This window comes from Serinus canaria, chromosome 6, assembly GCF_022539315.1.
Source record: "Serinus canaria isolate serCan28SL12 chromosome 6, serCan2020, whole genome shotgun sequence".
Taxonomy (NCBI): domain Eukaryota; kingdom Metazoa; phylum Chordata; class Aves; order Passeriformes; family Fringillidae; genus Serinus; species Serinus canaria.
Genome location: NC_066320.1, coordinates 18,577,312 through 18,707,035, shown reverse-complemented (window position 1 = coordinate 18,707,035; position 129,724 = coordinate 18,577,312). Strand labels below are relative to the sequence as shown.

The 129,724-nt window shown below is 40.1% G+C and overlaps 3 protein-coding genes across 3 annotated transcripts; 2 read left to right on the top strand and 1 right to left on the bottom strand.

The window, feature by feature from the left end:
• The first annotated feature begins 11,336 nt into the window (after positions 1 to 11,336).
• ANKRD1 (ankyrin repeat domain 1) lies at positions 11,337 to 21,431 on the top strand. Its single transcript, XM_018910788.3, has 9 exons — positions 11,337 to 11,997; positions 13,177 to 13,356; positions 15,113 to 15,250; positions 15,340 to 15,447; positions 16,069 to 16,167; positions 17,239 to 17,337; positions 17,480 to 17,578; positions 17,679 to 17,777; positions 18,991 to 21,431. The coding sequence occupies exons 1-9, from the start codon at positions 11,968 to 11,970 to the stop codon at positions 19,099 to 19,101; spliced, it is 963 nt and encodes a 320-aa protein (XP_018766333.2). The 5' UTR covers positions 11,337 to 11,967; the 3' UTR covers positions 19,102 to 21,431.
• Positions 21,432 to 21,581: 150 nt separating this feature from the next.
• RPP30 (ribonuclease P/MRP subunit p30) lies at positions 21,582 to 38,169 on the bottom strand. The gene is made up of 11 exons (XM_030241283.2): positions 38,040 to 38,169; positions 37,053 to 37,108; positions 36,686 to 36,742; positions 35,904 to 35,978; positions 35,314 to 35,385; positions 30,689 to 30,778; positions 28,482 to 28,598; positions 25,057 to 25,086; positions 24,609 to 24,646; positions 23,390 to 23,469; positions 21,582 to 22,036 (listed from the first exon to the last, which is right to left on the bottom strand). Exons 1-11 carry the CDS (start codon positions 38,119 to 38,121, stop codon positions 21,927 to 21,929), a joined length of 807 nt encoding a protein of 268 aa, XP_030097143.1. The 5' UTR covers positions 38,122 to 38,169; the 3' UTR covers positions 21,582 to 21,926.
• A 5,800-nt stretch (positions 38,170 to 43,969) lies between these two features.
• On the top strand, positions 43,970 to 73,121 carry HTR7 (5-hydroxytryptamine receptor 7). The gene is given in 8 exon segments (XM_030241397.2): positions 43,970 to 44,048; positions 44,101 to 44,256; positions 44,259 to 44,306; positions 44,309 to 44,363; positions 44,365 to 44,419; positions 44,421 to 45,079; positions 65,747 to 66,493; positions 72,568 to 73,121. Coding segments are annotated over 8 exon segments (1,836 nt in total). The 3' UTR covers positions 72,605 to 73,121.
• Positions 73,122 to 129,724: the final 56,603 nt, after the last annotated feature.

The following is a 129,724-nucleotide window of genomic DNA, read 5'->3' as shown; positions in this document are numbered from 1 at the left end:
GAGCTGTAATGGGCATTTTTCTGGTAAAAAACAGCTTACTTGATCAAAGCCTCCTAATATTCTGATAAACTCTTACACCATTTATTGAAAATACAATGATAAGCAAATAGAAGTGTTTCCAATTGCTTTAAGAAGATATGGTATAAATGTGAATAAATTCTGTCAAATCATACTATCATAAAGAAGCATCTTATGATTTATAAGTTCCTGCCTTATGTAAATTAATGCCCCACAATTCTGCAGCCTGTGGATAGCTTTCTTTTGTGTTGTGAACACACATACTATGCCTCAAAAGCTTCCAATTATGTGGGTGGGATTTGGAGACTACAAATGACATAAAAAACTTGAGGGGTTTATTTCAGGAACAGCTCAATATGATAGAATATAGTATCAAGATTAGAGGTTATGAATTAGAGATTCACTTTCACTTTCTTGTTAGAAAGGGTATAAAAGAAACACTCAAGAAATAGCAGAGATATAGAAAACAGCAAATATACATATGCATTTAATATAGTTCATAATTCTTCCTTTTTTTAATATAATGGCATCTATGGTGAATCATATTGTGATTGTAATTTTATGTGATTTTAATGTAATTTAATGTGATTTTTTTAAATGTGATTTTTAATGATTTTTGGTATGATCTGCTTATGACATTCCTAGCTGCAGACACAATGCCACCATTAGAGGGACTGGGGAGGATTCTACTCATGTACATGAAAGCCAAAACCTGTGTATTTAGATTCTGAACAAGTTCCTGAATTTGCTAATCATTAGGGTTATTTCTCCCTTCTCAGCTGCATCCTTTCATGTAAACTGTTTATTTCTTGGCAGCTCAGAGCGTGAATTTGAGCTAAAATTCTCCTTAAAATATTTGGTGCTGTTCTGTAACAGATGTAAGTGAATTTAGAAATCTAGATCAATGAAGTGATAGATTGAATCCAACAGTTTTTTAAGATTTTTTTCTTCAACAAAACCCAAGTCAAACTCAGAGACAAGATTCTTGCAAATGTTAAAAAGCATAATGTTTTCAGGGATTGCTTCATGATGAAGTGAAAGATTAGGTTAGTGCCTGTCAAGAGGGAGGATGCACAACAGAGAAAGGGGAACAGGTGCTACTGACTCAAAGTTCTGCTAACTTTTGGTTTTCCGTGGGACAGACACTATTTTTCTGCTTTGCATAAGAAAAAGCTCTCTTAGCTGTGGCAAAACTCCTCAGAAAAGGACTTTTACCCCTCATCTCTCTAATTTATGTGTGCGGTAACAAAAGAAGACACAAAATATACATAAGTGCCAAATCCTAAAATTAATCTGGAGGGGAGAAGGAGGGTTTGTCAGCAGGATCCTGTACATCACACTCTGGATGAGGCAGATCCCAAGACATCCCAAGCTCCCAGCTCTGATTAGCTCCTGCAGGAGTGACTCAGCACCAGGCAGGGGATCCCAGTGCACTTCAGGGTGAGGCCATTTACCTACAGGATAGCAAACATTGCAGTGCTTCTTTAAACTGATTCTATACACATAATTATGGTCTAATAAATCTCATCCTCAGCACCTCATCAGGCCAAATTTGGTGCTCTCTTGGCTGGACATTATGCGACTTGGCTCCACTTGACCAGCAACACACCCTGAGGGTCAGATATAGGGGGGATATTTTCATCTGACTAGACTGTTAGTGAAACCAAATACTATCCATCTTTCCCTGCCACTCCCCTTTGTTGCTGGATTTATTTTGTGAGAACAGTTGTCCTGTAAACAAGAAAGAACTCATCTGGTTGTTTTTGTCATTTCAAAAATAATCCCAGAACCTGTTAAAGGATGATAGCATCTAAAATGCAATGTGTCCTGTCCTTCCACAGGAAAGGCACTGGGCTCTGACATTTTTTTCTCTTACAAAGCAAAGAAAGAGAGTGATATTTCCTTCTCTTCTGTCTGAGCCTTTGGCACTGAGTTCAAATCTCTGTCTGTCAAATCTAGATTTAGAGCTGGAAAAAGACAGATAATCACATATGATTATCAGATGCACCAATTCTACTGATTCAGAATGGCAATATGCAACTTACCACTTCAAGAGGAAACCTCTGGTTATTTGGCTGTTGAACACAGACAAACTGTTGTTGTGCACACAACAGAATTGTTCCAGGTATTTTCCCTAAGCCCAGCGTATCCAGGATGTGTCTGAACAGGACATATAATCAGCTGTGTCAGAGCAGAGTGCCCTGAAGGCACTGGAGCCCACATGGAGCTGGTGCATTGTACTTTAGGTCACTGGCTGGCACTGCACCCCTACACATTGCAGGAGTTTCTCTGTGCTTTCCATCCCCTCAGGCTCTTTGTGGCACCTCCTTGTATCTTAACAGAAAGAAGATTTTCGTAAGATTGCGAGATCCTGGGGGTTGGAAAATTGATTGATTTATGAAAACAGCATTTCTGGTTAGTTCTACAGTGTAAACCAGTAGAAAGGCATGTTTTTCCCAGAAGACTGACTCCAGATTACTCGAAGCCCAGCTGGTTGGAGCATGGTGCAATAATGCCAAAGTCATGGTTCAGTCCCTGTGTGGGCCATTCACGTAAGAGTTGGACTCAGTGATCCTCGTGGGTCCCTTCCCACTCAGAGTATTCAGGGATTCTGTGATGCTGAAGAAAGTTGTTTCAGAGCAATCCAGCAGAAACTTCATGTTGGTCAGCAGCAGTTCACCCACCTTTGTTCATCAACAGAATAAATCCTCCTTGTGTTTCCTCCTGGTGATCCCCAATATCAGCACAAAAGGCACTTGGCCTTTGGAAGCACAAAGCTGTGTCTGGAGCGGGATGCGCATGTCCCTTGTCCTGCTGTAACCTGGAATGGAACCTGATTCACATGTAATTCATAGACAGGGCTACTACAGTTACACTTTCCCTCTTGCAGTGAGACACAGTGGCAGCAACTCAGTTCTGCTATATCTACAATGTTAGAAAACAGTAACTTGATACAAAGAAAGCATCAGCAGGGGTCTGAACTTACTGCTCAGTGACAGCAGTTCCTGGTCTGGGAGTGCAGCTCCAGATGATGTTGGGATGACACATCCCAGCCGCAGTGGAGAATACACAATTGTCCCCATATGACATGAAAGGTGACACCGTCCACAGCACACGGTTTTAGCCATTAGACATTTGTTATGAATATCTAGCAGCTGCAGCTGGGAATCATTTCTAGTGTGAAGGTCTTGCATTCCCTGTGCAGACACAGTAGAAGGGGCAGTCAACAGCTGCTGAGGTTTAGTCTTCAACCAAAACCCTGCAAACTTTTGACCCTAAATGTTTTCTCTGGACTTGAAGGCTCCATGAACTTGCAGCTCTAGAGGCTGTGGAGGTGGCGTTGCACTTGCTCTGATGAAGAAGTGTGTTTGTAACTCCATGTTCAGCTCCTTGCTGAACATGGAGTTCAGCAAGGAGCTGAACATGGAGTTACAAACACACTACTTCATGGAGTTTGTCCACTACTGACTGGCGCTTCTGACAGTTACTTGGCTCCTCTTTCTCACAAGTATTATGACTAATAAATACATCCTGTTATTTCTTAAAATATACTATTAATTTAACCCCTTGTGCTGAAACCATCTTAATGAGGAAGCATGCAAAGATTGAAGAGAACTCTGCACTAGTTCAGCCCAGCAGAAATCTCACAGACAACTGTCCTTGCAAGACAGGAAGAGATGGCCATGGAAACTCATCTATGCTTAGAACAAGAAGTGCTTTGTGAAACTTCTGAGGAGTTTCATTTTCTCTCCTGTGAGCAGGACTGGTATTACTAACTTGTTCTTGTCAGCTGGGATGTCTTGTGGTCAAGTTTTTGTGTTTAGTTGGCTTAGGAGAACATGGTCCTGAAAGAGAAGTGAAAAGTCTTGGCACAAATTGTGCACTTCAGCATGGTGGTTTGTGGTAATTTTATTGCATCTATGGATGATCTCCATAAGGATGATCTGCTTCATGTGACAGTTCTTGAAGAACTGTCTCACTGGCTGACAGCACACAGCTGGTACAGCAAACATGAGATAAATTTGCTGTGTGCTGGTCAAAGAGAGGGTGAAATTGTTGGGTTTCATCTTAAGAGAACTGAGTCAACCAGGGTCAAGTCCAGTACAGTTATGGCACAACCTTCTGCAAAGATGCTGAAGGTAGCACCTATATATTGGATACCAAGTTTTCAAAAGGCAGACTGACCTATGACTGTCAGCACTGATGGTGCTCCTACATCATAATAGAATAGGTCAAGAGCTTCTTCTGTAAGGTTTATCTTTGTTTTGGACACATTAGCTTCAGCCAACTGTGTTTCAGCTGCTTGAAGGAAAGAGTTGATTATTGGGGAAGCTTCAAACTCGTTTATGACGTATGAGGAGACTATGGATTTTAGGCAATAGACTTCAACTCATACAAGTTATGAACTGAGACCTATACTACCTGGAAAGAGAAGTAGGTATAACATTCTAAAATGCACAAGGAAAATTTACCATTTGAATTATTTGCTTGAATGAAATGTTGGAAGTATAAAAATTTAAAGTATTCATCTGTTCAGTTTTGTATTTTTAGGCTTACACTTTAAAAAAAGTCCATAGGCACCACATGAACTGACTCCACCCATCTGCAACTTCATAATAAGCACGGAGATACACTCAGACCAAGAGCCTGCAAGTTTCATGATTCCGTTTCTGAGTTGGTATCTAATCCCCTCATGATTTCTGATGGCTAAGTAATTGCCACAGCCTACTCTGCTTGGTTTTATTTTCAGTAAGAAGTGGGTACTGTGGTCTCAGAGTGTATTAGATACCATTTTCAGAGGTGTACACTTCACTGCAGGACTTCTGTTCCAAGTCAGTGGTTTTGGGATAGTCCATCAATGCAGAATGCCTTGTGTGTGTGAGGAAGACCAGGACTTCACTGAGTGTACAAAACAGCTATGGGATGATTTCAAACTACTAAGGCTACTTATCTGAGCATTTACAGGTGACAGAGGCAGCATTTTACAGGTTCAAAACTTTCCATTTTACTTTTTCTTTACATAAAAATGTTGTAAGGTGCCAGTGAAACTCTGCTCCTTGGTGATAGAGTGCTGCTTTATCTAGGAAAGCTGCTACATGTCCCTGCCATTATTCCTAGGCAGTAACAAACAAGAAAATGTTTGGATTTTTTTTCCCCCACATTCTAAAGGCTCCCTTAATATAGATAACTGAGATCTCCCTGAGTGGCAAATAATCATATTAATTAATGATCATGTGAAACAAAATACAAAGAAAACACACACTTCAAAGGACTATTCATTTGTATGTCAGTGCCTCTAACCTCAATGGAGAGAAATGGAAGATGCACATATAAACAAAAGGGAGAATAGGTTCACTGTGATGGACAGAAAAAGGCCAGCCTGGAAGAAAGGGAAATGCATAGAGGGATTTTAAGAAGGATTACAGATGCTGGTGGCAACCACACTCAATAAATTCTTGTTAGATCAAAGAAAAATAGAATGCTTTGATAAGAGATTAAAAAGTGCCCTTCTCAAATGTACATCTGTAATTAAAAGCAAATAAAATTACATTTTAACCCCATACTCAAGGTACTACTTTTTTTTCCCTAGTTTCATTTATAAATTACTTTTGGCACCCAGGGAAAAAGACAGTTTTTTCAATGTCTTCATTCTGTTACAACCAGCCACCAGATAAACATGCAATCATTGTTTTCATGCATGGATCAAAAGTTCTGATGGGGGCCATGGGCTTTGGGTGCAGGTGGTATAATTTTAGAAAAACTAAGTGACATACTGCAGCAAAAAATATGAAGAGACAACCCAGGGAACAAGGCTGCTGCTTTTCTTGGGTTGATAGCTAAGTATTTACCAACTTGTAATAAAGAGAAAAGCAAAATTGGATTTGCTTTCATCTATTGTCTAGAATAATTTCTTGCCCAAGAACATAATGAGCATGTGCACTATTGCTTATGCAGCTTAGTAAAAAAAGTAGTTCTTTGAAAAGTTAATAGAAAATTAAGTAGTAAAGTCATAAGTTATTACAAATGTGAATATGCTTTCATCACGTTATACTCAGTGTAAAAGTTACCTTTTTTTTCTTTTTTTGCTAGCTTTCAGCTAGCTTGGGAAGATGCATTATGACTGTTTCCCTTCAGCAGCAGAGAAGCAGGCACCCCAAAATGCATTCTTCAGTGACTGGGACCACAGAACTATTTGCAGCTGCTTGATTCAAGGCAATTCAAATCTGAGCATTTTAATGCTGCAGCTGTCTAGAAATTCTCTCTTTGGAAAAATCACCTTCTTATGACTATTCCTCATTTCTAAAAAATTCTTCATACAGTAGAAGTCAAATCTGGCACCATGGCCTTATGTTTTTCATCTGGGAACTGCTTCATCTACACATTTTTCATCTGAAGTTTAAATTTACCATTTTCCCACACTAGTTTCTAGTTGAACGAATCACAAGTTGAAAGTTCCCTGCACTTGCAAAGTGCTTTTAATAGTAGACTTGACTTTCTCAATCATCTGGTGCTGAGGGATCTGATGTTTTACTTGGGATTAATTCGTTTGGTTCAACAGGCTGGAGGTCTGCTTCACAGCACTGTGTTACTGGGAATGATGCTGGAATGCCTTGAGAGCTCATTGCACCGAGCACTTATCGCTGATGAGAAGATGCTTTTGTCCTCTCATATCAATAATTTATAGCTGATATGGGATGTGGTGCTCCTCTTGCCTTAAAAAGCCTTAGTGAAAGGAGCACAACTCCCAGACTTGTCAGCACTAAGCCATACAAGTTTCCATGAAATCTGAGTCATGGAGCTGAGGGAGGCATGGATGCATACTGCTGGGACTCATTTCTTCACGTTTTCCTAGAAGTCCCTGTGTTTGTGCTTAGGAGATAGAGGCTGCACATGGCAGCAGAGCTCATAGCAAATTTCTCACAGGGTATGTGAATTAGATATAGGCAGAGCTTCAGGAAGAACTGGCTGGTTCTGGTCACAGCCTAGTCATCTCTCTAGATTTTTTGGGCAAAAAGCCTACCCCATGGTCTCCTTATCCAGCTGGCTTGCTGGATAAGGAGACCATGCAGATGCCTTTGCTGAGACAAAATAGCTATGGGGGAGGTTTTTAGTATTTTCCTTTGTGAAATAACAACTTCCTAAAAATAGTGTCTGCAGATGAATACATTGCAGTTTGCAGACCCAGAGAAACCAACTTAGATCATTCACTCCTCTTTCCTCCCTTTGCATGCACTCCCTACACTTTCTGAACCTGAAATGAAACAGAAACCCCATGCCAGTTTCATAACAGACTTCTGTAAAACTTCTGTGTTGCAAAAGGACACAAGGTTTTTCTCTAAATTCACCACAGACATAAATTTGTCTCTGATTATGAAACTTTGGAGGAAAAGGTGCATTTGAGGTTTTTTGCTTGCCTTTTTTTTTCTGTTGGTGTTTTACTTACTCTCTTCTCTAAAAGTAAACTCAAACTTCTTTTATATTATATGCTATACACCTATAATAAACTGACAAAAAAGAGAACAAGTATTTTCTTGTCCTATTTGCAGTCATGGAAGTATCCATCCTCTAGCCCCAAGAGGATGACCAATATATGATGTAATGTAATTCCAAATTTGCATCAATGATTTTCCACCCTCACTGGTATTACTGGAATCAAAGGAGATATTTGTTAAACATAGGTTGGATAAAAATCCAGTGATATCTTACTGCCAATGAAACTTTGTGAAAGAGGAGAAACAGCTTTTCAGCAAATTTAGTGTGAAGCAGATTTACATATTTACATTTCAATAGCAAAATATTAAAAGCAAAAACAAAACCCAAACCAATAAACCCTCTCTCCCCAAAATTAAAACATAAAAGGGTTATTTTTTCCAGGTAATAGGTGTTTGAACATTTTCCTCAAGCTGTTTCTAACATTATATGATTCCAATAAATGAGAAAGAGAGAGGCTGCCTGAGTGCATGTCTTATAACAGAGTTCTGACACACTACTGTTTTGCTAAGAGATTACAAAATCGATGCTTTATGAAAACATTCTTGTATTTTAAAGCAAAATCCATCCAATTCTTTATCACTTTGATTCCCTGAGCTCCTTTTTATTCACAAGAAGCAGGAATCTCCCTCAGGTAGAGCATCCACTTGGGCTGCATCCAAAGATATCCCAGGCCAACTTCAGTGCCAGTAAAGCAGAGAAGCTCCTTTTCTTTTTTTCTTAACTCTCAAGATGTTCTGACTGGCTGAAAATGATGAAAGAGTTAACAACAGGCTGGCTGACATGACTTAGTGCTGGGAAGACAGGGGGAAGAATTAACCAATGCTTTATCAAGACAGAATCAGACAAGTTACATGAAATGGATGCCAATCTGTAGGGCTAGGTGCAAAGCAAACTTGTTTTCAAAGTGTCTTTTTCAGAATTAAAGGTCTGGTTGAGAGCAGTATTCATGTTAATGCAGTTTACTTGGGTCTTGCCAAAGGCATTTCATTTCATGGCATATGTTGGTATGATTAAAAAGCATGCATTGTATGGAATTAAAAGGATGCACTTTGGAAGAACTGAAAGTTGGCTCACTGACAGATTGCAAAGTGGTGAGAGTAACGAGTGGAACTATTTCCAGCAGATTCCCACAAGGATCAGTTCCTGGTACAACATTGTTTAGTATTTTCATCACGTGTCCAAACGATGGTGTAAAATCATAGTTAACTCATTCCCAAATGACTGAACTTCTTGACAAAATTATTGAAGAGAATACGTTAGACAAATAAAAATGTTTCCTGCCTTTTATAGAAAACCAACAGCTAAAAAGAAAGATGAGGAAATAAATGCATTTCTTGCAATATGCAGTTATATACTGCTCTGTTGCATGTGGATATATAAGGTGTGCTGGGTGCACACACACAGAGCAAAATAAACAAGCCATTGCACACTAAGACCTCACTAATCCAGGAGGAGTAACCTGTGGTTGCTACTTCTTCTGTCTACCCTGATTACAAATTTATCTTTGACTGCAGATGTGGGGCACAGTTTGCTGGCTCAGTAACCTCTTAGGTGCATCACCACTCCTCAGCAACTGATTTTTTCACTCCTTACTTACTTAGCAGCAGGAAAAGGACAACAGGCAGCCAGGCACAGTGGCATCCAAGGGCAGCATCTATGGCTGCATGGACACAGCCAAGGGCAGAGTGCTGGAAAATGTAAGACAGATGAGTTGAGCAGTGACACCACTGAAAACACGACTGCCGCACACTTGACGGGAGGTGGCAATATCATCTTTATCACACATGATACTTTCACTCTACCATTAATCACTTAGAAAAATTAATTACAAACATTCTTTACTCTAGTCAGACAGTTCAATTTTGGTAGCAGGGAACAGGGTGTGCCACAGTTTTCTGTCTGTCATGCTGAGCCTACTGTCCTTTGGTGTTTTCTCTGCGGAGGATTTTTGTGACAATATCCAGTTGCCTCACACCTTGCAGAGGATTGCTCTGCCCTTATCCTTCAGTGGAGTGGCAAGAGTTTTTCAGATTCCTGTTACACATCGCCCACTGACCATCTGCTATTACCACCTTAACGAGAAATCACTTGATGAAAGGTGATTGAGTGGTTACTGTCCAGTACAAGGTTACAAGCTCATTATACTACTTCCCCCTCCAATATTAAGCAATAGTGATAAGCCAAGAGTCTTAGCTGATACAACCTGGTGCATTTCTGCTATTTCAATCGTGATGCCTTTGTTTACACGACATTTAGCTTAAAAGCATTTACTTTTAGGTTAATTGAGATCCCAGCCTTTGGTTAAAGTGGATTTCTGAGTGCTACTATTTCAAAATAGAAACTTGGGATAATCAAGGAGTATTCTATTTTTTATTATTCTTTTAGCCATCATCATGGGATGCTTTAAAGATGAATAAACTGTGGTGTTTCGGTAGTACTCATGAGAATTGGTTTGTTTCCCCTCAGAGCACTGAGGTTTCCTGTAAAGCTACTCTAGCTCTGGATTTATGTATCATTTGAAGAGGAAGATCTATCTCCTTAAAGTTTCCACGTTAGGTTTTGCTGAGTCAGTTTTATGTATCAAGCTGTTCAAAAAAAAAAAAGAGGGAAAGCAAAAAAAGACAAAAGTAAGCTTCAAGAAAACGAGTCCAGAGGAAGTTCACAGTTCCTTAAACAGTTTTTGTTCTACATTTCTCTTTCTGCATCAGGTCTCTGCTGTGATCTGTTTCCACTAAACTAGAAGCATTCTACGCAGCCATCCTGTTCAGGTTGTGGATTTCAAGACAATCTCCCAAACAAAAATCAGAGAACACAGATTGAGGTATGCTGTTAGAACACAAGAAAACGCCAGAGCTGCCTCTTGTCACAGAGACATTTAGCAGGAGTACAAAATTGCAGTGAAAAAAAGCCTGGCAGTGTGATTCAGAACATACCACTAGGGGGGAATGATAGCGTTGCTGTACTTAAGTTTAGAAAAAAAATGTTCTGAAAGGTTGTGTTGCTAGCACATACTCTATTTTAGTTCTGGGACTCATTCTCTAATGTCATATATATTCTGAGTGGTAAAGGAACCACCTGATGTCCAGCTTCATTTCAGGGAAAGGGAGGGCATAGGTATGATGGGCACTAGAAGACAAGTTTGGATGTACTCGGATTACTGGGGGATAGTTCAGAGGAGAGACACCTTGAAAGGTCAGTGTCAGGAATGCAGCATGCTAATGATGCTGATGGTATAAACAACACCCGAGATAGGTCTCATTTGGTGAAGCACTTGTGTACATGTCGTACTTGAAGCACCTGAGCTGCTGTATTCATTTCAGCCAGGTGACCTGCGTGCCTCATCAGACAGGACCTCCAGGCACTGCACTGTCACAGAACTGATGCGTTTGGCATTTACCCACACTCTCTGAATGCAGAGATTAGTGTGTCTTCCTCTTATAAAACTGCCTTCTGCTGGTGATCATTCTCCTGATTCCAGACAACTCTGATTCATAGCATAAGAAAAGCTTTCCCAAAGGATTCAATAGCTCTTTTCCCCCAAAACACAGACATCATCTGCTTATATTTGTGTGTATCTCATCCTAAAAAATAAACAAATCACTTCTGGGCCCCTATTCTCTCATGTATTGCCTGAGAAAACAGTATTCAGTTTTCCCCTTTTTTTTCTTTTGCAGAAACATAATTTATTATTTAGCTTATAATCATTGACAAGTGTCAAAAAAATGCAAATCTTACTGTTTTGATATCTTACACTGATTGTAACTCATCATGTCATAGGCCCTTTTAGCACCAGAGACATCATTCTGGTACAGTAATCCCTTCAGATAATTCCTTCCAACAAATATAGAAGACTGTCATCATGATGAGAAAAAGCCTTTCCCCTAAAAGTGTTTATCATCCAAGAATAAATAGCAATGAAAATAATGGCTTTTTGAGACTTCAGAGGTAATAATCCATTTAACAGGAAGATATTGCTACGAGCATTGTACATAAGCCATTTACCCTTTCCATGTCTGACAGTCATCTGAATGTCAATTTAAAAAAAAAGAAAGAAGAAGATGAAGTTATAACGCTGCATCAACAGACAGCTGTCCTAGTGGGCACTGGGAGCACAGCATGGCTGGCATTGCTGAGCAGTGCAGTCACTGCGGCAGGAATGATGAGCTCACATTCCATTCTGATTCCCATGCTGTGTGGGGCTGTGGGGCTGCCACCCCTCGTGGCCCCTGGCTGCCCGACACCAGATCTGGCTCGTTACCGCGCCTGGAATGAGCGGGAGCCACCTCTCAGCTGGCAAGCACAAGGGCATACTTGGATTCCCAGGTTGGAAGATTATCTCATTCAGGCACAGTTCTCCCAAAGATATATAAGTGCAGGGAGCCTAGTGGTCCCTGCAGAGCCCCAGCCCTGGGAGGTTTCAGCCACACAGGAGCACAGCCTTGGATCACAGCAAAGATGACGATGATGATGAAAGTAGAAGAGCTGGTAGGTGCAACCTTCTTTCATTTACTCACAATGAATTATTTTCTAGTCTGTCATTGGACCAGGCAGAGAAAGACAACCTTTGTGAATCACTGATTTAGCAGGTAACCAGCACTGCTGTGCTCCAGGAGCAAACCCCTATATACTGTTTGTTATATTATTATATTTTCATTTTAAGTTTTCCTTGAGAAAGGGTCTCACCACAGATACAACTATACAGCTGTTTGGATTTGGCATCACAGCACAGTTCACCAGGAAAGGATCAACCAAATTTAGCTACTTGTTTGACTCTGTCCATGATTTTAATTCATATATATTCTTAGAAGCTAGTAATCTTATGATCACACAAAGTAATTCCTATATAATAATATGGGACAACATATTAATGCTTGGAAATGACAGTATTTTATAACATTAAATTAGCAGCTTAATAATAGTATTGTTTTCTAATAATAAACTAACAGTTCCTACAGCTACTGCTGTTCATGATGTAAAAGTCTTTGAAAAATTAGGTCTAGACCACAAGTAATGGGACATTCCACTGCAGGATTCAGACTAAGAATGTCTGATCTGATGGAGAAACTGGGAAAACAGGAATGATTCAGTAAAACACGGCACTTGTTTTCCCAAATGATTTTCTTAAGATACAACTGCCTAAGTAGTTAATGCTGTCTTAAATTCTTTGGCAAGGTTCTCACAGTTTCTTCAGCATTAGACTTTATAACAAATAAAATTTTTCAAGGTAATCAAACAGAAAGGCAGTCTAGGTCACATGAACCACTCTCAAAATACACATCTGCCTATACTAAGTTTAACAAGTTATCTCTTCATACACACTTAATTGGGCATCAGAAATATTCCTGAAAACTATTGAAAGCTGTGCTGCTGCACAGCACCACAAAGCTTCTGCCATTCTGCTATGAGTGGGACCTTGGTACTGACAGCAATGGATAAAACCAGCCTTGAAATCCCTCAGCAGCCCAATTTAAGTGCATGGGAAATGTGCCCCAGCCAAGTGCATCCCAGCCAGGCAGGCACAGGCAGAATGGCCTCTCCTGGCTGTCACACACTGAGACAGGGCAGGAACAAGGTGCAATCAGCCCTAGGCAATCCATGTTTCCAGGTGGTGGCTGCTGCAGTCAAGAATCCACTGTTTATATTTTATCATGTTTGCATTTACAGGTGACTGGGAAGAAGGTGGATGATAAAGAGACTGGCAGCTTCCTCCCTGAGGACTTCAAAAATGGAGAGTATGAAGCTGCTGTAAGATTAGAGAAGCAGGAGGACCTAAAGACAATCCCTGAGCACTCACTGACCCGAGGTGATCTGGATCATGAGAAGGAGAAAAAACTAGAAGCAGAGGTAGGCTCTTGGTTTTTCTTCTTGGATTTTTATCATCATGTGTGCATTTCCTGCTGCAGTCCTTGAAATCCTGCCTCTCTCTATGTCAGAAATACATGGTGAGCTAGAAAACCCCTTGGGAGACCACCACAAAAGGAGGTTGGTCTAAAGTCCACTGAACACCATGGAGATCTGCTCACCTGTGTAGCCTGTGGGTGAGGGCAGTAACACTTTGAGGCACAACCTCAGCCACCCCTGTACTGCCTGCCTGAAACCCTGAGAGCTCCTGTGCCCAGGGGTCAGCTGCTGCTGGCTGTCAGTGAGGGGGAGCAATCAGAGGCAGGGAGACACCTTCAGCCTGCACACCTAATGACTGCTACCAAAAATAACTAACCCACCAATAACATGAAAATGTTCTTTTTATGAAAACAAGCACATTTGGAACGAACTGTTACAAATGAAACTCATACTGGTCTACAGAAAAGTACTAATTTCAATTCCTGGAGCATGACAATTCTCCCTAGATCCTTAAGAACTGATGTTTTCCCCCCCAAAACCACAGTAGCTTTAATAGCTTTAATTTTTTTTTTCTTTTTGAATAAGCAATCAACTGGCCGAAACATTTAAAGTGATTTGGAAATTATAAAGTTTAAGTAGCAGGGGAAATAATACTTTGTTCTAAAACATGAAGAGTAAGAAAGTCAGTCTCAGAAACATTAGAATAAAAACTACTTATTAAACTTCAAGAGACATTATTGGCTACAGAGGCTTTTTTCGGTTCCTTCAAAGCAGGTTCCTAAGAATTTAGTGGGTTTCCAGTTATCCACAGTCAGCATAATTATTTTCCATTAGGCCAATGACCTGCAAACCAAACCCCAAATGAAGAGAACAATTAAGGAAGAGGTGGGAATAACTTGAATAAGAACTCAGTTGACAGAAGTGTACACCATATGACCATATACCAGTGTATTCACCCTTAATCACACCATGGGACAAAATCTGTCATCTGTGTTCACCCTCAGTCAGTCCTTGTTTGTGAATCTCCTGAAGCCAAGGACACCCCCTGGGATCTCAGTTCAGGCAACACACCTGCCCTTGGTGTCAGCAGTGCCCCACACTCACTTCATGCCCAGATGCTTTTTACAAGCAGGTCTGGAGAAGTCTTAAACATTTAATGAACTGCCCCATCAAGGACATTGAGGACATTCTTTGCGGCCTCCCAAAATGTACAAACACTTGTGGACTGAAATGCTAAGATCATTCTAAGCCTTGTTCTTCTCTCGAGGGTATGTTTTTAAGCAAAGAGAATTAAGTCCCAATAATTTAGTAATTAATTTAGTAATTTAGTAATTAATGCATCATTTAAAAAAAAGTGATTAAAGAAAATCACTTGGTGGAAGTCAGTTGAAACTTCAGGAGCTTTCTAGCTTTCAAAAGCTGCACATGAGATTTTTTAAATTGTTGTTCCAGAAGAGACTGTAGTGCTGCTCTGACTCCTGGCTTAAATTCATGTCACAACATACAACTTAAGAAGAAGTTAGGAAGAGGTTGAATGGTATATTAAAAACTGTAGATGAGGTAGAATTTCTCACATAGTTAGCAACTTATTGTAATGGTTAATTAGCCCTATCTGAAAAAAAAAATTAAAACAATTTATTTCAAAGTTCATCCAGTTTTAGTTGAATTCAGATGAATAGTAACCCATTGCTGTCCTGCTACTCTGAAAGGGAGAGGTGGTCACACTGCTCAACTTGCTCCTTTCCCTGATCTGTTCCAGCTGAAGAAGAAGAAATTACAGGCCAGGTCAAAACTTGAAAATTTGGAGGATCTTGAAAAAATTATTGAGCTAAAGAAGAAGAAAAGATGCAAGAAAGTGAAAGTGCCTGTTTTAAAGAAACCTGAACCAGAAGTTATTGTAAGTTACTTCAAAGTAGCTTATTCCGGGAAAATATTAAGGGAGGATTGTGTCACACACATTTATGTTCTTTATATTCTTTCCTTCAGTCAGGACCTGTGGATATTCCCACATTCTTCAAAGCTGCAGTGGAGAATAAGTTGCCAGTAATTGAAAAATACCTGTCAGACAAAGGGGATCCAAATGTCTGTGATAAGGTACAGTCTTCTTCCTAAAGCAAAGCCTGCTACAGAAGAGAACAAAAATAACTTTTACCATGAGGTTTTGTAGATTCCACTCTCATGAGAGGCAAAAAGGGGAGGGGTAAAGTAAATAAATGCTGGAAGTTCTGTACATCAGGTTTCGTAGTGGCCACTGAGACCCTTCAAAATCACATTACCTCAAGAGTCTCCATATTTAAACAAAGGCTGTTGGTACCCAGGAGAACCTGATTTTCTGTAAAAGGTGATCTTCCAATGCTATGGAAAAAGAGATACGAATTTTTTCTGCAGAACAACAGAAGTGAGTGGCTGCCCTCATACTCCATGATGCATGAGCTGCACTTTCAAAGCACATGTTGGATGGGGAACTCAACAGGCATAATTTTAAATCTGAATGCCATACTGCAGATTCTTCTCCCATCCTTTAAAATGCTGGCTAGGCAGCTCTCAGCTAACAGGTTGCTATTAAAATTTAGCAGATTTCAGGTCTCAAAAGCTCTTTAAAAGGAATCAGCATGGAGTATGTATTTGCCATCATCCTAGCGAGGGCGGGTGAAGAGATTTCAAGATCTTTTGTGCAATATGTAATATCTGACTTTGCACTGCTTCAATTGCCAGTACAAACGCACTGCGCTGCACAGGGCATGCTCTGAAGGACATCTAGAGGTGGTGAAGAAGTTGGTGGAAGCTGGAGCCCAGCTTGAACAGAAAGACATGGTATGCACATCCACTCACACCTCTTTCCAAAAGCTGCTCATTGTTTTATATGTGTCAGGAGAACCATTTATAGAAGTGCCTCTTACAGAGGAGGAGTGCTGAAAGGCCTTGCAATGTCTTTGAAGTTTATCCTTAAAATAACATTGTTGAGAAGAGGTTTCAGGAGGGAGTGTCTGCCTCCCTGTGCCAGAAGGGCTGTTGGAAAACACAGAAGTGCTGGCCAGCAGAGTGCCACAAGCAAGAAAGCCTGGGGTAGGGTAGGAGAGCTGAGGTCAGGCTCCCAACCTAGCGCTGTCCCACGCAGGTCCCCAGGGTGAGCAGGAGCACCAGGATTTCAAAGCTGTGCCCGGGAGAGCCCCCTGCTCCTCTGCAATGCCAGCCACGAGGGGTCCTGAGCACCCACAGCTCCTGCAGCTGTTCCTTTGCTCCTCTGCCCTTGGCTGCACTGCCAGCCTTGCTCCTCCTCACTAACCCAGCGGGGCTCACAGGGGGTGAGGAAGAGGAGGAATGACAGGCAGAGTGTGAGCATCAAGGGACTCCTTCCAGCTCAGGGCAGCTCAGGGCAGAGATGCTGAATCTTGTAGAGGAGAGGGGTTTTAATTCACTTTGTGGACTTGCATAACTTGGGGATTTGTTTGTTTTTTAAAGAGAACTATTATTTCCCTTGAGTTTAATTTTCTATGCATTTTAGAACCTAAAAGGCATTAAATAAAAAATATTTACTTGCACATACCAGCCACATACCTGGCTAAAGGTAACTTCTAAGGTCAAGGAATAAACAAAACACATCCTCTTTCACAGCAGCATTGCCAAGATCTCTGTCTTTAGGAGTAATATGCAATGAATGTGAAGAGTGAGAAATTCACAGTACTGCAGAAATTAGGGCAAAATAAGAAAAGCTGTTACTAGAAACAATTGATTTTTTTTACTAGAAATTGTGATCACTGTGTGATCACAGTAAAGTGCTCTAGGTTAAATCACATAAAATTAATTTGGATTATTTGGTTTAACTAGTGGGTTTTTAATATAATGATGCATTAAAATACTTTTAATTTCCTTTTCCTATTAAAGCTTCATTCTACAGCTCTGCACTGGGCATGCCGGGGTGGAAATCTGGACGTTCTGAAATTCTTACTGGACAAAGGGATAAACATCAACGCAAGAGACAAGGTAGGTGCTTCTGGAACTCTGCAGCTTTTTTAACTGGAGATGAAAGCTGGCCCTTACTCCCAGCAGATAACTTCTGGCAGCTGTTTTTGAAGCAGCTCTCGCCTGTTCCATGGCACTGACCATCTCCTGCCCTGACCCGCAGCTGCTCAGCACGCCCCTGCACGTGGCCGTGCGGACAGGTCGCTACGACTGCGGGGAGCACCTCATCGCCTGCGAGGCCGATCTCAACGCCAGGGACAGGGTAAGCCCCGGCAGCTCTGCCCTGCCCGCACGGCTGCCCGGCCGGGAGCGGCCCCAGCGGCCGGGACTGACGCTGCCCTGACCCGCTCTCTGCTCTCCAGGAAGGGGACACGCCGATGCACGATGCCGTGAGGCTGAACCGCTACAAAATTATCCGGCTTTTGATCCTGCACGGAGCAGATCTGAGTCTAAAGAACTGCGTAAGTAACAGCACAAAATCCAAGTGATTTTAAAACGCTTTAAAATGAGTTTCCCACCGCAGCAAGGTTTCGAGAGCGGGAGAGACTATTTTGAACAAGCTTAATTGGATCACTTCAGAGCTAATTAAAGCAGAGCTGAGACAGGGAAAGGGTACCATGGGGGAAGTCAGGGAAAAGAGGAAAACCCAGTACCTCTTAAAACCAGAACCCACTATCTGCTACTTAGACAACATCACACCTTTCTATGATTTACTTTAATTAATTATATCATGCAAAGATGTAATAGACAGGACACTTACTCTGCACAACTCCTGAGCTTCAACCACCGCTGAGACAACAAGGATCTTAGCCTGTAAGAGAAATCTTTTAGTAAAGCCCACAGCTGAGGGCCAGCCCCAGCAGCACAGGACTGGCTGTTAGCCTTACAGCTGGCCAACACACCCCTGTGGCTGAGGAGAGACAAGTCCCACACCTGGCTGTGCTCAGAGCCACTGCAGCAGCAGCGTTGCTCAAGCTCTGTGACCACTAGTTACAATACAACGTTGGACAGACCTTTTCTCCCAAATCCAAACCTAGCAGCAGTAGCGTGGGTTTTACCACTGTCAGTCAATGTTTTCACTGACAATCAGTCAAAACCCCAGGGGACAAGGAGGAAAACAGTCACTGGAGCACTCAGTACTCCCTACTCTCTGCCCACCTCCCTGAAGTGTGGCTGCTCTGGCATTATCCCTCATCAGAGTATGACAATTATGGAAGGGACAGCCCCAAAGGCCAGAGAATTGCCCTCTCAGACATTGTCTGCACATAGAAGTTGGTCCTACTTAATTCCTGTGGCTCATACAAAGTAATTAAGAGTAACTAAACTCTTATCTGAATTCTGCATCAAATGGAAGAGTGTCTTACTGAGATTGCACCTAAATATATTTCTAATCACTTGAAACTAAAACTAAAGGAAGACCTGCATGTTCTGCTGGCCACAGCATTTGCCTAAACCCACTGAAACCCAGGCAGTTTTCATCATGGGTCTGACCAGGACTGGGACTAGATCAGTAGAGCAGAAGTACTCTGATCCCAGGGGTACAAGAATAAGTCTAAGCCTGTGTGTGCAGAAGGGATTCACATCACACAGATGCACTGAACAAGTATTTGGTGAAGAACAAGGACTTGGCCATCACTGGATGAAATTAAATATTCCTCTGTTTCTTTTAACCAGGAAGGGAAAACCCCTATGGATCTTGTTCTTCAATGGCAGAATGGCACCAAAGAGATATTCAACAGCCTGAAAGACAATTCCAAAAAGAGTGCCCATCTAGGTAAATTCTGAAGAGAGAAACCAGACCACACTTTTTTTTGCTGCTTTGAAATGCTTCCCACAAACCTGGATGAAAATGTCCTTGAACATCTAATGAAAATATTTATGGCACTGGATTATTTGAGGTGCTCTCACTGAAACTGCAAGAAACCTGCAAAGAAATTATTTTAAAAGACAGGTTGAGTGTTAAAATTCCACTAGCTCTAAAATAGCTTTATTTATTTCTATTTATTATTTATTTATTTAAAAGTAATTTTTAATTATGTTATTTAAGCTTTTTTTATTGGTGCAATTGGTCTAAATGCAACTTTTGCCAGCACCATAAATCCTTTGGTCTTAAATGGCAGAATTTTCAAGTATAGTAGAAAGTTTTCTCAAGCCTTCCAATAACTCTAAATAGCAAATACTTGCAACTGTTGCCTTGTCTCACTACTAAAATAACCTGTGAATTGAGTGGTGGTATGTGGAAGAGCATTGGAAGGAGGTTACTGAGGTGCCAAGAGGATTTAATGAAGCAGTTGAGTAATGGTGTTTACACAGGGTTTGGCAATCGTGGTTGAGAAGGAGCTCGAGGACAGAGCTCCAACCACCATGTACCCCTTTGGACTGAAGGATTCACATAGAATGTTGGGAAGGTGAGAGGAGACTGTACCAGGGAAGTGAATTTTTTAAAAACTAGACTACTACAAAGTATGATGATAGAAGAATGCAAAATCAGATTATGTATATTTGTAAATTTGTACTGCTTTTTCTGTACATTTTGAACTGATCCATTTCAGATTAAATTTACTGAGTGGTTCTTTTTACTTGCTGGAGTGGATGATGGAGTGGTGAGCATGCATGGGGTAATTTTGTCTCTTTAAAGGAAGTTCACATCATGTCTGCTGCAAAATTCTTAAAAACTTAAAAGTCTCAGCCGCCAAGAACAGCCATCCCTTACACTACCTCCCTTCCACTGTTAGATAAACCCCATCTCACTTAGTTTGTTAAATGGAGGCACATATGAAAGCAGAAAGACAGTATTTCAACTAGCTAGTAAAACAAAGTTATAGTTCCATTACTGAGTTTGATTTAAAAATATAATCTCTTAGTTAGTCACTACTATGTGGAGCATGAGACAGCTCCAGTTATCCAAGCCAAGAGCGATGCCAAGTCTTGTTAGGACAGGCAGACACTTCTGCCTTTGCTTCAGCAGAAGCAGGACAGCCTTCAGAGCTGCCAGCCAGGGCATGATGTCCCATGTCATAGAATCACAGAACAGCTGGGGCTGGAAGAGACCTTTAAAGCTCATCTATTCCACCCCCTCTGCAATGAGGAGGGACCTTTTCAACACCATCAGAGCCCTGTCCCACCTGACAGGGATAGGATGTTTATCACCTCTCTGGGCAACCTGTGCTGGTGTTTCACCACCCTCATTGTAACAGACTTCTTTCTTGTATCCTAACTAAATCCATCCTTTTTTAGTTTAAACCCATTATCTTTTGACCTATCACAACAGGCTGTGATGAATATTCTGGAGTAATCTTTCTTATAAGTCCCCTTTAAACACTGAAAGGCCCCAGTAGGGTGGTGCTGGAGCCTTCTATTCTCCAGGCTGAACAACCCCAGCTCTCTCAGCACTTCCACACAGAAGTGCTCCACCCTTCTTCCCAGCTTTGTGGCCCTCTCTGGACACACTCCCACAGCTCCATGTTCTTCCTGTGCTGAGGACACAGCACTCCAGGTGGGAGAGAGCAGAGCAGAGGGGTATTTAGATGCTGCATTTAGTTAAATTCCTGATTATCCACTGGGTGGCCTGACAGACAAATATGCCAGAGGCTCTCACACTCCTTCACCAACCCATGTCAGCTGGCTTTACAGTCTGGCCAAAGCAATGTCCTGGGCACTATCCTGAGGTGGAGTCAGAAGCAGGCAGCAATGAATAGTTTTTCCTGGAATGCCAATTTTGGAATGAATTTGCACAAAACCCAGAGCAGCAAGCAGAAGAACCACCTATTCTGTCTGCAGGCAGCTCTCCTAGACTGAGGCCAACAGCTTCAGGCAGATGAGACTTTTCTCACACAAGCACTGTAACTCACAAGTGCCACCCTGCCAGCCAGAGACCTGATGTGTGCTCACATCCTTCTCCACAGAAATCACAGCTCTTCTCCACCTGCTGCCCTTTGCTGAAAGCCACAATTTCCCTGCTTGTTTCTGCCCAATTACCTGCACACTGGCAGCAAGCTGGCAGGGAACAGAAATGACATCAGTGCTGGCTAACTCAGTCTGTTCATCTAACTGAGCAGCAGTTCAATCATTCAGGCACCCAAGTGGCCACAGCAATGTGCTTCAGAAAACTGAGGGAGAAGAAACTTTATGAGGTACAGTGCTTCAGGAGCTGATTGAAAAGTTTCTTCACAGGCCACTTCAAGGTAGACTTCATCTACAGGCTTGCAGCTGTACAGAGATGTGTTTAAAACTTCAGAAACCAGAAGAGCTAGACTATGAAGGCATGTGTTCTTAGACATGTTTTTAATAAAAAAGGAATGCATGTGTACAAGTGAAAATTTCCACGTTAGAAATGTTCTGCTGAGTTTGCATTAACTCCAGGACACCTATGGGAGGGTGAAGAGTCAGTCTCCTGCCCTTGGCCAGAAGCCCAGCATGACCTTCCAGTTGTGGTGAATACCATTCAGCAGTCTCAGTCACAGTTTCCCTCACTTGAACACTGGAAGAATAATTCTTCTGGCAGGCTGAGCAATATAGTAAGGGAAAAATTAGGTTGGCTGGAGGTTGGAGGAAGACTCAACACTGGGTAAAGAAGAGATGGAGGCTTCTGTTGACAACTTGTTCAGTCCTCAAGCTTGAGTCTTAGCTTTTTTGCACGCTGGCACTGCTGTTTCTTCCTCCTCAACCTTGCGAGGCTTCTTCACCGTGTACACCACGCCACAGGCACTCTTCCGAGTTTCTGGAATACACAAGCAGAAGCTGCAGTACCAGTACCTCCAATGCTGAAATAAAATGCATTTAAGGCATACTCAGTTCAGGTGTCCATGCCCCAAACCACAGCTGGACATGATGAGCAACCAGCCAGTCAGCACACACAGCAGGGAAGCATCCTGCAAGGGCAGGAGCTCGGGATTCACTGCATTGCAGAGTGGGGAAAGTACTGGGGAAATACAATGGTGGGTGTAGAATTATAGCAAACCAAGGAAAACCAAGGTCTGCAGGGGGTGAGGAGCTGCAGAGACACAAAACCATAGGAAACCAGGCTTAGTCAGTTCAATAATCACAGAAGGACATTTTTGAAGCACTGTTAAAATCACTTCTTAGCCAAACACACTGTTCTTAAAAAAACCACTAAAAAATGCATTCACATACCCCAGGATTCTTAGGCTATGTGGGCACAATTGTATTGGCAGAAGATCCCCTACATATCAAGGAAGTATTTTATGGTATTCAAGAATTTTATTTACCAAACTCTCAACATTATCATGAAATACTGGTCAAATAACCTACTGAGCCCAATCCAATTTTGTAATTACTGGTGGGAAGCTTCTCTGCTAAATTTGAAAGAGATTCCCTATTCCCTACAAATACTCTATTAGCAGAGAGGCTCAGCAAGAACCTTGACAAAATATATTGACTTATTCTGGGCTAGTATCCTCTCTGGGACAAGGGAAATGACACTTGCTATTTAATTTCACAGATAAGATCGATGACAGGCTTGAGAAATCCCACATAAATTTGATAAACTCTGTATTTCTATGCAGATGAGCAGCAGGCTGGAGGAGAACCTGTTGATTTTGCCATGAGTTTGAAATGATCCACAATGAAGAGTGAGTCAGAAATAATCCATGTATTAAAGCATCAGGAAGGGACATGACTAAGGTTGCTTTTGCACACATGCTGCAAAAAGGCAAATGCAAAACACATGCATATCCCTTTTTTTTGACGTCAATCACTGAGTTTTTGCCAGTGTCACCAAGATCAGCATTCAAACCTTTCTGAAATGGGATAGTTTCACTATGAAGCACAGCAGCAGGTTCCTATTTTGGTTCAACCCTTTATGACTCAGTGATGTGATTGCACAAGTCCTCCAGCACAGACAGCACCATCAGTTCAGACACTGATTTGCCAACATGGCAATGAGGGAAAATAAAACAGCCTTGCCACACAAGCTCCTCTTCATGCATTGGCCAAAGAAGTAAAGCCCTGATCTGACTTGCTCTCAGACCTTTTGGAGAATATGCATCAAGAAGAACTCAGTTTAACAAATGCACATGTTACTTAGAGCTTAGAGGAGCTTACAAGTGCTCACCTCCGTGCAGCATGGTGGCTCTGCAGTTGGTGGACACAGCTGCCTTTGCTTCACCTTCTGACAGGCCAAACAGCAAACCTCTGTCACTGCTGCTCAGGATCAAACACACAGGAAGCAACACACACAACAGGGAAGGCTCTCGGCACGGCAGGCTTGCTTACTCTACAAATAACTGGGAATTAGCGAAGCTGTAACTCAAAGTGACATTTTGCATAAGGTTACCCAGAAGCAGAAATGAAGCACCCAATTCTCCTGGTTGCAGTTCCCCAGCAGCCCCCCTGGAAAGCTCCTGGCAACGTTGCTTCTTTCCAGACAAGAAGCTGTACTTTTGAAAATAAAAGTCTGTCAACACAGAAACATTTTAGATATGCATAATCAAGAAAAAAAAAACTACCCCTCAGAAAATTTCAGTTTTAGGACAGGGCACTGTCTGATACAAAAGCATAATGCTGAAGTTTCCAGCCACTTTTAGCAGGGATGACACCACCTTAGCTATGTTAATTTGGCTTGAGCCTGATTGCTCATTTTAAGAGGGAAGAAAAAGCGTTGTGCATAAAATCTTTCCAGGCCACACAGTCTCCACACATGGCTCTTATGACTCAGAGCATGCTCCTTCCCTTCCAGGGACAGGCCAAATATGTGCTTCAGGGCTGGGGAGAGTAATAAAAATGCATCTGAACTCCTAAAAGATGGGAAGAAAAGACACTCTCCATGTTTCTAGAACACAACAATATTATTTAACATTACATGTATAACTAAGGACTGAAAAATCCAGAACAGAAGTAGTTACTGGTCAGATAGGTACTGCTAATTTTACATAAAAACAATTTTACATAAAAACAATAGCTTCTGCTACCAAAAATGTGACACTTTGGAGATACTAAGTAATAATTTCTCATTTGGTTCATAGTGTCCTTAGATTTTTATGGGTTTTAGTAATTTCTCCATTTACACCCACACAACATTAATGCACATCACAACAAAACATTCCTGTAGCTGAACACAAACATTATTAGTTACAGTGACTTCTCATGCCACCCCATGACCAAGATCTGTTGCTCCTTCCACACACACTCAGAGCACTGATTCACTGAATGGGTCACCAAGAAGTACCAGTGTATAAAGTTCAAGGACTGTAAAGGATGAAAAGAATTTCAAAACCACTTTGAACTTTCCAATGCTACTACTAACTGCTGCCTTTGACTTTGGGAAAGGATACAGATTAGCCACATCATAAGGACCTCGGAGCTCTAGAGGCTAAAACAAAACAAGGAAGTTTGGATAAGTGAATGCCTTTGCTGTTAGGCTGACAGTGGGAGCAGGCAGGGCAAGGCTATCAGATAGGCAAGATTAAATGCTATATAATAGCAAGCTACTGAAGATGACAGTACATCAAGCAAACACCACTGTTTTGGCAAACAGTGTCCATCTGGGCAAAACTGTCAAGAAAAATACCACAGCAGCAGCAAAGAAAACCCACCCAAAAACCAACAAAACAAAACAACTAACCAAAAATAAGTCCCCAAACCCACAATACAATTCTTTGGTAATGGCAACCATATTTAAACATACATTTTTATATGTTTAATGTGTAATTAAAGCTGTATTTTCAACCACAGATAAATCTTCAAATTGTTCTGACTTAAAAAAAAAAATCTGGGACTTACCCTTTCAGCTGCACTAGATATAACTATGTTCTGGAAAACAAAAGAGTACAAACATTCATCTGTCAGACAGCACCAAGAAATGAAAAAAAAAAATCAGAAAGATGCAAAAAATTTTTGAGCATTAGCTAAGTTCAGGCTCAGAGCCCAATTAAACATCAGAGTATCTGATGCCCTCAGATGAACTCTCTCAGGGTGGGAATCTTAATTTGGGGACATGATAAACTTAGTTATTGCCTGTCCCCTACACAGGCAGGGGCACAGGCACAAGTCCTCCCTTGCAATTACAAACCTCTCACAGCCAGATAGGAGATTAGTAAGTACATCTCATTTTAGAGGGATAAGCTAAGCAGTGTAAGTGTCCAGAGTGATGGCATTAAGCAATCACCTTTCAGCCTGTATCTCTCATGTTGGACTTCAAAGTGCCCTTAAGGGTAAAAAAAAAATGCAGAGCTGCAGGCATCATGTTAAGAAGTGTCCCCTTTATTTACACCAGCTGAAAAGTCCCCACATAAACAACAGCTCACCCTGAGCTGTGACAGAAATGGATTTAGGAGTCCAGGATCCCCCAGAAGCAACTTACAGATAGTGCCTTGAGACAGTGTGGTGCTCCCAGGTTTTCAGCCTATGCTGTGGCAGTACCACCCAATGCTAAGCATTCATGTTAGCCTAGACCATACCCACACTGGTTCAGGAAATGTATCTACAACTTGGGCAGTGGCAGCCACTTTGTGCCACACACTCAGCTCCCTTAACACCATCACCCCTATGAAAATCCTTCTCCCTTCTCTCCCAAAAGGTTTCTGCAGAACAGGTATGTGACTACACTGGGGCTGGCAGATCCCACAGCTCAGCTGCTAGAGCCCTTCTGATGCTAAGCTCAAAGGATGCTCACCTAGGAGGGGTCTGTTTAGCTCAGGTGATAACTCTGCAGCAGCAAAATCTCCTTTTATTATACTAAATAAAGGGCTTTGGGAATTCCTGCTTGAGTGGGTGAGAATTAGAATTGTGCTGAGCCAGAGACAGACTTTCCATCTCTGACGTCAGTACCACCAACACATCATCCATCTCTGGTTTCAGGGTGGGGTTTCCCCACACTGCTTTGCTTCCCCTGCCACCTCCCCAACACAAAGAGCTGGGCAGGCACTGGAAGAAAATGCCCTGTGTGCAGCTAGAACTCAACAGCTGAAAGAGCTGTGTAAAACTGACTGCATGTTCAGTGTGCCCAAGGTTTCCTCATGTGCTGAGGAGAAGAGGATGGGACAGATGACTCTGCCTCACCACAAGGAAAGCCAGAAGCAGAAGCAATATGTACCAAAGTGCCTTAACAGCACACATCCTGATGGAGCCTAGGACACTTTTTTTTCTGAATACTTCACCTTTAAAATAACTACACTATGGATCCCAAAGGTGCTTTTGGGCATAAGTGGTGCTGACTGCAAAAGTTTGCTAGGAAAATTCAAGTTTCCTGCTGCAAACTGTAGCAACTCATGCCTGTCACCCAGGCTCAGAGAAGCTCCCAGAGCAGCTGTATGAGCCATCTGAAGCCAGCACTGTGAATCACTGCTGTGCACTGAGATACACTCTGCTGGGTTCAAAGGCTTTCACTAGGGAATGGGTAAGATGGAGCAGGGAAAAACAAGAGCAGATAAGAAAAGCACTGCTGGCAAGTGAAGGAGCAGCAGGCAAAGGCAAATCCAAGGCAAGAGCTAAAGGGAAAACTAAAAGGCAAAACACTATCTCCCCAGGTAAAGCAGACAGCAGCTGTTCAGTACATTGCTCCAGGCAGCCTCCAACTCAGTTACCAAAACATAGCAGGTGAGGGACTGTGGCTATACACACCTTCTGTCTGGCAAGGCAGGGAAGTTTCTCCTTCATTCTCTGCATGTTTTAACGTTTTAAAGACACTGCTCAAGGCCAGCTCTGAAAACACAAGTATTTTGCTCAAGGTTTCTCTGCCCTGCTACAACAGAGGAGGAATAAAAGGATCCAAAAGCTACTAGGGGTTGAGCAACATTACAGAACATGAGAGTTGCATGCCAGGTGCTAACAGAAGCAGCCTATGGACCAGCCATCCCATGTTGCATTGAAACAAGGGCCTCTACCTCACTGACAGAGGCAAACTCTCAGTAAGGCCTAATAACCATCCCTGCTGGTCCACAGCCTACCAAGTCTGGAGGCAAAGAACAAACACAAGCTAGCAGTCCTCTTAGAGTGCCTGACAACTTGTCCTGTGCAGCTCCAGCTGATTTACCTTCCAGTCACAGATGAAATCCTGACTGACAAACACAGAATGAAAGGGCGCCGTGCACAGACTGAGAGCCTGAACATCTTGCTTGCCCTATCCATGACATCAACTCAGCTGGTGCTCTCCAGATCATCAACAACCACGTGAGAAGCACATCCTAAACTGCACAGAGGAAGTGGTCTGGTGTGTATAGAAGTCCTGTGCAAGTCAGTACTTCATGTCATTAACTGCAAGAGCTGGGCTTCTCAGGACAGGCTGTGTAAATACTTATGCTGTTCTGTAGCACCAAGGAAATGAATCTGTTTGACCCACCCTGCTGTTCTAGAAAAGCTGCCATGCTTGAGGAGAACTGAGGTAATGATGGATCTACTTTTAATTTACCTTCCAAGCTCTTCATCCCACTTCAGATTTTCCAAATCCAGCTTCTCTGGACTAGCTACATATAGCAGAGGCTATTTACAATACAGAAGGGGGAGCTACAATTTCCGTTAAATTTGATATGACCCCCTATTAAAAAACATGGTATGAGAGGACACAGCGTAACAGACAGCTTAACCTGGTAGCCTGGGAGGAGGTAAGTTATGAAAGCAATGGGTTACAGGCATCTCAAAGTTACTTCTTCCTTGGGTTTCAGTAGCATGGAAGAATGCAGCTCATCTGACTGCAGCTAAGCCTTGGATGACAGCCAGCTAGCTGTTTGGTCTATTTTGGACACAGAGAATTTACTTGTTAACAAAACAAGATTTCTACTTTTGTTTGTTTGTTTTTGTTTTTTAGCCCCCATATATTTAAAGTAGGCAGTCAAAAGAGCTTTTGGTTAGTGAGAAATATGAAGTGAAGAAATACATGAATTTCAGTTCTAGTGCAAACCTTAGATGTCTGGCACTTTAATCTCCCTCCATCCCCTCCCACCTTTGTTTTGGGAATTGCATACCATAACAACACATGGGTTGTTCTGGAAAAAGAAACTAACAGCTCGACAGCTTAAGAAGAAAGCATGCAGTGGTGCAAGACTGGAAGTATCTGGAGCTACAATGATTGTGTCCTTGTGTTAGCAGGCCAAGATTTAGTCACAGACTCAGGTGTCCCAGCATCAAACTCATTTAAAATGGCTCAGTCTGTACAACTCCAGAAAAATTTGAACTGATTTAATTACCTTGTTTTCACTTTGAGAGCTTACCTTTCCTTTGCAGATCTGCATCAGGCTGATGGCATTTGAAATTGTGTATCTTCTCATAGTAGAGTCTTTGATGGCAGGCGTGTAAAGAAGTTCAAAGTAAATGCCTCGATCTATTGCCTTCACATGAAAGAGAGCGATCCAAAATCAAAAGGAGGGAAGCCTAACAATCTAACAACTGCTGTCTGTTATTGATGCAGCTTACTCTCAGTTTAACTGTGTCACACACACAAAAAAATTAAGGCAGAACTGTTCCAGTAAGAGCACAGCATAGCATGAAAGCAGAGTGGGGGAAGGCTTCACTGTACACCAGATACGTGTGCATAAATCTTGGACAGATAGATGAGGTTTAACAAACACATACCAACCACTTTACTGTAATTGGCTATCACTAATATATACACACAATCAGAGTCAAGGAGACAGATAACCATTGCTGATAATCTGCTGTCCTGAAACTTTGAGGACCCAACTCCTCTAGTCCCACACCCTGCTGTAAGAAAGATCACCACTTCCCTCAGCAGCCATGTACTGCAGATGAAGAATTCCTCCTTGCACAAAAGCAGCAATGAGGACCCTTCTTCTCCTGTCTCACAGCATACTCTGGTGTTTGTGACAATGTTAAAAAACAGTGAGTCACAGAAGAGGTTTCAAATAGTAATACTGGTTATATTTTCAGCTGCTTTGACATCCTTTGCTATCTGTCACAGTGCCTCACCAAAAGCCCAGTATTCTTGTTTTTGCAAACACAGAAAAGTTAAGCAACTTGCACACAGTGTGCTAGCAATAAAGACACAGTGTAAGGCCAGGAGTTCTTCATTCCATGGCAATCCTACATTTGCCTGAAATGATACTCTTACACAAATATTATTAAAATATGCTGCAATGGTAATACTGTAAGAGAGCCCAGTAACTGACTACAGCTGGAATTAATTCAGCTCCCACCCATGCATGACCTCTGCATGCAAGCACAACAGAAGCTATACATGCATCAAATGTTTTACACAGATCTGGCCTGATAGCTGCAAACAAGAGAAGCCTGAATTTATCAAAACCAAACAGGTGATGGCAATACACCAATTTCCAGTCAAGGTGATTTTTAACCTCATCCCTACCGCTTCAGCTGCCTCCCCATCTGTCTGGCATGGTAACAACCAAAACCGACCGCCCCAGGATGCACAGACCAGTTCAAAAAACAGACTGCCTTGAAGCTGGGAGTGTGGAAGGTGAGAAGTAGTTTGCAAGGAAAACATCTCCCAACACAGGGCTCTAAGAGCCACACAGCTCCTTACCTGGGCCAGCTGCTGTAGTTTTAGGCAGATAAGGTACTTTCATACAGTGTTTCCTAGAAAATTGTTATTCCAAGTGGAATGCTGAAATCCTCAGTTTACCATGAACACCAATGTATTATTGTTATTCTGTCTCAAAATTAATTCTAGTTCATTTTGAATTTTTTTTCTAGGTCAAAATTTATGAGAAAAGGAAGTAGGATTACTAGACAATTCCAAATTTAAATTTTTGAGAACTAAGTTCTACATCAGCCAAGAATGCCCATGTGGAACCTTTACATATATTCAGAGGAGAAAACAAGTTCCCCTAAGAGCACATTCAGATTAAGTTCTCTGGCAAACTACCAAGAGCAGGCAGAACTATATTTGATCCACACTGACAGCCATCTTGGGTCCCACAGCACATATTTAGCAATGCTACATTGGGTTCATTTACCAAGACATTCTTTTGTCCAAGTATGGATTCAATACAGTTGTCTTTCAAGTAACCAGCACAACATCCTTCTAAATTAACACTGCCATTCACATTTCCTGTCTTTTAAATCAAAGGGCTGTTTATCTGTTTTGACACAGCTGTACCATTTCTGGTTTGGGAAGCAGCTTTGTCAGCAACCACACCATATCTCCCTGCTTAGCAGCACAGTGGCCTTAAGGCTCTGTTTCCACTCCTTGGGAACACCACTTTTGCCTTCTTAAGTGGGGGACAGAAGGAGAAAAAGAAAGAACATACATCACTGTGTATTAAGTGCTGCAGTGGAGGCCCTGAAGTGAAGGACATTTGAAACAAAACTATACATTATGTAAGAAAATAAAAGAACCACTTGGATGTGAATGGTGGGTGGAAAGCAGTAGGGAATTTGACTCAAATTTTGTATTTAATGTCAGTCTAACAGCAAGAATGCAATTTAGATGTAAATTTACCATATTCACAGGGGGCCTTCTGAAGTAGAATGGCAGCTTTTCTGTTACATTTATGCAGACCAAATCCACATCTAGTGTTGTGCAAGCAATCTACAGCAAAGAAATAGGAACAGATTATTAGATATGCCAAAAAATGCATAACCAGCTTAAGGTGCACTGATATTCTCCTTCATTTCTTAATGCAACAAATGTCCCTCCAGGGGAGTTCAGTTTTAAAATTAAGAGGTACTATGCATTGCAGGTATGCCAATACAACAGTATCATTTGAGACTTAGACCCCAAGCCTTCCCTTTCTTACAGAACTAATTTTACAATAAAATAATGGTCAACCCCAAAGCAGTACTTTGTTTTTATCTGACAGAGGACATGCAGGAGCAATGTTGGCTTTTGACAAAAGAACTAACAGATAATAAAGACCAACCCCAGTTTAGAAAGGGAAGAGCCCAGGAACTGCCCCATGTCCCATCATGCTCTGCTTCCAGAGCAGCACCTGTTTGTTTTCAGCAATAATTACTTTTACCAGAAGCAACAGAGAAAAGAATGAAAAAAAGGCAGAACGTGACTCCTGGTGCTGCATGCCACATACTGGAGACCAATCCTCAAAGCCTCCCTTTCCTGGCTGGGTGCAGCTCCTCCTGACAGCCACACCTCTGGCACAGTCTGGAGACAGCACTGAAGGCTACAGTTTAAGAATTTAGCTCTGAATTCACACCACAATTTACAGGTTGTATTAAGAGACAGAGGAAATGAACAAGGGGCAGAGACTCCTTACACTGAGATACAGGGAAAATTAAGGGGACCTATAAGGGAGTCCTTGATTTACACTAATCTCATGTACCCAAGGTAGGAAATATATATACCTATTCTGTAAGGATGATTACACAGGGCCAGACTAACATCTCTAAGCAGTGTTGTAACAAAGAAGGTAAGACAGGATGGAGAAGTTGAAAAGGTATTTTCTGTGTGTAGGGGAACTCTCTGCACTCAGAAACCTGGCAGCAACTGCTCCAAATACACCTGGGCCAGGTGCCAACTATTCAACCCTCCTCCCACTGGCACAAAAGCAGTGGGGGCTGTGAGGAGCCCCAAGGGTAAGGGCTGCTCTAACACAAGGCACACTACTGCTTGGCAAACTGGTCTTCTACCAGTTTGTTCACATGGAATTTGGATGGAGATGAGAGCAGAGGTCCAGCTTTAGAAATGTTTCTTAGCTGTTGACAGCATCCTCTCCTAGACAGCCACAGTACACAGGCAGGCAAACTACAAGGTTTTTGAAGTTGAAATGTCTTTGCCAGGACATTCAGACTAAACTTTTTCTCCATGCCCTACCTTTATCCTCTATTAGGCAGGACATGGGCTGCCTGTGGAATCTATGGCATAGTATTAGATTTGCAAGAGGAAGTTCAGCCCTACTACAGTCAGCTTCCCTCTCTTTCTTACATGAGGTACAAACTACTACACAGAGGTGATTTATGGGAACATGCACAGCACAAACAGCTCTGAATCATGCCCTAGAAAATATGTCAGTGAGGTCATAAAAAAATCAGGAAGAGATTATGGCAAAAATTAAGGGAAGCAAGAATAGACATCAGACACATGCAAGTTGTCCAATTTGATGAGAAATCAAGCCTTCCTAAACAGCTCCAGAAACACTGGAAAACTCTTTACCATTTTGCAAATTAAGCACAGCGGGACAGGGAGTGACTCAAAAGCCAGGGTATCTACAGGATTCCAGTGACATGAACATTTCAGAAAATACCACTAAGGAAAAACAAACTGCAAGTCATATTCCCCACACATGAGGAGTTTCTGCATGAAAAACTGGAGAGCAGATTTCTCCAAGAACTCTAATGTTCAGCCTCTGGCTCCCAGAGAAATCAAATATGCAGTCAAGCTAAGGCTACTCTGCCTGCAACAACTTCATCCAGAAAATGAGATGCAGCAAGTTGCACAGCCCAGCAGCTGCCTGGCAGCACTGTGGGCAAGAGCCCCATCTGCTGGGAAAACTCCAAGCAGCCATTAGTAAATATATCTGCCACTGTCTGGATGCTCTGAAGCAAGCTTTGGCAAATGTTTTAGGAAGAAACATTGAAATTTGACTTTGCAGTACATCTTCAGACATATATATCTAGTTTTTTTAGATACCAGTGATGTGTTAAGTGCTTACAAACAGAGCTAACTAATATTGTTAAAACAATCAGAAATCTTCGAAAGCAAAATTTTTGAAAAGCAACAAATATCCTATTACCTGCATGGGTGGGCATTCCTGTTGCAGGCCAAAACAATCTTTTGGGGAGCCTGGAACAAGGAGCCCATTCTACAACTGGCAAACATGGCTTCCTCATCCTCTAAAGGATATAAACGATTTGAAGAATTTGAGCAGATCTTTCAGTACACATCACTGCCACACTCAGCCACAAAAGAGCTTCCCTGGCTTGTGACAAAAGGGCACAGACTAGTTTCTGGCTGTGCTAAAATTGGGAGTACATCTCCAATGGTCATGTAATTTTTTCACTAACGTGAAAAATCTTGTTCTATGGAGAAAATACAAGTGCCAAATTGTTGGTGAGAAAGACGATGCTCTTGAGCTTATCCTGAGTTACCAAAAGCCAATAGGAAGTTAATTTGTCAACAAGACTCACTCTTGAAGGCTTTATTCTTAATAATGAAATATCCATGGGTTGTAAGAGGCAAACTGTATGTGCTGAAACCCCCTGTGTAAAGTCCCTTTCACCTGTGTGATACCTGTGAAACTGAATCAGCTCTCCACAGCGAGACATTCGAAAATCTCCAAACAAAAGGCAGCCACACAAACCTGCCCTGAATGTGAAGGATAAATGAAGTCTTTCACCTCATGCACTTCGCAGGAAACACGCCTGGGTTCCATCCCCAGCTCCAAGTGCTGCCAGCATGGAAGCAATGGAGATAATCTCACTGACAATCCTGCTTGTTTCCTCACACCCTGTCCACCACCTGCCAGAGTGTCAGCTTAGCCAGGCACTGTCTGCAGTGGCCTGCCAGAGCACACCACCCGCTCTGCGCTGGCACAACTCCGCGTGGCTGGCTGCTGAATCCCTCTGGGAAAGGGGATCTGCCTGGAAAGAACTTGGCAAAACCTCTGGTTACTGCTCAGCCAAAAGCAGGCTCCTCAAAGCAAACTGCCACGCAGCTGAGCAAGCAAGCAGCCTCAGCAGCAAAGCAGACAGGAGCAAAGCAGACAAGAGACTTGCAGAAAAGAGTGGCTGTTTAAACACAGCCACAGCTGGACGTGCAACTGCAGCAGGAGGCGTGATATGGCTGAAAATAAACACTAACCCTTTTCCCAAAAAAAACCAACACAGCACACCCCAGCTGATCACCTAGTTTCAGGTGCTTGTTTAAGCACACTTGATTGAGCTCACTTGAGAAGTGAGATCTTACACTATTTCCAGAGATCAAAAGAAAGAGGTGGAGAGTGGCCAGCAAAAAATATTTCAAAGCATTTGCCTCTGTCACACCCTGAGGAGTCCTAAAATCTTTCAAAGGAAATAAAATTAAGAAATTTGTTTTATTTTGCTGTAACTCTTATAATTAATGTTTGAATTCTGCTGAAAAATTCTCTAAAGTTCATATTCTTTGACAGCCTCCTGCTTTGTAGTTTACTTGGACAAGATTTGAAATAGGAGGAGAAATATTGTAGAAAAACAAAACAGAATAATACAATTTTAATATGGCAAAAGAAGTACTCAGCAGTACTAGAAAGTGGCATTAACTTATTTTAAAAAAACAAGCACCCTTGCATTTACTTTCAAAGGGAGCTTCTTTAAACTGAGAGGCTCCCTTTGAAAGCAAATTCTTCAAAGAAACTCACAATTTTTTTTTGCTGTCCCTGTCCCTCCTTCACACTGCATTAAACTGCATGTCTGCCTATCAAGGCTAACAGAGATGGAACACTTCCACCTACTCACCCAACTCAGACTTAATATTTACAAGCTTACAACAGATCAGACATCACAATTCTGGGTTTTGTAAGAAAAATTCTGACAAAAACATAACTTGTTTCAAGGTGCTCCACCCAGTAAGAACATTGACAGCTGTTATCAAGTATTTAAGAAAAATTTAAATAAAATAGGAAGGAAATGGAGGTGAACAGCCATTAGGTAACTCACAGAACCACATTAGCTCCACTTTAAAATCCTCCCTAGCATTTTTGAGGAAGAATTAGTTCTAACAGAAGATGACAAGTGCATTTTAGGGAAGTTGTCAAGAGTTTGAGAAGTTAAAGCTGAAGACAGAAGTTTTCTACATTATGATAGTACACATATATTGGGGGGAAGAAAAGGATGTTTTCTCTCCTCACTAGAGTATAAGGCACATAAAGGCAACTACAGTGCAGGGCATACAAGCCCCTTCATCAGGTAGACAAGGTAGAGGTTTCAGACTTTAACCTGTCACCTCAGGGTCCTGCAGCCTCCTGCAAATCCTCCCAAACCCCTCAGCCCATCAACTGCCCAAGCAGCCTATAATGTTTGATTAACTCCATGAGATTTTTATAAAATGGGAAATAAAACAAAGCATGTACTTAAATTAGCACAAGGCACTAAAGGCTACTGAATAAGCATTACTGATGAGATGCTTGTACTTACATGGAACAGCTTCTCAGTTTTTGGAAATACTGCTATGATGTCATATAACCTGATGTTTGCAGATGTGGATCTCTATAAAAGGAGCAAACAATTACTACTTTGAATTCTGACAGATGACAAAGCCATGCACAATGATTACAACCAAAACAATGAGAAGAAAAATCTTTTTTCCCTGTCAAGTACTAAAATAAAGCAAATAATCATCAAATTACACAGCAGGTTTCTACAGTGAAGTCATTCATTCTCCATTTGAGGCTTGTCCCACCAATTTACTAAGACACACTTTTTGCTTTGATCTTGTAGCACAAAAACATAACCAGATGCAAGGGTTACTCATGGTCTTCTAGTTCATGCACAGAAGTCCAGAAACCTAGGAAAAGAACTGTTGTTCCATATTGACAAATGATCAACAGAAGCCATATCCATTCTTGTAAGTCTGCATCTCCTCAAGATCACATTACTTGTTAGAGATGCAATCTCTGAGTGCCCTATAAAGTCCAGGATGTTGTCCTCATAGAATTTCCAAAGTTTCATTCATTCACTGAGAAAAGGAAATAAAAGTTTCAAAATTGCTTGCTGAGTACACTTACCAAGAGATTACAGTGGGAAGGATCAGAAACAACAAGTGTTAGCCGGGTCAAGACTTTAATTCTTTTAGTTGTCCCCTATAGAAAAAAGAAAAACATAAAAAATATTTAATAACCCAGTGCAAAAGTTTGTGGTAATTTCCACCCAGTCTGCTATAAAAAGAAAATGGTGTCATGCTTATAGTCTTGCTATACTAATTTTCTAAAGTCTGTAGTTATACTTCCCTATATAATAATTTACATTATCTCTTTGATATTATACCAGTTCTTACAAAGAATGACTTACTGTGTTTCTCCAGGGAAGGATGAATAGAAAGAAAAAAAAAAAAAAGAAAAACAACCATGCAGAAAAATTGAGTATGTTTTACTACTGCTATGATTCCCCAGGCAGGCCACAACTGCAAGGAAAAGCACTTCTTGAATTAATCAATGTCGGTGACCCAAAACACATTATTGTATTTCTTTATATCAAATTTTGCTCCATCAAAACCATAGAATTATTTTCAAAACTTAAATTTCAAGAATTGTACTGTAATTATTCTACTACAAGCAGATCCAAAATTCACACAAAGCAATTTCTATAATAATTTCAAAAATAATGAATAGAGCCTATCCTTATGTGAGTTTACTATTCTTCCAGTGCTTGGAGTTTTAACCATGAAATAATGGACAAATTTTTCTTTTTTGATTACCATCTTATGCACAAAATCACGTGTACAAACACACAAAGGTAAAAAAGGGTAACTCAGAATAACAGTATATATATAGAATGTAACTGGACATACTTGTACAATAGGTAAAGATGGAAACAACTCTGAAGGGGATACTGGCTTGATGATTTCCTTGAAAGAGAACAGAACAAAGTTATTAAAAATGTCATGGGTTACATGTAAACAAAAACTGTGTTCAAATCTTAAGAAGAAATTTACCACACTAAGAAAACTATTTTTGTGGGACAGTACATGACCCATATTAAAAATTAATACGAAGGCAGTTCTATTGAAATATAAAATGGGAGTTTTGTTACAAAATAGAGAGATCTGTGCTTGTGTCTAGATGTGCATTCTCCAGCTAAAGCTATCTGGAAACATGCAATAAGGTAGCAGGTTTACTAAAGAAACACAGTAAAAACAAATTAACAAGAAAAATCACCTGTTTCTTTTCTTTAAAGTCGATGACATGATTAAGTGCAACTGCAGAATAGCCCACTGAAAAACACACAGTAAGAATATTTTGTCCAGTAAACAAAAAGGAAACAAATCCAATGAGAAAACTGTAAAATACTCATTACTTAAATATCTTACAGTCAATAATCACGTGCATGTTTAGATTTCATAATATTTTTTAAGACGACTGGTTCACCTGAAAAGTGCTTAAAAATAGGAAAAAAAAAATATCTGTTTGGCTTTTAACACAGCCAAGGCCTGACAACTCTTACTCAATGGCAGAGCTTTATGAACACAAATACATGGGTTTGGTGTCCCCAAAGGTCTCGCCTAGCTTGGCCCTGCTTATGACTTTCTTTATGGAAAACTGCTAAGTGTACTCAGCACAGTTGTTAAAACAGCAGACAACGCAGAGCTGTCGGAGAAGGCAAAGCGAGCAATTCCAAAGGACACCGGCTGAAGGGAGGAGAAGGTATGGCTGGTTCACAGGCTCTGGGAAGGATGACAGACTTGCCGGGGGCATTCAAACCTCCCGCCCCAAACACCGCACGGGCAGCACGTGGCTGAACAACAGCGCTGCAGGAAATACGAAACTGAACGCGGAAAAACTTCTGCACGTAAAGAAAAAACTACTGTTCTACTGGGACAAGCAGGCAGAGACAGAGCTGCAAGGCGCAGCAGGAGCTTTCCCGGGGACCCCGTGCCGGGCAGAGCCAGCCCGGGGCACTCGGCTGGCAGAGAGCCGCGGGCTGAGCGGGCAGAGCGGAGCGGGGCCGGGAGAAATGGAGGGAAGGCTCATCCCGGGGAGTCCGGCTGTGCCACTCCGGCTCACAAGCTCCGGCAGTGCCTGCCGTGCCAGGGGAGCCGCCGCTGGCGTCCCGCTGCCCTCCTGGCCGGGCCGGCCCGCGCTCCCCCGCTCGGCCCCACCGAGCTCCGGGCCGGCCCCGCCGCCCGCCCCGCTCGCAGGACTCACGGTGCGCCGCGGCCTCCAGCAGGCTCTGCAGGGACTTCTTGTCCTGCCCCTGCGGTAGGTTCAGGTCGGCGAAGCCGGCCATGCTCTCGGCGCGGCGGGCGGGCCCAGCCCGGGCACGGCGGCGGCGCACGGCGGCAGCACCGCCCTCCGGCGCGCGGCAGCCTGGGCCCTGTAGTCCCGCCCGTGCTCCGCGGGGCCCTGGCCGCCTCGCCGCGGGGTTGCGGTGGCCGCGGAAGGGCTGTGCGGTGATGGCTCAGGTCTCAGGCGGGGGCCCTGAAGGAGATTCACCGTGGTTCGTTCCCAGACAACGCACCCCGGGCTGGCTCTGAGGGGCATCCCCGAGTCAGGGCATCCCCGCTCTGCCGCTCTCCGCGGCCGCCGCGGCGCCGGCCGAGGCTCGCCGTGCCCCTCGGAGCCGCCGGGTGCCCACCAGGTGGAGCGGTAGCCCTGCTCCAGTGCGTGTTATCTGCTGTGAAACTGGTTCAGCTCTGTCTGAACGCTGCCAATAAAAATCAAATCCAGTCTCTTCTATGTATAGTTTTATAGTTATTCTCTGTCCTACAAAGCCCGAGCTGCCTTGTCAAAGTTATCCCCTGACACCGCAGAGGACACAGGCATTCTCACAGATGAATCCGATAACAAGTTCACTGTCAAGCACTGCCACAAAAAGTACTAATATTGTTCTACTGCTGATAAATAACACACAATATGTAAAATACAAATGGAAATTCTCAATAGGTGGTTTTTGGTGACTTAGAGCAGCTGCTGAAGACAGCAGGTCTGCAATTCCTGTCCAACTTCAGGTGGCCAGACCAGGGGCTCCTTCGCCTTTTCTATCTTCAAATTGAAGATAGAAAGGCTAAATGCTCACCAGGGGAAGTCTGTGTAATATCTGGAGCCCTGAATTCTTAATAAGGAAAACTTCTTCTAACCAAGGCCAAGGCTGCTACCAAGCCCTGAACATCCCTCCTTACAGGGTCAGACCTTGATGCAGCTTGTGCCAGCTGTGCGCACAGGGCTTGTGGAGAGCTGGGACTCTTTCTACCAAAGAGATGACGGTTAACAATGTATGGCTAAGAAACAACAGCGCCTTCTTGGCATGTTTCTGGACATCCTGCCTGATGAGTTACAAATGCCTGGGATGGTGGTAGAGAAGCTACTTGTGGGCTGCAGACACTGGACTAGGAGTTGAAGCAGCTTTGAGGAGCAGTAGAAAACAGCTCCCATGTCTGTATGGCAGGAAAGTTCCACATCACTCTGAAAGGGGTAAAAAACCCCAGCTGGTTGTTGTTCATGCCACATCTATGGCAGCTTTTTTTTTTTTTTTTTTGACAATATTAGATCAAGATATTTCAATAAAGAAACTCTGTTTGAGTCCATCTGCATCTGTAAGGTGCTTGCCTGTTAAATCACATCAGCCAATACTGCTTCTCTGCCAGCCATTTGAAGAAAGAGCACAGCCTGAATGGTATTGCCAAGGTTTTTCTTCGATGTGTATGCCAATGGAACAGCTCAAGGTATTATTCCAGGTTTTCTTTGGCTCAGTGTTTGATGGAACTTGATTTGTCTTAATGAACGTAAAAAGCGATCCAGAAGCATGTATCAGTTATTTCTGAATGGCAGCAGTGTTCAGAGATACCAAAGAAGATTAAGCAGCCTTTGTGTTTGGCAATATACAAGCAAAAGAAACCTTTCCTTGAGGTGCTTAAAATGGAGGACATTTAAACAGATCTTCAAGCAGATCTGCAGAATCCTATTTGCTGTGATGGTGTAGGAATCCGAGTATGCAGCACTTTTAGCAGCAGGTATCATGAATCATGTACTCAGAACCGTGCACAGCCCTATTCCCTATGTTATTATTTAGTTATTACTGCTTTTATTTACACCAGTCTCAGTGGTCTGGGGAGAGCTTCCTTATGGTCCTCACTGTTAAGCTGCAAGCTTCTAACATGCTTTTTTTCATTGCTGTCCTGAAGTTCTCCTTGGTGAAAACAGATCTCTTCACTCCAAGTGTTTCTTCCTCAACATACTTAGACTTCAAGACAGTTCTTTCAGTAAATTTTAATGCAGAAACTGCCACAATTCTTATAATATGTTTTCAATGGCAGCCCGTGGTAGCAACTGTTAAGTTTTTTTTTTTTTTTTTTGCTTTAGCTCTGCATTGGCACTTTTTGGGTGCTAAGATTTTATGTAATACTATCTACCTCAGCAACTCAGTATCATGAATGCCACAGTCACTTTTATCATAACCTCATAACCTCCAATGTAAAGGTACAGATGGAGTTTTCAGGGTTGGGAGCTCTCATTTTGAGTGATACAGAATTTTAAGCATAAATGCCATCTTAATTGTTCATTTTCTTTTCAGATGCCAGCTTGCTGTTGTTAGTATTTGCTGGTTCTAAAAAAGGGAAGATATTTTTTCATATTTAAGTTACACAGATGAAAGTATTTATTTTGACAATGGTAAGAAATGGCCAAATATGGGAATAGTTACCTCTCTGTTTCACTGCCACGGAGTGATGATGATTTATCTTCACAAAGACAAGAAAAGGCAGAAAAGAAAAGTGCAGCTGCAACATATTTGCTAGAAATTAGACAAGTGTTAGTTGCTAAACAGTACATGCTGGGAATAAAAATCAAGGTTTTAGTAAGAAAAGGAAAAGGAAAAGGAAAAGGAAAAGGAGAAACAAAGAAGAAAAGAAAGAGAAAGAAAAGAAGAAAAGAAAAGAGATATGACAGACAAATGAAAACAGGAGTTTAAGGAGATAAGCTCTCTCAGGCAAGGAAGGACAAAAGAGGGGATGATAAGAAAGAACAAAAGAACAATAAAAATTTCTGATTTGATTGTTTGTTGCATTGCATACTCATGTTACCTTCCTGCCATGTGTCCAATATTGAATGGTTGAAGAAGGGAAATGTAGCAGTGCCTCCAACTTTTTAGGCTAAGATGAGCAGGGCTATTGTTTTCTAGAGGCAGCTGTGTGAGGGAAGGTGTTACCATGCTGGGCTGTCAGCGTTTTCTCCTCTGCTGCTGAAGCTCTTGCACTGCATTCCTTGACCCATTTCAGTCAGGATCCCCCAAGTAAGCACAGACCTGTCTGCAGGCATCAAGTCCTCCAGGGAGGATGAAGAATCCAGGATTTAATGCAGGGTTTTTCAACTTAAACACTTTGGTAGAAACAGTCTGGCCCCACTAAATCAAAATCTGCTTGGGAAACTGTATAGCCTTAATGACGTGTCTTACTTTATCTCACTAACATGGCAGCAAAGAGTTCATAGCAATAGCCACTGCTATAGTATACACTTACCACCAATAACACATGCTGAAGATGTTATGTGATTAGCACTGTTTCTGGAGGAGGGGAAAAAAATTAAACAGACAAGTTAACTACTTTGGGAGAGGGAAAAACTCAAAGTAAAAAGTTCTCTTGCATTTTTTTCTTTTTATAATCTGAAATTTTTCTATATTGCAATAATAAAATACCAAAGATGAGATTTGTAAATAAAGTACATTATCAAATATTAACAGAATAATTTAACTCCACTAAGTGCAGAAAGAATGGGGAACAAAGGATTTAGCACAGAATTAGAGATATATATAAATGTTAAGAGGCTTTTATGCATAGAGAGGCTAAATTACTCAAAGGACAGGATTTTACTAAGCCCAGCCAGAAAAAAATATTTTATTATATTTTCTGAAGCCTAATGGAAGGTGAAAAAATAATTTCTTGGGTAGAGAACAAATGTCAGCCTGTTATTTTTGACACCTAATTGGACATTTGTTTCACTTCTGTATTCTGTCTGGAACAGCATGTTAGAATTTTTAAACAGGATCACTGAAGACAAAAGTGGGATGTACCCTTGGAAAGATGGAGTCCTACTTTCCTTTGTTGTTATTTTAAGTACCTAGAATAGATGGCATCTCATGGAATGATTGGATTCTCTTTGCTTTTCCAGACACTGGCCATGTGAAACCCTCAAAACCCTCACAAAAAGCACCTCACCAGATTCAGCCCAGCCTGAGAAACTGGAAGTTATTTTAGGTGTGTCCTAGTAAAAAGCTTTCAAGAAGCATATTTTAGAGAGGTGTCAGCTGCTTTGTCTTGCTATGGTTTTTCACATCTTCTCTGCAACAGTACATAAATTGCTTTGTTTCTTCAAAGACAAGATTACAACAGCAAATTCAAAGAGTGGTACCATGGCCTTTGAGAAGGAAAGAAATCAGGTGATTAGCTCGGAATGAACAGTAAGGGAATTTAAGATACAGAACAAAAGACAAGGTTCAGTCCTACTTTTGGGTTGGAATGGGTAGGAGTGATCCCTACCGTACAAATCATCCTGTGTATCATCCACTGAGAGCATTTAGAGAGTCACATCCCAGAAGTGTATTGAAAAGCTGTCAAGAATGACTGATTTAATGAACTGTGTTAACACATTTGCAGGAAGCACCAGATTATAATTTGCTTTGCCTTAGTGACATTTTAAGCAACTGAAAAATTGCTTTTAATGGGAGTATTAAACTGTACCATTTTATCAGCTTTTGTGATAAGAATCTATTTTGAACAAAATTTACTAAGTTCCTGATTCCTTAGCTGTGCTTCAGACACTATTTTTGAAAAAATATATCCAACATTCTCTCTCCAAGTTTTGCCTTAATGTTTTAACTTAGATATATCCTTGCAATTTCTAAAGACCTTTTTCTTCCTAATATGTGCTTAACTGAAGAGGACAAAATACTTCATTTATCACCTGGTGGGGTAACTCACCTGAAGCTCAAGGTTCATGAACACATTTTGAGTGGTTAAACAGGGATTTTTATTTTGTGATTTTGTTGCTTTTGTTGTGATTGGACACAATAAAGCAACTAACAAAGCGTGGGGAAACACTTGACTGAACAGGAAAATGATTTCAAGTTGGTAATGGTCAAGGAGCTGCCCAACAAGATTTCATACTTATCATTGCTTATTTTATTATCTTAGTCAAATCAAGATGTGGGGGTGGTAGGGAAGGGCAGCAATTGAGCAACCAAACTCTGCATTTCTGACCATAGGAGGCCCTGCCTGTGCTCAATCTGTGTTCTTGTGAGTCAAGTATGAAGCCTCAGTTGCTATGGATTTGTGTTTCACTAGTCTGTAGGACTGTCAGCTGAGAGTTTTGGGGTTTTTTTTGTTTTTTGAGGTTTTTTCTTTGTTTTGTTGTTGTCGTTGTCTTTTGTTTTGTTTTTTTTTTCCCCAATAACTGGATACTTATTAGGTTTGTCTTCAAAGCAGATTTTAAAGTCAGTATCAGGTGCAACCATCCTGCAGCCTTTCCTACTACTGAGCCACACAAACAGTTCTTCCCTGTCCCATGCATACTTGAATAAAACTTTCTGTGTTGTTGAAAGATCTCCCCTCATTTAAACCTCACAGTTATTGATACGTGTGGGAACAATGCTTTTCATTTCCTGTCTTTCTCTAATTCACCTGGCTTCTGTCTCCTGTTGACAATGTGAGGGGCACTCAGGAGCAGGCGTTTCAGGGTTTTAGTCCTTATTGTCTGGCATGTTACTACATCAAGGCATGTGATCTTTTGCTGGCATCCCACGGGTAACTCACAATTCAAACAGTTAATTTTTACCCCACTTGAAGGCAAGAATGGGACTTAAAGAATTGAGAAAGCTAGTGAGTCCCAGAAATTGGCTTGTATCCAAGAGTCCAGGGAACCTACAAGAAAAGGAGGTAATTCAAGCAATAGGAGTTTGTTGATTTTGGCTTTACAGGAGGAATTACACATGGAACACTGAGTAAATTCAAAATCAGGGTATAAAAATATCAATAAAAGAGAAACTATAGGTGATGGTATTCACATCAACTTATTAACGAAGAAGAATCTGCAAGCTTGAATACACAGAGAAGTGCTTACATACACAGGGCTGTGCCGGAGCCAGCATGCCGAGAGGCTCGAACCCCGCTCCGGCCGGGCCAGCTCCGCCTGCGGCCGCCTCTGCGCCAGCCCGCAGCTTCCCGGGTGAGACCTGCGTGCATATAACACATATATATAAATACACGAATATACACAGATACAGGGGGTTCCCAGAACGCCCCTCGCTTGGGGCGGCCGCGAAGGAGAAGCCACAGAAGGAGCCGGCTCCCCGGACCGCGGGGAAGGGGCGCACCCCACCTGCAGCTCAGAGGGCAGGAGGGAGAGGGAGGCGGAGCGGTTCCCATGCCGTCGCCTTCGGAAAGCAGCCGCGGCTGGGAGCGGGCGATGGGCGCGGGTGGGAGGGAGCGGCCGCCGTCCCCGCCCGCCCCTCTGCCCGCGGGCCGGGGGCGATAGCGCCGTGCCCGCCCGGGATGCGCCGCGGGCGAGCCCGGCTGCCCCGGGGGAAGTTGAAGGCCGGGCCCCCACGGGCCGCTCGGCCGGCTGCGAGGGGGCGGGCGGCGCCGGGCGCCCGAGGAGGAGCCCGAGCATCCCGGCGCCGGGGACAGCCGGAGAACGGGCGGCGAGGCTTCATGGGCTGCTCACGCCAACATGGTGCTCGCCCTCAACGGCAGCCACCTCTACGGTAACCTGCGGCCCCTGGTGCTGGAGGAGCCGCGGGCGCTGAGCGGCGGCAGGATGATCGCCGGCTCCTGGCCCCCGCGCAGCCTGGCCAAGCTCGGCCCGTCGCCCCCCCCGTCGGCGCTGCCCACGGCGAGCCCCCTCCCCTCCAACGACTCCCAGTGCGGGGAGCAGATCCTCAGCTACGGCAGCGCGGAGAAAGTTCTCATCGGGGCCGTGCTGTGCCTCATCACCCTGCTGACCATCGCCGGCAACTGCCTGGTGGTGATCTCCGTCTGCTTCGTGAAGAAGCTGCGGCAGCCCTCCAACTATCTCATCGTCTCGCTGGCCCTGGCCGATCTCTCGGTGGCCCTGGCCGTCATGCCCTTCGTCAGCGTCACCGACCTTATCGGCGGGGAGTGGATCTTCGGGCGCCTCTTCTGCAACGTCTTCATCGCCATGGATGTCATGTGCTGCACGGCCTCCATCATGACCCTCTGTGTGATAAGTATCGACAGGTGAGAGAGCCCGAGCCCTGCCCCGGCCTCCCGCCGCTCCGGGGACCGGCCGTGCCGCTGCCCGCAGCCCCGGCGCGGGGAACCCGCGCTGAGCGGTCCCACCTGCGCTCTCCTGCCTCCTCCTCCGGGTCCCTTGGAAATGAGCCGTGCTCAGAGCAGGGAGCGAGGCGAGTGCCAGCCCGCAGCCTCTCTGTTCGAAGGAGCCCGCCGGAGCAGGGTGAGCTGCCGCCCAGGTGCCTGGTTGTCCCTCTGGGTAACTTCCTTGCTGCCGCTCGGGAGCCAGGGTGTCAGAGCAAAACCGGACCTAAACTGTCACCGCTTACCATGGCTCTATGCAAGTAAATAGGGCATTTCCAACTGCTTTAAAATTTGGAACATATGTCTTTAAACTGCTTTATACCCCAGGTCGATTTGAGCTGATTCTTTCAAAGGACAGTGCAACCTCACTGGGTTCAGTGGAGTTTACCAGACCAGAGAAGGTGCAGTAATTATAGCTTCCTAAGGTTTTATCTTTATTCTAGGACAATCCCAGAATAGCTCAACTTAATTTTTGACAGATAATGTTTTGTTTGAAGGAAAAATTACTTTCAAATGTTTGCTTTTTAAAAATTTGCACCTGCTGTCTTAAAAACCAAGTTATGCTCATTGGCATTTAGCTTCTTCCAAAAGATACAGTCACTGGGGCAACAAGGAGGTGTGTACACACTGGAGAAAAATATCTTAGGTGTTCAGTTCTGATGTAAAAACCATACCAAAGAGCCCACATTTGCCTATGCCAGTCCTTTACAGAGAAAGGCTGACAGATTCCTTTTTTCCCGTGCAGGTTCTATTCTAGAGTAAGTTGTAGTCTGTAGCTTCCCTTTTCTACAGCCTAAATTCTATGCCGAGAATTTTAACAGCTAGAGAGTAATTTTTCATTAAAATTTCACGCAATTGGCCAAAACTGAAAAACCTCGTAACTAGACTTTAGAAGTAGTTTACCAACTCTGATACCCAACAGCAGCCTTGGCTGTTTACTTCAGAAAGTTTTAAGAAAAGCTCTGCATTAGGTTTCTGCAAAGCAACAATCTTACAAAAGCGATTCCTACAGTAAATGGAGGTTGTTTCCTATCAGGAAGCATCACAGTTTGTGTTAATTTCAGAACTTTGATTTCTGTACAAGCATCCTCTGCTCTAGTACTTGTTATTTAGTGACTTCTATATTGGCCAGCAGTTATCTGAATGCTGCAAAGCATCTTGTAGCAATGAAATCCACACACAGATTTTGACAGTATGTAACGGTCTGTGTTCTTGGTGTTGGTTTGATTTTTTTAATTGCTGTTACATTGACATTTGCTTAATTTTAATTTATCTAAGTTGATTTTTAAATTTAATTCCTGTATTACAAGAGAATATGAATATGCTTATTTACCTTCCCAATGTTATTCTCTGCCTTTCTATTCTATTTGTAAGATAGGTGATTTCATTTTTACACTCTCTCCCCATTAAGTATTTCTATTCTTCGATTGTTCTTATGTCCATCTCTGAGCTCTCCATCTCCATTTCTACCAACCTTTTGAAAACAGGTTAACATAATTAAGCTTTCTTAAGGATGTGTGATGATTCAGTCTGTAGCACTGGGCTTTTGCTCTTTTTTATTTCTTATTTTAACATTTGAGGTCACTGCTGTGTGCTGAACAGGGGCTTTGACTGAACTGGTGACACTGATTACTGCATCTCTTGTTCTCTCAGTTCTCCCTCTACTCCCCTCTCCCCCTAAAATACTAACAAGAGATATATCTCTGCATTGAGAAAAACATAACCACTTGTAAATGGCTGATTTTCACCAGCTAGTGCTGATTTAAACTAGAATTATTCTCTTGTCTTTGTGTTCTCACTTCTTTCACTGAATGTTTCTTGAACACCATCTCTTCATAATTCATTATACTGTTGTCTGCCACCTACTTGAAATTAAAATTCTGTGACTTATGATGCTTAGCCTCTGTCACCTAAATCCATTATATAGTTGAGATAGCGGGTATCATAAATAAAAGGAGACAAGCCAGCTATTCATTAACAAAATGTCTCTACTACTCGGCAATAAAGAATTTAAAAATCTCCATGATTTGTAATCCTATTTGAAAATAATTAATCTTATACTGCTGCAATACTGCTAAGCCAGCCAAATATTAGTTTTGGATATTAAGAAATCTTTGAATAGAGCATATCTACAAAATATGCAAAGCAGGGAGGGAGGCAGTATGGAAATCAAATGTATGATGGAATGTTGCCAGTATAGCTTTGGTAATGGTGTTAATGTAATGGTGCTGTCCTATTGGCAGTTGTTCTTGTATGTAGTTAGGAAATCCTTGAATGATCACTGAGGAAAATTTATCTCTGAAAACACATACCTCCAGTTTAAGTTTTGTTTGTGTTACAGGAGCTGCAAATCACAATGCACGCAGTGCAGGGTCAGACCATTTTCACAAGGACCATTTTTCCAAGGCTTTGGTGAAACCACTTCCATGTTTTCTGTTATGAAGGAAGAGAAGATTACCAGTGATACCTCCCTTACTAGTCTTACCATCCCAGGGCAACTTATACAAATACAGGACCAGGAAATTTCAATCAGAAATTCCAGAAGCAGAGAATGTGAATGAAATTCACTGTCCTTCAAGTTGGCCACTATCCTGAGGCATTTAGATGTACTTAAATCTTGAAGATCCTGAGGTTACACAGGAGACATTTCTTTAGGAACCAGGGTTAAGACAGGACAAAGAAATTTTTTTGAAATGTAATTAAGAATTGCACTGTCACCCGTCTCTTTAGGGGACTATAGGAAACTTTTGTTGTGGTCCAGTAACATCTCTCCTGAAGTAAAAGATGAGGCTGTTGCAAGCAGTGCAGAGAGAACAAATAAATTGGCTATTTTAAAATTTGTTAAATCTCTAGGTTCTTCCTGAAGCAGATATGAGAATCAGGTATATAGTTGAAAGAATATTTCTATTGAATTAATCTTAAAGAACCAAATTTGTTACAAACTGTTAGGGTTTCTAAAGAGAAACAATACCTTTTATTAAACAAACAATTTAGTTAGTAAAACAGAGGCATTGAGAAGCTTCCAAGAAGGATAAAATGAGTAAATTGAAAAGGATTTTTGATTTGTTTGCCTTGCACAAATATGTGCTACTCAGCTTATGCCACTGAGAGCACTGAAATGCCAGCAGCTGGCAAGCCTATTGCTCACAGAGAGATTTTGCTGCACAGCCCTTAGTGGTGGATGTGGTTTTTAGCTGAATATCTCGGCTCCTGAAAGAAGCGTATTAGCATAGAGTATACAAATGGGCTGGCTTCATTCTGTTGGAAAAGCTTGTGTTTTTTTCCTAGTTAGACACACCAAGCACTTCTTGTACGTTTTAAGTTGCTTCTGTTCTGAGTTGTGCAGACTATAAGGGTGCAAAGCAGTTGGTGTGATGTTATGGGGATATCTAACTTTGCACAAGGTGCACAAGGAAGCAGCTAGGTTGAAAAGGTTATTTGATTATCCACAAAGATGTAAATTTGCAGACATTTGGACTATTGTGCTTTTCTTCAGATTCTATCTTCCCTTTTGTTCCACAACATAAAAACCTTCACAGATCTTTGTCAGAGGGACATGAGACGAACAGATATTTTAGGTATCTCTATCTTAGTTAAGCCCTCCCTTTGGAGGAAGGCTATCTGCTTACAGATATCTGCTGTCTGTCAGAACTAAAACAGATATGATGGAGAGACAAGAGTATTTCTGCCTTTTCAAATTTTTAAAGGATTAAACAAGCAAGACAACTTGATACAACTTGATACTCAGCCAGTGATTACCTTTGCTATTCTCTCCATCTGTGATTTGAGTATTAGCTCTGTAGTAGGAGCTACAGAGGCTTTTGTGGGATAATTGAACAGAATTGAATTCTTCTTGAAGAATTGCCTATTAGTGTGTTGGTATATTTTTTTCTTTTGCTCTTAAAGCTCTACTTTCCTGGTTCTGAATTAAATAGATTATATCACATCACAATTCCTTTACGTTCTTTACATTTAAGAGTGAGAAAGCATTATGAGTGAATTATGAGGGATGGATACAAACCACATCTTAGTGGGGAATGAAAAAAAAAAGGGAATTAATTGTGTTTGAACTGGTGGTGTTTTCATGCTGATTCATCATGCTGTTCTGACCCAAGATAGCTACAGAAATGCTGTTTTGGAGAGTATCCACAGGATAACTGCATAAGTAGCAATTTTTAATTCAATTTAAAAATAGTTCTTTGGCTTAGAAAGTGATGAAGAAACATAACTACTCAGATACAGTTGAAGAATTATAACACTTTCCCCACACCCACACAAGTAATGAAACACTTTTTGGGGAACTTTTTCAGTCTGTATCTTGGCCAACAATTCACGAGTATACCAGGCTTCCATTAAATTGATGAGAATTTAGAATTTCTATGCAAATAATTGGGCCTTTTTGTTGGTCCTGAGATGTTTGTATACAAGGATCAGCTCTCTCTCCCTGCCTGTGTTGCCACACTCCAAGCATGAGTAGTTATGCTTCTCCTTAGAATGAGTCAGTCCCAAAAGTTCACTGGCTTCTTGAGTTCTCATCCCATGTCTAAGAATTGTGCAGACCTCAAATTTCCTCCAAAGAAGAATTTGGAACAAAATTTCAATGAAGATCTAGGCACTTTCAATAGAATCCAGATGTCTAAATTCTACCTACATACCAAGCTGATAATACGACCTGAAAACTGTTAGCAATTTGCTAAACCTAATGGCAGCTAGCAGTCCTTTGTAGCTTCCTATTTGGTATGAAGGCTTTTTCTGCCTCACTGCCATGGGTGGAAAAGGCAGCAGTCTGTTCTACCAACCCTGCTCAGATCATTCACAAAATCCATGTAGAATATATATGCAGAAATAGCTATGAAGAAATCCTGCCTGTAATATATTTTGGATCTAGAACAAGCATAGATGGCCACCAGTAGTGCCACTCATGAGATTTCGTTTAATAATATCTGTATATATTTACACAGGAATAACTGACAAATGAGGAAAAACCTAAAAGGAACTATAGGAAAAGAGTGTGATGAAGTTATTGCAGTTAAAGCCTATATTGTAGGAGAAAGTTTTGAGATCAGTAGGGCAGCTAATTGCTAATAACAGCCATCCTCACAAGAGCCATTTTTTTCATTGTTTAGCCTGATAAACAACAGTACTCTTTTTGAGCCTATAAATAACTTGTCTAGCTTATGAAAGGCACAGCATTGATAAACTAAACTAAAATGAAAAAGAACAGATTTGGTCTTACTCCTTTCCATGTAGTTTTTCTAATGGAGTCTGTTTAAGGAATGTTCCTTAAGCTGATGTAGTTTCTTTTTTGCAGAGAATTTATTGCTGAACACTTAGGCAATCTCCATTTCATTATTTATGCGTAAAAAAAATACAATATAAATTTTGTCCAAAATTCGGAGATGAAGTTCAGTTGGAAGCTGGGTGCATTAAGCAGTACAGAGCAGTGCAATGTTTATCTGTCACTGAGAACCCCCTCCAAAAGCATAAATTAATCTGGGGGGTTTTGTTGCACTACCATTTCTTTAGGTACCTTTCTGTGACATCTTGTGTCACAGGCACAGGAAAGAGATGCAGTTACTTACAGAGTAACCAGATTTTAGCCACAAGTGTTGTTTCATTATGTCTCTGCAGACAAATTAGGCTTCATGAACACACTTCCAGATGCACAATAAGCAGGTGGGAAATAACAAATAAAAGATATTTTGTAAAGCTGATGGACTATTTTGTGAAAACTTAGCCCAGGAAAAAGTTTTAACATCAAAACGAGTGGAAGTTTTGTCCTTTTGCAGAGGAAAAAGGCATAAGGTCTGAAGTTTGCTGGGTGTGTCTGCACAGTAGAGGCTGACAAAGTTTGGGAAGCAAAAAGATGCTGTAGAAGAAAAATCTCTAGATTGGTTATTCTCTTGCTGTTCTACACCAGGTGCATTTAAGCAGTGTTACTGCAAGGGAGTCCCCAAGTGTGGAGATGCAAGGTGACCCAGAGGTGGCAGTGCAGAGGGGGCTGCAACTGGTGATTGTTCAAGGTGCATCAATGGGGACCAATAGTTCACTGAGTAGCAGGAGATTTGAGATTAAACCACGTTGACCTGAATGCCTTTTCTTGAAACTGGATGTTGCATTTCCCCCCACATTTGAAACTATCTTCTGTTTGCTCCTACCAGGGTTTAAGACTGGATGAGTTTTCAGAAGTGATTTTGGGGTCTCTAATTCTTGGGGGTTCATCCAGACATTTCAAAGGAGCCTGATAAGTCAGAGGTAAGGGCACATTAATTCACATTTTTGCCAAGCAGGGCACTCTGGAGACATTTAAAAAGTGATTTCTTTCCTATCAAGGTAACAAAAATAGTTTCTGTAAGTAAGGTTGGATTTGTTTCAAGATTCACAGCAAAAATGCAATTCTAGAAACACTTCTCTTTTTTTTTTGAAGGGAGCTTTCAAAAATATATCCAAATATAATAAAAAAATGCGAATGCATATCATACTGGCATGGTGTGTAGTGTAACCTGATTACACTGGTATCAAAATATATTTTCCTAGTGTTTTTCTTGAACTGGATGAGTATCATAGAATGAAGCATCAAAGATTTTGAAGTTTTGTACACTGAAACAAGATTACTATAGCAGTAGTAGCATGCTCACACAGGAGTCTAGAAGAACAGAAATTAATCAGGGAATGTTTTCACTTTCCTGAATTAATTTTCTCTGAAAATTATTTCCAAAACTCCCTGAAATTTATATAACATATCTTATTCCTTTTAGTGAAACACAGTATTATATTTGATATTGTTGTCGAGTTTGAAATATTTAATTGGAAATATTTGTGGTAAATTTTGAAACTTTCTTCATCTGCAGTTGATAAGTACATATGGCACTGTCTGTCAGCTACAGACACCTCTTTTTTTTTTTTTTTTTTTTCCTCTCAATATATAACACACAGATCTGGTCCTTCTCATGGACCAGAAAGTCTGAAGAAAGCTGGTCACTGTAGGTCTTGTATGAAAATAAAAAGCTTGAGAAATAGGTGAGTCTGATGAGGTGCAGATGTCAGAAGAGTGGGGAGCAAAATCACAAGTTCTGCTATCTGCATGCCCAAAGCACAAGTATAATGGTCACAGCTGTCTGTAAGGTGAGGATAACTTCTTTCACCTGGAAAGCTTACAAGTTTTAGTTTTTCTTGTTGTACTGGATAGCCAACTATTTCTAAAGGATTGAATAGTATGTATATATATATGTTTTTTTCTAAATATATTGAAAAGAGGCAAAAACCAGCTGATTTTTTAAAAAACAATCTCTTACTGCAAATTTTCATTTTCAAACATCCCAGGATTAAATATGTCATAGTGAAAATTTGTTTTTATTCTGTTTGAATAGAGCAAAATTAGAGAGTGAGCATCAGTGATTTTCTTTTTGTACCTTGCTGTTTATTCAAGGCTTTGTATAGAAATCTAGATTATCTGATACATCTGTGTGGTTCTGTACATATTAGCATGTATGCAAATCTGGTGGTGACTCACTTCTTACAATAAACATGGCTTTTGGGTAGTGCACAGACAGGAATGAATTCTCTAGTAGTGCAGAACAGAGATGTGCATGGAAATCCAATCAGAACTGAGAATATTCTTTCTGTCCATTGTGGCCTTTGCTATCAAATGGGAGCTTGCACAAGACACCACTGAAGGGGGTTTATTTCATCACTGATAGCTATTGCACTGCTAATTGTCATAACTGTTTAAAAAGCAAACCAAAACACAAAGCCAGGAGGAATATTACAAAATTAGCTTTTTTAAGTTAAGGAAAACTGGGGTGAAGTCTATTCTTAGAGGCAGATTGTGTCTTGAAGAGAAAATTGGCAGCAGAGTTTTTTCCTGAGATAGATGAAGGAAAAGGGTGGGATTTTGGTACAGTTAAACACTAAACTCAGGTTTTTTAATTTGTAGCAGTTTAAAGTATAGCCACAAGGAAAGTCTGTAAACTCACAAAAATCCATTTTTTTGTACAGTTCTTATGTCTCTTAAGGAGATTGTGGGAAGTGGAGGCAGACCTGTATAAAAGGTAACATTTTTCCCACACTGGTAATTATTTGCCCTGCAGGGCAGATTGAGGGGCAAGCAGCAGCTTGCCACATGTTAATAGTGGTGGAAAAACTGGTCAGGGACCAGGGGAGAATGAACAGAGCTTGTTGTATCTCAGACATTCTCCAGGCTGGGTAAAATCAGAGAACTGGCAGCAAAGGCTTGCCTGCAAGAACACTATTTTTGAGGCAGACATGTACAAACCTTTCACTTTTGATTTTTGGGTTGAAAACTCTCTAGTCTTTTAGGAAGAGATTGTAATTGGAGATCTAGGCAAACACATCATGAGGACTCTTCCAAATAAACTGGCATGGAACTGTGCCACTTTCACTGCCACTGAATAATACTGACACCATTGGTGGCATTCAAATCATAATTTCTTGTCAACCTTACAAGTATCTGTAATCAGAAATATGGCCTATTGCTGCTGCAAGTGAAATTGGGCCACCAATAAGGAGCTTTAAGTACCTTATTTATAAATAAGGTAACTGTTTGCTTTTCAGGAGATGTCTTGGAGACTGGGGACAGTGTATTTCAACATATGGTTTGCAGATCTGTAGAGAGGGGCACAAAAGGTAACTGCAAAAATTCCAAGTCTGTGGCAGCAGCATCTGTTCAGTAGAGGACTGTTCCCATGTGAGAAAATACAGGAATTTTTAAATCAAAGTAAAGAATAGTGCCCTAGAAGATTTACTCTGATAACAGGTGTTCATTCAGAATTTGTCAATCACTGTAAATATGAGAAGGTGAAAATGGAAGGCATAAGTATAGATAACAGAGGTATATGCTATTATCTGAACTTATTGCAAAATTTACAACCTGTCATCTTGAATATAAGCCATGAAAAGATGTTGTGACTGTCATAAAATATTTCAGATATACAGTAAAATTTGCCAGAATAATTTTCTGTAAGCAGTTCTCCATGTGGGTTGTTAAATTTTATTTATTTTCTGTAGAAGTGGACATTTAGCAAATAGTTGAAATATTAAATCCCTGAACAAAGAATTTGTTGTCTGGCCATAAATTATTTGGAAATATTTATACCCATGACACAAAAGAGCTGCTGACAAGATGCAAAGCCTTCCCTTAATAGTCTAATAAGAGGTTTTGATGCTAAAAGTGGTACAGCTTTGGCTCAAAAGATTTAACTTTTGACTTATTATCTACTGCAGTTTCCTTTTTACTCTAAATATCTGCATTTGAAGATCCGCTTCTTATCATAAGCAGTTTTAGCAACAATAGTGATTGTTGTGTCTCAAGAGTGTATTGTCCCATATGAAAAAGCTATTTTTGCAAAATGAATGTGGTCATTAACAGAACACAATATTATTTTTTTAAAAAAAATAACTGAAAATAAAATGGCATTGTGGACCATTTGTCTATAAATTAAACAACACAAGAAGGAGCTTAACATTTCCAAAGCCTGTTATTTAACACAAAGCTTCTGCACTGCTACTGTTGAAATAAAGGGAGGACCTTGTCAAATTTCTCAAACACCTGCAGCTGGCAGTGAGCTACCTGAGATGTCCAGCTGTGGTGGCAGTGAGCTACCTGAGATGTCCAGCTGTGGTGATTCAGCCCACACTGATGCCAACGTTCTGCTCCTAAATTCAAATGAATGTTTGAGGTTTTCTGCCTGGCAACGAAGCTGTAGTCACAGAAATAAGCCTTAGGTATTTTACTTTTTGTCCACACACAGAATTGATGCCACCAGAATTGATCTCAGAAGAACCTTAGAGTTGCCAACTTGTTGCTGAGGAAAAAAAAAAGTAAAGGAAAGATATGCTCACTGAAAGGTGGGAAGGAGGGCTGCTTTGTGCTGATCCCACTTGTGTGGTGTAGCATCTGTGAAATGAATATAAAAGAGAGTTTTGGGATCCTTGATAATCTTTACATCCTGCTTTCTTTAAAGGTTTTGGAGGAGGAGATGATCTATCATCAGCTGTATTTCTGTTTTAGCATAAATGTGTAATTCTAAATTCTGAGGAACACGAAAATGTGTTACCAAGGTACTGTGACCACATATTGAGCTGGAAAAATAGGTATTTGTGAAAAATCAATAGCTGAATCTGTCCTCAAATTTTGTCATTCTATATAGAAAGCACAGGGGAAGTGAGCCAGCAACTCATTTGTTGAAAAGAAAAAAGCAAGAGGTTCATTTTGTAGATTAGATGTACTATATTTTCATGCCTGTGAAGTTGGTGGTAGCAGTTTGTGTTGAAATGTGTTCTATATTTTAAAAATATTTAGTGTGGCAGATTTCACATGACTTTAAAAAGAAAGGAAAGTATGAAGTGTGTTGCTGATAAAAAGAATACACTGTCGTGGAGATTTGTCATAGGCAGGCCTGTGTTCATCTAGACAGAGAGGACACACTGTCCTGGCTCATCTTTCCCCAGGTTTCTTGTCTAGTGAGCTCTAAGCTTACTTGCAGCTGCCTTCACAAAGGCAGACCTGGTGACACCTTAGATGGGGAGTATGGACTCATGGAGTTGGATTAAATGTCACCGGTGCAAGCTGGAAAAAGCCATCCATGTGGAACCCCAGCCTGGCAGGTCTGAGCAAGACCCAGGAGATTCAAAGGCCATTAGAGAGGAGGATTTAGAAGGAAACAGTGTCCACTTGGCCATTACTTTCTTCATTCCAAAGGCTGCTGACAAAAGTGAATAAATATTATAACACATTAACTACAAAGTACTGAGGTTGGGAAAGGCTGATCACCCAGTTTTACTGACTGCAGTTTGGGTTTTGCTGCAGTTACTTCTCATCCCTACATCTTTCTCTCCTTTAACCTTCAGTTAAAGGGAACCTGGGGCTCTGTATTTATGGATTATGAATGACTGCAAAGGGAAGAAATATTAATAAAAATAATATTAAATTGCTGAATATTTTCAATTTCCTATTTACATAGGAGAGCTCAACCTGACCAATTTATTTATTGATACTGAATTCCAAAATATCACTTAATGAGACATTTTGTGAAGAAAATGACAGCAGGCAGGAGAATTCCACAAGAAGGGAGAACTCGAGCTTGGGTGTTAAAGCATGCTGGAAGTGAATATGAATTAAAATGAGTGCTAAGGAAATAAATGACATACTGAGAAGTATGGTAGCTACAGTAAACCTTACATTCACTGGCATGAAAGATGATAGGACATGGTAACCTCATTCTGTACCACATACTGAGCAGAAAATATACTGCTAAAATATCAAGACATTACACAAAATCACTGTTTATATAAGTTACAGGGTAGGAATCACCTTATTAATGATAAGTCACTGAGCCAAAAGTGTCTGCTGGCAAGGACTGTGAGCAGCAGGTTTCTAAAAGGTTCTTGAATTGTAGACTCTCAATTTGATCTAACCTCCTGCCTTCCTTCCTGGATAACTTCCCCTCATGCTGTGCTCTCTCCAGCCCACAGCCTCTGTTCCAAACCTGGATATGATTTTTTCTGTGCTAAGACTTACTCATACTAGAAGAGAGAAATGATTTTATGATTGTAGAGGAAGCAACTCCAGTGTGCATCTTTAAAAAACAGCCAGATAAACACTATACAAGATGCTTCGTATATCCCAAAGTTTTTGAAAGAGTATTCTTAATTAAACCTGCTTAGACTTGGATTTTCCTGTGTGTCTAAACCAATTTATTGATGCAGTTTGTTTTTTGTCTGTCCAAACTTGGGCAAACAATTAAAGCTTGAGGCCAACATTTATAATTTTCACATACCTGATCCAGTGGGACACAGCAAAACTTTTGTGTGATTTTAAAAAAAATTAAGATCTGCTTTATGGACAAAGCCAAAAATGCCCAACTAGGTTGGGTCTGTACTGAGATTCACCCATAATGACTGTACAAGTGTTCCTCAGGGCTCTTGCAAAATTACTGTCATGAAAAAGCAAAGAGAATTTGGACTTGGTCTTTCCAGCATTTTTCCTGTCTCTTCAGAGAGAGGAAAAGAAAGAAGGGGGAGGAGGGAAGAAGTATTCTAGAGGGGGCTGTTCCTTAAGTGCTTTTTCTGGAGATATTATGTTTAAACTGTTTGTATTCGAGGAAGGAAGAGAAGGGACGTAATAGCACACTGAAATAGCTATTCCCTGAGGATACTTTGTTTTAATATAGTGGTATTAGCAGTGCAGTGGGCTGTGGTTTTTCATTCCATTCATCACTTATACGATGGAAATTTCTGAAATGTTTAATTTAATTGTACTGAAGACATCAGTCATGATTTTCTAGTTGAAGTTGTGGGAGGCTTTCATTTTGAAACACTATTATAACTTTCAAAATAATTCCTTTTAAGCTGATGTTTAGTATCAATCCAAGCGTGACTCATGTAGTGAAGTTGGAGAAAATCACCTTAGCCATTTCTGCTTTATGGTAGTCATTGATTGAAAAACAAAAGACAGTTTTCATAGCTCTGAAATTGAGCCTCCACACATTCTCTGACAATTCCCCTGGGTGTGAGGGACAAGAGGGTTGGGATGGGGAGAACACAAAAGGAAAATGAGGATTTTCCTGTTCCTATCTGCAAAACAGATTCTTTTCCATTTTTGTTTTCGTTTGTTCAAAAAACTGCCTCTGTTGAAAAGAGCAGGGATTTCATCTGAGCTGGTACTTCAAGAAACCAGATCTTTAAAGGGACCTTTAGGTCCCCTGTAACACTATTAAGCAAAATTTCAAGTCAAGTCTCATCCTTCCCCAGTAGCTTTTGGACTGTGCTGCTCCTCAGGCTCACTGAGAGCACCACCTCCCTCCAGCCATGCCACATCTTTTACTCAGATTCATTTTCCCTTTTCAGAGTTACCCAGTTCTCCTCTAACATACAAAAGGTCATATGAGATAAAATCTCTTTCCTAGCTTTTTCCAACCTATTTTCCCGTGTGTTCAATTGCTAATGAATGCTGCATCACAAGCAGACAGAAACAAACAAGAATGCAATTCCTCTTCAATTCTTTTTCTAGAAAAGACTGTTTCCTATCTTAGTCTCCCAGATAGTATCAGAAGGTTAAGTATCTTCTCTGCCCTCTCACAAAGAGGCCAGGCATGTTGTAATAACTTCATAAAATGAAATACTGCATCATACACATAAAGATAAAAATGGATGTAAAACCCCCATGTAATTAGATACTCAGGTATAACAGCTGACATGATGCAAATGCACTGCATTTGTTTCTATGGGCCTACAATATTTTGGGATGATAAAGAGGCTCTCCATGTGGAATAAGTTGAAATGTGAATTGTGATAGAAATAGTGTTTTCTGATATAAATCCCCTTATTGAAGATGGCAAAAAACTGCTGTCTTTGAAGATGTTTCCATTTTCCTTTTTCTCCCTGATTGATAAAATGACTAAACAATTACTCTGAATGATACCACAGGGTATGAACCTGTACTCACAAGCTTCTGCACTTGTGAAGCAACTTGTGTGTATACTATGATGAATTTCATAAAGAAATTTTCAGTAAATTAGGTATTTTTTAAAAGCCTGAGAAGTCGTTCTCTAGGGAATATTCCTAAAATGTTACTAGTATGTATTGTAAATCATACTTTATTCTATATTTTGATTAACATAACGTTTTACTTAGAAAAAAAAAAGAAAAAATTAGGAAAATCATTTTGGCTCTCGTCTCACTTCTTCCACAAAAATAAATATATCTGTGTTAAATAAAGGAGCTTGCAGATCTGGGAGTGTGTGTGTGTGTGTGTCTGTGTGAAAATGCAGAAGTGGGTAGTATGTCCCTGAAACAGTTATGCATTTTCTTTTAGAAAAGCATGAAATTATTTTTTATTTCCCCTCATCCTTCCACATTGTTGAACAGTGTAAAGAAAAATGATTCTTCCATTGTGTGACTTGCCCGGATTTGGAGAGCTTTTGAAGTGTTACAGATTATCTATCAAGAAGGGGGTGAAAAGCACTTTTGAGCTCTGTATATAATTAATCCTGTTGCACTCAGTAAGCAAACCACACTTGTATACAGGAAACAAGTGATGATGAAACCCACAAAGCTGGAGTTCAGACATTTTTAAAACATATAAAAATAGTAAGTCTCCATTACAGAATGCAACTCAATTCTAAATTATTTGTGTCCAAAACCTTTCCAGTTTTCAAATGTATCTGGTTTCTAGGAGGCTGGTGAAGGATTAAACAAGCTGAAATCCACTTCCCTCCTTATATCTCCTACATTAATGTCACTGGTGAAAAAGAAAAATATACAGGTACAATTTTCTTCAAAGAGAGTTAATAAAAGCATTTAGTCTATAATTTAGAATATTTATAACACAATTGCAAAATATTGGGTACAAAATACATATTATTTAACATTCAGGCAGTGCTGCAAGGTAAACATCAGCAACTGCATTTTGGGACTTTTCCTTCCAAGCAATGTATAATTTGCAGTGGAAAATGAAAGGTTAAAGAACTGGTTTGTCATGGAGCTGAGAACAAGATGTGGCAGGTGATAAATGCTTTGACAGGCATGCAGGGTGAAAATGAAAGGCAAAGGGTGAGGACAGGTGAAAGAAATTTGCCAAGGTCTGAAAATAAAGAGTAATATGGTTTCAGAGTTACAAGTAAGGTAATAGAAGCTGAATGGAAAGATGTTACACATATTCTGGCAGCATGGGTCTTGTGTGTTTCTTAGAAAGAGAACAGAATGCATCCCCCTACCCATGGGCTGGATGTCTAAGATTAGCAGGCAAAAATGATGAAGGAAAAAACAGTGCTAACAGAGAAAGAGAAATAAGACAGCAAGAAGGTGAAATTAAAATGAGTGAAATAAAAGTACAAAAAATGAGCTAAAATAAATAAGAAAAATATGAAGCTGTAAAGCTATACAATATGAAAGAAAGCCCAGGAAAGCACAGAGAAACTAAAAGAAATGTATGAGAGGAGAAAGCAATCTTCTACTATGCAAATTACATTCCTTTAGAATGAAGTTATTTAATTTTGATTGACTTAATCCTCCCCCGCTGCCAGGAAAGCCTACACTTCTTGAATTCATCAAAAATAACCCCCTAAAATGATTTTTGAGAAAAAGAAAAATCAAGTCAGAACATTTACTATGTAGAATAAATTAAATATGTGCCCACTAGAGCAGTGGAAATGAAGGTCATCCTATTATAAAAAGAATTTAAGAAAATACATTTCATTAAGAAGAAATTAAGAAGAAAAAGGGGAATAATTTAAAGTGTCAGCCTTAAGAAGAAAAAGAAGAAGAATGTAAGAAGGGAGAAAAAGGGAAATTAAGAAGAAAAAGAGGAATAATGTGGAGTGTTAACCTTACTGAAAGCAAAACAAGTTTTCCATTCTCATTTTTCCAAATAGCAAAATTAGCACATCACCATTTCAATTATAATAATGTTGAAATTTTACGAAATGTGAAGCATGAGCATCTAGAAGAATAGATATCAAAACATACATTTGAGATCTCTAGATTTGTTTATTCAGCCTTGCTGAGAAGGATGAAGTGGAGCTTTCTAGGATTTCTAGCAATTAAGATGTGGGAGCTGACCACTGTGCCAAGACTTTTATAAACTCTGCTAATTCACAGCATAGGAAAGATGCAGCATTTAGCTAGATATCTAGATATATTACTACACTAGAGAGAATATTTTTCAATTCTGGATAGATTTTAGGAATGGCATTTTGCTTCTGTTCTGGTGAAGAGTCTCTTAATGTTGAGTTGAACTAAATAGAAAAAAATTATGAAAGGTGATGAAAGAATCATAGCCAAAGAAGATAAGCTAGTAGATCAGCACAACTCTTCAGAATAAGTTATTATTGCAGGTGAAATACAGGATGGGATTCTATAGATGTGGGTTTGCCAAGGAATCCTGCATGGAGATACATCTTGGGGACAGAAAGCTTCTGTGCTAGAGAAACAGAGCAGCAAAGGAGGAAGCATTGTTGTGTCTTTGGAATAAAGCAGTTTTATGCCTCTTAAAATACACCAATAGGAGAACTGACAGAACCTCATATTAAGCACAACTCCTTATCAAATGGTAAGTGATAAAAAATATCTTGTGGTTCCTGGCAGAAATAGCTGTAATACACATCTGTATAATTTCCAGTACAATGTTTCTAGTCTCATTTCGTTGCAATCCAATCTGCTTCATAAAAGCATAGACAGTGAAAGATCTAATTTGATTCTGGAATCTGTTAGGTCAGGGCAGTGAATTCTGAGACATAAATGTGGACTAACTGGAATGGAATTCTATCTGCCTATAAAGTACATGGAGGCCAGAAACAAAGGAATTACGTGTGTGTACAACAGTTCCATAAGTGATGCTAATGTCCCAATGCATTCAATTTATTATTGAATTGTGCAGGAAGCTTCAAAATTGTTTTAATTCTTTTAACTGTACGGTTTTCTATTGCTCTATGACAACATAGTAAAAGGACTTGCCAGTCACTTTGCTCACAGTGACAGGCAAGTCCTTTTACTCTTTTTCTTTATCTTTCAGCCATATAATGGAGCTAGGAAAGAAAGATTTAGGACACATGATCACAAACTGGACCATCCTGTTACTATTTCCTTTCTATTGTTTAAGTCAATGTAGGTGTTAAGTCTCAGCTTCTTTCCTGGATAATTCGAAAGGTGCGAGGACTAGACCTGTCTGCCTATGTGATTACAGGGATTTTTTTAGGAGAAAAAACTGTAGGGTAAGAACTATTCTCTGCGGTCATTGTAATGGATTGATGGCAGAAAAGCCAGAATGAAAAAGCCCACAAACTGAATTGTATTAGGAGCAGACCTATATAGTTACAATGGTTTTACATTAAATTGTATATGAAAATTTATTGTCATTAAATGCTAACCATTTAGAGATACTGGGTAAGAATTCTATGTCACAGGGAATCAGATTTTTGTAAAGCAGAGGGAAAGGATTTGTTCATTTACCTTTTCCATTGTTGGTGCTCATTGTGTGTGGCAAATGGCAATTGTGTACAGTAGCTGGTGAAAGGAGGGAATCCTTTACCCCCTCCCAGGTTTGAACAGAGCTCCAGAAAGAGGATGGGGTAATTTTTCCTCCCCAGAGCTGGGCACACTGTCCCCTCACACCTGAATGGGACTGCAGCAGAACCCCCAGTGGGGAAGAAGAGACACTGAAGAAATAGCATGAAACCAGCCCAGAGCAGGGATGTGCTCATGTGTTTATACACATATACTTAACAAGAAGTTTACTCTGCCCTTCACCACTTGCCATCTTTTTGGTCTCTGCTGTTTCCTTTGAGCTCTCCAAGCCAGGGTCTGTTTTCCACATATGTGATGCAGTAGAAAAGCGTTCACATCACCCTTTTTTTGCTGTATCCATTAGACAGCAGTGCCCTATTCTTCCTTCTCAGTGTTTTCCACTCACCCAGCATCCTTGGAGTGGCAGCAGAACATGAATGCTGTGCATGCTGTGCCTCTTGTAGGGCTGGAAGAGCATCCTGCACTTCAGTGTTCTGCATGCAGCATCAGGCAGAGCTGAATGGAAAATGCCATGACCAATTTAGAAGAAATAAAGGCCATTCATCTGCCTTTGGGGAGTAACCCAGATACAGACCTCACTGTGCTGGGTGTAACATGGAGAGATGCCCTGTCTGGCAGAACCATTGAGTCAAGAAATTCAGAGCAAGAAGAATACAAAATAGCATTGCCCTTCTTTTAAAAGTGAGAACCCAGGCACAGTTTCTTCTCCACCAAGATCATAATGAACATCTGCGGCATGTGAAAGAAGCAAATCTCAGAATAACAAGTCTGAGACACTTCTTTCATGTGGGGGATAGCTGAGACACATTAATTGGGCTTTTTAGGGACTCTGACTTAATTCTTTCCCAGTAATGTAACCTCGAGGTGTTTCTTACACTTGAGTAGATTAAGTTCAGCTGATTTACCTTAAGTATTTTTTATTAAAGTACTAGTTTAAGATTAAGCATAATAAAGTGTATTTTCCTACTGAATTTGACAATATTTTTGAAGTTCATGAATCTATTAAGCCCCAAACACTCTCTTGTGTATTAGACAACAGTAGTGATTTACATTATTTTGAGGTTGCAAATGAGTTTTCAAGGGCAATAGATTTCATATAGAGAGATTAAAAGATAACATTCCTTCATTTGTGCCTGCTGACTTCTTTCCCCCTATCATACTACATTAAGCAAAATGAATAAGGCAGAAGCAATGCTGGTGTATTTTTATGCTAATTAACGTATTTTAATTTCAAATAGCATTTCTGAAGAAAAGATACTCTCCAAAAAAAGTGATGCCAGGGCAAAACTAATGAATTTTCATTCTTTTCAGTATATTTATGCTTTCATGAATTCTTTTTGTTATATTCTGGTGCATGAGAATGCATCAGTAAGCACTCAGAATCAGCAGCCCACAGATCTGATTTTTACAGAAATCCAGCTTAACATTTTTAGCTACATAAATAAACTTCACCCTAAAAGTGTTATTTTTGGTGACCAGTTGGGTAATAGCTATAGGGGTACATACTTCAGGAAGGCAGATAAGGATTTTTTTGAAAACAACACATTGCAAATGACAAGAAGTCTTTGTGCACAAAGGATGTTTTGTACCTAAACTGGGCTACTCTTAGACAAATTTTAAGGGTAGGCCACTCTTGTCCCCGAAAGTCTGCAGCTGAGAGCTCACCCTTGCTGCACTTGTATTGCTTAAAGCAGTGTGATGTGTACTTCAATTAGTTAAACTGAAGTTTCACTGCACTAATTCCTCTCTTCCATATCTTGGAGCACCTTGGAAAACCCTTGGCTCCTTGGGCGTGAGAATGGTTTTGGCCATGGTGCTATAAATCAGAAATCTCCATGGTCTCTGCACAATGCCCATGGCTGCTGGGCCAGTGGCCAAATTCTAATGGTAAGGGGCACAAGAAGCAGCCCTTTTTAGCAGCACAGTCCATGGATTGCACTGCTCTGATCCCAGACAATTCCAACAAGAATTCTTAGTTCATGGCCCCCTACAGGCACGGATTCAGTGGCAAAATACTGACCTGCTGTTATTTACTTGTGCATCCAGTCAAGAATAGGACACAATAAACCAGTCAGTCTTTCGTGTGTCACTTGTCACAACAGCAACAAAAAGCCAAGGACATGGTTGAACAGGATTGTTGATACCCATCAAGGCAGATCAATAAATGGTGTTTCTTTTACCTCCATAACTCTAGCTTACCCGGGTGCTTGTATAAAGCAAGAGCACTGGGCATGATCTACTGCACCGCAGTAAAGTCAACAATGCATTCCACAGAGCCAGGGAAATCTCATGTTTGTTCTGCTAAGTGAATAGACTGAGAAAACATGCTCCTCAAAAATATTTTTGATCACATTGCTATGGTTCTTGTTTGTAACGCTCCAGAATTTTCACTATATGAGTAAACACTGGTAGCTCTTGAAACCAAAACATTATTCAGGAACTTGATTTGAAAGAATTTCTCTTACAAGTAACAAAACAAATCACACTGATTTTCTCTAAATTCTTCTGGAGGAAGTGAAAAAGAACAATTTGAGAAGTTAACAGTAACTGATAGGTAAGTTCCAGTTGAGCAGAAGCCAAAATTGGAACTAAAAATGCTAAGTCTAAATAAAGACATGTGATTCCATCTAAGAGAAAATTCCCATTGTTAGAGAGGAAATACAGAAACTTTCTACAGTAAAAAGTAAATTCAAACTTAGGATATTCTTACCCAGCTATAGAGCCTTAGTAGTAGAGCCATAGTACTACTTTTGTAATTAGAAAAAATACTTATTATAAAATACCCCAAATTAGGAAATATAAAGTTGTCAACAGACCTATTTTTTTTTCCTATGAAAAACTGACCTATTATAAGCATTTTTCTTGTCTGTAAAACTGTATTTTTTTCCCCAGGTCTTCTTGGACAGATTTTTACTTTGTCCAGTCAAACTTTGGACATTGAATAAGTGTATTTTCTTTCAAATTAAGTGATGATAAAAAGAATTATTTTAGTACTGAAATAGTCTACTCTTGGTATAAGTTTGCAGTTTGTTGTTCCTGCCTGAAACATGAAGCAAAGAAAGTCAGCTCATCATCTCAGTTTAGTGGCAGGGCTCTTCCTAATTGTTGAATAGATAAGAAGAGTGAAGATGAATGCTTGCTTGTTATAACTATCCAATAAAAAAAGTGATAGACTTTGAGGAGTGAACATTCTTCCATATGCCAAGATTTCTTAAGGTAGCAAAATAAAGTTTAGGTTTCAGAACTTCCTGAAAAGCCGAAATATGCTTGATGTGCATGAAAATGGAAGAAATCATAGAAATCACAGCCTGTTATGGCCAATGGGAGATTTCCTTCTGGAATAGAAGACCTCTTATATAGAATATTAATATTATCAATTTTAACATGAAAGGCACATGAATTACAAGTTGGAAGAACATGCAAAGAGAGGATGGAAAATTACAAAACGGAAAACTTAGCCAAAGATCTTGGTCTAGGGCGCAGTAAGTGAATAACATTTAACAGTCAACCCCCACCCTCTGTAGTAACTCTGTGTTATCCTTCCAGGTACCTGGGAATTACAAGACCCCTTACATACCCTGTAAGGCAGAATGGGAAGTGTATGGCCAAAATGATCCTGTGTGTCTGGCTTTTGTCTGCCTCTATCACCATACCCCCGCTCTTCGGCTGGGCCCAGAACGTCAATGACGAAAAGGTTTGTCTCATCAGTCAAGACTTTGGCTACACCATTTACTCCACAGCAGTTGCATTTTATATTCCAATGTCAGTGATGCTTTTCATGTACTATCAGATCTATAAAGCTGCCAGGAGGAGTGCTGCTAAACACAAGTTTACTGGCTTTCCCCGTCTGGAAGAAATGGAAGGGATTTCTGTGAATGGACTTGTAAAACTGCACAAGGAATCTGAAGAATGTACTAATTTTTCACGACTCCTAAAGCATGACAAGAAAAACATTTCCATCTTTAAAAGAGAACAGAAAGCTGCCACCACCCTTGGGATTATTGTTGGGGCTTTCACAATCTGCTGGCTGCCCTTTTTCATCCTCTCAACTGCAAGGCCCTTCATCTGTGGTACAGCATGCAGCTGCATCCCCCTCTGGGTGGAGAGAACCTTTCTGTGGCTGGGCTATGCAAACTCCCTCATTAACCCTTTTATTTATGCCTTCTTCAACCGGGACCTGAGGACAACCTACCGCAACCTGCTGCAGTGCAGATACAGGAACATCAACCGCAAACTCTCGGCCGCGGGCATGCACGAGGCTCTGAAGCTTGCAGAAAAGCCAGAATTCGTTCTGTAAGGTCCCTCATCCTCTGCTGTGGTCATTTGTTGTTTTATCACATGGGCTTTTTCCCCACAGGTTCTAAAGAAGTGTTGTAGGAAGAACCAGTTGAGCGCTGTTAATGCAGTCGTCAGGAAACAAGGTAGAGCCCACCAGTCCCAATCAGCCTGGAAAAGCAAGACCATCTAAAGAATTTGGGTGTAAGAGGAATATAAGAAAGGATGGAAGTGAAATGTAGCACAGGGTGTTTGAGCTGTTAGTGAGGGAAAAGCAAAGTTGGTCTAACCCATTTGTTTGGCCCAAAAATGTTTAGTAGGTCTGAATGTTGGATGCACCTTTTGTCCCAGAGATTCTTTACTGTAATAAAGACCTGAGAATGGTGAAAAGTTAATTTCCTTCCACTTCAGTATTACAAAAATAAATCCTTAAAGAAGAAGTTGAATCAAAGAACTTCTATTCCTTAGAAATATTCTTTATGAAAAACCCCATATGTTCATTAAACATTAATTTACTGGATTGCCTGGAAATGAACTGTGTTGTGAAATGCAATAATGGCTTTGCACAGCAACTCTGGCACTGAAAGAGTATGTCACAGTTCCAATGTGATTAAAAGAGTTTAAGTAAAGTCACGTGGACCAGCATCTACTGCTGCATACAGCCCTGCAGCACAGTTAGCTGCAGTGCTGCTGTGCAAATCACACCAGGTAATCTTGTACTGTATTTCTAAAATTACAAATGTGTCTGATTACAGTTAATTTCAGGATCTGTCTGGTCTTTGTCCACCTCTTCATTCTTTAATTCTCTTGGCTTTCTCAGCTGAGCACTTCTCCAGTCTAGCTGGAGACTGTGCACAAGTAATTTCTGTGATGTATGGCTAGTCCTTGTTCCACTTCAGTAGTTAATTTACTGTCTATTTGAAAGCTCTTCTACTTTCTGGGACTTCTTTCTCTTCTGAAGTCAGTAAGGAAAAACAAACATAAGACCTTATGACTTCAGAGACATCTGGATTTTATCCTTAAAAACTGATTTCAATCATCACTTGTGCTTAAAGTGATTTAAAGCCTTGCAGTGTGTACGAATAAAGATCATCTACTTTTTCTGGTTCTAGCTTTTTCTACCATCATTGCAGTTTGTCCTGGTATGAGACCCTGACTTTAGTAACAGATCTCTTCTGTCAGTGTAGCAGGGCCAAATAGTATAACAATTTTTATTAAAAAATTGTAAATAATCATATTGGTTATATTAATATATTACTAGTAATGTATTAATATAACATGCAGCGATTTTGTAAGATAGTATTACAATAAAATAATAATAAAGCAAGTCATAAGATCAAGATGAGTTCTTTGGCCCAAGTTTGCACTGCATACCATGTTCCAGCTGAAGCAGAGGGCAAGGGTACATTACTGAACAAAGACTTCAACCTTCAGAGCTTGATCTCCTTTTTCAGATACTGGGACACCAGTGAGGAGACATCTTCATTATCAAATGGCCTCAGCATCAAATCCCACTTTAAGCTAACTTCTGTCCCTGCTTTCTGAAGTCTGGAGGCAAAATGACTTCAATGATCTCAGTGATGTTCATTTGGGCTGAGCAGGGAGCAGTCAGTGCCAGAGCCCTTGTTCCAAGCCTACAGATGTAATTGCAGACACTTGAGCCTCTCCCTGGCACAGAGCCAAGAGCTGGGTGATGTGCTGAGCCACATGTACTGAAACAGGCTAAAGCAATTTTAGATGCATTCATACACTACAGTAGGGAGTACATTTTGGCCTCATTTTCACAACAGAATTGTAGAGTAGGAGGCTGTATTCCAGCTTCAAAACAGTTTTCTAAAGAAGTTTCAAATTGATTTGGGGCAGTTCTATTTCTTTTTAAAGTTCCAATAATATGTACAGGGACAAGAAGTGATTTGGGCCCAGAAGATCCACAAGCTCTGGGGCACAGAGTTAACTCAAGCATATTTTCCATATTGAACATGAAATGATTGTTGTTTCTCTATTATTTATCAGAGCAGCTTTTGTTTGTTCGTTTGTTTCCAGCATAAATGAGAAGTTTTCAACACCTCTTGTAAGTTTTTTTCCTGTATAAGGACATACATGGGAATATACAAATAGATGTATCTGGGAAGACTCCAAGTGGGACTATAAAACTCTGAAGGTGATTTTAGAAATCTGGACAGAAGTTTCAGCATTTTTATTCTGCAGGAAACCTTGAGAAGCTGTGTTTCCTCCAAATAAGATGATTTTAATTTTTTTTTTTAATGGAATATGTGTCTTGTGAGTCAGAATATGACATTTGCCCAGCTGTCACTAAAGGCAATTGCTTTCCTCTGGGAAAACATCCTGCAGGAGTCCAGCTTTCCTCTTCCATCTGTTTCAGGTAATGAGAGCTCAGGAAGGAATAAGAGTTGTTACGGTGTATATACCAATCCTTGAAGTTTTGGGAGATAAACATCCATATTTGATCTCTGGATGAGCTTGGAAAGAAAAGAAAAACCAAAGAAAAAATACCCCCAAACACTACAAAATTTCTTCATACACCCAAATCAAAATATATACAAATGGAAGATGTTTCTAGGTGGAGCTGTATTTGGGGGGAAAAGTAAAGAAGTTGAGAAGATCAGAAAAAAATGTCCCACTGCCCAAGCGCACAAAGAAGTTGAGAAGAAGAGAAAGTTTGCAGATGGAATTCTAATGGAAAGAGGCTTTAAGAAGCACAAGAAGGACATAATTGTTTAGGTTTGTGAACCAGACATTTCCCTTTTTTAAAAGATAAATAAATAAACTGAACTGCACCACAATATCTAACTGCAGCAATAGCATTTTTTTCACTTAGATAATTCACTGTGCATCTGACAAGGGGGTAATACAAAAAGGGGTGTGTGAGAAGTCTGTGTCAGCATGTGCTTATAGCAAATCCAAGAAGAGACTGCACTTGTGGTCTGTGTGCTCCTCCATGTGTTTCCAGAGAAAAGCCAGAGGGGTGAATCAGATAGATGGGAAAAAAATGGAAATAAAAGACTCCAGGAACCAGCCAGAGCACAGGCAGGCCATCATAACACTGCCTAAGTGAGAAATTGAGAATTGTACACTCCCTGCCCTCTCAGCACAGCTTTTAAGAGAGAGACTGTGTGTGGTGGGAGCCTCATTCCTAACACTTCTCCCAGCTCCCACCACCTACCAGCCTGTACATCTAATACTGCAACACACTACTGGCACTTGCCAAACTCCTCTGTTTAGCAACAGCCTTACTGGGGAGTAATAGAAATAGCAGAGTAGTAAAAACATGTGACTTGATGATAATATCTTATCATTACTATACCTCTATTGCTTCGCATTTCAGTTTCATAAAAAGAAAAACTATGTTTTTGATGCTCTGTTTGAAGCTAGCACCACCTGCAGAAAGATGTGTCAAAGAGTGGCAAATAAATCCACTGCAATGAGAGAAAGAAGGGAATTATGTATCAAATTAATACTATTATTAATGCAGACAAAATCCACTCACTCTTTTCCCCTGCTCCCTGGCGGAAAACAGATTTCCAGGCAGCCATTGCTCCAAACAGTGCAGCATTATTTAAAGAACATTGTTGAGTTAAGTATTTTGATTACTGACCAAGATGATGCAGTTACAGAACTGGAAGGTATTGGAAGCAATTCCCTTAGTCTTCCTGCTTTCCCTAGCTATTAAATTTTCATATTATTTTTCTAATCTTTCAGGAAAAAACCCTATTTAAATTACAGAATTCTCAAAGAAAGTGCAAGATCAGTGTGTCATCAAATCCTCTTCACAGTTTGCTTTAGCAGTAATTCTTGTCTTTTAAAACGTTTCTCAGGAAGACACAGAGAAAGAGAAAGGAGAAAATTAAGACTTGGGGAATTGTTTTAATATGCAAAATTATTAATATCCTGGAATAGAAGACACCTCTTATTTCTGATAAGATAGGGATTGTGAGGACTAGATTTCTTTTTTTTAATGAGAAGGGCTCAAGCAAGTGAATTTAAAAATAGCTTAAGAAAAATTGAATCAGAAGAGTAATCTCTAAAATTTGCAAGAAATACAAACTTAGGTCCCTTTTCATGGTTTTAAATCTTCTAAGATTGTTACCACCACTAAAGATTGGGTTCAGCATGAGTCTGAAGTGAATTATATTCTCTATATCCGCTTTCTAACCATTTGCCAAGTGGGTCTGTCATTGCCCACATCCAAAATTCAGCTGCTCTGCTCTTTCACTGAATCCCCTCTCACACAGGGATTGTTCCAAAGGACAGAATAGCTTTTTTTTGCTAAAAAGTGAAAAGATGCCCATGACTTCCAGATTCATTTCTCAGTGCTCCAAGCTAAAACCCCCATTGAGCTACTCCTAAAGGATATTAATATCTGGTGATTGCTGAGGGTAATAGTTTGATGATTTGTGTAACGCTGTGACTTTAACTGATTGAAATTATAATTTCTGTCTTTTGCAATCTTCCACATAGAGCTAGTCAAGTTACTTTTGAAAAAAATGTGTACAAATATATCAGAGTTTCCAGAAGAGTTCTTCCAGTTTTGTAAACCAGCATACCAGACTGAATAAATATTTTGCCTTTAGTTTTCTGTCTACTCAGTCAAAATCAACGATATTTCATTAATTCAGCAGTTGTGTGGTCTTGCTAGTTCCAGGAAATTATGTTTACAGTATACTTATTTTTACCTTTTGCAAGAGAAGAGAAAGCAAGCCACTGAAGTATACTTAGTTCAGTCCTTTTGAAAAAATCTCCTTTGTAGCATGGAAAAACAGGAAAGAATGCATCTGGATAAACTCATTATTGCCTTGGCATCTTTTGCTGAACTAACCAGGTCTGTGTAAAAACAACAGGGATTCCTCAGTCCAATCTACCATCCTGTAGATGGTTGCAAGGAAAATGCAAAATAAGGCAAATTAAATGAACATTTCCCAACAATAGTTGCAAAAGCTGAAAAATCAATAAATTTTATTGATGTCTTCAAAGAAAGCAAGTGAAAATCATGCTAAGGACCTTTCACTTGTCATTATTAGAAAAAAAAATCAGAAGTTCAATTATGCATATAAAGTTACTGCTGCAAAATAATTTTTTTTTTAATATTAGTATACCCTTGCTGAAATAATCTCCTATCAGCCCAGAAAAGAGAAAAACATCATTCTCTAGGGCAGATAAGATAAAATCCAGAATTTTATTCTGGCATTAAAAGAAAACCTACAGTTGCCTAAAGCATAGAATTTAAAATATCTTTGTCTTGGCTTTATATCTAGTTTTGAACTTGGGTATGATTATCACCCTTCCTTTAATTTGGACAATGTTTTACCAGGATGTGTTTTCATGCAATAAAATATTTGAAATAATTGACAGTGCAGGTTTGTCTGTAAAAATGCCTGGTCCTGCTACAAGTAGAGATGTGAATAATTCCGTGGTTTGAAGAGGGAGGCTATAACAGGATAAAAAAGCACCTTGCTGCAAGACTGGAGAGGGATGCCCCGAAACCCTGTTACCCTTGCAGATGTTTGTGTTACAACATCTCAGCCTGCTGCACAAGAGTGGTTCTTCCCTTCACCCAGCTTGAGGAGAGAGGCAGGAATTTGATTATTCCATGCAAAGATTTTGCAGCAATCCTATGTCTACAGCAAATTTTGTGGGAGCAAGGCAGAATTCTTCATTACTGCTCTGGCTCCTGGCTCTCCCTCTCCAATGTGAGGTCTCTGTGAGCTCGTGGAGGTTTGTGCTGCCATCAGGGGCTGGAAGGCTGCACCAAATGCAGGGCTCTCTACAGAGTCACCTATATTTAGTGAAGGAATTTAGGGCTTTTGCCACTGAGCTGTGCAAAACAGACTGAGATCCTCCTCAGTTCTCACAACAACCTGAAATGTGATGAGTAAAAAGGACAGAGAGCCCCCGGAATGCTCCACTTTGCCCCAGCTTCCTCATTTGTATGGGATTTTAGAGAATTATCTCAATAGACATGATCTAATTGCCTCTTGAGAAATGCTTCCATTTATTTCACTGGTATGTTTGGTCAGAGCTTTTAGTTGCTCCAGGATATTTCTCATCTAATTCATCCACTTTTTTAACAACAGGAGAAGTTCTGATTTCTCCAGGGAAAAAGAGTCATGACCAAATGTGCTTCAAAGCAGCCTGAAAAAGTCGAGCCAGACCAGGAAAAAGAAAAATGAAGAGTTGGCTTCTGAAGAACTGGATAGATTTATAAAATGTACTTCATCTTCCTTTGATGGGAGTGTGCTAAAAATATTCCATGAGCTCAATACATTACATTAGATACATTTCTATTGGAAGTACTCACATCTTGTTTGTTATGGAGGAAAATGCTGTTACATACAAATGAAAACAGTTTTCTGCTGAGAAAGCCAAATAATTCCAGCAATAAGTTTGACATGGGGTGGAGGGAATGCCACTAAAACTCAAAGATAAAGCCTTGTACAGATTTCCACCACATTTGACTAGGTAGAAGAACATTTGTATGTTTACCATGCTTGTGGATCCCAGCACTGGTATTCATATTCAGGGACTGTCAGTGATACTGAATGTATTTTGCTGTACTAAAAAAGAGAGGTTTTCAGGCAAATGCTGTCTCTGTGGATGCTTTCAGACCTTGTACTAAAGAGATGCTGTACACCTGCAATGGGATTGAGAATGACAACAATAAAAGACCAATTTTTGTTAAAGATTTCTGTTGTATTAAGTAAATGTCTGTTACTTGTTGCATACACGTGGCTGGTTCTCCCAAACTTTTGTAAAAAACTGCTTTCAGTTAGGCAGTGATGAAAGTTAAGGGACAAAATTAGAATGCACATGTATTACACCACAGCTAATTTACAGATATGATTGCTTTAATATAATTTTCATGACCTGCCAACTTATAAACTTCTGTCATTTCAATGCAAATATGTATAAAAGGCTGGAGAATTTCCACAGCACTTCGCTTTTTGTCTTACTGGCTAGCTAGAGAGAGAATTAATTTTTTTTTTTTTGAAAATGTGTATTAAAAGTGGTATTTCTGCCAGTGGTTTGTTATAATTAAAACAGATCTCTTTGACTAAAACTAAATAGATGATTATAAATGACCATTTTTCCCAAGGAAAATTGATTCAAGGCACTGTTCCTTAAGCACAGCTTTTAACATTTCTTTTGGGGTTTTTTTGAGCTTCTCATATTAATTTCCCTTCAGAGTCTCTAAACTATGCAGAGTGTGCAATGCACAATTCGGAAACATATCCCATTCCCAAAGTCTGTCTTCTTTAAAGGTACACCTCCATGAGCATTTGCCTTATTTCCATAGCTGTGGGATCTGTGATCATTTAATCCCTTGTAGTTTAACCAAAATGCTGCTGGTAAATCATCCAGGGGCTGCATGTGCCATTGGGGCTTCAACTTCCTTCATTTAAATCAATATAAAAGTTCACCATAGCTGCCTAAATAAGGAGTCAGACAGACCAGAACAGGCCAATTAATGTCTCATTGGCAACTAATCAGCATAGGAAGCAAATCAAATACATGTTAAGCCTATGTAAAGCCTAGACCAGAGAGCCTAATCCTTATTCTACAAACAATCCTGACACCCCAAGATGACTCCTGTGGTTCCATGAGAGCACCAGACTGGCAGACTTTCATTGCACTGGGTCAGCAGGGCTCATTTCAGCATCTCACTGATGTAACTACTCACTGTGAGCTCTGCATCTGAAACCAAATGAGTCTTACAGTTTATTTCATTTCCAAAGGGAATGACAGAAATGCTTTCTACTTGGTCAGCCTGAAGTATTTATCAGGAAAAGGGACAGTCATTGGCAAAGGCCAGTGGACCAGTTCTGGTTGCATTTAATGAGAATACAATCAGAGGAACTCAGCTGAAGGCAAAACTACATTGGCAGATTATATTATAACTGAAGCTAGTGAGAAAGGCAGATATTAGTTTCAAAAATGTAACAAGAAAAAAGGGAAAAAGGCAGGGGAGGGGTTTAATTTTTTTTAAAAAAACGAAGACTTAAAATGAAGGTCAGTGACATACTCTGAAAATAACTTTCAAGCTTTATGGTCTCAGTTGCATGTCCATTTCACAAAGGCAATGAAACAATTTTACTTTGATGAATTAGGCTGTCATTTTCCTTGTTCATGATGCTGTGTCAAAACCTTAACTTGAAGTGAAACGCAAAAATTATATGCTATATGAATATTTTAAAGGATTAAAAAAAAACCCAAATAAAAAATAGCTACCAGTAAAATTTTTCTGTGAAAAATTCATGAGGTTTTTAATGTCATTATTTTAAGCATAAGGGAAAATGTGTGTGATTTAAGAGGAACTTAATAGAGTGCAAAAGAGTCAGAAAGAGCTTTTGGCTGCTAGGGAGCTCCCGTTCCAGGCAGATATATCTATACATATATATAACTCACACACACCTATGTCCCTTGTATTTTAGGGTGTTACTTCCTCATGAAAAGAAGGTAGTGAATCAATTATTACCTGATAAACATTTGTTTATTTTACTATCTATTACATTCCCAGAATGTCACAGAGATGATGAGGCTATCTTGGGACAGGCTGTGGCACCACAGACCTATAAAGTTGCAGTTCTACCTGTTTTTCCAGAAAAGGTTTTTCACCCAGGGTCTTTCAGGCACATAAACCACACAGAGAGCTTTAGGAACAACACAGTTCTGATACTTTGCCTTAGGAAGTGAGGCTCATTTTTTTCCTGCTGTAACTATTGGGTCTGTCACCTCTCAAACCAATGCACAAACTCACACAGCAGCCAGGAGAGAGACCCAAGGCTAAGTGCAAATACCAGCAAATAATGCACACAACATTTTAGAGGGTTAGGAGAGAAACAGGGCTGATCAAAAGAGGACAGGAGAGGAGACAGCCTGGTGGGATAAGGAGCTGAGCTTTCAGTAGTTCCTGCAGCCCCCACTAGAAGGGCAGCACATGGACCTGCCTCACACTGGGATAAGCCAAGTCCCCAGGCTGTGGGTACAATGACAGCAGAGTGGATGATGCCAGAAGCCAGGTCAGAACCACTGATCTGGGTCTGCAGAGGGCTAGATCTCTCTAGGCCAGCCACTAAAACCTGCTCTGGGGTGTGACACTGAGCAGTTTGCATTTCCACAGGGCTGCCCTGTGGCTGTTACCATTGCATTTATCAGTTACCATTGTCATTTAATAAAATAAATGGCTTTAAAAATTGCATACCCCTTGATCTTTCACTATCCACCTGACCCTGTCTTTTCCCCATATACTCTTGTGGTTAACAGACCACTGAGATATTTGGTGGACAAGCCTACTACACCTTTATTACATCTCTCCTGCACTTCCCTTATCATCTATTTTTTTTTCCTGATTAATCTTTTTTTATTCTACAAACTTAAAGCCTTTTCCTATCTGTCCCCTTGATTCTATTAGTAAAGTTTTTACTAAATGATGTGTCTTTATCAAGATGACAAAGTGATTCATCTGCTTCAGACATGAGCAAAAAAATAAATTAAGTGATAAAAGAAGAAAGTTTTTTTTTATTATCACAATATACACTGATTAAAATGTTATGTGGAAGCACAAAAATAATATCTATGTGTACTATGTAAACAGCCAGATGATCTCAATTTTTAAGGATAAAAGTGAATTCTATGCATTATTTCAGCCAGCTGGGACTTTTAATATGCAAAATTCACCAGAGGATTGAGATGGAACTCCATTTTAGGTCATTTGATTTACCTTGACAAAGTCTGGTAAAACATAAGGATGGGTAACATAAGAGAGTCTTTTCCCCAAATAGCTTACCAAGGAATACAAACACAATGAAATGAAGCTCTTCACCTTCTAATTAGCCTGTGCTGAAAGCACTGAGTATCTTTTGTTGTAATATGAGTTTTATTTGTAAGGAAAAGACTTGCTGTCACTTACAGTGCAAATTATTCAAATTTATACAGCAGACTAATTTAGCAGAAAAGGAAATAGGGTTCTTCTGCATTAGGTACCAAGTTATATTATTCTTTTAAAATGTATAAGCCTAGAGGAATATTAAAATGTTAATTTGGATAGTATTTAAAAGGTAATTACTTTTATACAATAAAATAAGAAGTCTACTGAATACTAATCCCTGTTTCATGTGCTTTTTTCAACTAATGCTACATTAAATAGAGAATCCATTTGTTTAAGTGATTTTAATTTAGATACCTGGAAGACATTATCATCTACAAAAATGTCTGGGTTTTCTCAGTTCAGCTAATGGAAAATCCTTACTGTATTAAATTCAATGTTGAAGAAAGTACCTATACTTGTGGGAGAGTGGAGAGCTGAAAGAATAAGAGATTTTTAATGACTCTCCTGGAGAAAGAGTGGTTTGGTTGCTCAGCATAAGTGCTGCTACAAAGAGCACTGGCAGGGGCCATATGGAGCAGGTTGAGACTGATTGCTCCCTAACAAAAGCTGATTTCATCTATTCAGGCCTTTTCAGGGAAGGATGAATGTGGAAAAATGTTATTGGCATTTCAGTCCAGAGAGGACTGCTCAGACTAGCCAGCATATTTTATCCAACTTCTTGAATTATATAATCTAACCCCTTGTCTGTGATAATCTTTTCAATGAATAGAGGGCATCCATCTTGGAACATCCTCAGAAAATGATATTCAGGTGTTTTATAACATATTTCATTCGTGCTAATTTTTTATATTTTATTTTTAAATCTGTTAAATCAATGCTTATTTCTTGAGCCAGAATATTTTCCTATGGCTGGCAAGCTATATGAATTGTTTTGTTAAAAATACCACTTATCTAAGTTGGGGATGCAGCCAAATAAACAGAAATTATTTCTAGAATCAAAAAAGCCAGTAATGCTCTTTCATTTGTAAGAAAGCCAGAGGTGATATTTTGATTTTTTTTTTCCCAACATATCATGAAAGAGATTTATTAGAAAACAGAGTGTTTTGAAACTGCTCTCAAAAACTCAGTTTTTCATGCAACACCTCAGTTGTTCTGAGCAAATGCCCTCTCTTGTAGCTTCAATTACCAGGTTCAGGAAAGATGAAAGGCACAAACAGCAGCACGAGCCGTGGTGGGAACTCACACCAGAGAAAAGCTGTGCTTGAGACACTGAGCACGTTCTGCAATCTCTAGGGCCAAGGCAAAGCAAACAAGGGGTTACAGCTGTGTCCTCAGCCTGGGGAACTTCCCAGTGCCTGAATGGAAACCTGGGCAGTGTGCCCCAAGGCAGCTCCCTGCCCAGCAGCACCCTGTGCCCTGGGGAAAGAGCACAGTGCCCAGGTGAGGCACACAGCACATCCCTGCTCTGGGCACCATGGGCATGGAGCACAGTGCCCAGGTGTGGCACACAGCACATCCCTGCTCTGGGCACCATGGGCATGGAGCAGAGTGCCCAGGTGAGGCACACAGCACATCCCTGCTCTGGGCACCATGGGCATGGAGCAGAGTGCCCAGGTGAGGCACACAGCACATCCCTGCTCTGGACACCATGGGCATGGAGCACAGTGCCCAGGTGTGGCACACAGCACAGCCCTGCTCTGGCACACCATGGGCATGGAGCAGAGTGCCCAGGTGAGGCACACAGCACATCCCTGCTCTGGGCACCATGGACATGGAGCACAGTGCCCAGGTGAGGCACACAGCACAGCCCTGCTCTGGCACACCATGGGCATGGAGCACAGTGCCCAGGTGAGACACACAGCACATCCCTGCTCTGGGCACCATGGGCATGGAGCACAGTGCCCAGGTGAGGCACACAGCACATCCCTGCTCTGGGCACCATGGGCATGGAGCACAGTGCCCAGGTGAGGCACACAGCACATCCCTGCTCTGGGCACCATGGGCATGGAGCACAGTGCCCAGGTGTGGCACACAGCACATCCTTGCTCTGGCACACCATGGGGCACAGCTGTGTGCCCAGCTGTGTGCCCAGAGCTCAGAATAATTAGGAGTAAGAGCTCAGTAGGCTTAATTCCTCTCAAGCTGGATATCTATTGAACATTACCTAATTTTTAGCCAGAATATGGAGCCCTTTTAAAAGTGAGTTCTTGTCAAGTTACAGCCAGTGCAGATTACCCACATAAGAATTTTTCACACGGTGAAACTCAGGTTGATCAATGCTTAAAATGACAAATGTTAAGAACCTCTCTGCTCTCCTAGGTCATTTACATATGCCCACTCTATATTCATTAGTTTGACATTTACTGCTTTTATTCTGTCAGCAGAAAGATGACTTGATTTTTACTGTTGCTATTACAATGTCACAGGTATAATAGCACTATGAACAGTGTAATAGATTTACAGAGTGAATAAAATATGATTTCTGAGGAGTAATTGCTGGTAGGAAACTAAATTTTAATAACAACTTACAACAAGTTGGCTATTAACTAAATAGAATTATTTAATTATCATGATTTACAGATGAATCATTAGAGACAAATCCCCAACAAAAAGCTTATCTCTCATCTAAAACATTACAAAAATAAAGATAGGTGAGTGATCATTTTCTTGAAAAGGACAGCAAAAGCAAGAAGCAAGGCAAGAGAAAAATGGTAGAAAATTCAATAGTAATCAGACCAAAAGGGAACTGAAGGAATGCATGACTCCATAGCCTACCACTTCAGATGCTAACTTACATTTAAGGAGTTCTTTATCCAGTGAAGGTATTGTGGAAGTACAGTCAAAGTTGTGGATAAAATTCCAGGAGCAGAAAACAGGACTCACGTTTACAGTTTCCCAGGTGAGCTTTATATCATCCTACAGGATCATTAAGCACATCCTGAAAAAAATAACTTACAGCTCCCCTAGGGAGCAGAGGCTCTTCTTCAGCCATAACATTCTGATGTGATATTCCCTGCCTCAGTGAGGCCTTATGAAGGATGTGTGACCTCCTAACACTCAGCAGCTGCAATTTGTGAGAAATTGGGCAAGCTCCTTTATTTGGATTTGTCCTTGTGAATTTATCCCTGATTCCTAACTATCCACAAAAGTTTAGAAGGCAGAAATATTTTCACTTTTACAATTGAAGGTAAAAAAGTACCTGTTGCATATAATGAATATTATTTTACCTACTATAAGCTTGGATTTGGCAGGGGAAGCCTATGTAACACTCAAACTCAAAATGCAACATTGAAAACCTGTGAAATTAAAATTACTTTTATTATGTACACTCTCTTACTCTTCTGAATGAAAGATCTTCAGACCATTGAGCATATAAGCTTTTGTATAAAGCAAGTTCTAAAATGTTATTCAAAGTGACTCTGTTGCCACAAAGGTACATTCCAGTCCTTATAAAGCTCCCTTTAGAACAATCCCAGATAATTGGCAGGATAAAATTGTTGTTTGTTAAATTATCACCTAGAAGTGGTGGTGAATAGATTATAATTTCCTCTGTTTCCATGAACTGGCCTACCTAATTTACTGGTTAAGCAGCACAGCAGATTGCAGAAGAAAATAACCTGAATGAGCTCCAAAAATATATTTCTCTTTATCTGCTATAGTTCCATAAACTGCAGCTCATAGAGATAAATCTTTTTCCATTTAGACTTCAAACTCTTATCTTCATGTTACAGTCTGTAGAGCCTAAACTGTGATTGAGTGAACAAAGTAGTAGAAAAGACTGACTAGTTCTGATAAAACACAGAGAAAGATTAAGGCTTTATTGGGGAAAATGGTCCTGAGATTGCCTGGGACACAAACTCATCTGGGTATCTCTGTCCTCCAAGTGACATTTGATAATATTTCAGCATTTCTAATTTGTAGTGCAGATTTTGCTTCTTGGCTAGCCAAGGCTTTGAAAGGAGCTGGAAGACATTGGCCCTTTGTGGATTATAGTGGAAACAAGCAGCTCTGCCTCTTGCTGGTGCCAAACAAAGATCATTGCTGGCTGCCTCATTTGGATCCATGAGCACCCATGAAGAAAATTTTTTCCAGTTGTTGTTTATTAGAAGATGAAAGATTAATTTTTTCCCTACAGGAAGATAAGCCAGAGCATAAATTTTTTTTGATATGGATTTTCCCCCAGCCCACAGCCAGCTCAAGTTGATGGGCCTGTGAATATTAAAACATCCTGTGGGCTGCACAGCTGAACCTCCCTGCATCCTGTACACCAGGTCAGTAGTTAGTAAATTTGAGTGTATCCTTACAGAAAGGTCACAAAGGTCAGAAAAGTTTCTTTTCCTATACTTTCTGGTCTTCCATGATGATTATTCAGCAAAAAAAAAAAAAAAAAAAAAATCAATCATACTCCCATAAATTCACTTTTTCTTTTGAGTTATTTTAAAAAGTTAGACCAATTCTTAGCTGTGGTGCAATACAAGTAAACTGAAAGTTTCAAAAAGTCTTTTTACTCAAGAGTTAAGCCAGCAAAAAATAACCCCAAAGTTAACAGATCAGTTTTAGTCTTTACATTTGTACTTCCTGCTGTCCTTGAAAAGGACAAATTCTCATTAATTAGAAATTATTGATATCTACAGATTCACAGATAAATACACTTTAAGTAAGCCTTTACAGGAAATTTGAAACTTGCCTTTGCTGACCAAAAGGATATGAATGCAGATGTTCAAGAAGTTATATCATTTAATGCACATGCACTCAGAATCCTAAAATGCAAGTGTTTAACTGGTGAATGACATTTCTAATTAAATATTAGCAGATCTGAGCTACAGATTAAAGGTGTTTTAACTAGTGGTATGCATCCAATTGTTTTTAGAATGGCAACTGAAATTTACTGGATTTGAAGAAAAACAACATTTTATAATTGATTTGTTAGGTAACACAAAGGAAAAGGGATTTGGCATGTTTTGCACTTCTAAAACTTTTATTCAACAATAAACATTTAACTACTTTTTCAGTCCCTGTGTTCCTCAGCATTTCAGAAGTGATTAGTAACAAATAATTGCACATTTTATCTATCGATTCAAAGAATAAAAGAAGCTTTTGTAGTTTTGCAGAGAATCCAGCTGAGAACACAAAAACCAGGGCATCTTGTCTGAGATCATATTTACTAAAAGCTGGCCTGGCAGTTAAAACCACAGTGGAGCCAGATTTGTAGTTTGATACTTCACTCAAGTCAATAATATGATCCTTCAAGCTTTGATCCTTGATCAATGGTTTTTTAAGAAGCAACTTTAAAAAAAAAAAAGTCAGCAAATATTTTGTCCTTGTTTTTTTTATAGTATTTTTTTCCTCTGTAACCTTTTTGCATGTATCAGTTCACTTCAGAAAACCTTCCATTTGTAGTTTAAAGTGTTATTGAGGTTTTTCATTTAACCTGCAGTGTTTCAGTCTTCTATGTAATTTAACGAGCAGTGAAATTATTTTAAATATTAACTTAAATAAAATCCAATATTACCACATAAACTTATTCATATACATGAATCCCAACAGCACACTTATAATAGAAGAGACAGTCTGAAATATTTTGTGAATATTTGAGCATGGATATAGAAGCAGGAAGATGTAAAGAAAATCAGAAAGCCCATTTTTCATTTAGCTATTTAGGCAGGAATGACTATGAAATTACATTTCTGGGCAGTGATGGTGCTGGCTGTCAGGAGACAGAGCCATGACTGGGAGTCTGATTTTTGCATTTCTCGTAGGAGAGTTTTCTGTAAAGAAACACTTTCTATCTAAGCTGACAAGCTGCTGTATTACTATTAGCAAATTCCCAAAAAAGTTTCACTGTTAGATATATTTGAGGGTAGCTTGCATGCACTGGAATTAAACAGTCTCAAAGTATTTCAGATAAAGTTATTTTTGTTTGATTTTGTAAACTGCAGGTACAGTCTGCTCTTCTCACAGAAGTCTTAGTGTTATTTCACTGGTAGCTAATTAATTCAGATAAAAGGCCTTTAGATCTTTGAAATAAATTAATTTATATGGCAAGAATGCTGATTTAGGAAAAAAAAAATCTTCTGATTATGAGAACACACGTAATGAATTATCAGCTCTGGGCATTTTGTGACCCAAGTGCACTAGGTCAGATGAAGAAAAGTTTCACTGTTGTCACAAATACTTTATAAAATTCTGGAATTTCTAAATTACTCTCCACTCAATAATTTCAACAAGCCCTCTGGGGGCAACACCCCACTTTCAGGCTGTTTTTGAGATTTTGCTGCTTTCCTTTACCTAGCATTCACACTGTGCCATCTTACTGTGTGTGTCATTCCACCCACACCTCCAAAGCCTCAATGTGTTCTGTTCTCCTTTCTAAACCTTGACTGTACCAACTTTTTTTCCCACTCTATTCAATACAATGCCACTGAAACAATTTTTGTAGATCCTCTTTGCTCCACCATCTAATTCCCGTGCTGGTTGTCCCAAAAAGGCAAATAAATGGAATTGCAATGCTGCAGTGTCTGAAGGGACAGGAAACACTACAGAAAGATTAATGTGTGTCTCTAATCATCATTCAGCTTAGGGCATAGTTACCTTGCAAAGGAGGCTTTAGGTGCCTATTTACAATGTTTAATCAGAATTTAGATTTGAAATAAAAAATTTAGTTGCATAGAAAAAGTCGCACAGAATAAACATTTTGTCCATGATACTAAAACTTAACTCTTGCTTGTGATTCTTCTGGGCTGTACAGATCTATGCTAAAATGCCAATCCTGGCAGCAGCAGAACTCTGACAAGCCAAAGGAGAAGAATAATGTACTTGAAATGGATGTGATGCTGAAGAGAAAACAGTCCAGAAGAGAAACTTTAATACTAATGTTAGTCCACTAATTAAACAAACATTTAAAACCATTTATTCTTGTCACATTCATAAAAATAAAAGGGCAACATTTAAGAAGTTTAATTAGGAGCTTTAAAAAAAGCAGCAATATTTATCCTGGTACATATTTTACAAGAATAGAGCAGTACTAGAAAAGGCTCCAAGTTTTAAAAGGCTGCATTTGGTTCTTTGGCTTCCTTTATGACTTTACATGAATATTATCACCAAGGGATGCTTTTCTTCTAAGGCAGGACTTCAGCTTCTCCAGTCAAAAGAACACAAACACCCTGTTTCCCTGTGCTAGCAATTTTCAGGAATTACTGGCTAATGCCAATGGCAATAGACCCCCCATTACTAAGTACACAACCAGAGGAAACCTACATTGAAAAACAAGATGACAGTCACCAGAGAACATGCTTTTATCAAATAACCAGCAGTTTCTGTTTCCCTGATGCCACTAGAAAATATTTGAGGGGGAGAATGTAACAAATCCAACTAGATGTGCTATTTGCCCCCAGATTAATGGGAGTTGCAGAGTGTGGTCATTTCAAGAGCTCTGCAGGTGGAGGGAGGGATGCCCAGCAGATCTCCACCAACACCAGCTCTGCTCAGAGCCCCCAGCTGCTGGAACCTGTGCTGGGGGCTCTGCCTCTCCAGCTCCCTGCCACAGGGAGCCTCAGAACCACGAGTGTTTTTTCTCAAAGCACCTCTAAGCCCTTGCTATGTTTCAGTAGGTGCCTGCTCCAGAGCCAGCAGCCCTGCCAGAGGGGCTCACGTGCTGCACCCTGAAACCCCCAGAAGAGTTAATTACTGTGGAGTTAATTGCAGCAACAACAAAAGCAGGGAGGCAACATTTTATGCATAATCCATATGCAGCACATCTAAAATTAATCCAGCAACAAAAAGTACAGATGGAAAGGGCCCAACTGTTGCTATTCTGATGCTGACAGCTTTCAGAAGAATATCAGCAATTTTTGAAAATCATCCTGGCTCTTTTGATTGGAAAACATTTTTAGGCACAATGTGAACCTGCTGCAATGGGATCAAGGTGGATAAGCCCTCATTTTTCAGTGCAGAACACATTGCTGGCTTCCACCTGAAGAAGGTGCACTACTGAAACAGCAAGCATTCAGCATTCTACAGCTTTGATTTAGAAAGCAGAGGAATGTTTCTGCTTCCAACTCAATTTTTTCCATGTTTTAAAACATTGGGAAATTTGAGACACACCAAGGACTCTTTCTGTCCTGCTCTGTTCAGCCAACCTTACTGAATGCTGCTTTGGAAAGTAAAAAAATGTGAGTGGTTGGCAGAGCCAGTGACAAAATTACCTGACTGTCCTTATCTTAAATCTGTGCAAGACATAGGAAACATTGGTTATTTGTCAGGCATTCACATCAAATTCACACAAGGCTTAGAGCATAGCTTTGATTAATATATTAGAGCTTCACTGCAAAGCTAGGATAGATCATGCCAAGAAAGACAACTGGAAATAAACCCCAACCAGTTGCAAAATAATTGTACTCCTGGAAACGAGGGGCAAAAGTCGAGAGAATGGCTCATGGCAGAAAGTTACAGAGGTAAAAGTAACTAACTTTGCACTTACTGCTTATTCCATGAGGAAAAATTAGAGAGCATACATAAATTTAAGAATGTCACAAAGTTACAATGATCTACAAGCGCAAAGATTTCTCTTTTACAGCCTTTTCCCAGAAGCTCATTCTGAAATCCAGGGCAAACCCTCCACTGCCCCAAGGCCCTCTCAGCCCAGCAGAGGACAGAACAAACCATCCCTCTCTCCTGGCCAGCCCAGCTCCAGACTGGGCTGGTGCAAACCAGCAGAGTCACAGCACCCACCAAGCCCAGCAGCATGAGCAGGCTCTGCTCCACACCTCCCCTCAATCCCTTTCCCTAACCTGGGTGTGAGGAGAACTCATCTGTGCTAAGCCTGGCAGAGGGAGCAAGAGCTGCCTTTTGCTCTTCTCCATGGTGCCTTAATAGGACTCCTGCTTGTTCAAACACCTGAATTCAGCAGTGCTGCTGTGGTTCCTCCTGAGTCATACAGCTGGCTGCCTTCTGACCTTCCCCTGAGTGTGCCAAGCCTTCCTGCACTCTGTGCTTCCATGCACATGGCAAAGGAAGCGAGACACATCTGGGAATGCCTCTCTGAGCATCTGTCAGCTACGTGGGCCACAGAAACCCCTGGGATGTGAAGAAAGTAAAATACAACTCCTACAAAGTGTTACCTCAGCACACTCCACTTGCAGAATCAGGGGAGCCTTTTGTCTGCACAAGAAGCAGAAGTTGCTGGGGAAAAAAATATCCAGAAAAATACAATTTTCCCAGCAGTACACAGAAAGGCTGCCCTCTTACTGGTGGTCCCCTGCCTCCCACCCAGGAATCTGCAGCAAGGGAGGTGCAGCTGGCTTTTCCTTTGCTTGGAAGGTGCAGAGTCAGATTCTGGTGTCTTTCAGGAAGGCTGCCATCCACTCTTGTGTTGTGGTGTGTTTGACCAAGAAGTCCTGAACCTGAGAGGGGCTGAATCATTTGGACTGTCCTTCACCTCCTTCATGCTTGGGAAATTCAGCTGAAGTCTAATTCCTTAAGCAAGCATAGTCCTTCTCAATATGTGTGTTCCTAAATCCCACCTCTATTTGCATATATATTGCTAGACTGAATAATTTGTTAACAGCAGCAATCAAAGTTAATATGAAAAGGCTGCAATTGAATAATTTGTTTTCCTTCTGTGCTTTGTTATTATGACTAGTACTTGTATATAAATCATGAATCACTGCATGGCCTATGGATGCCATACACACCCACAGTGAGCCATAAGTAGTTTGAACATATTTTTTCACAGGCAACAGACTGCTTAGCTTAGAGACCTCTGCTCTCCACAGAAAGTCTGACCTCAAATATTGCTTGTAAATCTCTGAACTTTCAAAACAAAGCTCATTTACAGTGATCTACACTATTATGTTAGAGATTCTCCAGTAATAAGAAGCTACATTTATATTTTTACATTCAGCAAAAGAAAATTATTCTAGCAAAATTATTTTTTTTACTATATTTTATTATCTGGGAATTATTCCAAGTGAATAAATGTTGAGGTGCTTAATTAATTTATCATTCTGCAATTAGTTTGATTTTGTAAAGATTTCTAAATCATCCCCAGAGGGATTTATCCAGGCAATAGTAATTCACCTTTAGTCTCAGGGCAAACCAAAATAACAGACATTATCAGGATAAAACACTGATGGTCAAAATGAGAGTTAGAAGCTTCAGGAATGTGGACAAACTACAAAAGCTTATTTAAGGGACTGTCATCCTACTTTTGCAGATCTGCTCATCATCTTTTTGCCTCCAAACAGAGATTATGGAACACATTCTACCAAATGATTCTGGTTTTAAAGGACTGCAAAAAAATGTTTATCAACCAACCTTCTTTGGATAAAAATGTCTTCATAATAATTATAATAATTTTTAAAAAGCAGGTATTCAGCTCAAAATGTAGGATCACTTCTTTAGATTGACAGAAAAAAAGCTACATTTTTCTACTTGGTCTGTCAAGTCCAGCACTATAACTGAAAACTGCAGCATCTCCAAATGCCTTTAAAGGCTGTGTCTATGGATGAGTATCAGCTCTCAAACCATACAGATCCCATGCAAGAAAATGAAGAAATGTCATTATCTAAATCCTGGTCTGTTGAATCTGAGAAGTTGGCATTAAAAACAAATTACTTTCAAAATAAGTTCTTTCAGAAAGAGTCAACAATCTGCAATAAAACAACCTCTTTGCCTGCAAAATGAAGTTATAAAAAAAGAAAGTGTTCTGATATCATAGTGGTATTTTCAGCTTCAAACCTGTCTCCATAGAAGACAAACATGGTAACAATTCTTGAAAAGAATTTAGACTGCCTTAATGCAAACCCACGTGCATTCTGTCAATAGAGATTTAACCTGTTCATCCAATGGCATTTCATTGTTTTTTCCAGCCATGGAAACACAGATCCACTTTTTTATGTGTCTGTGTGGAACCAGAAGGAGATGGCAGGCAGGAGCACAGCTCTGCAGCTCACTGACTAGGCACTCCTCTAGAAGCACAGTTGATGGTTCATGTTCTAGGAATGTTTGATTTAATTTCAAAAGAAGTGCTCAAAGGGGGAACTAGAACCAGTTCTCTCCCAGGTTGATGCCCTGCTGGTCTGCAGTGCTGGGATCTGACCTGGCTGCACTTCCAGACCACTGCATGATTTTCTGCTCAAGAGAACTGAGAGTGGACAGGGAGGTGTTCCCCCCTTGCTATGTGACCTGGTGCTCTCAGAGATTGAAGGAGGGGATCGTAACCATCTCAGATTTATTTAAAGATTGAACTTCTCTGTCCTACAGGAAGGTTCTGTAATGGCACATTAGTGGAGTTTGTGATGGGGAGACAAGGAGGGGGAAGCTGCTCCAGACTGAGTGGAGAGAAGCCCAGCTCTGTCAGCAGACTTTAAAGTATTTTCTGAGAATGATGTGTAGAGAGATTTGCAAGACCTGAAAAGCACACTATACATTTAAAACACTTTCAAACAATCAAGTAAAAATGTTAATGGCTTGCAAGGCAATTTGATTTGAGAAGGGGGAGCTCAATGAGACATGCATGGAATTGCTGTTAATGAATCAAAACACTGTGCTAGAAAAGTTTCACTTACAGAGAAGCTCTGAAGCATTAAATTAACCCTCAGAGGCACCTATTGATGTCCCTGGGTTGGTTCTCCATGAAATGCAATGTCCTTTGCAATATACTGAGCTGTCAAATAAAAGTCAGTGCATCATTTTTCCCTAAGGTTCAGAACTTCTCTTCCTAAAATATTAAGTAGATAAATGAGATTAAACTGCATTTGAGAGACAGATCAGAGATAAGAGATGCTTTACCAAACAGCTCTAGTAAATGTGAGCTCTGCTGAAGGTTTACAGCTCAGAGCTCAAAGATGAGCTATTATTCTTCTCACTTCATCAGCTGTACTGAGCATCTCTGTCAATCCTGCAGTCCTCAGGAGAGACTAGTAGATCTGGCCCTGACATTTTTCTAATTTCTTCTGTATGGTTTTGTTGTTAAAAGCTCATTTGCAATCAGAAGTCAAAGACAGTAATCAGGAGAATGACCTCAGTCAGAGCACAATGCTGGTTGTGATTTTATTTCCACAGAGATTGCAGTGAACACTGGTAATCAGATGCTCTTGGGGGAGCAACCAAAGGGAAAACTATAAATTTATGTAAGAAATGGCAAAAGTGTTATTTTAAGCTGAACTTAAAGAACTATTTACAAGAATAAGCTCAAGCAATCAATCCACATGGCAGACACCTGCAGAAAGGCTGAACTGTAACTCTATTGCACATCATCCCCATCCAAGTCCTTCAAAACAATCCTAGATCACACAGTTCTCTCTGTTTCCTATGTTAACTCACCCCAAAGCTCTCAGAAGCTCTGCCAGCTCTCCTGTGCTGCTTGTGGCTGCCAGGGAGCCTGCAGGCAGCACCAGTCAGTGGGGGAGCATCCCTGCAGCAGCCCCCAGCACCCAGAGGGTCAGGACACAGGAGTGCCCCCATGCCACAGCAGCCCAGGGAGATGAACAGAGCTGCTCCAGGAGGAGATAATTCAGCCTGCTTGAATTCCATGGGCAGTTTTATAACAGGAGCTCATGAGACCCTTGTGAACTCAGAGAAAGCCTTGGAGTTTATGTGTGTGTCCTGAATGCCTCTGTTTCTGGAGGAATGGAGATTAGTAGCCTTGAGTTTCAGAAAACACATAATGTTTTACTGTCTCTATTTATTCTGGGGCTGGGGATGTGTGTGTGGGGTGTTGTGGAAAGTGGGTTACATACCTAAGCTTTACTTCCTACAAACTATAGAAATGTTACAATTAAATTATTCCTATTTCTTCCAAAGCCACAAGTGGTTATTGAGTGTTATCTTGGATATACAGTTCATAGGTCTTTTGACCTTACATTTAAATAGCTGACATATCTAAATCATTCCCACAGAGTGGAATTAGGTAGAGGAGAATGTTTAGAAATTTTTACTAGGAAAGGATTTTTAAAAATACTGAAGGGCTGAAAATAAATCTTATCCTGGTTTACCTTTATGAAAAAACATACTAACTGTATCATTCCTTCCAATAACATGAACCTTTCAACTAAACAAACAAATAGTGACTGTTTTCCCTTCCTGTTCTCTTTTTTTTTTAGTAAAAACCCCCAACCAACCCCCCAGAGTCCCCACATTATTTGGGAACAAAAACTCAAACCCCCAAGGCACAGCTGGCAATAGGCAGCCCTCTAATGCTTTTGTTTAGCAATCAGAGAGGTGTGGTATGAGTTGTGCTAATTCTATACCACACAGTTTCCTAGCAAGCCAGACACACTAACATGTGGAAAAGGAACCTGTAGGGGTCTTAGATGAAGTCCTTCCTTCCACAGCCATGATTTAAATTATTTAGGTTTTGCAAAGGCACATATGCTTAAGAGCCTTTATATTAACAAATTAGTGCAGAAGACTTTCCTGCAGATCTTAGGCACTGTGCCAAATATCTTCTCTGCTCCATCTTTCAGTCCTGCTCACTTTGGGAATGAGGACTGAGCTTTACTCTTCACTAATCAGCAAAAGACTTGCATCCTTTAAACTGTTGGTGATAACCATCATTCATTCAGCCCTCAGATAAAAGAGAAGAGATTTCTAAAATAACAGTAAATCTGGCAACATCTCACCCATTGATCCAAAAAAGCAAGCAAGAAGAAATAGGAAATTTAGAGCAAGTGTTCTTGCAGGAGGTTTCAAAACATTCTCCACAGATACTCCTGTAATAGAAAAGCCCATCTGCTTCATACAAAGCTAATGAAATCACTTGGCACAATGTGTCTTTACTGCCCTCCTCATTGCCCAAGAATTCCTTCTCAAATGATAAAGAGCCATTTATAATGTAAAGCTGGCATCCATTTCAAATAAATTACCTTAACAGATAAATTCTACCAAGACCTTAAATATTTCAAAAATTTTCTCGTTTTAAATATTAGCAAAGAAGGGAAGTTAATACTTATTTATCATGAGATACAGGTCATTATGAAATAAGATCTATTAACAAGGAGAATTGTTTCTTTTTTAGTCTAGATGAAGGCAATTTATGAGTGTTAGGAAATTTTGCAGATTGCCTGTGGGTAGAGCTTGGCATCTATGTAATTATGTGGGATCTCTGAAGGCATTTAAAGGCCAATTGACTGCTTTTAAATCATCTCTTTAAGCTGGTGACAACTAGGATATAAAGATTTTGTGGCCAAATGAAAGAACATTATTTCAGTGTTGCCAATTCTGGCCCAGCAATTCACGAGCCTTTAAAGTTCATACCCAGATATATTTTATAGGATATATATTAAAAATTAATCATTAATTGATGTTGAAAAAGACCAATTTTAAAAGAAATGAAAATATTCCAGAGCCATTGGAGAAAAAATTGAGTCGGTGAATGCTTTAATTATAGGAAGTAACTCCCAAAGCTTGCCTGGTTACAGGGATCAGATCCAGGAAAAGAACATTTTCTTGGCCCATTCTTCATGTATTTCTTCGTGCATGCCTGCCACTATTAGCATTCTGGCTATCTGTCAGAAGGGAATTACTGTGCATACAACTGTCAATCTGCTCATAATTTCAGACTTCCCACACACACTCTCTAACACATGCACTGAATCATTCCCAGCACCCAGGTTTGCTGCCTATTGTATTTGAAAAGACAGTAGAAGCCATTTCCTTCCTCCCTCCCTCCCTCCTTGGAGTTTGTGTTACATATAATAGAGAGATATGTGTCTCCCTGTCACCTCTGCATTACAATAAAGCTATATATGATGAGGTTGCTACATTGGTTCAGTTCTTCTCAATTCCTGCATACCAACTGAGCTCTGCATTTTTATATGCTTGCTAACAATACCTTTGGTTACATACATTAATTAAAGGGTATTAGGGTATGACTCAGATAGATTTTCAGTAAATGCTGTTCTGAGTGAGTGGTTCAGAGCACCAACAAGTAGAGTTGCTAATTTCCCCACCTAAGAAACCCACTGAAGAGACCATTTCTGACTGACCATTCCTTCTAGCTTGTGCACAGCAGGAGTCACAGCATTTGGCATTGCATGGCTCAGGGACACTGAAGGGCAGAGTTTAACTGCTAGGGAAGCACATCAGATCCTCTGCATCCACTCAGGACATTTTCCTGCCTTTGACCAGCAGTCCCAGGCAGTGGGGCACAGTGAGCTGCCACTAATCCACAGACCCTCCTGAGTGAGCTGGTCTGAGTACAACCAGAGCACCAGGACAGTTCTGCATGGTGCCAAAAGGGAGGGAAGAAACAATCCCTGGAGGACACTCTCCCAAAAAGGCTCTCATTGACTGTGTCAGACACTGCTCTCCCCTGCAGATCTCTGTGCTGTCTGTTATGAGCTGCATCAACTCATGTCTTTCATGCACACAAATCTGATGAAGCCAGAACATTTTCCACCAAAATGTCAGCAGCACAGACTATTACAGAAGAGATTTTTCTCCACAGGAAATTACAAATGCCCCTATTACTTCTGATTAGAGCATAAAACCTGGGGCTCAGTATTTCAAGAAATGAAGAACTACAGTACTCTTTGCAGTAAGAAGAGAAAAATATAGTTACTAATATTGCAAGTAAAGTATAGTTTATTTCACTATAATTTATAGGAAAAAATGTATCCTCATCTTTATGTAAAGCAAAAACTTTTACTTTATTGAAGAGCTAGGTTTTCAGTTACTCCCATTGATCTCTTTGTCCTTAAATCACAGAATTACAGAATTGCAGGCAACACTAAGAAACTGTTGCATGAATTCTACTTGCCTTGCTCCTGACAGATTTTTGTTCATCTTGTTTTTTAAGCCCCTAATTATGAGGTTTCTCTGCCTTTCTTAGGCAAGCTATCCCTATGCCTAATTGCACCCAGAGCCATAGAAACAACAAGTTATGTTTACATTGTCATTTCTGTCTGCTTCCCTTCATCAGTTATTTAACAAGCTGAAGGTTATTACAAAGAATCTGATCTCCAAAATTCAGGTAATCAGTTGTTTCTCTCCTAAGAAACTAAACCCCTCCTATTACCAAAGTGGTAATTTTTACACATCATAATTTTCAAAAACAAACTGCAAACAAGCTGGGGTTTATAAGATGTGCAAGTTGCTAAATAGCAGAGTAGCTGTCTAGCAGGTATTTACAGAAGTCAAGAGCATAAATCAAGGAAATGCATAAATAAACAGAACTCCAAGGTAAGAGAATTCACTCAAGCTCAGAAGTACAGATGGATTTAAAACACCTCAACACCTCACTCAGACTATTCCTTCAGCAGTGATATAACAACAGCAAACCTTTTAAAGGAATTGAATTGGAGATTATATCTGTCCACTGTGGCAGATCCCACTGGATCTGCTAATGCACCTTTTGTTTCTGATCTACCTCCTTGTGTCATGTTCCCAATTCCTAATGGAAATTCTTAGCCAAAATATTGGTCAGTTGAAAAATCGCGTAAGTGTTGATTAAAAAAATGAAAGATGCCTAGATTCCAAAATGAAGTTAAAATTTCTCTCCCTACCAATTAGGAAACTTTGGATCATTGCCCTAGATGAAGCAGATACTGAACAGTGTCAGTATTCATTTACTTGGGAAATGATGCAAGCTATTGCTCCTTCTTCAGTTCAAATGATGCTCCTCCTTCAGCTCCAAATGATGCCAGTATTGCCCCTCCTTCAGTTCAGTCTCAGTACCCAGGATATGCTCTCCAGAAGTACTGGTTTGGCAGGTGAGATCCAATTTCTGATCTCATCATATTGTCTGTAGAAACAATCTTAGAATAGCATAAAATTTAAAAATGTACTACAGATTTCCAGTCCCTTCATAAACTCATGACAATTTCCTGACATGAATTGACTACAAATCATTTTGAAGCTCAGACATTTCTTTATTGGGACACTGGCAAGAGCAGGTTAATATCTCTAAACAATCAGCAAGTTTGACTATTGAGTTCTAACTGTATCCTGGGCAAAAAAATAATGCTTAGATTACAGTATTACCTACTCTAAGTCATGGGATGGTCCTGGATTAGCCAAAACTATGATTTCTTTTAAAAAATTGAAAGGGGGTCTTCAAATTTTGCTTTATTTTCCCCCTCTATAGTTATAAAGTATACCTGAGCTTTTTTATTAAGCAGGTAAAGGATAAAAATATTTATTCAGAAGTTTTTCTGGTTTCAGTGAATACCTTTTAAGAAATTGTGTTAAATATTTATATCACTAACACAGTTCCACAGCAGCAAGTAATCCACTGTCCCTAGAAAGTGTTGTTACATATATGATATTGCATAAAGTTGAAAAAGTTGTTTTTGTATGATGTATTGAGAAACAGGAATATCTTGCTTGGTAAGGTTTCTTGCATGTAAATCTTGGAGTTCTCAGACACACAGCTCTCCTGAATATTCCAAGATTTACATGCAAGAAACACCAGTAAACACAGCTCAGAAAGGTTGTTCCATTGGCTAAATATCCTGCCCAGCAAACCCTAACAATCATTTCCTGGGCTCATTTCAGATATTTCTGTGCTCTGTTTCTGCCTGCAGCCTCCCAAGAAATTGGGAGTGCTGCCTGTTTAAGAACTTCTGCCACAGCTCAGGTTTGTACCTGCAGAAACCCCGGGTTAAAATGTGGCCATGCAGAAAAGCTGCACTGAGGATTCCATCACTGACTGAGACAGACCAGGAGGATCCCTCGGGCAGCAGAAAGGCAGCTGTGGTCAATGAGGACATTCAGAGCCCACCCTTCATCTGAAGATGTTCTGAGAGATGCCAGGTGCCATCACTGACTGGTATTTGCTGAGCTGAGGACTGGTCCCAACATGAGAATTTGCAATAAATAACAGAGAAAATGGCACATAAAGAACTTTTTAAACAAATGATGTGGGGGAAAAAAAAGCTATTTAAAAAGCTCCTGCTGGAGAGTTCTTTCTTCTTAAACTTTGAATGAGACCTCAAGGAGCTTTGGTGAATTCTGGATCTCCTGCACTAAATGAGCAATGCACAGACATCAATCATTTGCCAACAGCCCTGGAAAAGACCAAGCATGGAAAAATGGGGAAAATAAAAGGTGCTTAATAACATTTGACAGATCTGCTCTGGGCATTTACTGCATTTCCTTGTAAACACAAACCCCACAGAACAACCTAGGCTGGTTGCTGCATTTCTGATGTCAATCATTCTGTAGTAGCACATTCAGTGCAGTAATGTTTTGCATATGCTGAAATAGGGGTAGCAGAAATGCCCACTGTGCCAGAATACTCCCTGGTTTTGCTGTTCCACAACTGCCTGGAAAACAGAAAAGTGGAAACTGGGAGTAACAGCACCTATAGTTAGCATTTATGTTTTCTTTCTGGAAACAGTCATGGTATAGTTGTAGATGAATATTCTGGTTGATATAGCAATAGTATTTCTGTGGGTATTGTAATGTTTGGTTTATTTTTTTCCCTATGTAGTAGAAAAGCTTTTCTATCTCAATCAGAATTCAAAGCTTGTTCAGATTTTTAAAATATGAAGTAAACGACTGAAAATGACAGGGGGATGAATTAAAAGCAGATCATTCTGTCAAATGCCTAGATATAGAGCTACTCTTACTGCAGAATACCAGCTCAGTGGGGAAAAATTACTTCATTATGAATAAATTTGTGTTAGAGATGCTGAAACCCAAGAAAGAATACTACAAAGCAGCTACCATGAAGCTGTTAGGACAGCAGGAACTTATGGGTAGCAAATAGGAGTTTATTTCCTCGACACTGTTCTAAAAGTTTCACCAGAGACAAACATTATTTAACTACTTCCTAAATGTGGTTTTCACAAGCATTTACTTCTGAAGTTATGCACAGTGCAATGAACTGATGCTCTTCAGTAACCATGCTGAGCCAAATATCTACCACTAAAGCATGGTCTCAGATAGGATCTTGAGTGGGACCTGCCGTGCTAGGTTTGCTTGCTGGGAATTGTAGCCAATCACAACTTACTCTGAAAAAACTCAAACACCTCACTTCTCATTTTTCACACCCACTTGGCTCATGCTGACTGCTGTGGTGTTTCTCTTAGAAAAGCTGAGCCTTTGAAGGGTCATTATCTGCCTGAAGTTGCAGACAGCTAACAAGGGGGATTTTCAGGTGCTTGAGTGTCTTCAGGCAAGTAATGAGCTCTGAAAAGCTTGCCTAAACATTTTACTGACTGCTTACTTTTTTATTCCACAGGGTCAGCTTTATCTGCATTTCAAATTAATTTTCATCTCCTTTTCCCTTTCCACAGCTTTTTTCCCTTCTAGTTTTATACACTGATTTCTCCAGAAAAGACCAGAGCAAATGCCACATTGGTAGAATAACTCATTTCAGGATTAGTCACTCATGTTCCCAACAATATTTTCCAAAACAATATTTATAGCCACCGAAACCACCAAAAATATAGAAACTGGCAGCTTTAGATGCTTTAGAATTTTTTATTATTTTGTGCACAGAAATTCAACTCTGATGCAATTATAGCACCTGATGGTTAAAAAAGATGCCCAGCTATGAGCATTCCCACTCTCATGAGGCAGTGCCTTGGAGAGCCTTCCCTCTGGTTTCAGCATTTCACAGCAGAGTGCTCTAAGAAGCCTGGGGGTAGGATTCACACACTGCAGCACAGAAGAATCAGCATCCTTTTCAGAGTTGTTCTCGCTGATCTCAGATGAGAAAAGGCTGGTCTTAGGACCAAAACTTCCACAAAGCCTTCCTTCTGCACTGATTCCTGTTAGGAGTTGGTTCTTTGCATTGTTTCTGCGCTGCCAATCCAGGCATTTTCTTCCCTTTTAGAGTTCAATTATGTTAATTTCCCCCCCCCCCGCAAAACCTCTTTTTTTCCTAAGTAAGCCATAATTTCTCTGCTGCAGCTTCAGCAGCTTCTGTTCCTGGCCTTCTGTCTGAAAGAGATCTGATAACTTGTACTGAAACCTGTCTCTGGTTGCCTTTGGAGAAGTACTGAGTAAGTTTAATGACAGTAGTAGAGAAAACTGCCCATGGGAACATGAAGGGAAGGTCTCTGCTGCTCTTACACAGGAGACTTGGCACACACAACCTCTGGGCCAGCTCAGCAACTCCCACCAAAGGGAGATGAGCCTTCAGTCCTGGTGCAGCAAAGTTCTACATCCCAGGGAGCAAACAGGATATTCAGAGAATTCCTCCCCCTCCTTTCAGCTTTGCAGGGAGACCCACCACGCCAAATACTCCTATTTGTAGAGTAAAAATAGAAGAGAGCAGAAATGTTCCTAGATGTGTGACAGAAATTTGATCTACTCTACAGGCAACCTTCATAGCTCACAGCTTGGATTCATGTTGAAAGAACTCCTTTGGTGGAGGAACAGCCTGAACTGCTAAACTGCCAGCCTGCTGCAATTAGACTCCTGGAAATTAAACTTGTTACAGCCCTACAGCTCCTAGGGCTGTGTCACAGATTTTCATTACAGCCCAAGTAGATGGAAGACTAAATGTTTCTATCAAAACTAGCTAGCTGTTGCTAATAATTTTTAAAAACTATAAATATTTAATGTTACTTTCTGTTTATTATATTATCATGAGTCAGTAAACAAACACTGGAAATTTGGGTGAAGGTAAAACCTGAAAGAAATACCAAATATGTACCAGGCAAAGACAGAAATACTCTGTTCCTGACAGTATTGGCAGAACTATGAGAAAAATAAAAGACAGAGTATGTTTCAAAGAACTTTGCTCTTTGTAGCCAGACAACATGATATTGGCAGTTCTGGGGCTCACAGGAAGTTTTATCTGGTATAACTAAAATTTTGCTAAGTGTCAAGTTACAGTCTCTTGAAATTTCTCTTTTCCACATTAAATATAGTTGATACAAGGTGAACACCTCAGCCAGTTTTGTCAAGTTACTGGAAATTTTCAGGAACACTTTCTAGGCAAAACAAAGGTTTCTCAAAAGAGAGTCAGTTACATGAGAAAGAGCAAAGGCAGCAATATCACTGTTCAACAGGTGCCTTAAGTGTAACCCAAACAGTGATTTTGAAGCAGGCTCAGGGGGCAGGCAGCATTCTCTCTGCCAGGCTCTTTGCTTTCCAGTCACAATGTCACTGCATATTGAGCTGGGACACAGGAACAGATCAAATGAGAGACAATGTTTACTAACTGAATTTGTAAATATTATTCTATCACCGCTGCTCAACTGCCTGTTAAAATTTCAGGAACTGTGTTAAATGACCTGGAGGTTTGCAAACAGAACAAAATGCCTTTTATCCACATAACACAGGCAGCAGCTGCATCAGGAAATCTATTTGCCAGAGGTATTACTGCAAGCAATTCTGAACAATAAGAGGATGCCAGTACAGATGATACTGGGCCCATAGGGAAGAATCCTTTATTAAGTTTCACACATCTCTTACAAAACTCTCTCAGTCTTTCATAAATCCTGTTCAAGATGTATATTGTCTGTCATTGTTTCACTGTGCCTCATCAGACACCTTATGTTTGAAATCCCAGTTATGCCTCTGGATAGGTAATCTTTGAGGAAAATGATTTATTTTCTTCCATTTAATTTTTCCATAAGCACATTTCACATTATTCCAATAATATGCAGGGAAAACACATTTGGTAAGTCTACATAATTTTATAAATTAAGAAGAACATCTAGCTCAGAAATGCTGTAAAGTTTGGAAAACAGCTGAAATACTGTTAGGCTATAACAATTTCATTGATTTTCTTTACTTGGTACCATAAAAGTGTTTAATTTTTTTTTAGTGTGAGCCCCGCCCTTATCATATAGAAAAAAAAAAATCAAGAGGGCAAATCAGGTAAAAAATAGCTGCAAATTCAATGATTAAAAGTAACTTTACAGAATGTACAAGATGTATGGGGAGAATGTCTGAATCTCACAATCAAAGGAAAAGGAACCACAAGGTTTAATTTTGCAATTTCATGTAGGATTGTAGCAGAGTTAGAATTCATTATCATTAGAAATCAAATCATTAGAATTTTATAGTGTTTAATAACTGGAAGTAAAATGATAGTTTAGAAACCTACATCTGCCTTTAAAGATGTGTACTGAATTAAGAGTGACTTTTTCTACTACTGTGCAAGCCTAAGGACCATCTCCAGGATTTCAAGAGTTGGAATTGTCCTTTGTGCATCTTTCCAAGGGTGAGAAGCATCTCCTGTCTCACTCCTGCACTTCCTGATGACTGTGGTACAGCTGTTCCTAAGCCCCCTCCCAGTTCCCTTGCAGAGCAGGCAGTTCCAGACTGGGAGGTCCCTTGGGGCTCCAGTGCCAGCACAAAGCCAACAAAAGGGGTTCAGGGCACTCTGTCCCTACTGTGAACATCAGCTGCTTTTTGTCTCTGAATTATTGGATCTTAGTCCAAGCAAGACTTTTTTTTATGAAAGGCAATACTAACAGCATGGAACCCTTTCCCCTTATTAACATGAAATCTCAGTTTTGAGAAAACTCTTCACAACAGAGTTTTTTGGCAGGTTTGAGCAAGAATGCTCTTGAAATCTAGACAGCTTCCACAGATCATGACAAAACCCTGTGTTAATTATTTGGATGAGCAGATACTGACACCAGAGATGGCTCAGGACTGTTCAATGGCATAGGCATCCTACATCTTTTGCCATGTCAAGGGTCATGTTGTCATCTCCACAACAAAAAAAACAATCTTGGGGTTTTGCAGTAGTGCCAGAGCAGGCACTAGGAAAACAAGGCTTTGCAAATCTCTAAGGTTACTGGCTGCAACAGTGAACAGAAAATTCTGCTGCTGGTACACTCAAATTCAGGTAAAGAGCAAAGTGGGAAGAATACACAACATCCACAGAGGAGCTTGAACAAGTGGTCTGGGTGGATTTCAAACACTGCATTAGGAAAATGAGAAGGGAGAACAATGCATTCACAACAACTGCTGCTCAAGTATTTCTCCATTTGATTTATTAGTATCATTGCTGATATGAATAAATGCTGAGCATTTGCTGCAATGGTGGCTCAGACAAACGCTTTGCAGCACTCATCTCAGGCAGTCAGCACTGCTGTTGGGTGTTCCCTCTGCTCCAGAGCTCATCAGCAGAGATCCCAACAAGAAAGCCTTTAGAAATATCACTTGCAGGTCTGAATTAGGCTGTTGGTGCCTTACAAACTGCATTTAATAATGGACAGATACTTAGGGACTTTAGTTTAAAGAAATGTATCATGGCAGCATCTTGGGGTTCCTTTTCTTTCTTTTAGCTGTCACATTGTCACATTTTGGACTTGCTTCATGCAACATGGAATGTGAAATAGATAGGCTACATCTTCCCTGGTCATAGTCTGAATAGGAATTACATACTTTCAAATCAGATGTCTAATGGACTCCTTAATATACTCTGATATTTCACTGTCAAAATTATAGTGAAAAGAGGAGAAACAAAGCACCATCAATCTTTTTTTGACAGAAAACTGCGTGAGAAAAATTAAAATTAATTGTGATTTGAAGAGTATCATGTCAAAATTCTCTCTGAATGCATAATTTGAGATATGCAGCTGTTTTCATTTAGCTCAAAACACAGAGATAGCTTTGTGAAGAGAAAAGAAAGGATCTTATAATCTACAGCCTCAGTTCTTCAGCAAGATGGGTAGATTTTCAACCTAAGGTGAAAATTGGCTGCCTACTACCATAGGTTGAACAAGTTATCTGTGCTGAAGCACTCAGTTATTTTTTCACAATATTTTTCAATATTGTTTTCTGCTGAAGAATGAAAAAGTTATTATGGGTTAGAGGCAGATCAACTTCTAAAAATGTAAGTTTTGAGTATTTCTGCTGAACCCTTCTATTGCAGAGCATACAGAAAACTGCCACCTCTGTTGTTATTTTGCAGTGGACAGGGTGCAGATGGAGCTGAGACAGTTTCTCAGTTCAGGTCAGGCCAGTGTGGTCCAGCTCCTGTCCCTGCCATTCTCTGCAGCTTCTCCATCTGCACACTGCAGAGAACAAGTTTACCCCTCCAGAAAATTCTTTGGCCTTATTTGGGCAGCTTTACAACATCTAGAGGCCAAAGGGGATCAGTAAACAAGGGGAAGAGGAGGAAGCCACTGGGAGACATTTACAGCATCCACTGCATAACATAAAATCTGATTTTATGGAGTAACATAAAGATCAAAAGGTGTAATTTGATACTTGTGCTTACTGCCCTGCCAGCACTCTTCAAACACTGGCCATGTATAAAGAGATAGACATTGACTCATTGGCAAACTCACCCAGAGAAACATGAATTTTAGCCATGTAATAATATGTATTGCACAACTACACAATAATCCCCCACACAATTATATTATGCATTCAGTATGGCTTCTGATAAGGATTTTAGTAAGGATTAAGTTTTCTCATCAATCAAAAATCCAGCAATGCCTGTGTTATGGTGAGATAAGAGTAATGATTGCTTGTCATGCACTGGAAATATTTTTTACACAGTATTTGAATAAATTGAATAAATTCAATAAACTTCTAAAAGCCAAAGCTAACTTGCATATAAGCTTGTCATCATATCTGTGTTCATCAATACAAATAAAATTACGATGGCACATTGAATGTGTAAGATACTGGCAAAAAAGTGAGTGTATATGCACACCTAAAGGACAAACCCATACTGACTGATGTGCATACAAATACAGATTCTACACAAATAGTGTGTGTATGCTGGCGTGTGTGTGCAACTCCAACAGAGCATTAGGTCTCTTTTTACACAGACATTCAGCTTCAGACATTCAGAAGCAAAGGATTTCACCCTTTTGTTTCCTATTCTGAGCAATTAAATTTCAATGGAATCCAATTTATATTCCATTTAAAGGTTTTATCAAATCTGTTCTAATTCTAGAAGACTGTTCACGAAAGCTGGCATCATCAGCAAGTACCACTAGCAGATACAAAGCTGTATTATCTCAAACACCAATTAAGACTTTTACAGGAAAAGGTAAATATTTTGCATTTTCACTAGAAGTTATCAAGAGGCTCAAAGCAAAACAGACATTGTCTTGCAGATCTCCACCACCAAAATGGCCAAGGTTTGAAAGCTCAGTTTTGAGCAGTAGCTGAGAGGTGACCCTGCTCAGGGTCAGCAACAGTGTGGAGCTGCAAAGGTTCAGCTCCTTTCTCATCCATCTCTGCCATGTAGGACAAAAGCTCGGGGTGCACACCTGGACATCCTGGGCTGGCCAACATTTACACTGCCTAATACACAGCTCCTTTGCAGTTTGTAAACATGGATAACCACTGCTGCTAGCAACTCTGATCACCATTTGAAAATGCTTATAAAAGATACTTTGAAATGCCCAGATGGAAATATATAACCCATGAACAACAAAAACATAACTGATAATGATTTAGTAAACTATCCAAACACCCATGTCACCACTGCCAACTCATCCCCCAAGGTACGAGGGAAAGGGAAAATCTTTTAGGGGAAAAAACCCACAAAAAACCCAAGCATGTACTCCTTTCAGCAATTAGTAAAAAGACAAAAGAAAAAAAAAACACCAACCAAACGATGACACTATAAATCCTGAAAATTTCAAGATGGAATGAGCTCTGCACCATTGTAAATCTAAGTTATTTTAAGTTTTGATCTCCAGAAGAAACAAAATTATTTTGCTGAGTCACGCAGCATAAAAAATTCCTGGCATGTCAATGAAGAAATCAATAAATTATCTGAAACAGGTATTAGCACTCAGCAGTAGATAATATTATATTTTAATAATGATATAAAAAAAAAGTAAAATCCATTTCTTTAATGCCTTCAACATTGGTCAGTCCAAATCTGAGCACACAGAACCCCTCATTGCTAAGCTGTAGTTGAAGATTTCTATATGCATGACAGTATTTTAAGATTTATTAAAATAGCAAATTTAATTACTAAGACTTTCTTAAAAAGAAAATAAAATCAAGACAAATTAAAGTTTCTGTTTTATACCCTTAATGACAAATGGAATAAGACTATGAGTAAGGGGCAAGGCTATCCATTTGGCCCAGAAAGAACCATACCCTATAATCCTTAAGAATCAGGTAGAACCACTCTTCTGAATTATCTATTCCATTTGACTTTCCAAGGGCTGCTCCTGATAAGAACCCTTCAATTTCATGCACAGAATGGGCCGTGGTTTGACCCACAATCCCACCTATAGCATCATTTTGGCATCAGCCTTCAAACTAAAAGGTAAGAAGAGATGGTATTTTCCCAGTTAAAAATAGGTTCTTTTAAGGATTTAAGTCCCTTAAAGTCACAATGGTTAAACTTTGGGAAGGAAAAGTATTTTCTTAGAAATGGTCCTTGCCATTACCACCAACTAAAGTAGGAGATATTGCTTTCTGAGAGCCACTGGGAATGACAGCCAAAACTGTCTGTAAATGCAAATGTACTACACAGCTCCAAATGGCAAACACACTCATGGCTAACTCATGAAACACACTGAATGATGACTGCTAGTAAGCATTTAAGCTTCACTCTAGTGGCACTGTAATGACAAATCATGTGAGTGAAACTGGCACTACATCTGTGACCTTGGAAATTTTGTTTCAGCAAGCTATTTAAAATGTAGATTACCTGAGGCCAGATTGCATCATTAATTTTAACCTGGTCACAGATACCAGCAGGGCTAAACCTAAATCCATGTGTTTATGATTAAATTACTTTCCTCTCAGGCATATATAAGGTTTTACATACTTCCTATTTTGATAACTGCTGATAAATTCCTGAAACAAGAACTGCAGATGCAAATGCATCAGAGCATTTCCCAGTGAGATGAAGGTCTCCTCCTGTGTGGACATTCCCCTTTTATTCCATAGTTTGCTAATAAGACCAATTAACAGTGTAAACTAATGACAAAAACAATCAAATTGGAAAAAACTTCCTTCCCTCAATACACAAAACAGTAATTACCAGGACAGTAGAATACCTTTCCCTGGCTTAAAAATCCTGACAGCATTCTAGGAAAAATTAATGACTTTCAAGACAAAGCAAATATTTTGAATTGGAGTTGCTGGCTCTCAGCTCACTTCACATAGCTTCAATGATACCTCCCATTAATTTTCTTAAAGTGAGAGTAGATAACCAGGCAGATTGGAAGAGAATCAGCTTTACCCTAGACACTGCAGAATAAGCAGCAAAATAATTAAATAAGAACCCAAGAGGTTATGCTGTTAAAATAAAGCAGAGTCTCTTTTGCCCCCACCCCAACTTCTAAATAATGCTAGATGAAGGGCAGGAATTCTTTCCTAAAGCAAGCCAGACAAGCCTTGCTGAGAAGGAAGCACTGCTCACAAGAGGGACCTTCAGCCCTGGAACTGTGCTGCTTTAGAAGATGCTGCTGGTGAAGTCTCTGACAGCAGTATTTAGTGCAGAAGGCACTGCTGTAAAATCATGTGGTTCTGCTCACTGTCCAGATCTCACATTCAAAAAAAAAAAAAAAAAAAAAAAAAAAAAAAAAAAAAAAAAAAATCTTTTTCCATTTCTTGTGCTCTATAACTCCAGAGTGGTCCAGTCACACTCTGTATGATGGCAGCTACCCTGCCAGGAATAATGTCACCAAATTCAGGTATTGGCCTTTCCTGCAGAAGGGATTCAGGATGGAAAGGAGTAGGTTATCATCAGCACTGCTCTTCTCTGCCTGCAGACTCCAGCTCTGACTTGCAGGGTTAGGAGGGAAGCTTGCCAGAGTGTGCTCTACACACGAGGGTCAGCCCAGAGCCCTGTCCTCCTGTGCCTCATGGGCTTCTCATTCAGCTCCTCAGGGCTCCAGTCCTTCTCTTCTGCTAGAGAAGAAAGTAAATGCACTACACAGCTCCCAGCTAAGCCAGTACAAGGACACACACTTGGGAAAAGATGCAGTAACATAATACATGGCTGAATTCACTCCACTCAAAGGAGGCAAACCCATTGAGTACATCCATTCCTGAAGCACCTTTGGAGTAATAGGCAGTATTTATCTTTAGTGCTCCAGGATCAAGGCTTGATACTGTGTTCTCCAGGGAACTGTTTTCCTGGGTTTGCTGTGCACCTGCAGGAGCTTTTGGACCACTAAATCAGATATTTTTTCACTTCATTTCTTTCCTCAATTAAGCTAATAGCAAGTTTTGCTTAGAACTGCTGACAAAAGGTATAATTACAATGACAAAACAATTTTAGAAAGTTGCTGTAGCTGTATTGTGTGTGGTGAGCAAATTAGTTATCTCACAAATCAGAGTGCCCATCAAGTATAAGCACTTCTGGATTTTCTGCAGTAATTACCATTTTCTTCTTGCAGCAGTTTTTTTCCAAATATAAAAACTTGTCACTGGTATTGCAATTATTAACATCAGGGGGTTACTTGAGTGCATTTCCTCCTGATTTATCATAGGAAATGAGTAGTGAAAATGTGAAAAAAATTAACTATTGATAATGGCAACTATAGAGATGTACCATGGTTCACTGTCTGCTCTGAGTAAGGACTTCAAGATTCCTTGGGACATTGTTAATTCTGTCTTGTGAACGTTGAGCTGGTCAGTAATACTTGCACAAAAGTACAATAATTGCAGGGAAACAACTGCGCTGCAAATCTTCACAGACCAAATCTCACCTGGAGCAAAGTAAAATCATTAGCAGCTTTCCCAGCCTAATCTCTATTTTGGCCTTTTAATACCTGAAATTCTGCAGACTGTGCTGCTCAGTTCTTCCCCACCAGTTCCAGACACAGCTCCAGCACCAAGTAGGTTCCCTTATGAAAGGCTGTCGTTATCCAAAATCTAAATCTCTTGATTTTGTCATTGATAGCATGAAATCCTTGTTAGAATGTTTAAACCTGTTCAGCACTTCCGAGCAGAGGATTTAGAGAAAGATTATTTTTTGATATTCCTCCTGTACTATTATATAGATAAAACAGATTCTGTATTTATCTCAAGGTGCAGCAAATATACATGGCTAAAGAGTTATGCTATGGAAGTCCTTTTTCAACAGCATATGCAGGATTTAATCAATGGGGAGAATACTAAAATCTGAGCCAATTTTAAGGCCCATTTTTGCCAAAGCAGTTGAACTTTCTTAGAAGAATTTAGCCATTGAAAGTTGAGAATTCATTTACTTTTTGAATAATAGTGGAATGAAATCCTGAAAACAGGGCTGGTTTCCTTTTGCATTTAGGGAAGAGCCTGCATGCAGAGGACACCCTTGTTAGTGTCCATCAGTGTAGCAGTAAATGCAGCACAGTGACTGGCCCAGCTCCTTGGGCAGCTTGGATTCTCACAGTGGCACTGTGGTCCAAGGCGTGCCCAGCGTGCTGCAGTCACCGCCAGACCAACCCTCGTCTTCTGACTGCTGCCCCAGGGTCCAGCTCTCTGAGCCTTTTCCCCCCAAAGCTCTGGTGCTGAGACACTAATTAATGCATTTCTGCACCAGACTATCAAGCTGCTACCTTTTCAGCATTCCAGTTTTCAGGCATCTGATAGAACGCTGCAGGGCTTTTCCTAGAATACAAATCCAGGGTGTGTGCTACTCTTGGCGTAACTGCAACATCTGGGGGACTTGGACCTGGTTTCATTGTGCCTGTCCACAGGAATACTCTGTTCACTGCTCTGTTGCCTCAGTATCAGATCTGGTGCATGGTTTACAAAGAAGAGATGCTACAAGTGCTTACTGATTTAGCACATCACATGTTTGCAGATTAGCCCATTTCTTGATAACTGCTTTCTTCCACTTTCACCATTCTGCATCTATTTGCACTTTGAAATTTTAACCTGCCTAGATTTTTCCACCTCCACAGGAGGCAGGAGATAACTGTCTCTCTGTCATAAAGCAGAATCAATAGCACCATGCCATTCCAGATGGATGCATGATGATGGTCTTTAAGAACGTGTCAGTCATTGTGATTTAACAGGCTCCCCCGGCTGGTAAATGAAGTGATTTCCTTTTGTTCCTTAGAGCTTTTCTCAGAGCCTCATAAAATTACTCCTGTTGTAATTCAAACACCTGCTCATTATTTGTACACAGAGAGAGGTTTTAATCCCTTCTTACCTTCCACTTGTCTGAAATCTGCAGTGCCATACACCAAAATTGTCTTTTTGTCTCTGGACAAATTCGGCATCAATTCCTGCAACATTTCTTCATAAGAACATTCTAGAACATTTTCTAGAAGTTCTATGTAGCCTTTGCCTTTCTCAACAGCACAACATGCTGGGTTCCTCTTCAGCCCTCCATCCACTGTAGATCTCAGTCCCTCTGCACAAGTCCCATCCACCAGAAAAGAGGCTGAGCAGAGCAGTTTGTGAAATCACTTCCCTACCAACACAGCTGCACACGGATGGATTCTTGCAGCCTATTAGGAGACCTCTCCAGACCCTGCTCACAGCACAGCTCTGCTCAGACAGTTTGTACTCAGCATTCCCCAGGAGACACAGCTTCATTTTAAGGTATCAATAGGATGGGGTAGTCAAAGTACACATCTACAGACTGCAAGGACAGGTGGGTGTTCTCAGCAATATACACCACACTTTGTACACACACCAAAAAAGTCAATTATACTGAAGTGAAAAACAGAAAGCATTGAGATATTTTGCCTTAGAACAGCATATGTAGTAATAAATAATTTGGTTTTTTTGGAAAATGCACGTTGTATGATCTCAGAAACAGACTAAAGGATAATGCAATTATTGATGTTAATTAGAGAGACTGAAATCTTCAGAGTCCCTGGCTACAAGATTATTTCACCTATGGAAAAAAATACAATTGCATCTTCTCTGCCAATGTCAGTCATGGGCATCTAGAATTTTCTAAATGAAACAAGTATCACTTCTCCACAATCAAAACAGTGGGATGAAACAACTTGGTCAGAATGCATGGAGAAGTTTATAGATCAGTTTAGAAGTGAACCAGATCTGAAATCAAGAGAAATCAGCTTCCTTATAAACTGCTAAATAATGAAGATCTTGGAAAAGAGCATGCACACACAGTTCTAACAGACATTAAGCATCTGGAAAAACCTAACTCCAGGTAAATTTGGACGACCAGAATTTCTAGAAGATCCAGCCTGGAAAAAAAACATTTTTTACTTCTTATCTGACAGCACACTGAATCATAGTTTCCCTTAAGTCTGATGAAAAACAGTTTCTAAAACATATTTGTGCTTTGTGTTATTGAAATCAAAAATTTCCTAGTATTTTCACATGAAAACCCAGCTTAATGGAAAATTCACTGGTTGAGGAAAAAAAGAGAATCTTTAACTACTTCAAGATAGAAAGTTTTGCCCTTTGCAAATCTTGGAAAAAGAAAAGAGTTTCCTGGAGCTTTAAGTCTGCACTTTTACAGCTGATGCCCTTCTTGGCCTCTGCAAAGGAGGGCACATTCAGCTTTCTCTGAGGCTCCACACCTTGCAGCAGCACCTGATGGAAGCCCTGCTTCTCACTAAGCTCACATTCTGTTTTGACTGAACTCCCCAAACATTCAAGGTGGAACAGGAGCTTTTCTACAAAGAGAACTTGGGAAATCTTTACATCTGTGCTGTTTTGACAGCCCTGGGACCCCGTGGAAAGCTGGAGGTTGTCTATCTCTTTGAACTAGACGCCAAAATATGTTAGCAATATGTGTAATTATTGCATTGAAGGGCACATTCTGCTCCCTGCATACTGTGCCTGCCATGGCTGCGTCTGCCTGTCAGCTGCTAGGGCAATTCCTGGGGTCACTGCTCTTTGCAGAACATCATTTCCCCTCGTCTCTGGCAATGTCTATATGTGTTTATTTCAATAAAAGTCATCAAGGATGAAAGTAAACAGCATTTTCTGGTTTATGGAGGGAAAACAGAGCCATTATGAGACTGTCATAAATCAGAGGATTTAGTAGCAAAGCAGCAGCTGGGGAAAAATGCATATACATAAACACACAAATATTCAATTCCAAATAAAAAATAGGTGGCTCTCTCACGAGTAAGGAAGTGCTGATTTGTATTGAACTGATCACCAGGAGTTTCTATTGAATTGATCTGAATAGGACTTTTGTGGAAATTAGAAATGCTGAAAATATTGAATTAAATGTATTGAGGTGAGTCTACAGAAGTATCTCAGTATAATTAAGCAAAATGCAACAATTACTTTTGCATATCTTAAAACATGGAGCTCAAGGACATAAGGGAGAAACATTCTTAAGAGATTCTTTTTCTGGCCAAAGAAAACAATTATCTTTATTTCTTCCTATTTTACAGGCACACAGTCAGGATAGATCTTGGCAAACAAGCATCCCAAATGAATTTGGTCAAGTGTAGTAGAGCTAAGGAAACACAGCATGGTTTGAATATATTGCACTAACTAGCACAGGCATTCTTTTCAATTTTGTTTTTCAGTCAACTGCAGAAGCTATGTTAAAAGCAAATGATGCCCAAGCCTGTCAGATGTCACCCAGAGGAGAGAAGAGCAGGAAGAAAGTCACTAATGCCTGTAGCCTTTTGTTTAGTCAAACACTGAATTACCCTGAGATGCATATCAGTGAGCCAGGCTTTGGCAATTTATCCTCCACAGTCTCACATTCTGCTAGAAACTGCTGAAAATCAGGTAAAAGTTAAAGCCCCCTTTGTACAGGGTTTCAGCTTTGCACTGATAGCAGTTATCAACTCCTGAGGCCATGCAGCATTTGCCAGAGTGATGCTGCCACTGCCTCACTGGCAGAGATATCCAACACATGCTTCATAAGGCAACATCTGTTCTGCCCCATGGATACACCATAAATGCTTTTGTATTGAGGTTTCAAGATTCATAGCTGGGCTTGAAAATGCAGTTCATTTCCTACTTAAAGCACAAGTATGTCTTCTTATTTCAAACCTCCTAAGTGCAGCCCCTAATACTTTTTCTTCTGAGAGAAGGACAAGGGAAAAAATTTTATGTGGATCATTGCAAACTTATCTGTTTGATCAAATAAAAAGGATTATAAAGTCTTTTTAATGACACTGGTTATTAAATATTTCTATGATTATTGATGTTTATTTCTGCAACATAAACTAGTCCTTTCATACCAAAGCCTAGATACTTCCAGGTAGTTACTTAGACACTTCTATACAAACTCTCTAATTTTAGTTTTCTACTTTTTTTTTCCTGGATGTATTTAAGATTATGGTCTCTCTGAAAGGCCACTAGGAGGAAGAAGAGAGTGATGACAAAAGGAGGAAATGTTTTCACGTACCAAGCACGTTCAAAGTTTAAACTAATCAGTGTTTCCCCAACAGGGATGCATCAGGCTGCCCATATTAGGTTACCCTGGATGTGCCATGTTCACTCATTGCATTTCAAAATAATAATTTTAAAGAAGTATCCTCTTCATACACACATTGTTAATGATTCATGAATATCCACTGGGCTGCTTTACAGCTCACTATCTTTTATGCATCTACAGGCAGTGGTAAGTTCAGCTAATAGACAATATGCTGAGGCATAGAGCTCCTGGCACTGAGCAGCTACTGTTCAAAATTGGCCACAAAACTCTACCAGACATAAAATATTCAGAATTGTTTTATGCTTTTTCTTATTCTGCCATTTCAACTTCAAAATAATCTCCAAAATCATTTCCAAAACCCATATGAAAAAGTAAAGCGCTGTAAAAATGTCTGATAAGCTGAAGGTCAATTGCACTCATCACCTTCTGCCCAGAATTTTACCTCTGTCTACTCAGTTTACCCTGCACACTAAACAGTGACAGTTTTGGAAGGTGCTGCAGTGAGAAATAATTCAGACAGCAGACACAAATCAATAAAATTGAAGAGCTGTAAGAAGAGAATCTTCAGGATATTCCTGAAATATACTTATATTTCAGGCAGCTTTCTGCTCTCCATTTCACTACAATCACACACAACACACTAAAAGATAAACATGCCTGACCAGCAAGGTCTAGTTGCAGACAGGTTCATAACCACGAGAGGAATAGTTCCCAGAAGTCAGTGTAAGGAATTTATGTACTTGAAAATACAACCATGGCAAAGATTCATTACTTATGATTTACACCAAGTAGTGTAAGAACCAAACAGTGCAGACAATTTCAGCTGCCTGAAGGCAAAACAAGAGAAGCATCCCTTTGACCCTGGTAATTCATACAGGTCAGTCATTTTCAAAATCTGCGTCTTCTGGACTCCAGGACAGGTGGTCCAAGAAGGACCATGGCTTGGAAGAAGTTCACAAAGTTTGGAAAAAACACCCTATATTTGGAAATGGAACTTCAGTGCTAACACAGTTTGGGACTGGCTCTCAGGCATCAGTCCTGCCTACACCTGTAGGCACCCAGCTGGTCCTGTTTCCAGCTGTGCAGCCCCATCTCATTACTGTGTGCAGAAAAACAAGCAAATACAGATGTGAAGACATGAGCTGGGCTGAGTCCTGACTATTGAAACCCATCTCCATAACCATGTTCATCATCACAGTCATTATCAATATAGTAAACATGCCACATTAACTTAGCATACATTTGCATTAGTTAAGAGCTTTCAGTACCTAGATGAAATTTAAATTACTGCCCATCTTCTTTCTACTTCAGTAAATTCAAAGGCACCTGCCTGCCTTTTTCTGGAGAGGAGAAATATAAAAGTGCATTCAGCTTTTCTAATAGACAACAAGTGGGAGCAAATTTATAAGCAAGAATAGCTTGGGCTACACACTTCCATTAGCACTGAAGAGATGTTGCCATCTGAGGTTCTGGCCAATATTCTCTTCACTAAGCTATATATAAGGCAGTCACTACTGCCTTAGACAGATAATAATTATTTTCCATATTTATCTTATTTAATCCCTAAACATCAAAATATTTAGCCATGATGTCATAAACCAAGAGGCTTCCCCAAATACATTTCTTTTTCCAGATGCACAATATGCACTTCATTAATATTTTTTAAGATTTCAAAATCCAAGCAATCTAAAGGTAGTTCTTACTTTCAGAAACCTTGCTAAACTTTTCCTGTAAGGATACTTTTAATAACATATCAACATCATGATTTTAAAACTGTCTCAGAGGAACATTTAGGTTTTTATGAAACAGCTCCATGAGATTTTGGAATTTTTATGTAGTTATATATATGTGTTTATCATACACACATATAAGATAAAAATTACAGTAATAAATAAGTGATATAGCTTATATATTTATTATATATAAATTAAATAGTTATACAATACTGCACTATCTTAGCAATGCATTGCTTCCTAACATGTAAAGACTTCAAAAATTGCTGAGGAGATTAGAGAAGCATTTAGAAATTCCTTGGGTGATCTAAGCTGTAGCAGTCATAGGTCACCTTTGCAGTCTTGGGTCATTGTGTCAGTACCTCAGAATGGTTTAAAGTGGTTTTGGATGTGTCGCAGTTGGAACCATGCTTCACCTTCTCCTGCCACCTTTATTGCTTCAGCAGCCATTCAGATGGCTGTGTGAAAAAACTGACACTTCAAACAGGTAATAAAAAGGTTGGAGAATTGATGAGAATCTGCTTCTGTTCATTGGGCATGATTGCTTGTGCTGATGACTAGGAAGTAAGGAGAAAATACACTTTTGGAAACCCTTTAAAGTTTTTAAGGATGGCAGCGAAGCCATTCTCCCTGCATTAAAAACTTGCCTTTCCTTGAGAGAGATTTTAGCCAAGCATAATTCCACTTCCCTTGCTTTAGTACCAACAGCAAATCCAACATTATGCATTGTTAACACAGCAATTACACTTTCCACTTCACGAGGCAGCCTGTCATCATCTGGAGCCCTGTGCCATCTGCAGGGCCAGCTGACAGCAGGCTCCCCTGGGAGCAGGGACCGAGCCCCAGCCGCGCCGAGAAGCCAGCAACAAATCCTTCCAGCACGTTCTTAGTGCCTTGCACTGAAAACAAATTTTGTCAATTAAAACAGAAAGATGAATGCTCATTCATTTAAAACCAGAAATGAATTATTCATGCCTCGAACATTCCTTTTTCCAGACACTTTGTCTCTTCTCATCTCGAATGGTTAGAAGCAGCCTCAGCTCCCAAGTGAAACATGGCCTTGTGTGTAGTTATTCTTTGGGTATTCCTCATGGAAAATAAGATTTTTGAAATTTCCTGCTTGATTTAGGAACAGAAACCACATCTGAAATTGAAATAGGCACACAGAGCCTGGAACGATTATACACTCTGGGTTATTATGTTCCTTGTCAAAAACAGTTCTGGGAAAGAATAATGCATCAAAAAAGTTATACCCTACCTTGAATCCCTCCCCAACTTGGCAATTTCCATGTCAATAACCAAAAATTAATGTACTGAGAAGTTTTGAATCCTGTTGTAAGACAGTTTGACATTCCTGTATTTTTTTAATAACCGCAAGAAAAATTATCATCATAGCTACTTCCCAGTAGGATAAATCAATTAGTAACTAAAAATACAAAATCAGATTCAGAATTTATCAACTGATGCCTCTGTGGAACCCACACACTCTGCAGCATCAGCTGTTATTATGCATGTTCTGGTAAAGCAACTTGATTCCTCTGCATATGCTTCAGCTGACAACATACCTTCTTTTTTATGTCCTCCTATACAAGTTCTGCATATGACTTAAAAAAATTACACTGTGAATAGCTTTCAGCTGGCAAATTCTCTGATGTGTGAAGAAAACATTGTTCAACCTTTGGTTGCCCCTGGTTCACAACAAAATTTATACTTCATATTTTTTAAAAATGATGCTATGACTGCATCTCATCAGAGCAAGCTGAGAAATCTGTTATGACACTCTTGGGCAATGCCACTGAAGATTTATGTTTTATCTAACAGCCATTACAGCATAGGAACAATCACCTTCTTCAACACTGAAGACTGAATACTGTCAGAAATTCATCTCAGAGTCACCAAAGTGACTTAGTTCAAACCATAACTGCTCCTATACCTTTACAATTTCTATCTGTACTGTAGAAGTACTCTTTGTACTTATAAAATAGTTGTGCACAATGATTCTTTGTCCCAGACTTCTTCCAACTGATTAACATCGATAAAACTACTCTTACTTTCCAAGCTTTACTGCAGACTAATTATTTTATTCATCTCAGTAAGTTCTGAGCTCTTCTAAAAGCCTGCAAAATTCAAAATATCTCAATTCTGACTGTGCAACTTAAACAAATGCCACGAACTATCACAACAAATAAAGTGCTTGTAAAAGCAGTATTTCAGAACCAGAAAGGTTGGAATTGCATTACAGAGAGAGTTCTATACTGGGACAGGACTAATGCAATATTAAATGGAGGGGAATATAAAGGAAGTGGCAGAGGCTTGCTCAGCAAAAGTAAACCTCCAAGAAGCAGCCAAGCTATGGTAGTAACAGTTTTGTCTGCATACTTGCAGCTTCATTAGGAGTTCTGAGAGCATGACAATATTGCTCATGATGTAGTGTTTCCCCTAGGGAGCAGAAATTCAAGATTAGAGCACCACTGCTCTCCCAGTGTCACTCCCATGTGCAGATAGCTCTCTTGGCTGAAGGGGCAGCTGTTGCTGCAGAACTCACTGCAGCAGTTTCATGTAAGGATGCCTGCTGGCCTCTTGCACTCCCCTCTGAGTCTCAATGAGATGTCCTAAAAACAATTTTTCAGCCCTGAGCTCTAAGACCCCCAAGGCCAAGCAAGAGATGAAACCTGTATCTGTTATACACAACAGCCCTGCAAAACAGAGCTTGCACTGTTTTCAAGAAGGAATATTTCAGCCTTTACAAAAGCCGTGTGAATAAAGTTTCTGCAAAATGATTTAATTTCTTAGCACATGGATTTCCTTTCCCAGCACAATACTGGGATTCAAGTTTCTTCAAAAACCCAACAAAAAAGCACCACCCCCAAAAATTCAAACAAACAAACCCACATTATATAAAAGCAGTGAGCTGTGTCAAGGGAGGTTTAGATTAGATGCTATGACAAATTTCTTTTCCCAGAGGGTGGTTGGACACTGGAACAGGGTCTGCAGGGAAGAGCAGCACCAAGTCTGCCAGAGCTGAAGGAGCTTCTGGACAACAGTCAGGTGCATGGTGTGATTCTGGGGGCTGTCTTGTGCAGGGCTAGGAGCTAGGCTTCTATGATCTCTGCTGCCCATTCCAGCTCAGGATTGGATTCATCTCACCACCAGTCCCATTGCTCAGTCTGCCTTCTATCATATTCTCAAATCATAACTTTTATAACGGTCTGGAAGCGAGCTGATGCCTGCAGTACACCCTGCCTGACACATCCAGGGCTGACTGCTCCTGGAACAGCCTTGGGGAACTGCAGGCTCCTCTGCTCCAAGCCCACAGAGGTGCACCAAGAGCTTACTTTAGGAGCAAGAAGTTTTCATTTAGGCAGTTATTATCCCAGGAATCTTTCTGCTCAATGACTCCCTTGCATACTGGAGGTGCTAGCTGAAACATTTTAACCTGAAGTTTTCACTCCAAGAAAAACTGTTCAATCTATAATGTAGGGGGGGAAAGGACCACACATGGTGACTATTTTTTGCTCCTTTTTTTTTTATTAAGGGGTTTATAGAAGTGTGAGGTGGATACTTAAGAAAGTGAAGAATATAAAGGCAATCTCATGATGTTGCCAAATACCAACCTCTTGATTGCAGACTTACTCTGTGTAAGAGTCTCAGCCATAAGGCAATGTTCAGAAAGCACCCAGTTACAGTGTGATAGGAAAGAAACAGTGAGTAAAATTTAGGGACCTCAGTCTTTCAATATATTCACTAATATTGACCTTTCCTATAATATTTCTTCCACCAGCACAGGGCTTACTTTGCCAATAAATAGTTGTTGTGTTCCTAATCTTTCTTTGGTACCATATTCAGACAAACAAGAGTGCTCAGTTATTATAAATAGAGAGGACTGCAGCCTTTGACAGCAAGTAATCACTATATTAAACATTTGCTCAATATTCAAATCAAGAATAAGGGATATAACAAGGCAAGTGTCAAAGAAGCATGGAATACTAATAAGGTTTTTAAAAAGTTCCTTAGAATTCATTGATATCTGGCCTCTTACTGTGTAAGTGAAAAATCTAAATTGTTCATTGACCTTGACTGGTCTGGCACAGATAGATTAACAATATACACATAAGTCAGGCTTGGTCAATTTTTATCACTGACAACTGTGGTGAGGAGAGATTACTGGGGAGATTTAGAAAGAAGTGGGGAGATGCTCTGAAAAAGCCATTAGATCTTTTCATAGATTACCTTTGACATTGTAAATAAAGTCTTCCCAATGCAGAGTTCCACAGGAATATCACATTACTGCCAGGTCCACAAATTCCATTAATTAAGACAGTCATTACTTTATACTAGTAGTCCTTTTTCAGAGAAATAAGCACTTGGATAAAGGATGAAAACAGCCTTAAATTACACTGAAGGTTTTTTTTATAGGGCTGTGATTTGCAATAGTAATTAAATTTTATAGAAAAACATGCTACATTTTGCAACAACTAGATGGCACTGTCCAGATAAACTGTTCTGTTCATGCTCATTTATCTGCTCATTAGACTGAGCTTTCTGTTTAAGCAATTAGTTATATTTAGAATGACAATTGCCAATCTTCACAAGAAGAATTTGAAATAGGGTTTGCTTTTTGTAAAAAGAGATCCTTTGCTAAAACAAAGCATCAAACAAATTTTCCTTAATTTCAAGTATCGACAGAAATCCCAGCCTGACAGAACTCAATGGCAAAATTCCCAGGTGACTCAGAAAAATGTGGGGTTTGACTCATGATGCCAGCATTCATTAGTGGGATTATATAAGTTTCCTCAAACTCTGGCTTCTCTTAGTGCCTCTCCCCACCATACTAACACAAATAAATAATTATAATAAGCAGAGCAAGGAAATCATTGATATTGCCCACAGCACAGGGGAGTCTGATCATGTTCTCTTTCCAGCAGAAGCAGGCAAGGGTTTCACAGGTACTTTCCTGGCAGTGATTCCCAGCATTATGGGAACTGATTGTTAGTAAGAGAGAAGACAACCACAGTCACTTTTCAAAAGCCTTCAAGCAGTGATCTGTAAAACAGGATGGAATAAAGAAAAGCTGGCACTCCTGAAAGGGCTGAAGTTAGCTCATGTTAGAGGCACTTTTGAATAAGTATTTTCTATTATTTTTCATGCTTTGCTTCTGTTTTATATACATATGCACTTATGCATCATTTCAATTATTGCCTAGTGAGTAATACAGCTGATATAAAGGAGAGCATTTGGTGCCCATGCACAGGATTTGGGGGAGCATTCAAGAGTAGATGGTGCTCCTCAGAGGCAGGCTGGCTTGTTTAGTGTCCATCCTGCTAAACTGGCAACTCAAGCTCTTTATTAGCTTCCAACTTATGTGCTTCAAAACAAAATGCACATGAGATAACTTGTCTTGTGTATTACAACTACTGACATGCTAAAAAAGTTAAACTCCAGTTTAAATATTTAAAAACAAAAAAAAAAAAAAAATCAAACAGCACAAAGCCTATACAAGTAAATAATGGCCTTGATCCAGTCTGTGTTGCTTGCTTAACTTCATCTCCTGCCACAAGGCTGCTGCAGAGGTGCACAAAGCAGGTTCCCAGAACAAGAGACAAACAAATGGGCTTTGCTGACAGCCCTGACTTTCATGCACAGGGAGAAGCCCCTGCAGCAGCAGGGAACAGAGTCACAGCCCTTGTGGGAGAGCATGGGGACAAAGGGCACCTAATACAGTGAGATAAAGCAGGCAGGGAAAAACACACAAGGGGTTATACTGGCATTGTTATAATTGTATGATAAATTCATTTGCTCCACAGACAAATATTTTCAGGTCATTTTGAAGCAGGCAGTGGTCAATTTTGGGCAGAGAGCCCTTGCTCACCATAATCCTGCCTTGATCACTGCCAGTGGCAAGCCCCAAACACATGGGGCTGCTTTTTCCAAGGGGGACACCAGGAACAGTGCTGTCCCCGGCACAGGGAGGTCCATTGAGTGAGGCAGTCATGCATTATTGACAGAGGTACAACCTCAGCTCCTTCCTGCATTTGGCTGGATTTTGTCCCACACCTTGCTTATCCTAGAAAGGCCCTGAGTGCAGGAATGCAGTGAGGTGTCCTGGCAAAGTATCCTCTCAGTATCAATGCTTTGCTTTTATGCTTGCTTACCTTCTCCAAACATACACAATGTAGTTTAATGAGAAAGGTTTCTCCTGTACACAAGCCAAGGTCTGTAGAGAAAGAATGAAATAAGTAATAAAATTACTGGAGCAGAGAATAAGAGCTCTGTGTCCTAGCTGAAGAGCACATCCTTGCCGGCAGGCTGGGAAGCTATTCTTTCCTTCTTCCATCTGATTGCATATTTAATTTTTTTTGTACAAGATAGGACAGGTCTAACAGGAAGGTAGGGCATCCTCCCAGGCAGTGGAAGAACAGGATTTCAAATTTCCCATTTGTCAGGTAGTCACCTTCACTACCAGATTATTATAAAACAGCAGCCCATTCCTCCAGCATAACAAACACAGATTTCTGTTGTCTTTTCTTGCAAATGCAGCAACATAAATTGTCCCACATGCTATAAAATGTGTTTTTCACACCAGCTCTGGACACATTCGTAGATTATTTTAGGTGACTGCCTTTGATTCCTTTTTCTTCACCCCACAACAGACCTAGGGGTGGTGATAGGATTGGAAAAGAAATTAATTTATTCCCATGCACGCACTCACAGGACCTGCAGAGATTTCCCAGCTGGGTCTGCTGAGGTCCCACAGGAGTGCTGTGAGCCAAGGACTCCAAGCACAGTGAATACAATTTTATGTGAAAGAACAGGCACAAGCCTGGGAGCTAAAAAGTTCTGTCCACACAGAGGCCACACAAAGGCTCACAGAAACAGCTTGCCCTCTACCAGACAAACCACATCACCCCTGCTTTGGTTCACTAATCCCTTTATAAACCACAAGCTTTCAAATGCAAACAGTGAATGTTTTAGGGGAACTTTGCTAGAAGTATCCATAAACCAAATACTTCAAAATATTATGCAGATTGCAAATTACTTGCATTTTGATTGACTAATCAGCTTCCCAAAAAGGAGCTCTCTATGTGCCATGCTTACTGTCTTGATTGGAATTCAGCTTTGCCAACCTCCCCTATTTTAGCAAATCCATACATTTATCTTCATCAACAAATATTCTGGAGCTTTTTCTTTTGTCGTGATTGCTGTGATTTTTCTTCCTTTAAACTCAGTTTAAAAAAACCCCAAATGTTGTCCAGGATCAGTGAAACTTTTATGTGATTGTGTTTAAAAAGAAACATGGTCATATTGAGACTGACAACTCCTGCAACACATTCACAGTTTGGAAAGCATCTGAAGGATTTTATTTCAGAAGAGTAAATTTTCACTCCATGCTTGCTTCTGCTCACAGCCTGATTCTGAGCTCAGCTGAGGCTCTTTGGCTCAGCTCTTCTCAGAAGCAAGAGAATGTTAATCCAGAAGAACTGTTGTTTACAAATTACTTTCCTTCTTGAAAAGCAGGCAAAGCTAACAAGACAATTTTCAGGGTTCCCCCCTGCTTCCTTTATATATATATATATATATATATATATATATATATACACGTGTAAGTAAAGACCAATTAAGGAAAAACTGGGAAAAATAGAAAAATGGTCCATGCTCAGCAATTTGAAATATTACACATGATACTGAAGAAATTATTCACAGAATTAAAATAACTTTTTTTTTGTTTTGAAAGAGCTTTTAAAAACCATCTCAACCATCTGTTTTCATCATGTGATCACTTAAGCTGTAGAAAACACTTCCAGAATAGTTTTTCTACATTGAAGTTAAATTCTAGATGCTATTTTAATTTTGAAAGAATATCTGTATTCTAACAGGAATGAAGATGTCACTGAACTCATTTGTGTTTGGGTTTTTTTGTTTGTTTCCTCTGCTTTTAGTTTCATTATTAACATTTAAGTCTTTTCCCTTCCCAAAACTGAGGAAAGTTTTCATAACATTTACACAACAGGTCTGCAAAAGACCATGGCAAATTAAGTACAAAAAGCCTTTTTGGATGACACCAATAATGACATGGAACCAAGCAGCCAAGAAGGCAAACAGAACACTGATTGTGGAAGTGTAACTTGTGTGAACAAAATGACAGCCTGGCATTTATTAACACTTGTCTACCCTTGGAATCCTATCAGAATGGTTATTCCAGTATAACAGCTTTGATTGAAACCAAAATGATTTCTCCAGAATAGCTACCAAGAAGGTTTATTCAGCATTGGAGCTAGTTTGGCATGATAAAGGAGACAGACTTTTAAAATTTATTTTCTTTTTAATTCAGCGAATGTGTTCACGCATCTCCCAGGGCACGATCCCCATTCTGTCACAGCCCAATTCTGTCCTAGAATGCCCCATGGTCAGTGGTGGGGACTCTGCTGGGCACAGGGTCAAAGCATTGCAGCCAAGGAGGTAAGAAGAGCACACCTGCTGGACCATAGCCATTTATGGCAGAATCCCCAGACAACACCAAGGGATGGACCAGGCAAGCAAAGGTTTCCCAGTAAATGAATCTGACCCCTGAAAAGGCAGGTGGAAAGAAAAGAGTAGAAGAAACTTGGGGTTCATCTGTCTAGGCTGGAAATCCTGACTTGCTATCAAAGTCATCAGCTCTGTCACAGCTTGTCTGCAGCTCCCATGTCTGCTCCCAGAAAAGGGTCCAGACACTCATCTGGGATTCCATAACTGATGTCAGAAACAGCAAGAGGAGGAAGGCAAAATTGCATCAACAAATCTCAGAATATCCATGAATAATTTAGAATTTCAAAATTATTTAATCAGAAAAATAAGCCTACTTAATAGATTTACAGAGCCAGCAGAGCTTCTCTTGTCCTCACTGAGGTCTTGACCTACTTTTAATACAAATATTCAGTTCCAGTCTAGTGGCAATAGGCAGGCAGGTTATTTCAGGCTTCAAGGCCAGGCTGAATTTGTCTGGGGCACTGGTGAAAGCCAGCTGGCAATCTCCCGTGCCTATTGTTGTGCTTCCCTTTGCAGCTCCCCTTCACAGAGGGGGATGTCACTGTAGGACACAACACGACACAGACACGCAGCTCTCTCAAGGGTAAAAGAGAGAATTTTTAATTTCTGACTCCAACATTTATACATTTCCAAAAGTGACAGTGGATTGGAGGGTGACAGTGCCACCTCTCCAATGACACTGGACAAACCAACAATTCATCAAATTTCCCCTTCTCCATAAAAGAATGCAAAACAATACGTTATTTACATAAAGTTTCTGAGAAAGTTTTTCCAAGAATGTAAACATCAGAAGGCTTAGAAAAACTTTAACAATCAGGGCAACAGGGGGATAAAAAAATAAAAAAGGAAAGAAAGGCATACTCAGAGTCTAATCAAGCATCTTGCCTTTGCTTCCCTCCAAGGCAGTGAATTACAAAAAATTCGAGATGGGTGTGACTGGAACAGACCAACACTCACTCAGCAAACAGTGCCCCGAGTAACTGGGGCCACTGCTGCTTAAAGCAGAAGGAAACACAGGCAAAGTGCACACAAAGGCTTGAGCATCCCTCTGATTTTGGGTGCCCATTTGTTTTGTTCACACCTGAGGCTGCTCTTGCTCTTAGAGAATTTTGTCCGGGTTGAACCTACACATGTTAGAGCTGCAGCCTTGGGGAGGTGTGAAGCACTGTGCAGTTGGGGTAGAAAAACAGAAACAGATCTCCCAGCAAAAAAAGCAGAAATAATCTGCAGTTATGTCAGGCCAAAGTTCAAAATGGAAAAGCAACAAGAGATACTTTATTTTTGAAGTCTCAACGGAAGTATTTGAGCACTAGCAGAGAAAAAGCATTCTCAGAAATGTAACAAAAACATTGGAAAACTAAAAAGCTCATAAGAAAACATTTGTCTGATAAAGCATAGCTATGAAAAGCAGTTTAAAAATTTAGAACTAAGAGACAAGTGAAAGTATTTTTGAAGCGTGGAGTATTTTGTTTAGAAAGAAAGGGCATGATTTGTGTCAGCACAGCAAAAATATACATTTTATCCCATTTTTCCCCTCTCACATCCACTTAACTACATGGTCTGTGTAGTTCTCCTTAAAGGTAAACTTCCATTCAAGTCTAATTACATTTTTGCTGCCTCTTACTGTTACTTTTCATTTCTACTCCAAGAGTGGCAAGGCATCAACCACAAAGAGAACTCTCTTGTGCAAGGCATCACAGACAGAGCAGCAGGGAATATTTAAGTGCTCTCAGTACAAGGATCTGGGAGGAATAGGATGGAAAGAAAGGAACAAATACAGAGCTACAAATGCAATGAAAAATGACCCATGCAAGACTGGAGTTTGCTAGGGGCTAGATGTGGCTGAGAGATATAATAGTCATGGGAAACGAATACAACAGGGTGGAAATGGGGAGCCAGGGAAGCACAAAGTGATGCCAAGGGGAGATGAGATGTTCAACTCCTGGCAGTTCTTCAGCTCATAAGCATACAGGCTGTAAAATTGCAAATAGTGGCTATAAAAACTTGATTGCATACAGAAGCTAAATCCCAGTTGATCCAGAGTTCACATTAATCTCATCTGACTCCACATCTCTGTGAACCCACCTCTGCTGAGCTGCCACTGAGAGTCCCCTGACGTGTTCATTCACAGCATCTATGATTGCCTGGTAAATCTGTTCAAACGAGGAATCTTTCAGATCCAATTTAAACAGCAAACTAGCAATTGTTTTTGCTAGAGTTTCCACAGATTTTTCCCTTATGAAGGGAAAAAAACCCCAGTTTTTGTTATCTGAAGTGAACTGCTGGCCTCTCAGTGTTACAGCTGTAGAACTGTAAACAGGCTGTAGCCTATAGTACTAAATAGAGACAAAGATTCATTTGTGCCTAAATTCTGAAACCCCAAACATTGTTTTGCTGTCTTTGCTGAGAAAGATACAAAATAAAGAAAGAAAATTTAAAACCCTACACACGCACAGGAGCTAGAGAATGGAAATGGTGATTAAAGTATTTTCTATGCCAATTTTAAAGCTTGAATGAGAATGGTAAAAAATTCTTCCTGCAATCAACCTGCTATTCTACAGCTCCCGGTGGAGGGACTGGAATTATCCAACTAGTTTCACATCTGTGAGCAAGACCTGCTTCCCTTTAGCCTTTCCTCAGAAATAACAGTTATCAGACAAGTGAGGAAAAAGTCATCTAAGGACATAAGTTTTGCTCTGCCTACTTGGTACATAAATTATTCTGTTTGGTGCTTCCTATTCAAAGGAATGCCATCTACACGGAGTTACTGTCCACTTCCAAAGGAGGGAAGTTTATAACTGATCAGGGTGAACTGCTCTTCACACACGTGCACAAAAATGAGTCAGAGGAAAAGGCCAGATCATTCTCATGCAGAACACACTGAAGCTGGAAATCAAGGAAGCAAAAGAAAGCAAAGCAACAAGCTACTTTTTGAACCAAAGAAATAATTTGGAAGACCAGATTTGCAACAGCTAACTCTGAAGCTTGTCTCTCTTGCTTTAAATAAACTAGACTCGCTCAGGTTTACCTTACCAAGGTGCACAAACTTGGCTGAAGCATTCAGAGTTACCATTTTGTTGTTTGCTTTGGTATTGGGGTGTTTTGTTGGACTGGTTTGGGTTTTATTGCTGCTGTTGTTTTTACACGTGCATTATTTATGTTTCATTAAAATACCAAAGATATATATCCGTGTCAATATCCTCTAAGGCTGCAACTACAAAAAGTCAATTTCTTCACGATCAAAAGCGTGAACAAATGGTGTTCCAAATGCCTCAGCTGAATCTGACTTAATAAAAAAACTCACTCAGGAATAGCCTTATGTAATAGAGTTTGAGATTATCAATTAATTTCACCTCGAGACTCAGTAGAAAACTTGAACCAGAAAAGAAAGAATAAGTTTCCAGTGAGTTGCATAGAATGGTGCATATCCTGACCAGACAGCCAGACATGATAGCAAGTGATATTTGCTATTACAGTCCCATCTCCTCAGAGACAATCCCAATAGAGCAGAAAATAACTTATTCCAAGTGAATCTTATTTAGGCAACACAGGTTAACTTTAACTACTAATTAATCCCCCAAGAACCTTCCTTCTTCTGCTCCATGAATTGCTAATCTGTCATCATTTATGATTTTTCACTTGAACAAATGAAAGGCTTATTATAAACCAGGGTGAAATACTTCATGTCAGATGTTTCCAGGACTGTATGACTGAAAATGTTGATTATGAAGTTAAAACTTCTAATTCTATTTTTCAGTTTTGTAATATTTTTGAGGTTTTTTTGATGATTTTATGAAAGTTTAAAGTCAGCCATTTTACAGCCTTGCCACAGAACAACTACTTAGAAAGTGTTTAAAAGTTGATAATATTCTAAAATTATAATATTCAATAATTATGATATAACACATTCAAAATAATTGTTTTGTTTGTTTTTTAAACAGTATTACTACTGATTATATCCATTTTTGGATGCTCTGGTGTTCAACCCAAAGCTTTCCTTAACATCATTTTGTCTTGATGAACATCTGCTATTACTTTTTTTATTTATTTTTTTATTTATATATTTATTTTTTTATTCATATATTCATTTTGCAAATTGCAAAGCCTTACATAGATGGGCAGCTTTTGTCCTCAAACAGGGGAAAAGCAAAGGCCACACCCAGCCCCATGAAGTCTTTTCATTTACATCAGGAGGCACAATTGTTTTTAATTAACAAAAAAAAACAGTCTACAAAATGAAGCAAAATAAAACCACCACATGAAAACACACACACTGACCAGAAAAGCCAACAAAATCATTGCAAAACTGACTGTAAAAGTCTGCCCAGGACAAACACATAATTAGTCCTCACATTCAAAGGTAGAAAACACACCCCTGCATGGAACTAAGATTCCTGTTCATCAGTGAATCAGGTCCCTGAAAAAAATGGTCTATAGGTTATAATCCCCCTTAATTTTCTTTTCTTCAAACTCTTTATATAGATTAGACTAATTTTCCCAATGTGTTTCCAAAGCACTTTCTCCTGCATTGTTGGAAGGGATATAATTGTGAAACCATTTGCTCAGCTCAGCTGTGTGCAAATCTATTGTATTTCCTTGGTTATTTTCAGCTACAGAAATATTCTGTCTTTGCCTTCATACCTCCAGATAAGAGGTTGGGAAGTGTTTGGCAAAGCATATTTGTCAAGGTGATGACAAGCATAGCATGATCTTTTTCCACCTCCCAAATCTTAAGCATTAAACTTTCATCTGATTTTACAGATAATGAGAAATCTTAAGTGTATTTCCCATTTACTTCCAAAGGAAAAACTTCATTTGCTAGAACATTCTGAGCCATCAAGAGTAACTGAGCAGAGGGTACACCCTGGCACCTCCAGGTGACTCTGGTAATCTGACACCAGCATATCTGAGGTAAACGTGACATCACATTTCTGCACAAATTGTTTGAAAACTCAGAGTTAAAGACAGAAGAGATACCTACATCAGAACAGCCATAAAAAGCAGGATAACATCACAGCAGCTTTGAAAATTATTTCAGTGGGCAACAGGTTACAATTTTCTATATTGATAAAGCTGCAAAGTTTTCCCTTACAGCACTGGGAGCCTGCTCTCCAGCAGCCACAGGTGCCACTGGGAAGGAGGTACAAAGGGACTCAGAGGTGACTTTACTGCTGCCATCCGTGGCAGGGCACACATTTATTCCCTGGCCCAGAGACCTCAGAATGACTGACATCTCACCTGTAGACTACAAACTACAGACACCAGCCCACACTGACAGCAGGCCCAGTTTGCTACACCCCATGGAACACAGATGGCATCACACTCTGTTCCTGAATGAGTGATGCGAGAGAAAGCCAACAATAAAAAAGCCAAACCAAAATTCACCACAACCGCCTCACACCACCACAAGCCAGGCAGAAAGACATACTTTGGTCATTTTTCTTAAAAGAGAAGTTCATTGTAGGCAACCTACCACAGCTGTCACATCCTTCTCTAGATTTTTTCATGAACAATAACTTCAGAGACCTTTGATCCCCTGTTATATTGCTCACAGGGGATGAAGGCAGAAAGATTTAAGGCCAGGCTTAAACTTTCAGGTTTTAAGACTCACTCTGAGTAGGTTCTCTTGGAAAGGTCCTGTTACTGGGTTCTTGATACAGCCAACCAAAATTAGGAGATTAGAGCAGAAATAATTTTAATTTCACTGCCTCCTGTAAAGGTGTATTTCCAGGCTTACTTCAAATATAAATACTGAAAAAGTGAAATTAGTAAGTTTGTCACATTCTTCTGTGCTTTCAGCTATTGTTTCCAAGGAAACATAAAACTAACTGTCCAGGTAAATAATGCCTCAATCAGAACAACCAAAATGCAACAAGGGAGAGTTAGCAATGGCAAAAATAAAAGCAGCTTGTTTCATAGAATCACAGAATATTCTGGGTGGGAGACAAGCCTCACCCAGAGACAAAGGGAGGGGAACAGGAGGAGAGAGGTGGAAGAACAGATGATAGAATCCAACAATTGAGAAGGCAAAGGAAATGCCATAATATGAAAAACAGGGCTGGCACAGAGGTGAAACAATGAGACTGATCCCAAATGGAAATTGTATGACCATTTCCACCTCACTGGAGCTCCACAAATTTGCTGAAGGCAGGCAGGGGAATATTAGCAGACCCCCTATTTTAAGATGGAATATTTGAGACATCCAATACTGCCTGTTGTACATGGAGCTCCATTGGCTGAATGTTTTCTTTCTCATGTTTAACTTTTCCACTCATGTGATTTTTAAAAAAATAGTCTCTGTAAGTAGAAAACTTAATGAAAGCTCAATCCTAATACCTGTGTCATATGCTTGGGACAAAGGGTCCATTATCCCCACAAGAGAGACATTACTTCCCTGAACTCCAGCAGTATGAGAGGTACACCATTCCCTTTAATTTCTCAGGGGAATCAGAGAATTAGAGGTTTGACCACTGCACCAGAAAGCTTTTCCCCATTATTATTATTATTACTATTCTGGTTCATGCCTATTTACATTACAATTCTACCAGACAGAGCCAGCTGGCTCTGGACTTGTCTACAGCAGAAAAAAATCTGTAGTAGCTTCCTATTATCTCAGAGTGATTACTCACACAAGGTTTGGCCCTATTATTTTACTCATCTTTGATAGTATTCTTCTACCTAATTTTTTTGCACTCATTTTCCCATTTTCATGGATGTGGTCTGTTTGTCCTTGAAGTGATAGAGCTGTACCAAAGAGTTAACTCTCAGTGCCAGCATTTAAGACTTAAAATAATGAGATGTGTAGGAGGGAGCTGAAAAAAAGGGAGTCTGGAACAGCAATATGACAAATGCTTTAGAACATCTTATTGCAATTGATACTTAAAAATTATTAAAAATAGGTAACAAAACAGCTTATTTTCATTTCTACTTTTTATAGCTATGTACAAAAATGGAAGTTTTTGGGTTATGATTTTATGACTTATTTATTGAGTCACAGAGCCCCTCTAATAAGTGCTTCAGAACAAGCTGAAAGAACAAAATAAATGAGTATTCACATTTAATGGTAATTATGCAAGCTGGCTCTTTGTGCTATTATCTCCTACACAAAGATGAGGCAGAGGTGGTGGAAATTTCTGTTAAGGTTAAGAATGGAAAACATTGACAAAGTGGCAAAATGTTGAAATTTCTGCATGCTGAGTGTCACATCTTGGTGCCAACAACGTCACGTCCCCACAATGCTCTTGACAGGGCATTGGCAGCACAGGAGCAGCATGCCCCATTCAAGTGGGGCAATGTGGTGGATCAAATTACTCTGTGGTAAAAGAGCTTTGAAAAGGATATTTTTAGGCTATTTTTCCCCCCCTGTTCCTTTCTTTCTTTCTCAGAGAATTTGAAAACAAAGCTCAGCAAGAAATGTAGAGGCCCACCAGCCTGCTGGAAATGGCCACAAAGCCACAGGCTGAGTCAGAACTGTGTTTGCAGCTTGTGGGTCTTGCAGAGTAAAGTAAACAGCAATAATTTTATTGGTATGACAAAGGCACGAGTCATTACAGGCCTAAGGAAAAAAAAACTGAACAGGACTCCAGTGCTCCATTTTACAAATGCAAATTGTTGCATTTGCTATCTGAATAGCATAAAATTTACATACAGTAGTAGTAACTCATCATTTACAGTCTCCTGCTGAGGATAACATTCCCACCCCTTGCCAAGGCATTGGAGCAATGGATTTAAAGGTGAGTTTCAGGCTGATAAACACAGGATTGTGAGTAATGTTCAATACAGCAAAGACTGGGTATAAATTGGGGAAGACAGAATAGAAATTCCAGGCCAAAAGAAAATTGAAGCACCGTATTATAAATTGGTATTACTTGGCTGACAGGGCTGCTCTTACTCAACAGGGCTAAAATCCAGAGCTCTGATAGGAAATTACTTAATTGAAAGCTTGACATGAGTCAAGTTAATGTGTTACACAATTATACAGAGCACCCTTCACAGGAAGAAGAGATGAATATCACTGCAGCATCCCATGGTATGGCATGTCTGGAGACCAGGGATTATAAGAAAACACTTGGTACTGGCAGGCAAAGCAGCATTTCCTCACACGTGCAGGGGTCCTAAGTTTAGGAATGCCTGGAAATAGCAGAGCAGAATGTTGGTGAGACAAACATCCAAGGAAGAGAGCTCTAGACACTGACAGGGGACATGGGGTCATCATTTTACCTAACTCTACAGCCTCAGCCCTTCAGCTTCTTCCCTTTTCACCACCCCATCACTGTCTCCTGATATGCACAGGATCTTAAGCAGAAATCCCTAAGGATATGGGGTAAAGCTATTCCTAGCATGAAACAAAAAGTTTTATTTCATCACTCACTTTAATAAGACCAAAAATCCAATCTGTTTAATAATAATTAATAAAAAACCAATCAAGTAAGTCCCACTGAAAATATGTGGTGATTGAATTTAAGGCTAAAGTATTCATTTAGCCTTAAATTCAATCACCACATATTCAAAGTAGCATAAACTACTCTTGTGCAAAACTGCCAGCTATGCCTCAAATTTCATTGGGAGCTTTTATTTTTTTCTTCAGCAGTTTTCATGACACACCCCAAATTATTATTTTTTTCATAACCAGTTAAATTATTATACATTGAGTACAAGGTGGTTTCTTTTTTATTTTACATTCCATTTTATTAATGAAAATGAAAACCAGCTCTGTTGATTACACCAGATCCATTAGGGAACATAACATTACTGAGCAGGAAGGGAACACAAAGAACAACTGAAGTTTTTGCCTGACCTCTAGATCAGAAATATATAAAGCTGATAAAACTCAGTTTTGAGAGTTAAATTTCAGGGGAAGTACGAATGTCCAGTGAGGAAGTTTCCAGGGCACACAGAGCTGTCACACCTCAAAAGCTGGCAGAGCCAGTCTCTCAGGAGAAAGGTGCTGCTGCAGGAGGAGCAGGGCCAGAATTACAGTCGTGGAACACCTACAAGTTCTTCCACAGACTCATGCACATGTGCTGTCATCTTTGATATTGAGAGGACCAGGAGATTGTGGCAAGACACGAGCAGAAGGAACAAAGCAATCCCCTCTTCCCCTCTGCATTGCTCCTCCTCATTTGGAAAGTTTCAGACTTGCTCCATTTTAGATTTTTACTACCTGGCCACCACCAGCTGCTTGGCATTCTAGCTCCCTGTACCTCACAGAGCTGATAAACTTTGTAGCTTTTTCTGCAGTTTTATTGCAAATGGTGCCAGTGATGCAAAGTGAGTGCTCTTACACAGCAGTAATTTGCAGACAGAAAGAGGCAAGAGAAGAGTTACTGATATGGATGTGAACAACTCCATCCCAAGAGGAAATGCAATCAATATAATTCCATTTCCTAAACTTAATTAGATTAATTTTGTGTTTAGTAGTAATATTTTTAAAGTGCACCTGCTTAATTCTCACTACCAATCCCCAGCAAAACCACACCAACATTAAATACATACATTGTGACAACCAGAAAAAGTCCTGTTCTTCCACCCCACCAGCACACTTGAAGACACCTTTCTTTAGCCCATCAGTCATTTTAGCTCTCCTGTCACACACATTTAGATGCTCATGGGTATCCAGGTGAAGAGGAAAGGACTTGGGCAGAGAGCTCAGGCTAACTGCAATGTTAAAAAAAAATCCAAACCCAAGCCAAACCAGGAACATTAACTTTAGGAGTCAATGAGAAATATAAATGATAAGTAGCAACAGTAAGGTCAAGTACCCTTGAGAATCAGAGCTGTGAGTACTGCAGTTACCTAGGCAACATCTGCTGCTTCTTCTGTTTAGGATTTCATCCATGTACAGGGACAGGAAATACAAATGAGAGTTTTCAGAAATTATTCAGGTCCCTTTAATTAAAGCCACATTATAAGTGTGACTACATGCCTATGTGTAAGTTCTTGTCTTAAGGAACAAATGTCAGACTTCATACATGAAA

What these genes read in the sequence shown, in the direction of transcription:
- ANKRD1 (XM_018910788.3), top strand. Translation starts at nt 11,968, where the DNA reads ATGACGATGATGATGAAAGTAGAAGAGCTG. An exon ending in AACCTGAACCAGAAGTTATT is followed by an intron (nt 15,251 to 15,339) that starts GTAAGTTACTTC and finishes TCTTTCCTTCAG; the next exon opens with TCAGGACCTGTGGATATTCC. An exon ending in AGCTTGAACAGAAAGACATG is followed by an intron (nt 16,168 to 17,238) that starts GTATGCACATCC and finishes TTCCTATTAAAG; the next exon opens with CTTCATTCTACAGCTCTGCA.
- RPP30 (XM_030241283.2), bottom strand. Translation starts at nt 38,121, where the DNA reads ATGGCCGGCTTCGCCGACCTGAACCTACCGCAGGGGCAGGACAAGAAG. An exon ending in TATCTAGTGCAGCTGAAAGG is followed by an intron (nt 24,647 to 25,056) that starts GTAAGTCCCAGA and finishes GTTTTGTTTTAG; the next exon opens with CCTCTAGAGCTCCGAGGTCC. An exon ending in AGCCACCATGCTGCACGGAG is followed by an intron (nt 22,037 to 23,389) that starts GTGAGCACTTGT and finishes TGTGTATTCCAG; the next exon opens with AAACTCGGAAGAGTGCCTGT.